The 141,114-nt window shown below is 42.2% G+C and overlaps 4 protein-coding genes across 5 annotated transcripts; 1 reads left to right on the top strand and 3 right to left on the bottom strand.

Annotated features, from left to right (window-relative positions):
* The first annotated feature begins 27,797 nt into the window (after positions 1 to 27,797).
* Positions 27,798 to 35,176, top strand: DYNLT3 (dynein light chain Tctex-type 3). Its single transcript, XM_054165982.1, has 5 exons — positions 27,798 to 27,893; positions 29,161 to 29,202; positions 30,996 to 31,119; positions 31,948 to 32,025; positions 33,039 to 35,176. The coding sequence occupies exons 1-5, from the start codon at positions 27,864 to 27,866 to the stop codon at positions 33,113 to 33,115; spliced, it is 351 nt and encodes a 116-aa protein (XP_054021957.1). The 5' UTR covers positions 27,798 to 27,863; the 3' UTR covers positions 33,116 to 35,176.
* Positions 35,177 to 46,510: 11,334 nt separating this feature from the next.
* LOC104303526 (cytochrome b-245 heavy chain) lies at positions 46,511 to 70,780 on the bottom strand. Of its 2 annotated transcripts, XM_009904160.2 has the most exons (13): positions 70,450 to 70,780; positions 67,670 to 67,765; positions 66,169 to 66,279; positions 62,659 to 62,743; positions 60,415 to 60,560; positions 58,891 to 59,081; positions 55,382 to 55,511; positions 54,512 to 54,604; positions 52,672 to 52,925; positions 52,219 to 52,381; positions 51,279 to 51,425; positions 49,724 to 49,848; positions 46,511 to 49,050 (listed from the first exon to the last, which is right to left on the bottom strand). In XM_009904160.2, exons 1-13 carry the CDS (start codon positions 70,492 to 70,494, stop codon positions 48,924 to 48,926), a joined length of 1,713 nt encoding a protein of 570 aa, XP_009902462.1. In that variant the 5' UTR covers positions 70,495 to 70,780; the 3' UTR covers positions 46,511 to 48,923. The 2 variants fall into 2 exon arrangements, with proteins under 2 accessions (XP_009902462.1, XP_054021759.1); XM_054165784.1 differs by lacking the exon at positions 54,512 to 54,604.
* A 9,747-nt stretch (positions 70,781 to 80,527) lies between these two features.
* Positions 80,528 to 95,893, bottom strand: XK (X-linked Kx blood group antigen, Kell and VPS13A binding protein). Its single transcript, XM_009904424.2, has 3 exons — positions 95,601 to 95,893; positions 87,086 to 87,348; positions 80,528 to 82,080 (listed from the first exon to the last, which is right to left on the bottom strand). Exons 1-3 carry the CDS (start codon positions 95,843 to 95,845, stop codon positions 81,254 to 81,256), a joined length of 1,335 nt encoding a protein of 444 aa, XP_009902726.2. The 5' UTR covers positions 95,846 to 95,893; the 3' UTR covers positions 80,528 to 81,253.
* Positions 95,894 to 103,975: 8,082 nt separating this feature from the next.
* Positions 103,976 to 138,692, bottom strand: LANCL3 (LanC like family member 3). The gene is made up of 5 exons (XM_054165920.1): positions 137,914 to 138,692; positions 109,798 to 109,921; positions 108,515 to 108,712; positions 105,511 to 105,718; positions 103,976 to 104,322 (listed from the first exon to the last, which is right to left on the bottom strand). The coding sequence occupies exons 1-5, from the start codon at positions 138,457 to 138,459 to the stop codon at positions 104,163 to 104,165; spliced, it is 1,236 nt and encodes a 411-aa protein (XP_054021895.1). The 5' UTR covers positions 138,460 to 138,692; the 3' UTR covers positions 103,976 to 104,162.
* Between the last annotated feature and the right edge of the window lie 2,422 nt (positions 138,693 to 141,114).

The raw sequence follows: 141,114 nt of genomic DNA, 5'->3' as shown, positions 1-141,114 counted from the left end.
CATACAAACGAGTAAGTTTCCATGGATGTGAGGGAATTAACCATTTAAATTTGCATCTGGAATGACAATAAAAGAACTCTCCCGGCCACTGTGCCAGACAATTCTCCATGAGAACAAGAAGTCCAGTTTAAACTGCTTTCAAAACAAGAATCCAGCTCCTCTAGTAATATAAACTGATACAGCTTTCTTTAAAGAAAATGAATTATCATTATATTGTTCGGTTTGGTTCAAATACATTCTTAGTTTCCATCCAGGGATTTGCAATAAACCAGAACAAGTCCCTGAGCACAATAAAAGCCTACTTTTCATCTGCTAGTATCACTGGACACCTTTTCAGCCAAGCCCACCAAAAAGCATAACTGATAAAATGACTATTTCTAGAGAATCTCAAGTACCACACAGAATTTCATTACAACACTGCTGTGACCACTACTGCTCAGCTGGTTTTATACATTGTCTCAAGCTGATCTTCTATTTATATGAAGTTTCAAAACACATTTGGAGAAGTCAGCTTCTACAACTGAAGATCATGCTATTGCAATGCAAGAAAACCCACAGGCAGAAAGCCAAAATTATTCTATACTGTGCTGTAACCTCAGACTCCAGCAGGTATTACCTGGAGATGCAGCATTAATAAGTCAGGTGGATAAACAATGTGGGATTCCATAAATAACAAAAAAGTTGCAATGTGTTAATAGTCAGTGCAAAGAATATGGTCATGGTCCCCTAATTTAAGGGTGCAGAAACATTTATGTTATAAAGTAATTGACATTTGGCTAATTCAGAAATGTTTGCTTGAATGCATGAGGTTCAACATGTCACAGTGCAAAGTACTGCATCTGGGTCAGGCCAAACCCAGGCACAAATATAGGCTGGGTGCAGAGTGGCTTGAGAATAGCCCTGAAGAAAGAGACTTGGGTGTATTGATTGATGAGAAGCTCACCATGAGCCAGCAGTGTGCTCATGCAGCCCAAAACACAAATTGCATCCTGGGCTGCATCAAGCAGAGTGAGGCCAGTAGGCCAAGTGATCCTGCCCCTTTACTCTGCTCTGTTGAGCCTCCACCTCGAATACTATGTCCAGTTCTCGCATCCCCGTCATAAGGATGACACAGAGCTGTAAGAGTTAGTCCAGAAGCGTGCCACAAAGAAGATCCAAGGGCTGAAGTACCTCTGCTATGAGCATAGGCTGAAGGAGCTGGGGTTGTTCAGCTTGGAGAAGCCTCTGCAGGAACCTTAGAGCTGCCTACCAATACCTGAAGGAATCCTACAGGAAGGCTGGAGAGGGACTTTTCATAAGGGTGTCTAGTGACAGGACAAGAGGGAATGGTTTTAAGCTGAGAGAAAGTAGGTTTAGACTGGATCTTAGGAAGAAGTTCTTCAGTATGAGGCTGGTGGGTCTCTAGAATAGACTACCCAGGGAGGCTGTGGATATCTCTTCCCTGGGGGTGTTCAAGACCAGGTTGGATAGAGCCTTGAGTAGCCAAGTCAAGTTGAGAGGCACCCCTGCCCATGTTGGGGAGGTTGGAGTAGGTGATCTCTAAAGTTCCTTCCAGCCTAAGCCATTCTATGGTTCTATGAATGCAGACTCTGGCCAACTGAAAAATTCTCTCTATTTTTAGGGAGCCACGCATTCAGCTCATTTTCTCTTTGCACTACCCGTATGCACAAAGAATATCATAACACTGGGAGTACACTTGAATATTAGAGGTATTTTCCACTGTTATTTTAAGATATTCTTTCAAAAGAGCAAGTTTTTTGTCTATGCTATGTAGCTTTTTTAATTAATCACAAGCTGCCTAGGTATACTAGGTCTTCAAAACTAAACACTGAAACCCACTGGGAGGCAAAAAGAAACTCACTCTAAACTACAAAACACAGATGGTTAATTGTCAGTGGCCTCTTGCTTATTCCCTTCTGTCCCTTGAGGCATGATACTGTCTAATCCTTCTGCTGCTAATCTTTTGCCCAAGAACTGCTTTTAGAGTATGTGTGACAGTATGACAGTAAATGGAGACACCTTACAATCTCATAAAAGTGTGCCAGAACTACTTCTCCTCTGGAACCCAAATATAAAACACTTTTATGACCTTTTCACTGCTTTCCTTCCCAAAGGAAAGATCTGCTTACAATACTGAAAGAATGTCTTTCTGTGTATTTTGTCTTTCATGATTTCCAGGTCTTTAAATTTTCCTCCTCAAAACAAAAGAATAAGCTGAAAGGTATGAAAAGGGGCCCTTACATTGACAGCAAGGCTGAAGAACATTTGCAGTAATGAAAGCTTTCAACGTTCTCTCACATAATGTATGCACTAATAACTCTGTGTTCCTGTATGGCTGCCCTCAGACAATGTCTGAAGACACTTGCATAGCTGCCTAACAAAAAAAAACAACATCTGTTTGCAAATCAGCTTGAACGAGTTTCCTTTGTATGTGAATATACACATATTCACTGTCCTTAAACAAAGCTACATCTCTCATATTAAACAGACTATTAAACTCTAATGTAGAACTTCTGGGCGTCTTTTATTGTCTTGGCCCATGTCACACTTGTGCTCTCCTCCCTCTGAAGTCAGTGGCATGATTCACTCACCCAGGGTCATGCAATAGACACCAGCATGTACTCTGTCAACCATCTTCACCCAATGCTAGGAGAGGACAGGAGGGACATAGTGCTCTGAAGCCAGAACTTTTGGTATTAAATGAAATACGCTGTTGCCCAGATTTAAGGTTCTTGCTTTTCTAACATTACTTTTTCAATTAAAAGGAGAAATATCATGCTATTGAAAGAACATTTGTGATATTACCAGGCATTTTAAGGTGACATGCAACAGACACAGCAAGTGTCTGAATTGATGCACAGTATGTTTAAATTTAAGGACATTAATCTACCTGTAGTAACAGCACTGCCTCAGCTGCCTCACCAGAAGTCAACATGTGAACAAGTGTAGATGTTCAACAAATGAAAGCCAAAATCTTCAACCCACTCACAATGGGAGTAGGAGCAAGAATGGGCCAGAAGAAAGACTGCACTTGTTCAGAAAGCAGACTTTCAGCCAGGTCATTTCAGTTAAGCAGTAAAAGGCAAGAATAAAAGAAACCCCATAGTTTCAGGGTTGGTTTGGTTGGTTTTTTAATCCATGAGCAAGTCTGCCAGTCCTGAGTCTGGGAGAGAAGCAGTAATCTTCAGAAGGTGGCAAACTGTTTGGAAAGCCATTCTACATCACTATCTTTAAACCAAAGGTCTTCTTACTCTTAATTGTTAAAGCACCAAATAGGTAGGGTATTTCTAACTATGCCCAAAGATTAACTCTGTTCTGAAGTGTGATGAACTTAAAACCAGTACCTTGCGGCTGGCTTACAAGTTCTACTACTGGATGCTGTGCACCCTTGATTCATGCAGGGAGGTAGATTGTAAATGAGTTTCCTTTCCTCACACAAGAGGGACACTTCTTCTGAAACATGGTTAAAAGTAGAAGCAGGATTTGTCCAGCCCATAGCAGAAGATCAATTAAAACCATACACAATCTCACTGGAAGCTGAAGGATGTGGACAATGAAAACAAGTCCTTAACACATTTCTTTTCCCTTGCTTTCCTCGAGCTTTACTCTGAAAAATGACATTAGAGACACTCATAGCAATCATCAGCACTAAGCTCAGCAAATTGATAAGAAGTCTTTTGCAAGTATCAACAGTACACAACTTTCTTCATGCCTAAAGCTAAATGTTTAGTTGCTTTTACTTCTAAACACAGTCTTTTTGTGTTTGGAAATGCGGTGTGGCAAGTCAATATTAAAACATTTGCACAAAATTAATCAGAAATGAGATCTTCGTTTCAATTTGGGTGTAAGCAATACTACATTCATTATTTAAACATTTCATTGAGAATGTGCACTTTTGAAACTCATATCACACAAATCATTTCCATGACAGAAATGCAATGTCATCAGCAAGGTCATGGTTCAAAGCCAGAAATGTGCTCTTGTGGCCAAGAAGGCGAATGCCATCCTGGGGTATATTAGAAGGGCTGTGGTTAGTAGGTCAAGAGAGGTTCTTCTCCCCCTCTACGCTGCCCTGATGAGGCTGCATCTGGAATATTGTGTCCAGTTCTGGGCCCCTCAGTTCAAGAAGGGCCTCAGGTTGCTACTTGAAAGAGTTGAGCACAGAGCCAGAAAAATTGTTAAGGCAGTGGAACATCTTCCTTACGAGGAGAGACTGAGGGAACTCTTTAGCTTGGAGAAGAGGAGACTAAGGGGTGACCTCATTCATGTTTATAAATACATAAAGGGTGAGTGCCAAGAGGCTGGAGCCAGGCTCGTCTTGGTGATGCCCAATGACAGGACAAGGGGCAATGGGTGGAAGCTGAGGCATAGGAAGTTCCATGGAAATACAAGGAAAAACTTTTTCACTGTGAGGGTGACAGAACACTGGAACAGGCTGCCCAGAGGGGGAGTGAAGTCTCCTTCTCAGAAGATATTCAAAGCCCACCTGGATGCATTCCTGTGTGATCTGGTATAAGTGATCTTCCTCTGGCAGGGGGGTTGGCTGGACTAGATGATATTTTGAGGTCTCTTCCAGCCCCTAACATTCTGTGATTGAGGGCAAACTGCACATTCCTGTCAAATCAATTATACCCTATCATGGATGACACTGTTTAAACAACTCTCTTAAAGAATTCCCTTTAAAAAAAAAAAAATCACAAACCCTGCCTAAAGACAATCAGGAAAGACAGAAAATCCAAGGTGATACTATTTCTAATATGAAATGCTGACAGTCCAAATGCTGGGATAATGTGCACTTAAATTCAGCTAAATTCCAGGTTTTACACATGAAAAGCCAAACCCAGACAAATGTCTACTAATGAAAGGACAGGGTTCACAAATGCACCACCAGCACTATGGCACACAGAATTCCTGTCACCCTAGTCTTTCAGGGCACTCCTTGCTCACCACAGCGTGAGCCAGTTGACACTCTTGTTTGCACAGGTTACTCATACTTCTCCACCTTTCTTTGCTGCCATAACCATTCCACAGCAGAAACAAAATACCTTCTCTCCTACCTAATAAATTATTATTTTCTAGTCCTTAAGTACTGTGTCCAGTTCTGGGCTCCTCGGTTTAAGGAGGACATTGAGACACTTAAATGTGTCCAGAGAAGGGCAATGAGGCTGGGGAGAGGTCTGGAGCACAGCCCTGTGAGGAGAGGCTGAGGGAGCTGGGGTTGCTTAGCCTGGAGAAGAGGAGGCTCAGGGCAGACCTTATTGCTCTCTACAACTACCTGAAAGGAGGTTGTAGCCAGGTGGGGGTTGGTCTCTTCTCCCAGGCAACCAGCAACAGAACAAGAGGACCCAGTCTCAAGCTGTGCCAGGGGAGGTTTAGACTCAAGGTGAGGAGAAAGTTCTTCACAGAAAGAGCAATTGGCCATTGGAATGTGCTGCCCAGGGAGGTGGTGGACACCCCATCCCTGGAGGTGTTCAAACAAGGATTGGATGTGGCACTTGGATCCACAGTTTAGTTGTCAGGAGGTATTAGGTGATAGGTTGGACCTGATGATCTCTGAGGTCTTTTCCAACCTGGCTGATTCTGTAATTAGTAATTTTTCTTCTCCTGACTTGTTCCTATTGTTCTGACAGCAAGAGCTGAAAAACTGGATGTAGTTTAAACCAACAGCTGTAGCTTCATTGGGTTTTTGCCTTTAAAACTTAACATTGGTAATAACAATGGAGAGGGCCTTAATCTAGATACAGATGCCAACAGTTAACGGATATTTTCATGGTTATATCATAGAGCTACGATGATGATTGTGGGATTGGAATGTCTCTCCTATGAAGAAAGACTGAGAGAACTTGGTCTGTTTAGTCTTGAGAGGAAAAGGCAGAGAGGGGATCTTATCAAAGCCTGTAAATATCTAGGGGGTGGGTGTCAAGATGAAGGTGGTGGAGACACTTCTTTATGGTGAGGGTGATGGAGCACTGGAACAGGCTGCCCAGAGAGGTTACATATTCTCCTCCTCTGGAGACTTTCAAAACTCACCTGGATGAGTTCCTGTGCAGCCTGCCCTAAGTGATCCTACTGTGGCTGGGGTGTCAGACTCAATCTCTGGAGGTCCATTCCAAACCTTAACATTTTGTGATTTTAGTCTACCCAAATTATATCAAAGGGATAGAAATATTCCTGGAGAGAAGCATACACTTGTGCTTTAATTCCAGAGCATGACAAAAGTCAAAGAAGTTGTTGTATAGTTTGCAGTTGTGAAACATGCTACAGAAACAACAGGTAGTGTGGAAGGGGCTGTTAGAAAGAGTGCCATTGGCAATGCAATATATCACTGTAGGCAGCTGCATTGCAATTTTTTACTCTTACTCTCCAGTGCAAACCCCAAATACATTTCAAACCTACAGCTTTCAAGAATACTCACTGTGGTAGTTTAAGGCTGGGCTTAGAAAATTTTCCACAGATCTTGAACAGACAGTAGTAGAATGTAAATAAATTACTATTAGATGTGAAAAGGAAAATAACGATAAGGTGTTCTTGATGTGGTTAAGTCCTAACAGCAACTCTTAGCTCTTTCTCTTGTCCCATGTACAGGGGGCAGGAAGGGAGCAGGGAGGGGGAAGCTATTAGTAGCCCCCTGGTTTGTCCAGGGGTAATCTTGTCTTGCTTATAAATTGTAAATACTTGTAAATATTGTCTATTTTGTACATATTCATTGCATTCCATATTTTAGATTGTAGTTATGCTTGTAAATACAGCTTAATTTGCTTTCCAGCTGAGCTGGTCTGGCAATTTTATGTTGGGGGGAATTTTCGACCCACCACACTCACCTTCATTACATTCCAGTCTTCTGGATTACTTCACACAGGACAAAAATTCCCTATCCCCCATCCCAATATAAATTTCATGTTCTCATCTGTCCATGTTAACACACTCCACAGTGCAGTTAGCACTATTGCTGCAGTAATGTTTGCAGTGAATGGACAGTAAGTCCTACACCAGTTCTTTATTTAACTGAGTGTGCGGCTCGCACTTCTTTCAGCCTTCTGAAGTCACACGTGTGTAAGCATCTTCAACATCACTTTTTGCAGAGAGTCACATGCTAAAGACAAATGGGCACAAGTTGCTACTGGAGAGATTTGGACTAGATGCCAGAAAAACGATTAAAAAATCCACCATTCAAACTATTAAACATTAGGATAAACTTCCTAGGGAGGTGGTGGATTTCCCTACATTAGACAGTTTCAAGGCCCAGGGTGCTGGGCATATCATTTAAACTATATTCCTACCCTATGGAAGGTTGAACTAGATGATCCTTGAGGTCCCTACCAATCTGGTATTCAATTCTATGAATCATTAGCCTATTTATTATGTTAAGGAGGTTTAACTTTGCAGGAGCAGGAATTCAGTTCCTGATTTCCTCCATTATTCTCTTCCCTCACCCATCAGGCACTAGGAATTTTGCACAAAGAATCAGAAGAAGGAGTGAGGTTTTAGAAGCAATACTGAGTACATCCCTTCCCAAGTCTGACCTTTTCTACTGTTCTGCAATGCCTCCCGAAGCAAGAAGGCAAGCTCAGGTTCAGTCATTTACAACAGCTAAACAAGCTATCAGCTGTGGTGTGCAGTAACTGCAAATGAAAGATACCAGCTCCAAATGACAAATGGCTTGTTTCAAACAGTGCTTCCTCCCAGAGATTTTTCTAATAGCAGAATCCTTGGAAACAATGTTCCTGTGGTCATGGACAGTTACTTCTGTGGTATTCAGATAACACCCTGCAATTTCTGTACCTTACATACTAAAAATACCCCACATTTCCTCCAAGCACCACTCTCCTGTTTAACCCCTGGAAACACACTGGTCCTGTACACAATTCTTGCTTTGTCCCCATCCTTGTAATGCATTGTGTAAAAACCTTTGAGACATTCATGCAGCAAATACTTTTCCCTCCCACCTGCTACTTCCAGGGGCTCTACTTGTGAGGCTGCACAGGTCAGAGGTATTAGTCTAATGCAAAAGTTACCAGAGTCATGGTGGAGAGACACCAATAAGTTCAGCTGCATTCAGATCACAAGTTACTTCAAGGCATAATGCAATCACCCCTCAAAACACAGTCTTCCTTACCTTTCACCACAGACTTTTCATGTAATTTCCCACAACCAACCAACACCCCCAACCAACCAAAAAAAGGCCACAAGATAGAGAGCAACCGAAAAGAGAACTTCTGTGGCATCGGTGAGGGACACCTCAGAGAATTTATTCAGAGATGAACTGAAGTGAATATGCAAATCAGCTCTCAAAAATAAATAAAATGTTCATTTAAGGGCATTCTGTTAATATTAATTTGTGGGATATAATACAAACCACAATGGACTCTTGTTTCATTTTGGATATTCATTTAAGTTGCTCAGCAATACAAAAAAAAAATACCTAGGGAAAAGTTCCAGTGAAAATAAAAGGGTACAGATTAGAGTAACTGAATTATGAAGACATTTTGGTGCAGGCTGAGCCACAGATTAAAAACAAAAATCAATAGACTCATTCAACTCCCAAGAAATTGATTCTGCTTTGAAATTGTGCCTCAGCAAACAGAAAGCCACACAGAATTAGGCTACTCCATTGTGTCCAAGAGAGGTTAAGATACAAGCTTAAAGAGATTTATTTTTTTTTACAGCAGAGGCAGTCTGTTTGGAACAGAAAGAATGCAGAAGGCTCCCCTGGCATATCTTGCATGTATCTGTCATGTTCATTGGCATACATTGGATGTGCATGTTTACATGGTCCTTCTATATAATAGATGGGGAAAATCTACTCTAGAGAGCCAAAAGGAAATACACACAATACCAGCTTCCTGTGACTACCACAAATATACCTCCTACCTACTATCTAAGGACTCAAACCCACAATATTCTTCAAAGTCTGCTCTTACCTATTCTACTTTCCTAAGTTTTCAGGCTCTGGGAAAAACACATCAACATACTCATCACTGGTATGAAGAAAGTTTAATTACAAAGCAGGGCAAATGTAGGCCAGGCAATAACAATAAAGAACTGGGAAACTAAATGCTCAGTCACAGAGCAATCCTGCACTGCAGCTGTTGCTTTATCAAATGGATTCCCTCCCTCTCCATTCTGCAGGACCAAATGTCTTACTAAGAGGCAACAGTTAATCATCAGATATGAAAATCACCTATCCTGATCAAGAGATTTAGAGGAGATAACATTATGTAATAAGAATATGTTTGGCAGATAGGAAAACAACTAGATGACTGCAACATCACACTGACAATTGTTTAGTAAGATCATCCATACTTACTTACTAAAACACATAGCTACAATCTGAAATGTACATAGACTTTGGTTAAATAAACATTTCTCCATCCCAAAAGAACTTCAGGTTTCAGCTATCCCCAAACCTATAAAAGTCAAAAAATGCTGCTAAGGGTAAATGTAGTGTTGAAGAAATTTTGGAAGTGTTATTGTGTTAAATTACTTCTAATGTTTAAGCACACCAATATTTTCTGGAAACCGTATTCACACCTCCAGCCTTATAAACCACATTCTTCAAACCCTTCGCAGTTCTATGAGCAGCAACTCTCACCTTCTAGAGTTTCATTCTAATAGCTTAGGTGTAAAAGAGAAGTGAAGAGATATCTGGATGTAACTGCATTTGGGGAATAATTTACACTAGAGGTAGACAGAAAAGCACATAGCCAAAGGCTAACCACTGGTATTATAGAGCTCTTTTACCTCAAGAAACTTGGGGAAGCAAGGGGAAGGAAAGAGTATATGGAGCATGTGCTCTGAGATGACACATCTTTCCTGATCATCTGCCTAACAGAGGGAAAAAGGGCTCATCACAATCACCTCCCCCAGCCTTCCCTACATGTAGCATGCAAGATTTCTCCACACTAAGTCCTATTAAAAACAGACCTGCTATTAAAAAGTAAAACAAGGTTTTTTCTTTTCTAAATTCTTAAAGTTTTCTCGTCATTAATGAGTCTGAAAAACTGCACCCCCTGTCTGCTTTCAGAACGTCCAACTTCACATTACTACTACTGGATGCTATTAATCCTTTTCTTACTTAAGAGCCCATTACTCCTCACTTTGTCGTTTCTAGGCAATGATCCAATCACTTCTTCCATTCTTTCAGATCCAGTCACAACAACATGTGTTCTGAAAGGCTGTAAAACGTGGAGCTTTAAAGTGTTTTATGCACTGCACTGGGCTGCACCTTGCACACAAATCTCTCACCTGAAGTGCATAAAGCAAATCACTAGCACCTGCACTCGTTTATGCACTGCAGTGGGCTGTGCACACAAATCTCTCACCTGAAGTGCATAAAGCAAATCACTAGCACCTGCACTCATTTATGCACTGCAGTGGGCTGTGCGCACAAATCTCTCACCTGAAGTGCATAAAGCAAATCACTAGCACCTGCACTCATTTATGCACTGCAGTGGGCTGTGCGCACAAATCTCTCACCTGAAGTGCATAAAGCAAATCACTAGCACCTGCACTCCTCACAATCTCACAGGTGATTTTCCCACCTCCATCTTCTCACATTCACATGAAGGGCTGCTCTCTGGATGATTGCCTAGCAGCCTTCTCAAGGCTTTCCAAAAACACTGACTCTGGGGCACTGAATCTTTTAATACACTATTCCTTGCAGTATGACTGCATGCTGGGTATGCTGAAATGCATGTTGGCTAGCCGCACTCAGTAACTACCAAATAACCTGAACTACTTTATGTAAGTAGCTCTCAGTCTCCTTCATTTACTCCTTTCTTTGTGTAGTCATATAATAAAATGTAAATAAAGCAAGCACACTACCTTTTTCATTGCAAAACCCTGGAAGAAAACTTGACTAGCACACACCGGAGAGCTGATTTTCACTTGAGCGCTACAAAGCCACTCATCTGCTCGGTGACGAAGAGGACAATTAAGGATCCGTTCCTTATCATCCCCTCCACTGAACAATAACTACAAATAGCATCACTGACAGGCAAGATCCATCACCTTCAAATTATCATAGAGGAAAGCATTAAAAAACAAAAACCAGCCAAACGTGCAAGCACCTCCCATCAGATTTTTCAGGCCGGCGGGGTAGGGAGGACGAGTGGGGCTAGCACACATAACCCTGCTCCGGGGTGCCGCAGCTATACAGCCGGACAAGCTCAGAGCGACCTCCCCGGGCGCGGCCCTCGCCCTCCGCCGGGACCGCTCAGTGGGCAATCTCGTCCCCCGCTCCCTCAAGTTCTTCTCAAGGTGGGAGAAATACCCAATACAGTTGCCGTTAAGAAAGAAAGACTTACCAGATACCTCTGCAGGAGAAGAAAAATACACACAGGCAGCAACATCCCCGCCGCCGCCGCCGAAGCAGCTGAGGGCTGCTGATGTCAACTCCGCAGTTCGGTGGAGCTGGGAGGTGATACCCTGCTCCCGCCGCGGCGCGGCTCAGCTGCCGGCTCGGGCACGGAGCGCGCACACCACGCGCGGAAACCTCTGCCCTCTCAGCACAGCCCAGCCAGAGGGCATGGGCAGGCTCGCCCTGCCGCCCACAGGTGCTGTCCTGCGGCAATCAGCCTCGCCCCTTCTCCGCCCTCAGCACCGCTCTCCCCGCAGCCAAGGGCTCCCCCTACGCTCGGGGAGCGCTGGAACTGCCTGGGGTGAAGGGGGTGGTGTTTACCGGCCAGCCCTCCCCGCTGGGAGAGGAGCCGTCCGCACAGTCCCTCTGGATGCCCCCCCCCCGGTACCTCTCGGGCTGCTGCCGGGCAAACCTGGCCGCCGCTCCCCAGCGGCCGCTCGCTTGCCGCCTTGCAGCGCCTCGTGCACCGCCGGCAGCAAGCCGCCGGCTGTGGCGGTCCGGGGCTGCTGTCCCGGCGGAGCGGGGAGCTGGACCGGGTTGGGGGCACTCAGGCAACGGCGCAGGGAGGAATGGGGCAGCCCGCCTGGGGCACCCTCTGCCAGAGCAGGTGTCCCCTCCGACGGGCTGAGGAAGGGTGAGCAACCCGCGGGGAGAGCGCAGCTCCGCTAGATGCAGTGGCTGCCTTCGCGGCACTGTCCGCTCCGCCGTTTCAGACGTGTCTTAGTGGCGTGGAGCTAGCAGCACAGGAGGCGAGTCATTCTCTAAATAGGTTTGGAAGGGGTAAAAGAGGGTATTTGCGATTTTAGAGAATTAGGAGACAGTAGCTGTAGTTGTCTCTGTTCTGTGCCCTGGGTGAGGGAAGCGTCTGAAAGGTAAAACAATCCTTAAATGCAAAATAAAAGGCACTTGTGGCTGTCCTCCCTACAGCATCTTGATTCATTCAGATGAACTGAATGATTCATTCATCCTCATAGACATCCTGAGGCACCTGAAGAGCTCACACAACAGGCATCTGAAAAAGATAAGGAAACCAATTTACCACTTGTGTGTACTTACTAAAGTGAAAATATGGGTTTGGAACTGCAGTAAACAGAGATAGACCACATGAAAATACTGAAGAGCTTTACTTTTTTTCACAGCTGTAACTGACTTTAAAACTGATCGATTTTACAGTTTTAGCATGAAGATTGCCGTTAATGCACATCAGCAATGAAACCTTACTTGTCAAACTCCCAGTGTTGCAGTTTTAAGAAACTACTGTGCTTGATTTATTCCAAATGATGCACACACTGGGAAGTTTATACTGAGGAGGTACAATGTTTTCTTAGTGTGTGAATACAAGGCATTCAAAGGTTAATTTTAGTTTGCTACATGTTATTTTCACATCATTCTTTGATTTGCTCAGGAAAAGCTTCTGAAGGAATCTGCTCTAAATTAAATGACCAGGTACACTGTTTGTCTGTAATTACCAGATAAACACATTGGTCTGTCTCAATGTGAATTGTGATCAATAAAGATACACAGGTGAATATTCTTTCTAATGCATGACTTAAAGTGTTAATACGATAGCCTCAGATTTGTGTGATGTCTTACAGCTTCATCACATAAACTCTTTTGGCTTTGGGAGGTGGGGGTGGAGGGTGACTGGTAAAGAGGGATAATACACATTTAATAGAATCATAGCATGGTTTAGGTTGGAAGGGACCTTAGAGATCATCTACTCCAGCCTCGCCTCCGTGGGCAGGGCTGCTCCTCAACTAGACTCTGCTGCTCAAGGCCTCATGCAGCCTGGCCTTGAATACCTCTAGGGAGGGGACATCTGCAACCACTTTGGGCAACTTATTCCCAAATCTCACATCCCCTGTACTGAAGTTCTTCTACCCAAGTACAAACAGAATTTCTGAGGAACATCACAGACCTTTTGGGTTTCTGATGGAATAGAAAGCAGCCTCTCAGAGACTGCAGACCCCATGTTATTTTGGTAGCACTGCCCTGTATAAATCCTCATTTTTAAAGTGACCTTTGTGATCCACAACCCCTGAACCAAGGCCTTTATAGATCAGGATTGCAGAAATCGATCATCTTTGTTTAGAACAAAGGTGAAGTATTCTTGCTATTATTTCTCTGGTGACGTCAATCTCCATGAGTAACTCTTGCATTGCTGTAACAAATTACCCTACTACAGACCCAGGCTGCATCGTTATTGGGAATGACTTGCAGGACTCATGGCTCTTTTCCAGAGTGCTATGGCAACTCTCTTGTCCTCTGGGACAGTGGTTTTCTTCTCTGGATACGCAACCACTAACTTAATGCAGCAGAAATCAAGGAACTCAGACATTTGTTGATATCCTGGTTCACACTGTCACAACATCTTCCAACATGAAGAACTGGCACACATTACACAGAGTCCAGTTCAATAACATTAACAAACAAAACCCAGTTTGATTTCATTTTGGGTAGGACTGCAAAGTAATCTGCAATATTTTATTTCCCCTCACCTCAATCTAATCTATCAGTAAATACCAGAAACTAAACTGTTGATGCAGTTTGCTAAACTGAACGATTTTGAGTGTGAAATCATGTGACATGAAATAAAAAAGAAAACTTTGTTAACAAATATCCATAGCTGTTGACAGTGAGAGCTGCTGTGGGATATCTACATTTCACTCCCAAATAACACAGGTCCTAAGAGCAGAATTTGAGAACAAAACTTTTTAAGAAATCTTGGTTGAGGAAGCTGGGATATGCAAGTCCTTGTTGCCCAGCTGAGCACTCCCTGGGCTATTTTCTAAAATTATAATGGCAGACCTAATGATGAGAGAGGAAGGTGTCTTGTACTAATTCTTACTGCTCAAGGGTTTGAGCTGTTACTTGGTGGAGGTTTTTATTAAGACCTCAGGGGAGACCTCATTGCTACCTGAAGGGAGGTTGTGGCCAGGTGGGGATCGGTCTGTTCTCCCAGGCAACCAGCAGAAAGAATGAAGGGACACAGTCTCAAGTTGTGCCAGGGGACATTCAGGCTGGATATTAGGAAGAAGTTCTTCAAAGAGAGTGATTTGCCATTGGAATGGGCTGCCCAGGGAGGTGGTGGAGTTGCCATCCCTGGAGATCTTCAAGAAAAGACTGGCTGAGGCACTCAGTGCTATGGTCTAGTTGATTGGATAGGGTTGGGTGATGGGTTGGGTGATAGCTTGGGTTGGGTGATAGGTTGGACTGGATGATCTTGGAGGTCTCTTCCAACCTGGCTGATTCTATGATTCTATAATTAAAAAACAAACAAACAACAACAACAACCAACCAAACAAAAAACCCCAAAGACTTTCATAGACTCATAGAATGGTTTGGGTTGGAAGAGACCTCAAAGATCATCTGGGTCCAACCCCCCTGCCATGTGTAGGAACACCAAGCCAGATTGCTCACGGCCTTATCTAACCCGGCCTTGGACACCTCGAGGGAGGGGGCATCCACAACCATCAGTCAGAAAGTTATGGAAGCTACTTCAGTAGAAGGGTTCTATTTCTGTGTATTATTTTTTTTCAGTGGTTTGAGATTTTGTATGTTTTGCATTTTAAATGAAGAACTTTTTGGTATTTCTGTAAAAAGCCTCTCTGTTGAAATTTTAATATGGTTTGTGGTACTGATGTGCTTCTCTCCACTGCCAGTTAAAAGGGGGGAAAAAGTCAAATTTGTGTTTTGGAAAAAAAGAAAATGCCAGTTTTGATGCAGTCAAAATGACATTTCAAGAAGAAATGCTGCTACAGAAGCAATAGCACCACTATGTTTCTTTAAACCACTCACAAGCTTGTACAGCGTTCCTTCTTGAAATAAGACAGATTTGTTCAATGCCATTGTGCCTGCTGTTTCATTTTTATTAAAACATATCTAATTTCATTTGAGATTCTTTCTTTACAATTCCTGCTTGATGAGAGTGTGACAGATGGGATTTGTTGGAATTTGACATAACCCTGTCAACCATGTTCTTTTCAGCGTGCATCACAGATGCTCATGAGATCAGTGCAACCAAGTAACCATGGGATCCGGACCCACCTGCTTTTCTGAAGGCTTGGATTTTGTGTTTATAACAATGGTACTGGGCTGCAAGTCAGAGGTGGCATGGTTTAGCTGATATCGTGGTGTTAGGTCACAGGCTGGATTTCACAGTATCACCAAGGTTGGAAGAGACCTCAAAGATCGTCAAGTCCAACCTGTCACCACAGACCTAATGACTAAACATGGCACCAAGTATCACGTCCAATCCCCTCTTGAACACTTCCAGGGATGGTGACTCCACCACCTCCCTGGACAGCCCATTCCAATGGCTAACGACTCTCTCAGTGAAGAACTTTCTCCTCACCTCGAAGCGAAACTTCCCCTGGTGCAGCTTGAGACTGTGTTCTCTTGTTCTGGTTGCTTGAGAGAAGAGACCAACTCTCTCCTGGCTACAACCACCCTTCAGGTAGTTGTAGAGAGCAATGAGGTCTCCCCTGAGCCTCCTCTTTTCCAGGCTAAACAATCCCAGCTCCCTCAGCCTCTCCTCACACGGCTTGTGCTCAAGGTCTCTCACCACAGGTCTTTGATGATCTCAGAGGTCTTTTCCAGCCTCAATAGTTCTGTGATTCTGGACTCTTGCCCAGAGCTTACTTGCACCATCATTTTTACATATGAGACATAAAGAGGTTTTCTTATTACAAAGGCAAGAAACTTACCTCTGAGGAAAAAGCAATATTTTTCAAGCTTCATTCCAGTTTTTCACTGTTGTCTTAGCCTTCTCTTCCTCTCCACACTGAACAAGCGTTGTCAAAAGCAAAATGAGGATACAGAAAATGTTACACAATAAGAACGAAGCCTTTTCATGTACGAGAGGGCAACATTTCCAAGAGGCAATTATTTAAGGCTTTTCTTAATGTTAGATACTACATGAACAGGAAAATTATATGTCACAGTCTTAGAAATGAAAAAGGGGGAACCAATGTCATTAGCTGTTCTGAGACAAGGCCATTTCTGTTTCAGCCAGTGAAAAGATTTAGAAAAGCAGGTAATTACAAAAGGCTTTCTAGGGTGATTACAGTGCCTCCTGCTCTTTTTAAAAGAGAAAGTCAAAAGTGGACTTAGATCAAATGCAGCAACACATTTGTAGTTCTCTTTCTCAGACTGTAAACTGAGACATTTATTTTCTTGCTCCTGCTTTTCTTTAGTACATTTAAAAGAAAATTGACATCTCAGTTCTCTGTTAAGTCAATATTTTAATTACTGCCTAGAAGTACAGTCTAAATCTCCCCTGGCACAACTTCAACCCATTTCCTCTCATCCTATCACTAGTTACCTGGGAGAAGAGACCAACCTCAGACTCACTACAGCCTCCTTTTAGGTAGTTGTGGAGAGCAGTAAGATCTCCCTTAGCCTTCTCTTCTCCAGACTAAACAACCCCAGCTCCCTCAGCTGCTCATCACAGGCTATGCCCTCCAAACTCCTCAACAGCTTTGTAGCTCTTCCCTGGACACACTCCAGGACTTCAATGTCTTTCCTATACTGCAGCACCCAGAAATGAACACAGCACTCAATGCCAGCCAGAAAATGAGTCTATAAAACCACGGGGTTCATACACTGGATCAGCATAGTGTATCAAGTATTTAATTCCCAAATTTGTGTTTAATCTACAAAAATACTTCATACTGAGAAAATATATTTGTTAACATCAACCATTTAAAGCAGACTTTATACACCAATGCTTTCCATTCTGGTCAGAAACCAAAAGAACTTTTTAGTTCAAATAAATTGGTTCAACTTGTCCTTGACAAGAAAAAGCACTCAGGAAGACAGGAGCTGTATTCTGCATGTGAAACAGGGTTTGGACAAATAACTCAAGTGGCAAACTTCTATCTTCACAGTGAAAAACACTCCATTTATTATATTAAAAGAATTCTTTGCCCTCTGGAAAACTCAATGGCTTGGCAAGAGTCACTCATCTGTCATTCTTTCATTTGCATTATGTTTTGCTCAAAGCACTTGTTCACAGTTGTAGCCTTATGAAGTAATTTTTGCTAAGAGAAAAGCTGTCAACTTGAATGAAGTGTTTCTTCAACATGGTTTAAGTGACTTATAAACACAGCCCAACTGTGTTAACTTGAAGACTATAAAAAGATAATACTTTCAATAGGCGCTTTCCTTTGCAGACATTCTGTTTTCTCTTTATAGAAAGGATGTTTTGCAAAGCAAGCTCTGCTTCTTAGGGTCTTTAGGGCACAATCATGTAGCTTTGCTGGCTGTTCCTTCCTCAGTACATGAAGACAACTGCTTAGGACCTGTATTCCTGGTTCAGAGAAGCTCTTTAGTCAAAAGGGGAAAAAAAAAATAAGAAAAAGAAAAGTTTCTTTTCATGTATTTCTGTGGTGCATTGGACAGTACTCTGAACAATGTTTTTTATTGTTTCAGTCAGAATGGAGAAAAGGGAAAGTTCAACAAATGTTCATTAAACCAGGATTGTGACAAAGAAGACTCATCAAGATTTCTTGCTGTCTGAGAGTAACTCCTTGTACAGCTATAGACAGAAAATTACTACATAAAAACATTATTTTAAAAAACCCTTTTGATGCCTAGGGAAAATGAGCTCATGTTTGGTTAAAAGTCTATGCCTGTCTAATAGATTGCAACCACTGAAAGATGAAACCCATGATTTGCTACACAGAATCACACAGAAACATTCAGCTTGGAAAAGACCCTCGGGATCACCAAGTCCCAACCAATAACTCTGCTCTACAAGGTTCACACCTAAACCATATCCCCAAGCACCACACATCCAGGGTTGGTGACTCAACCTCCTCCCTGGGCAGCCCATTCCAACGTCAGACCACTCTTTCTGTGAACAAAATTCTTCCTAATGTCCAGTCTAGACCTACCCAGTTGCAGCTTGAGGACATTCCCTTTTGTTCTATCACTAATGTGAGAAGAGACCAGCACCAGCCTCTCCACAACCTCCATTCAGGTAGTTGTAGAGAGAAATGAGGTCTCCCTCAGCCTCCTCTTTTCCAAACTAAACAGCCTCAGCTCCCTCAGTCACTCTTCACAAGATTTATTCTCCAGGCCCTTCACCAGCTTTGTTGCCTTCCTCTGCACTTGCTCCAGTACCTACCCTTTTCTCTATTATTCAATATTGTTCTCTCTTGCTCTGCTGTCTGACCTCTTAAGAGGCAAACCAGTGCAAAAAAAACAAAAACTAGCAGAAAGTTACTCTTTTTTTTTTTGTTACTGATAAGCCGCATCTCCAGGATGAGGAGTCAACTGGAGGACTGGAGCCTGTGCCACGGAAGACAGGGTTTTGCTGCTGAGGAGGAAAATTGAGGGGAAAGGGGCTAGGCTACTTAATATGCTGGCTCTAAGCCTTCACATCATCTCAGCTGTCTCATGGTGTTTGTTTGCTCCACCTTAAAAGTAATGTGAGTCTGTTTCTTTCTTTTTTCCAAACAACAAGGAAGAAAGAAAAAAAGATGTAAGTGCACCCATATAATATTCTTGCCAGTTTGACATTTTACATTAGTTGTATTAAGAACAGTGTCAGGAATACATCCCAACCCTGTAATGGTTATTTTCACCTCAGTAAACCAAATAACAACTTTAAAAATATAAGTGCTCTGCTGATCCTGGTAAAGAACCACATGTTTTATATAGCTTTCATGACACTGAGGCCTTGCATTTAAGAAAAGGATAGCAGTGTGCCTGCTTTAGCAGCCGATACTGCAGCATATCTACATTATAAAAGACTGAGGTTAAGATGGTTTTATGCATACTACATAACAACAAAATTCACAGGCCAGATGTTTATAAATAAAGACTTTTTAAAACAGTTCTTATTTTTAGTTAAAGATTTATACATCACAGAATCACAGAATTACTAAGGCTGGAAAATACCTCTGAGATCATCAAGTCCAGCCTATGACCTGGCACCACAATATCAACTAATCCATGCTACCAAGTGCTACATCTAATCTTTTCTTAAATACCTGCAGTGATGGTGACTCCACCACCCCCCTGGGCAGTCCATCCCAGCACCTAATCAGCCTTTCTGTGAGGAAGTGCTTCCTATTATCCAACCTAAACCTCCCCTGGTGTAGTTTCATTCCATGCCCTCTTGTCCTGTCACTAGTTGCCTGACCCTCACCTGACTACAACTTCCTTTTAGGTAGTTGTAGAGTGATAACGTCCCCTTTAAGCATCCTCTTCTCCAGGCTGAGCAACCCCAGTTCCTTCAGCCTTTTCTCATACAACTTTCCCTCTAGCCCCTTCACTATTCTCGTCTCTCTCCTCTGGACCCACTCTTCAAACATCCATGTTGTAGGAGTTTTTGGACACAAGCTCTCATAATTTATCATCTTACAGCAGCAATATGATCACTGCTTGAACAAGGTTTAGAGCAACACCATATTGTATTCCATGCACTTTAAGACATTATTTAATGTAATTTAACATAAACAAATTAAGATTTAGAAAAATGGGGCCAAGTAGCCTTGGTACACTCTAATGTTCACCCAATAAGGTCAATGAAGGTTATTTCCTTTACCACACATTATCATTTTCAGAAAGCCTGACAAACAAAACAGCTGTCTCAGAGCTGATTCAGATATACAAGACTTCAAAACTTTATTTATTTCTGGCTCTCTCACTGTGAAGGTTACCCAGGTACCTAAGTAAATAAAACAGAAACTGAGAATTTCAGTATAGGGATCACACATTGCTCACGAACCATCTGTGGTGAGTTTTGATTTGTAAGAGGAAGTAATTCAATGAATTTTTGATACATAGATCTGGAACCATTCTACGCTGAATCCAGCCAATTTCTGCTGACAGCTGGTTTGGGGGTCTTCGTTGGTTTCGTTGGTTGGTTGGTTGTTTTTTTGTTTGGGTTTATTTTTTGTTTGTTTTGGGGGCTTGTGGAGTTTGTTTTGTTTGTTGGTTTGATTTGGTTTGGGTTTAAAGTGAATAAAGTAATCCAATTTATTTTATTTAAAGTGTTTATTTCTACATTTTGATCACTAGCAACTCCCAATAAATTGCCTTGCACATTGCTTCTGGAAAAGTAAAGCATATTCTGTAATGCTCGTTTGATCTACTTTGGAAACCAAGTCTTTTCCACTCATCCATACAATTATGCATTGAATTTCTCAATTCAGAGTTGGCCCAAAAGACATTAAGATGGCATAATGCCAGATGTAAAAAGTCAGTAGTGTGTCCTAAATATAGTGTCCCTTGCCTTTAACTGCTTAGATAGGTTCTTACTTCCTTACTTTACTAGAACAAAGGCACCACTTTCAGAATAAGGACAAAAAAAGACATAGGATGGAGACTGCCTGGTCATATAATATGTGCTAGGCCTTTGCTTCATTGTTCTGCTCTTTAGCTGCTCCTGCTGTTCCTGTTTTGTATTTATTAAATCATAAGAAAAATGAATGAAGTGGAACAAATCATAAACAGTACATGCATCTTCCCCCCATGCTCTATGAAAGCTGCTATTCAAAGGCCTTTACTTTCTGCTCTCCTACCTTTTGTATCTCTAATTGCTTCATATTACTTAATAAAACCATGCTGGCAGTTGTTCTGTAACATAGTATACAGCTAGCAGCTTGTAGAAATCTGTGGCTTTCAGGTGGACTGCCATGATCTGTGGGTGGTAGGTGTGTTTAATTGACCCTGGCAGGTTCCTAGACCCACACCCTGATGCTCCATCACTCTCCCTCCTCTCAGCAGGGAGAGAAAGCAATATGGAAAAGCTCCTGGGTCAGGGTAAAGAGAAGGCAATCACTAACCAACAACTGTCACAAGACTCTCTCTTACAGCTGCTGCAGAGTGGTCTGTCACCTCTTCTTAAACAAATTATCACAGGCACATTCAGCTTTGGACAGCTCTGGGTCTCTTTTGGAGCAAGGGGCATGAAGGCAGCTCCTGGTGTCTTCTTGCAGAGGCCACCCATGAGGACTCTCAATCACTGCAAGCACCTTGCCACATAAACCCAGTACAGAAAGTTTTCACCATTATTTGGGACCTCTGTGCCAGCACAGGCAGAAACAAAACAAGAAGTCAGCTGTGTTAAGTTGCAAGTATATTGCTCTCTCCCTAGGTAAGAGTTTTTACTATTTCCTAAAATCATCAAAGATCAAACTGTTCTCAAGGACCTCCTGTTGATTTTATCAACAAGCCTGAAACCCTTTATCTCTTCCTGAGACTAATAGTTATATTTAAAATCTAGAAAGATTGATTAGATGTGTCACAAACTTTTTCAAAGTTTGGTGCCAAGGAGTTGTCACAGGAGAGCTGGTTTTCATATTCCACTCCCCCCCACATTTTTTTCTTCTCAGATTTACTTTGGGAGAAGTTAGAAAGTTTTATGAACACAAAAATACTGTAATCATCTTTCAGGGCAGGTAATACCTTCTGCTAAAGTAGTTCAATAAACAGATGAACTACTGCCATGCATCACTGATTTCTTCAGACCATCTAATCATGCATTTTGTTAGTGCTTCATCCCACATTTGTCAAACAATTTCTCTTCTTTACTGCCAAATAAGCTTGGTGGTAGTAGTTGGCTTCTAGCTCCAGTACAGGTGTGAAGTATTGAACTTTGACATAAAGACAGTAGATATGGACCTGTGCAAGTTGGTTTGATCATGGATTGTTTTGTCCTGTTATGAAAGCAGCTGTCTTCAGTGCACAGGTGTACAATTTCCATAAATTACATTTCATTTTGAGATCTGAGTTTCTGCCAAATCTGTAAAGGATGAAATGTCAGCATTTCCCATGGAATAGAAATTCAAAATGTTGATCAGCTTTTATCCCAAGTGAAACATGTTTGTATAGCTGCCTGGACACAAGCACATGACATGGTTCTGTCTGCTTGATGCTTTCACAGCTTAGGAAGAGAGGCAAGAGCTCTGCTCCACTTCCAGCTCAGTAGTTTCTGTGTTGTGTAGGAATAATGCTTTTCTCTTTCCGTATTACAATGGCTGCAGCATAGAATCATAGAATCATTAAGGTTAGAAAAGACCTCTGAGATCATCAAGTCCAACAGTCAACCCAACACCACTCTGCCCACTAAACCATGTCCTGAAGTGAATGTCTATATGTTTTTTGAACACCTCCAGGGATGGTGACTCCAACTCTTCCCTGGGCAGCCTGTTCTAATGCTTGAACACTCTTTCAGTAAAGATATTTTTCCTAGTACCTAATCTAAGCCTACCCTGGCATGACTTGAGGCCATTTCCTCTTGTATTATCACTGTTTTCTTGGGAGAGGAGATAGACACCCCCCCACCTCACTACAACCTCCTTTCAAATATCTGTAGAGAGCAATGAGGTCTCCCTTCAGCCTCCTCTTCCCCAGATTAAACAACCCCAGTTCCATCAGCCACTTCTTATAAGACTTGTTCTCTAGAGGCTTCATCAGCTTTGTTCTCTGGATGCACTGCAGCAACTTGCTGTCTTGGTGACTTTGTGTAGTGAAGGGCTCAAAAGGGAACACAGTATTTGGAGTGTGGCTTGACTATTTTGTGATAAGCCTTTCTAAAAGACTCAGTCTTAGGGCTGCAAGGGGAGGTGTGACTTTTTCTTGTGCTAGTCTATATTTCATTTTGCCTCTGGGATTCACAGTCCTTTGTCAACCAGCAGAGGCATTTTGAAAATCATGTGCACTGGGCTTCATGTTCCATGTTGTCTGTCAGCTTCTTGTCCCTTCCCCACCATGCTTTTTCTCCTCTTTAGTCTGCCTGTTGCAGACCTACCTTGTCCATACCATCTGCCACACTGAGCAGCCCAAGAGCCCATGTAGCCCACTGCTCCATTCCCTCTGATACTGGGCATGCATATGAGCAAGAATAAAAGCAGCACATGATGATTCTTCCACCAGCATCTGGACACATGTGAGGAATTAAGTCACAAAAATTAAATATCAGGGTTCTAGTGACTTTGTATTCAACAGTTGAAGGTAGATGTGAAGGTTTAAAATGTTTACAACAGTTAAAAGGAAACTGTGAGAGAGGAGGCGTGCTATTTTAGCTGCATTGGTATTCACATTTTTTACTGCCTCTTCTCAAGCAGTGAAGGATCTGCACAGCCTGCACAGACTGACACCTCTCCAGTATGCTTTTTAATCAACAAATTATTTGAGCTGAGCTTTTTATTCTCCATCTTTTTAAGAGCTCCTGCTCTGCATTTGAATGATGAAAGCCTACAGCTCTTTCATATCTATGGTTGTATTTCTGAGCTACCTCTTTCAGCATTTTTCACATTTCCTATTACAATTCACAGAACTAATTATACTGCCAATCTATTTCTATTTTCCAGTTTACAATTCACAGTAGCATAATAAAGAATTAAGCAATGTTATCTGGCAATCCTCCTTGAAAAGAACTGTTCTGGTTCTTTGCTATGATTTAGCATTGCTCTTGTGAAATCAGTAATAGCATTAGTCATTTGCAGGGGAAAAAAACATCCTGATGATTTGGGTACTGAAATCAGATAAAAAGTTATTCTGTTAGGAAAAAAAAGGGAAAATAACCACTCAACAGTTGTGAAAGTTGAATAAATGGAAGCCTAAAACTATCTCAAAAGATTATTTAATATTTCCTCTTTTCTAAAGGCTATATGGATGCCTGGCAGATGTTATCTAATGTGTTATTGATCCAGCAAAGGTGATTCTAAAACAGGTCTGCTTCAGTGCTTTATTACTGTTAGTCTTGGAAATTTTTTTTCCCCTAATATGTAACATAAATCTCCTGGAGTTCAAACTGAAACCATTATTTTATTTGTCCTACCTTTCATCATACTTTATTTTTTTTTCAGTAAATTGCTATACAGTCAGAGACAAGGAAGACTGGACAAGAGATATAAAACAATGCAGTTCCTCCAGAAGTCACATTTTATGAGCTTCCTTTTGGTCTTGCTGCCTTCAAGAAGAATTACTTTTCTGTCTCTTCTGCCATCATCCTGGGGTGAGAGTTATATTTCATGCCCGAACAACATCGAGCACAACAACATCCCTGCCTTCTGTGTCCTTCATGGTATTCTTTGGTGTATTTAGTTATTTATAATATCATATTTGGGTTCCTGTTTATTACAATTCTTTTTCTTTTTTCTTTTTTCTTTTTTCTTTTTTTGGTAGTGCTGCTGCCCAGACAGTGAGTCCCCATTTTGTATTTGTTCACTTGATGTCTTGCTTTTACAGACAGTACTTTATATTCTTGTATGAGATTTCTTCTTGTTGATTTCTGCAACCTGTTCAATACTTTTAGTTTTGATCTTGTCATTCAGTGTGCTTATAACTTCTTTCAACATGCTGTCATTAAAAAGTTTTATAAATAGCATTTTTATTCCATTATTTCAGTTATTGTGACTAATACTCATTAGCTCTTGGGGCAAAACCAACCCATTTTCTTGCATTTATTCCTCCTACTTTAATAATCCTCTATTAGGAATGATTGGTTACTTTTCCCCTAGATTATATTTTCTTATGTGGGAGTGCACAAAAAGATGTCTTTTACTACAAAATTACACACCTACTATTTGTTTCCTCTTCAACCATTAAACCAGCTGCCCAAGAAAAATAAAATCAGATTTTTTTATATGTACTCTTAACAAATTTTGTTGGCTGTTTATGGGTGATGCCAAGTGTTCATTTGTAAACACTTCCTGGATTAATATTATTTTGCCATTTTGTTACTTTTCTTACAGCTCTCTGGATGCTGATCTGAGATTGACATACTCAGAATTTCCACAGAGCTCCTGTTCTCTCCTGTCTGTGAAGGGTAGTGAGGGAGGAAGGGTAGGTAATCTTTTTTCATTATGACCTACACACACACACAGAGCTCATCTATCATTCAGCAACCCTATTTTCTGTGAAATTCACTGGTGTAATTGTTCCTAGAAATTCAGAAATATACCTCTTTGAATATTTCTGAGCAGAACTGAAAAATACTGTAGAAACTACTTTTGTTTGGTAGTATATTGCATCCAAAGATACAGATGTATAGATGGATGACCTCTGGGGAAAACAAACAAACAAACAAAAAACCCCACACCAACAACAAACCACCAACAACAGAAATTTAAAAACGTTCAGGATCCAAGGGTAAGTTATTTTAATGCTTTGTCCTGCAGGATGACAATGCATGTACAGAACATGCTTCCCAGAAGCACAGAATGATAGGGGTTGGAAGGGAATGCTGGAGATCATCTAGTCCAACCTTCCTGCCAGAACAAGTTCACCTACAGCAGGCTGCACCAGGATGGCATCAAGGCAGGCTCTGAATGGCTCCAGAGGGTCCTGAAGGGACAAAAGCCAGAAAAATGCCCTGAACCAGACAATAAAGCAGGAGCCAGCAGATCTGTTTTTTCAGGAGGTTCCCCAGGCTTGTCTGAACATGCCCTGGGGTCCAAGTGGGCCAGCTGTGCATGCCTGCGGTGATTTGGAGAAAACTGATTCTATATGTTAAAGTATCAGGCTTCTGTCTCTTAATTTTTGTTGTCACTGGCCATCATTGTCTCAGAAAATCTATAAATACCAGCCCAAAGAGTGAGTGCCTTGCCTTGCCCAAGATCTGGGGGAAGCCACAAGCCTTAATCCTGCAAGCCCAAGAAGCCAAGCCTTTCTTGTCTTGCAATTTGGAATCTGAGTTGTGCTTCAGTTTACCCAGAAAGACTGCAAGACCCCTCACTGTAAGCGTTGTAAAGCCCAGAAGGAGACAGATTTGTCCAGGAGCAGACAGACATGTCTTGCTGTGCTGAGAGATGAACCCCAGGAGGAGCCGAGAGTCCCTGGGACAGTTGCGTTTTATTGGAAGAAGCAACAAGCACTGCTGCGAAGGTTGCAGCTGAAGAACTTCTCCAAACAGGCAGAGATACAAAGCCAACAAGCCCTGCAAGCCTCGGCACCAACCTCTTTTCTACAAAGCTTTCAGCTACAAAGCCTTCAGAGATAAACCCTGTATGTGCTACCGCAACAAGCTGCAGAAGCCAACAGAACGTGAAACTGTGTTCCTGCAGCTTTTACCTATTTGATGCCACCGTGGCTTTGTTTAAATCCCTGCACGTGCCATATGGTACCATGATCTGTGGATTATAAACCTTGCAACTGAATGTACTGGACTAAAGTGATTTGCAGTGAGTAATCTACGAAACTTTGTCTTTATAAGCATCTAATAAAAGGTCTGTTGCCCTACAGAATTCTAGAGTTTCCCCCGGCCCTTGTGGGCAAAGCTAGCATGTTGCCAATGTTCCTTTTTCTTTACAGTTTAAATTTCTGTTTGTTGTTTCTGTTTTTTTGCCAGTATTATTTAAATGGTTACATGTTCCTGCTTTTCCACAACTGAATATTTCAAATCAGTAAATAGGTTTTATTAATATTTTCCACCTATTACATATTGATAAATCAATTTCAAAACACAGAGAAGGAGAATCTACCACCTCTCTGGGCAACCTGTTTCAGTGCTCCACCACCTTCAATGTAAAGAAGTTCCTCCTCATGATTAAATGGAAGTTTTGTTTCCTCAGCTATTCTATTTTATCCCTAGCTTAGCCTGCAAAAATACTGCTAAGTCACAACACACAAACTATATAGCAAAGGAAGTTTTATTTCATGTGTTTCCCTATGACATTCATCTGTGCTTGCTCATAAAGATCTGCTCTTAAAGAAGTTTAGTTTTCATGCTTAACCTTCTCCTACTATAGCCATTAGCAAGTGTTGAGTATTGAAAGGTAGTGGGAGAGCACAACAGTATTAAAAACCAACCACCATTCAAAATTTTGTTTGGCACTAGATGTCTTATTTTTGTTTCCCAGGCAACTGCAGAGAGAAAAGATCTGAAGCATTTATATATATAATGAATTTAGTCAAATCAAACTAAGGACTGATTCTTTATGAAAAAGTGGAATGAAAAGAACCTGACATTGCAATTTGCAATTACTAAATTCTAACATCATCTTTGTGTCAGATAATTGACACAGACTCATTTGAGGGACAGAGGGGGAAACATCCGAGGGTGTTACCGCTCCTGTGTGTCCTGCAAAGGGCAGATATACAGCAAAAAAGTTACAAATAAGCGCTTCCTCGCTTTCATGAGGCACTGCAAACACCGGAGGTCTCAGCACCAGCCGACCAATGCCGCCGAGAAGCGGCAGCGCTCACTACCGCCGCACCCGCCACGGCGGGAGGCGGAGGGATGTCCCCAGACTCGCTGGCCTGGGTGCCCGGAGGAGGTCACTGCCAGCCCAAATGGGCTTTGACGGCAGGCGGTCAACGCGTTTCCTTTTCGGCTCGGCAAGGCTAGCTCTAGCTACCCACTGACCCCGCGAAAGCCTTGCCCCCGCCACCTCCGCCCCAGAGCGGTCGCCTACCAAGCGCCCCCTCGCTGCCCGCCGGCCGCTGCCGCAGGAGGCTCCACCCGGCCCGGTGAAGGCGGAGCTGCGCAGGACTCGCAGCCGCCACCGCCTCCGCTGCCGGAACAGCCGCCGCCCGCGCCAGGACCATGGACGACTTTCACCCCCACAACGATGAGGTAGGACCCGTCGCTTTCCGATGGGACGGGGGGCTGTGGACTATGCCCGGGCAGGGTACGAGGTCCTCCGCCACCCAGCCCCCGGGCCCTGCGCTGCCTCCACCGCTCCGAAGGAGCCCGGCCGAGAGCCCGGCGCGGGGCTGGCAGCGCTGCCGGGGCCCGTTCCCCGGGCGGGACGGGCAGGTTGAAGGCTGTAGCTGTACAGGTGAGCTATGCGTAGTCATCTTTCGTTCCCTGCCTCTCGAGTGCCCCCGGGGCCGGTGCAGTACCTGGCGGTCTGCCTCGGGGTGGAGTAGGGTGCATTCGGGGGGCTTGGGGCTGCCCTCCGCTTGCCGGGGGCTTCGGTTGTTACCGGCCTGTGGTAGTTCTGAGAGCTAAAAGTTCTTGCGAGGCAAAACGGAAGCGGTGTGCGGGGTGCTGCCGCCCGCTGTGGAGCTGTCAGTCTGCGGCCATCTTTCGTAAATCACCCCTGGAAAAAAATCCAAGAAGCACTGGGCCTGATCTGCGCTAAAGGCTGATCCCTACCAGCCAGAGGTGAAGAGCCTTTCCTTTCCCGTGGGGACTTACTTCGGGTCTTTAGCCACCAGTTTTCATTTAAAAAACAAACAAACAAACAAAACCCCTAGAAACATTATTGTCCATGAGGTTTCTGTCTGTGCCCAAGTGTTTGAAATTGATGGCTGCAAAAAGGCAGATGGCACGGTGGCACATCTCACGTTGACTTTGGAAGCCAAGCTAAATGCTAGTGAGTACGACTGAGCAGATAGTAGGAGGCACTAAAACTTGCAAGCTTTTTCTGCACTCAAGAAGGTTACTTGGGTAAAGTAATGACTGTGGTATCCAGTCTTCTTGATACTAAAGTTCCAAAACCTTGTGTAACGCATGGGTTAGTACGTTTGTGACTTCAGTAAAAACTGGATTGAGACCCAGTGCAAAATATTTGCCATTTAACGTCTTGTCATGGAAAGTATGCCCATGATAAACAGACAGTGGTGGAGTTTAACCTTTAAAGAAAGTGTAAATTGAACCTGTTTTCAAGCTCACTGGGGCCTGAGCTTTTTGGGTACACTCAAATGTGACTAGCAAAGCACTACTAAATAAGGTGTGTATGGTGCTGGGGAAAAAAAAAAGTAAGATTTTAGAATTATACTAACATACTGCATGATGCAGATAACCAGACATGAGGCCTGATCATTGCATGTTCCTTAAAACTGCACAGTTTGTTTACTTTTCTATCAGAAATAGTAATAATTCATTTTTATTACAGATGATCTTCAACGCTGATGAGGCTCACAACATAGTTAAGGAGGTAGGTTTAGCTTGCAGCTGCATTTCAAAGACGTGCTTTACTTTACCTTGCCCTCTAGTGAAGGCAATTATTTTCGTTGACCATCCTATACAAATTCCATCTTATGTAAAAGTGCTATTTATATCAAATAAAGACAGAATTTCATTTGGAGCAGCTTTAAGCTTGATCTAATTGCTGTCTTCAGCTACCTAAAGAGGAGAATGTAGATAAGAGAAAAGAGAGACAGAATTCACTTTACAATGGAAAAAGATGAGGTGCAGGAGTCACAAACTGCAATGGAAATTCACTCGATTCTCCCTCTCCACCAGCTCTATCCAAAGACAGCTTGCAGGAGGAGCTTGTGCACTCTGCATCCATAGGAATTTTTAAAACTGTAGTGGACAAGGCCTTGAGCAACATGATCAAACTTGGAAGTTACCTTGGCTTGAGTAGGAGGTTGTACCACATGAGGTAGTTATCCTAGCAATGCTTTTGAAAAACAGTTTTTATACAAAAAGAACAAACTGGCACCAGCCTAGTGTTCTAAATGAAATACCTAAGAACTAGATGGTGATTAATGAAGAGCCTGTGGCATATAGATGCTGTCAGGTTTTGCAGGGAAATGCCATTTTGAGAAATAAATCCCTGCAGAGGGGCAGGTCCTTTCCCACCTGCACTTTTACAGCTGCCCCGGTACACAACAGCAAGCTAAGCTCTTAAATGTTAGATAAACAACGATTCAACCCTTTATATAATCGTCCCCGCCTTGAAAGGCCAAATACAGCATGACAGTGTCTCCAGACACTGGGAGTAAAGCCAAGTGTTCCGGCCTCTGACTGAAAGCTTAACCAGTGCTGAGGAGCACTGAGTACTTTTTTGCAAGGACCAAAATCCCTGGGGGATCTTCTTGTCCCTCTTCTGCCTTCTCTTCTGTTTTGCAAATCTTTGTTTCCATTGAAGCCTTTATTCAGCTTTGTACATTGCTAAGAACTAATTTGGCTCTGTAAGATCTGGGGTACAAGTCTCTTACACAGCCTATTGGTGGCCAGTGTGTGGGATTCCTCTTACTGAATCAGAGGAGACTGTGGTTTTATTTTGCATGCTGTTTTCAGGCATCTATTTCTTAACAAATTCCTTAAGAAGTACCCATCAGCACATAATTTCTTAGGAGCAGAGAATGCAGTGTAAAAGTTACAGTCATCTTAAGTTTAAGCAAGCATTGACCTGTCTAGCCGTGAGAGAACATGCAGTTTTCAAGCAGTTCAGATACTTTTTCTATTGCAAGATACAGCCCTTGGGTATCTCTCACACTTGTATCTTCCTCATCTTTTGAGCTGGGGTGTGCAGCTCTAACTGAAGAATGTTGCTCTGAAGATTTTGGTGTATTGCTCCCGGGCTCTGAAGTGTTGGCCAGCCCAAGCTGATGTAGTTGATTTGAGTAGTACCATTCCTCTTACAGTAGCTTCTGAAAGCCAAGCTGGAGTAGGCAGTCGGGAGCAGTGGGATGTGCAAGTATCTTCACTGGTAAATAGATTGTTTCACTTGAGACTTAAAGCATATGGCTAAGGTCTTTCCCACAGGAAATGTTCAGCCAGAGCCTCATTTTTTGCCATATAATAATGTGGTAAATATGTACTAAAAATAAGTTTCCAAGAAGGCTCATTTTACTTCCCATTCAGCAACTGATACCTGATGAGCTCAAGTGATTTAACGTAATCCAATTGCCAGATAAAATTCCTCAGATTATGCAAGACGTTTTAAACCCCTACAACTTGAAGTATGTTTATTGCAAGTCTCATTTTCTTTTATTTTAGTGCATAGAAAGTGTTTTAGGCAAGGCAGATTATAATCACAACAAAGTCAACCAGTGGACTGCTGCTATAGTAGAACAGTCGCTGACACATCTGGTAAAGCTTGGGAAAACGTACAAGTACATTGGTAAGTAGAAGCAGTCATATTTTTACCAAATCACAGTCATATTTTTATCAAATCACAGTAACTAAATGTCTGTTAAGGTTCATTTGAATGCAGTGTTGTATTCAGTAGGAAGCTTCACACTGCAAATAAAGCAGAGCAGATACCTGAACCCTTCCATTGTATAGATTTTTAGTAATACTTGTGGGAAAGCCATGGCAGTTTTACCTGGGCTAAGCATGTGGGCAGAACTTATCACAGGAGATGACATGTTATACAGTCTCTTAAGCAAAGTATGTGCATACTTTGGAGAGGAAAGGGAAATAAGTAGAAGTTTTACCCACTTTTCTGGAGTGTTTGCACGCTGTTCTGTTTTGGAAGTCTAGGACTCAGGTTGTCACTGGTTTTATGACCGTTGCAGGTCAGTCTAGAAATGCTGCATGTTACTGGAGTGTGGTTTCAGAAGGCAGTCAATCATTTCTTTTGGGAAACAGCTCCCATCAAGTGCAGCTTCTGCTGTACCTGTGAACACAGCACCTGCAATCCCTTTCTGAGGTGCACATGACACAATCCATGCCTAAGTAGTTTAAAAGATAAGACCCACAATCCTATTAGCAAGCATTTTTGTTAGAGCTGTTGGCTTTATGCAAGTAAAAACAATCATGAAATGAATACCAAGTTCTTGAGGAAAACACTGGGGGTGAGGAGGTTGTCAAAAAAGGTTTTGACCTAGTTGAATGCCACCTGCCAGCCATTTTAAAATGTAATGCAGACTTGAGTTCAGAAGTACTGAATGATTCACCTCTTCTGCTCTGACAATGAATGACTTCATTTTATGACTGTATCTTGCAGTAACCTGTGCAGTGATGCAGAGAAGTGGAGCTGGTCTTCACACAGCAAGCTCATGCTTCTGGGATACCACAACTGATGGTAAGATTCCTCACTCAAAAACTTGTAGTAAAAGAAATGTTCCTGCTCAGCTGCAATAGTTAGGTTGAACATTTTCAAGAGTGACTGCAGAAGTGACTGCAGTACATTCCAGGATTGGATGCTTGTTTACAATCCCAGCAGAAACATTTTGTTAGCAGTCCCTGCCTGTGTTAAAAGTGATTGCTTTGTAAATGATGCAAAGCAGGAGTAGAAATTCCTTAGTTCTGAAGCGAGTCAAAACATTTAATCCTCTTCATTTTAACCATAGATCAGTTGAAAAGTAAAACTTTGCTCGCCACAAACCTAACAGGGCAGTCTTAAACATATCTGTCTGTCTGCTCTGAAGGAACAGTGCTGCTTCAAAGGGGAACAGTTTGAACATCAGTCTGTGTTTTGGTTGCTTAACTGTCAGCCAGACTTCAGATTGCTTTTCCTGCTTCCAAACTAGATCTAAATGCATTTTTTTTTCCCCCAAGGTTAAATTATCTTATGTCTGTCTCAGACTCAGGTCTTTTTAGAAGGGGACACCAAGATTTAACTTTAAAATAGATATGACATTAGAAAGTCAACCAAGGTTAAAAAAAAAAATAGAAGGATCATAAAATGGTGGTAAGTAAGCAAGTGCAGTTTAATCCATGTGTTTTCTTGGCCTGTAAAGCATTGATACAATGAAAGAGGAAAAATTACACTAGAAGGCATTCAGTCCAGTCTTGCTTTCAGATTTCTTGTCTGATTCAATCTTGCCAGTTTCAATATGAGATTTTTTTTGAAGGATTTTTGGAAGTTTCCTGGAAACCATCTTAAGCATACAAAATTCAGGTGGTAAACAGTGTACAAGTTAATGAAAATGTTTTTGAGGAGTGTGGTCTAATTATAGCCAAGATGACATAATAATACTCACCTTAAATCACAGCTGAGTTATTCTTATTAATTTGACGTAATTTTCACTGTGATAAAGTGAATGTAGTAAAGATGCTGGTGTTCTGTTTTCATTTTGTACTCCTCTCCTCCAGGAACCTGCACAGTGAGATGGGAAAACCGAACAATGAACTGCATTGTCAATGTGTTTGCTGTTGCTATTCTCCTGTAGCTTACTGGAAGATAAATATGAGCAACACCGAAGCCTTTAAAAAAATAATCATCCAAACACATGGCTAAATATTTCAAACCATTATTTGTTTTTGTATGAGGAGCATACAGAAGTTATATACAGAGAGCGTACAGTCTAAGTCAGTTCTCATAAATTATCTGAAAGCTAGCAAAAAATTTAATTATATATATATGTATTTATCTAAAGAGAAAGTTTAAGTAATTTAAGCATTCAGAATTATGTTAATGAGAAGATACCACAAAGATCAATACAATTTATATCAAAGATGTATTCAAGAGGAAGGAGACACATTAAATCAAAAGAAAGGGCAAAGGGCAAGCAAGACCTCTCAGGATCGCGGTGCATTTGGGAACAAATCTGAATACAATTCAAAGTGGACATACTTTAAACAATACTGGTGCTTCTTGGTTGATTAAACAAAGCTAACTGTCACTCGGAGTGCTGGTGCTTTTGACATTGCATGGGCATCACGTTTTAGTCAAGCATGAACATTTACAATGATCCAGTTAAGCTTTCCTCTGGAGGCAGAGAATGACTTCCCTGGGACAAAGGTGAAACACACCTAGTTGTAGCAGAATTCTAATTTATCTTCAGAATTAAGAACATAGTTGTCACCCAGGGAAATATGCTGGACATCAAACATTATAAATATGAAAACATTCTGAAGATACTTAAATTTGATTTTGTTCCGTAAGTGTAGAATCTGTGATGAGGACTTTACTAATTTCTCATGCAGCAGCCAAGCACCAACGCTGGGTTTGCATTACTCCCAAGCAGGATCAAAGTGTATGGAGAGAATACACACACATTTCTAGAGGCTCTTGCTAGCTTTGAAAGCATTTGTCTTAAAGCAACATATCTGTTCTTTATAGGAGTGTCTCCTTTGTTCTCTAAGTCTAGAATTGGATTTTAGTCCTATGAAATAACACAGTTCAGGTTTAAGCACTAAGAATTCCCCTCCTGTAAAGATTTACTTAACTTTGCTCATCTTATGAGTCATAACTTGAAATATTCCACGGGGAAGAAAAGCATTTGCACACATGCAAGTATTTGCTGAATTGGGGCCTATGTTTTTGTTGATTAATGCACAAATCCTATGACAGAGATGTATCAATACCAAAAATGCCTAAGTGATGGCTGCCACTAAGTGGCAGCTAAATTAAGTTGTTTTCTCAGATGCTGCTTGAGAATAGATTTTATTTTATTCTTTATTACTGCATATCTTTGGAAGAGACTGGTAACCACCTAACAGCTACTGTTAAGGCTGGTTTTGATTTTAACCAATAAGTCTTAAAAGCACTATTATGCAGTTTTGTTTTGATTTGTTTTGTTTTTCAGATAACTGACTATTGGGACATGTAGCAAGTGTCCTGTACAAAAAAAAACAAGCTAAAAAAACCCGTTGCATTGCTTAAACTGTTGTATACATATAGCTAGTGTCAGACTGCAGAAGGAACATGTGTACATGTATTTCACAATACCATTCAAAATCTCTTGCTTTGCAGACAAATAAAGTTCTGCTTTTTTACCTAAGTGCAAGTAAAATTAATACTGTAATACTGCATTTGCTTGACAGGCAACTGTAGCGTGAAGATGTATATGTTGTACTGACCTTCAAATGTATAATCATTTGTTGTTATTTGGATTAAGACAGCAATTTCTAAACTAGGTGCCAGCATCCAAAAGCTGAGTTGTGGAACTGACAAGAATGCAGTAGTTTCACTGATAACATTGGATTGTGCAAAGTGGAAAAATTAAGTAGGGTAGCAAGTGGGAAAAAGGTTGGTATGATCGATACGGTTTAAGAACTGAGTAAAAATAGCAGTGTCTGTTATCCCTCTTTAATGGGCAGTTGGGTGCCATGGTCAAAAGAAATACTCCAAGTAGCCACTTGTAATCTCCTGTGGTATTTTTACTTTACTTGAAATCAAGGTGCACTGAATAAGACTGTCAGTTTAATGAGGGGTGTTGAAAGTTCTGCTGCTGAAGAAACCCTAGAAAATTTGCCTAATTGTAAGACTGCTTCATTTTACTTTCTACCAAAAAAAAAAAATAATAAAGTTTTGCCTTAGTTGTATTCTTGCCTCTTGTTCTTGATCAATATAAATAGGAACTGAGGAGAATACTCCTTTTGCTCTCCTTCACTTGTATACAACAGTGAGAACTTGGGAAATGTATGGAAGTTGTATGTAGATTTTAGAAACAAGATGTCATCAAATACTAGTTCCCAAACTTGATCTCATGTCTTACACCTCTTGTCTACTCAGACCTCTTCCTCTTATTGCTTGTCTTGCTGATGCAAGTTTTGTCACTTCAGAAATATTAATGCAAAACTCTAGGAATTTTCATTCTGTGTCATATTCTGGTTATTTTAACTTGTTTCCCCAAAAAGTTTGCATTAAGGTATAGCCCACACATTCCTTTATGGGAGGGTATGAATATATGAACATATGAAGCTATCCATTCCTGTATATGATGTCATAACAAAAGACATCTGTTCCTCATATGCAGATTTTGTTAATTTAAACAAACAAGCATGAAAGGCAAAGCAAGGGAGCAGATTCCTTCTTTTCCCTTTCATTACCTGCCAGATGTCTGTTAATAACTTCTTGACTGCCTTCCCATTATCACAGACTCACAGAATGGTAGTGGTTCAAAGGGATCTCTGGGGATCATTTAACCCAACCCCTCCTGCTAAGCAGGTTTCCCTAGAGCTGTTTGCAGAGGAGTGCATCAAGGTGGATTACTCCAGTACAAATGCTGGTATGTTCAATTTAGATTCATGCAATCTGCAGCATTTCAGAGAAGCCACTGAAATCCCAACATGTAGCTATCCTGTTGAGAGCTGGACATGCATGTCAGAGCACTGGCATTTTATTACACCATAAAAGAGAGAACATTAATTATATATGCATTAGTACAATAGCTGCCATACAGAGAAAATAGGAGTTTTCCCTGATAAAGGCAAGCCAGTACTACCTGACTGTTGGGATGGGTCTTGTGGCAGGTTGTTCTGTTCATGTTTAATTTGGACAGGGAATTTTTAGCACAATCACAGTGTGACACAGGCATGGAGCCAGCCTGCACACACAACTCCCCCCACCCAGCATCAGAACATCCTGAGCCAGTAAGTTCTGCCTTTGTGTCTGCAGGCCGTTCTCAGCTCAAAGCTGGCACTGGTTTGTCTCTTGGGGAGTATCTGAGCTCAGATGTGGTACTCTGTAAATGTGGCAATAAACCCAGCTGCAAAGTGGCTGCAAAGCTATAGTCATGCTCATGTTGTCTGGCATGTGAGCTACTCTACTCTTTTGAGTCTATGCCAGGTAAGGGGTCTGTGCAGTGTTTTGTTGGTGGAATGGTTTCTCTCTTCACCCCACACTGGAAGGAAGGCTGCAGCCAAACACCCATCGAGAGGTTTTTCTTTTCCAGTGAGTTTGAATCACTACTAACACATTCCATCAAGCATCTGTTTCAAGACACGGGAAATACACTGTGACAACAGCTTTGTTATGTAAAAGTTTTCTAAAAAGGAACAGAATAGTGCCCAAGTGAGAACCACAAACACCCCTGTAACTCCCATCCTACTGTCTGACCTAAAATGAATTGAAAAGGAGATCAGTTGTGGAAACACACCTCACTGACCATTATGTCAGGCTTAACCCTCTCATGTAAACAAGTTATTGGGGTCTGTGATGGGTGCACTTGACTCCAAAGAAGGTAAAGTGTTGAGCCATGGCTGGGCCAAGAACTCCTCCAGGAAACCCACAAAGGAGTAGTGAACAAACTAAGTTGTGGGTACAGGGAGTCTTGTGCATACTTTCCCCACTGTATGCAGTTTGTCTGTGAGCCAGCCACTTTATTCCATAAATATATAACAGTGTAAGTGAGCTTTCTTGGAGCTCTCTGCTAGGAAGCATGGCTACACAAGCTGCTCCCCAGCAATGAGATCTCTTATCAGTGTCAAATCAGTGCATGATCCAAATTTGAATTCTCCCTGGGCAGCAGCTGGACTGCACACCAAGCATCTCTCCTGTTGAGCAGGGAGGTGTCCAGGCGTTTATAGGTATCAGTTGTTTAGCTTAAATGAGTAGGCTTTATACAGACTGAATCACTTAGAGTTACAATGTTGCATGATTTAGTACACTGTTTGCTTAGCTTTAGTTACTTAACCATGAGTAGCTACATCTGCTGAAGCCTTAGGCCACAAGCTGGACGTTTCCACTAGGATTTACTGAACATGTACCTACTTAATCAAAACAGGGCCTCCAGAACCTGCATAAATCAGAAGATAAGGAGGCCTCAAGGCTACAGCCATAAACAGCAGGTGCAACTAGACAAGATAATGGTCTGGCTGGAGACAGTGAAGGAATTCAACAAAAAGTCAGATGCCAGACAATAATAATTCTTCAGATCCAATGAGGAACAAGAAGACCTCAGACCCAAGCGGGACCAAACTGTTGTATGAGGGTTGAGTGATAGTCTGCAAGGGTGTAATTGTCCAGGGATTTGGTTGTTTGGGTTTTTCCTTCCTTTTCTCCTTCCTTTTGTTGTTTTTTTTTTTGTGGGACCCTTTCTGGAGAGCCCCTGGGCAAGGTGCCCCTGCTGCTGTACCACTCTATTCAAACATTTATTTTATAAAATCTGATGCCTAAGAGTCTGATTTAGGACACCTAGGATTTGAGCTTCAGAGCAAACTACCACAAGATGCCTGGACTGATCAGTTTGAACTTCAGGGTGTACTACCACTGGACACCGGAACAGGAGCTAAGTGAATTGGGAATAACCTCTGAAATGCTAGCTAAATGACAGAAAGGATCAAGTTAACACCTATGATACTTTGACCATGAATACATACAGTCCTTTAGCCCTAAACACATATAATCCCTTAACCACAAACATATATAATTCTTTAGGCATAAATTGTTGACCAAGCCTGGATGTGCTGGAACACATCCAGAGAAGGGCCACAAGGATGATTAGAGGGCTGGATCACCTCTCCCATGGGGATAGACTGAGGGAGTTGGGGCTGTTCAGTCTGGAGAAGAGAAGGCTCAGGGGAGACCTTATTGTGGCCATCCAGTATCTGAACTGGCCTACAAGAAAGCTGGGGAGGGACTTTTTAGGGTGTCAGGTAGTGATAGGACTAGGGGGAATGGAACAAAACTAGAAATGGGTAGATTCAGATTGGAGGTTAGGAAGAAGTTCTTCCCCATGAGGGTGGTGAGACACTGGAACAGGTTGCCCAGGGGCATGGTGGAAGCCTCATTCCTGGAGGTTTTTAAGGCCAGGCTGGATGTGGCTCTGAGCAACCTGATCTAGTGTGAGGGGTCCCTGCCCATGGCAGGGAGGTTGGAACTGGATGATCCTTGAGGTCCCTTCCAACCCTGACAATTCTATGATTCTATGATTCTATGACTAGGAGTGGGTCTAGCCACACCTAGACTGCTCTTTGAGAAGGAACTTAGAAAGCAAGTGGGTCCATTCTGAACCTCATAACCAAGCAGGAGGATCTCCCTTACCTTTTCACACACCTTTGATCTCTGTGGAAATCATTGCAAATTAATTGTAATTCAATTTTCCCTTGTATTTTTCCTGAAGGAATTCATACTTCACAAACTGCTCCACATGAAGAAAACACAAACTTCTCTGAACAGGCAGTTCTGCTGCTGGGAGTAGGCAGGAATACAGCATCCACCTGTCCTGCCTTTCACTTATCTCATCTAGGCCATACAATCTTGGCAAGTTCAGCTTTTGCCCTGGACCTTGGGTGCTTACTCTTCAACTGCCACCCTACACCCATTTCCCAGTTAGAGCAGCTCCATGACAGCAAATACCGAACCGGCTGTGTTAGCGTTTGGGCACACACTGGTTGCTGGCACCTCCGGACTTCAAGGCAGGCACAGCCTCCCCAGACGCTCGTTTTGAGGGTTTTGAAGTCTTTGGGTGCTATGCTCCTGCATGGGAGCCAAGGCGCCGCGGCCCCCTCACGCCTGCGGTCGAGGGCCGAAGCCGGCGGCAGGTGGCGCTGCGGGAAGACGCGGCGGAGGTCCCCGCAGCGGAGGTCCCCGCAGCGGCTCCGGCGAGGGGACGGGGTGGGCTGTCCCTCCGGATCTTGCCGGCCTGCTCGGCCCGGGGAGAGCCTTCCCCGGGCAGCTGCCGTGTGTGAGGCGCTCGTAACGTTCCGGCGGGCAGCAGACACGCAGCCGGGAGCAGGGCCCCCGGCGGCCGGGACGTGCTGTGGCGGGGATTCGGCCTGGCGCAGCCCTGCCCTGCGGTGGCTCAGGCGGGAGCGCGGGCTGCGCCTGGCACCGAGCGGCCGAAGCTCCCCCGGCCGCCCCGTTACGGCTCGGGCGCCGCCAGCGCCAAGGAAGGAGCGCGCGGGCTGGCCGGGCTGGGCTGCGGGTGGGAGAGGGCCGTCAGGCTGCCCCGGCGCCAGCGCTGCCCCGCTCGGCCGCCTTTCACAGCAGTCGGTACAAGCGCCCGGTGCCGCCCTGCCTGCCTGCTCGTGGCCGGGGCAGCTGCTGCCCAGGGGCTGGCGGAGCCCCGGCACAGTGCCGCTCCGGGCGCGGAGGAACGCTGACAAGGCGAGGGGGCGAGGCAGCGGCCAAACACAGCCCCTGGTATGGGAAACGCTAAACTGCAGTCTTAGAAGTAGTCGTGGTCGCACGTAACAGTAACTTTCTTACAAAACAAAACGGAGCAGTTACGGTTCTGCCATTCCTCTTGAAACAAGTTTTCTGTTGAACCGTTGTAGCCTCCGGGAAACATGAGGCTGCAAGCTGTGATTGCTAGACCACAGATACCCCCAGATGCTCTTCTTAGTTCCCTCCAGGGACTTCACGGATTAGGTCCCGGCAGCAGCTGTGAGCTGTGTATGCAACAGTCACTCACCCATCTTCTGACTTTGGTTGTTTTAGTATTAGCTGTTGGGTCTCATCAAAGCAAGCTTTTTGTACACATGCTTAGCTATGTATATGGCACACGTCTAATTTCAGTGTTGCTACTATTAAAGACGCTTTCTCTTGAGAGAGACATGGAACTGCCATTCATGTGTTTTACCACAACTGTACTGATGTCTTTTGATACTGAACAGATGTTGGGGAACTGAAAATAGAACTGGTGGTATATATTGCCAGCCTCATTCATTCACCCACTGGAGCCTAACAAGGGACTGAAGAATCTCATAAAAATTTACATCATGTTTACTCTTCATGCAATCATAGAATCAGGGGTACAGGTTGGAAGAAATCTCTGGAGATCAAGTCCAATGCCCCTACCAAAGCAGGACAACCTAGGGCAGGTCACATACACATCTCTCAAAAGGAGAGTCCACAATGTGTCTGGTTAGCCTGTTCCAGGGCTCCATCACCCTTACAGTAAAGTTTTTCCTCATGTTCAGGTGGAACTTCCTGTGTTCCAGCTCGCATCTGTTGCACTTTGTCCTGCCACAGGGCACTACTGAACAGACTGGCCCCTTCTTTTTGACACCTGCCAGATATTTGTAAACTTTAATAAGATTCCCTCTCAGTCTTCTCCATACTAAACAGCCCCAGGTCTCTCAGCCTTTCATCATAACACATGTTCCAGTCCCTTAATCATCTGTTGAACACTCTGTAGTGTTTCTCTGCCCTCTTGAACACAATACTTCAGATGTGGTCTCACCAGGGCTGAGTAGAAGGGGAGGGGAACCTCCCTTGACCTGTTGGCCACACTTTTCTTAATGCACCCCGGGATACCATTTGCATTCTTGGCCACAAGGGCACATTGCTGTCCCATGGATAATTTGTTGCCTGACAAGACTCCAAGGTCCTCCATGGAGCTGCTTTCCAGCAGCTCAACCCCTAATCTGTACTATCAGTATCTATAAGTCAGATTTGAACTGGAGAAGAGCAAAGAAGACAGGCAGTGTGAAGGGGCAAGGAAAACACCAACAGATGAAACAGAACCTGAAGAAAGAAGACAGAGGAATAGAACTCCAGATTTTATTTTTCTACTTTCCACATGGGTAGATTATTTTGCATATTTCATATGTATATATATTTTATTTTATATATATTATATTAATGAGAGGCAAAATCTAGCTCACGGGACTAACCCTGAAATACAACTGAATTCACAAAACCTGGCCTCTGTCTCTTTTTTCAGCAATCCATTTGTTTCCTCAACTCCTATCTCATTTCTTTAGGAAAACAGATTGAACAAATAAACCTATCTTGGAAACTTAGCTTAAGAATTGCTAAACAGTATCCACTGACATATGTGAGCCTGGTTCTCCTTAACAGTAGTAATAGTGTTGTTATAATGTTATTATTACTGCATCACCTAGAAACACTATTTGTACCAGCGCCTTGCTTTGCTGGATGTTATTCAAAGAAAAGCCCAGCTGCTGTCTGATAACTGGTTTGACTTCAAAGGGAAAACTGCAATGAATGGACACAGGCAGTCCTAGGAACACAAACAATATCAGCCACCCCAAAACACTGCTCCTAGAGTTGTCTTACATGAGGACAGAGATCTTTATATCCGAGGAACATCATGGCTGAGCATGTTGGTGCTGACTGATGTAGAAGGCAGTAACTGAGGGCTAGGGATCTGACTAGCTAGACACTTTAGTCACAGTATTTGAAAGTTGCCCTTTTTATAAAACACTTTTGCAGTTATAGATGGAAGAGAAGAAGGTGGGAGTTACCTTAGTCAGAAATTGATTTGACAGTATTCTTGAGCTGGGTGGAGAAGACAAACAAGGTGAGACGTTCCCTTTGCAGCTTGTGCGGCATTTACAAGCTGCACAAAGGCCGGTCCTGGGCAACATTTCCCGCTGACACTTTCCTTGATGGGAGTAAATACCTACTCAGCATGCAAGGCAGTGGTTTGCTAACTTGCCCCAGGCAGTATTTTCTCTTCTGATATAGCTTCCTTGTGCAGTTACAAAATGCAAAAGCTGTCCCTGTTAGCTGACAATGAAAGCAGCTTTGTCCACTGGTAGGGAGACACAGGAAAGTTCCAGCATCTTGAAACAAATTAAATGGCTGTGAACTTCAGCTAGAGGGAATACCTGTTACTACTAAAGGGGAAGTGGCCATCTTGATGTGATACAGCTTAGTCTTTGCTAATGACTTGAAAGTAACACGAGGATTTTCATAATCTCTTTGGTTTTGGGGCTAGTTTCTGTTGCTTACGTAAGTGTAAATGCAAGTGTAAGTGTGTCTGTTAAATGTTCCTGTTAGTAAATTGCCTGTATCTATCACCTCCTGACTAAGTCTGAGAACTGCAGGTTTCTTTGAAGCATAACAATTGAGGGGACCTGTTTTTTCCACCCAGGCTCAGAAGTCAAGACTCATATGGTGGCTCTCATCATCTCTCTCCCTGATTACTACTGTTTCCTTTCTGCCAGGCTCAAAGACACCTCTCCAAATACTGCTGCAGCAATCTTTTAATACCTGCATCTTTCTAACGTACAGTCAGCCACTCTGCCACCATGGAAGTATTTAGGACATACAAGTTCCCACAGAGAGAGTCAGTGCATAAAAGGCTTCAATAGGAGGAATTTGTCTTCAAGGCTGTCATCAAGGCACAGTGGCAAACACTCTAAATGTACTAATGTATTTGCCCTGTAATGCAATGCTCAGGCCAACACCTGTATGACTACAGTTATCCTGGAGGAGAACTGTTATTCAGAGAGGTCCTTGTGGAAAAGCTGCTGGTATGGCCCAGGCAGTGGTGTGAGGACACATGTCATAAGGACCTGCATCCCCTAAATGATCACTTAATTCATTGTGGTGGCTGTTACAGTGGTACCAGCTGAACATTTGACAGATTAATGCAAATACAGGCTTTGGCATGAATTGAATTACCACAGCAATGACTAACTTGAAGCAGGATTCTCTGGCTTTGTTTGCAACATGGGTTTTGCTGCCTGCCTGTGGTAATTTTAGGCTATGCCTTTAAAATTTTTCACAGATCCTGAGCAGAAAAGTAGTAAAATGTAAATAAATCACTATTGGGTGTAATAGGGAAAACAAAGATAATTTTCTCTCCCATTGGAGAGAAATCTACCCAACTGAGCTGGTCTGGCAAAGTGAATGTTGCGGGGTGGAATATCAATCCACCACACTGCCTCGAAGGATGTGAAATGGTAGGGAAAGGGCTCACTTCCAGCTGCAGGAATAACTGTGGCAAAGGATACAAATTTTACAGGTTTCCTGTAAAGTGAGCGAGAAGCAATCTTGGTTAACTGAGAATCAGTCCTCTGTAAGCAGTGTTTCATTGCAACAGTGTTGCACACTGGTTTTATCATTATTTGTTTTGGCTTGTAACATCAGGTCTTTGCTATTGAGTGCTTCATTTATGCACATGAGATGGACAACAGTGATGGACAATGATCCACATATTTACTTAACCATTTGCAGCTCTGTTACAGTGAGGGAATTCATGAGTTGCTAACAGGTAAGAGGAACTCTAACAATTTTGAAGCAGAAGATACCTGCTGATGGTTTGTTAGGATCTTTTTCTGTGTTCTCAAGAGAATTTGCTCAAGAAAGTGTTTCTTATATTTGGATTGTCAGTCTTTGCTGATTATTTCCTTGCTGCTGTCTGAGCAAGGCTAAGGTCTCAGAGGATATGCATGAATTGGTCACCTGAAAAGAGGCTTGAGCTAGCATTGGTTGTCACAGATGAAAGGGAAGTAAGAGAAAAAGGCAGAAAGAGTGATAAAACCACAGCAGCAGCTGTCTCCATTAGTTTTTCATGGGAACTTACCCAGCCTTGGGTTGTCCTGCAAGAATATTCACTTATGCCCTGGATGCACAGGCTTGCAGGGTAGAAAACTTTAGTCTATAAGGGTGGAGAGTTTGTGGTATGAAACCGGACACTTACTGTGCCAAAATGTCCTGCTATTAATGCTGTTATTGACAACTACATTTTGACCTGTCAACTGCAAGGAGACATGGGCATTTCTACACTCAGGAAAATTCCACCTGAATTTTCTCAGTGCTCACCATCATTCAAAGATGAACCTTTCAGAGCCACTATGTGAACCCAGGACTTTTGCATGGCTTACTCACAGGAGTGCAAAAAGACAACAATAACATAGGAAGCATCTACAATTTACTTCAAAGGCAGCTTGACCAAAGATATCTCTGCAATCCATTTGTCCTGAAGACAGTAAAATTCATGGAGGATGGTATTTGCCTGTTTTCTGATCTTAACCCTGGTTGACCTACAAGTACAAAACAAAGTCAACCAAAGACTTATTTGCAAGGCACTTTGCTTTGTAAATTGTTCCCAGAATTATTAAGCACCAGTTCAAAGAGAGATCTGACTTCCCCTTGGCTGGCCTTTCCCTCCCTCCCTTCCTCTATGGTAAAGTTCAGCAAAGTGGGTAGGTATTTGTGGGGGATTGATTTTGTTTGGCCATTTCCCTCATTTCTGAACAAGGTAAATGAAATGTGGGGTCAAGTGCAGGGGTGTTTTATGGGATGAAAGTACATGATTTGACCCATAAATTCTGAAATTCTAGAACAGAGAAGCTCATAAAATTCCATCATTGTAGAATTTAATATAAAAATTATTCAGCAGGGGGAGAGAATATTACAGGAAGGGACCAAAATAGACTGAGCAATGCAGAGGTGGCTACAGCCCTGTCTGTTTGTGGTGACAGGGGAAGTTGTATCTGAATCATGTTATGTGAGATGTGTGCTGCATTGGTTGGAGCTGGGAGCAAAGCCCTCATGTGTCTCTCTGCACTTGTAGTGGGTGCAAGCATTTCCAAAATGAGCAAAAATAATGTGGGAGTTGGAGACTTTGTGGAAACTTGCATAACTGGGGAGCAGGAAGGAGGGACTTGAGTGAAGGGATGGCAGCAGCGGTTGATAGAAGAGGGTGGACAGAGTGAAATCTGGCTGGGTGGGCAGCAGAGATTCACAACAAGTTAGCCAGGCAGAAGAGTACCAGTGGAAAGGGAAGGAATGAAGTTATCAGAGATGGGGAGGTGAAGAATGGGGATGGAAAGCATTTGTAAGCTTTCAGCAAGTCTCTCAACATTTTCCCACTCTACTGCAATCAATTTTGCTGCTAGTCTGTGCTGGTTTGTGTATGGTGAATGTAAATGAGACCAACTGGTTGCTAAGCTCTGTATGAAATGCAAAAATGAATCTGTGGTTCATGACAAGTAATTACTCTGGCTTCTGTCTGTGGAACTAGCTCTGCTGTACACAGTAGAACATGAAGATCTTGATCCTGTCAATGATTATAACCTTTAGCATCTTAATGTATGCTCCTAATTTCCTTTGAGCATATATATACCTATGTGTTTGAGGTGTCAGGGCTTACATTTGACTATGAATGCTACAAAGAACTCACTGGAAAATAATAAAAAATATAAAACCAGTCAACATTCACCTGCTATGTATACTCCAAAACAGAGTAAGGTCCTAAGAAGTATTGTCATGAGACTCTAACAGGATTTCTTGTTTGTTCAAAAGCACCTTGGGTGTCACAGGCAGCTTTTGGGTTGTTTTTCTGCTTCTAATTTGGTTTAACTCACCATTTGAGGAATGAAAGGCAGAAAGTTCCCCACCCAGCAGAGAAAGTCTTGCACCACTGAAAAGAGGAAGCCCTATTTTGCAACCAGGGTGGTTTCCCCTGGGACATGCATGATGGTGAGTAGCATTTTTATTGTAGGTTAAAGCTTAGGAAATCTTAGATTCCATTTGCCTCTGTGTACACTTTGCAAGTGTGTACCAGGGAAGGAAGGATGACCAGATGAGAGTACATATAGAATCATAGAATCAACAAGGTTGGAAAAGACCTCAAAGATCATCAAGTCCAACGTGTCACCACAGACCTCATGACTAGACCATGGCACCAAGTGCCACATCCAATCCGCTCTTGAACACCTCCAGGGACAGTGACTCCACCACCTCCCTGGGCAGCCTATTCCAATGGCTAACAACTCTTTCAACCTCAAGCTTAAACTTCCCCTGGTGCAGCTTGAGACTGTGTCCTCTCGTTCTGGTGCTGGTTGCCTGGGAGAAGAGACCAAGCCCCTCCTGGCCACAGCCACCCTTCAGGTAGTTGTAGACAGCACTGACTAGCACCCAAGCTAGATTATTTTTTATGTCTGTATTTCAGTGCTACCCATTTTACTCATATATTCCTAGATTTGATAATGCATGACTTGCTATTTTAGCAAGATTTAATATAATAAATGCTTGAAATAATCACAGAATGGCAGGGGTTGGAAGTGACCTCCAGACATCATAGACTGCAACCCCTCTGCCAAAGCAGAATCATCTAGGGCAGGTCACACAGGAATGCATTCAAATGGGTCTTGAAACTCTCCAGAGGAGACTCCACAGCCTCTCTGAGCAGCCTGTTCCAGTGCTGTGTCACCTTTACAGTAAAGAAGTTTTTCCTCATGTTGAGATGGAACTCCCTTGTGTTCCAGTTTCTATCCATTGTCCCTTGTCCTATCACAGGGCACCATTGAAAAGGGACTAGCACCTTCTTCTTCACACACACCCCTCAGATATTTATAGACATTAGTAAGATCCCCTCTTAGCCTTCTCTTTTTTTTTTTTTCCAGGCTAAACAGCCCCAGGTCTCTCAGCCTTTCCTCATAAGACAAATGTTCCAGACCTTTAATCATCCTTGTAGCCCTCCATTGGATTCTCTCTAGTATATCTCTGTTCCTCTTGACCTGGGTAGCCCAGAACTGGACACAACACTCCAGATGTGGTCTCAACAGGGCAGACTAGAGGGGAAGGGGAACCTCCTTTGACTTGCTGGTCACACTCTTCTTAATGTACCCTAGGATACCAGAAAGAAATAGAAAAGTTCTCATCTGCTTATTTTTTTTTAGTATGTTTCAGGAAGACACTGATTTATTAATAAGCACAGAATTCATTTTTCTGAGTCTGAGATGACAATCAGCCTCTGGTACAAGTATGCAAGAGGTTAAGGAGAGTCATTACAATTGAGTAAGGAAAGATCACTGGAATTCTAAGAATAAACATGGCAACATTTAGAAAATAAATGGGTGAATTAAAATATATCACCTCCAAGACTTCACGTGAAGCTGTCATTTCACAAATATGCTGTCTCTGTTAGACCCCTTGCAATTCCTCTTTGCCCACTTGCTAACTGCATAAAAGCCTTCAAAATCCATTAATTAAAAGCAAAGGTAAATATTTCAGTGCTTTCTGCACAGGATGAGAGCTGTATTATATTTCAGTATCAGTATTTTCTGTTCCACAGAAGAAGTTCCTATAATTCTGCTTATGCTCTGTTCTAATTTAATAGGTGTGCTTCAGTCAGAATGATGTAGATTTAAATATGGGGTTTCTCCCTTTTTTTTTTTTTGAGGGAAAGAACTGAAAAATTCTCCACCAGCATTTGCCAGAAGTTGATACTAATAACTTGGAGGCTGTCCTGAAGTAGCGTGGAGTGCCTGGATAACATTTAAAATGCTGTGAAGAGAGAACACATCCTGTCTGGCAAGTGGAGTTTTAAAATATGCTATGTGCAACCAGATGGCTATGCAAGCTTGTCTGAAATTGCCAGATAGCATTTGCTTCTGTAAGAACGTGTCAGCAAGGGTTTGTGCTGTGTAGGAGCTATTACAGGGCTTGGCTGAGGAGTTTAGAAGTCACTAACAGTTTAGTAGACTGAACTGTGTGGGGTTTTCAAGGCTTTTTGCACTTGTTTCCCATTATTGTTTTCTATGCTGCTGGTTTTAATGCTTTTCTTTCCTCTGCTGTTGGTATTAGAAGTTTTGGTTTCCCTCTTTCTTTCTTTTGTTTTTCCCTTCCCTTTTTAAAAACCTATTATCTGTAGTGTACATACTGAGAGAAGTATGTACAGAAGTACTATGTATATATGTAAATAATATATATGTATATATTCACAGAAGCACTGTGCTGTGCATGGGTGTCTTGTTCACAGCAGAAACTTTATTCATAGGTATTCCAGCTACTGCCCACGTGATTATTGCTTTCTCTGTTTCATTATCAAAGAGGAACAGATGAACAATAGGGCCAAAAGCACTGTATGCACTTAAGAATGCTTCAGAAAATTACCAGTATTTAGCAACAAGTTTTATCAGCCTTCAGAATCAGAAATGGCAGTCTTGAAACCAGAAAATCTCTTCTTGTTTGGCTCGCTGCTCTGTGATTTTAAAGATGTGACACTTGAAAGTGTTATAATCAGCCAAGAGATGGCTCACAACCCATGGGACTTGGTTTGACTCTATCCTCATCAGCCCAGGCAGGGGTGGCACTCAGAAATCCAGGTGGTCCATTTCCAGTTCTCTGCTTTCCTGAAGAGGAACAGCTGCCTGTGTTATCTCTTGGACCATTTAGGTTTGTATTTGGAAGCCTGAAAGATGCTGATGTGAAGGAGATTTCCTAATAGCAAGCATTATGCTTTATTCTGTAATAGCATTAAGCCTTATGGGTATGAATTGGCTCCCAAATGCATATGGCTGCCTAGAGCCTTCAGCAGTCATTATGAATAATAGGAGTGGCAGTTAGTTGGGAAGAAATCCCATCACACAAAGAAAACAGAATTTTACCAAACTGACAGCACCAGGAGGGCAGTGCAAACTTTCCCAAGGTAAAACTTGACTCTTTAAATCTAGCACGGTGCCAAAAATAATTCCCAAGAAGCAAAGGGATTTGCATTAGTGTAGCTGAGATTAGAAGCTGGGCTGTCCTCCCCAGACTCCAAATAGAAAAAGGAGATCCAGTCTTTAGACTTTGTATCAAATGGCTTTCACATGCTTTGGGAGTTAGAAATTTTCCTTGTTAAAAATGAAGTGTACTCCTCGTGGGTCAGCTTCTGAGTTGCTGATGCTCTGCTTGTTGAGTGTGTCAGCTAGGCCCTCAGGTCCACAGAGAAAAACACCTATTCTGGAGCTGTTAAGAAAATGAAAATATGGTCAGGAACTAGGTATGGAGCAGCTGGGTGTTTCCTCATGTAAATCACTCTTATGTTCTGTAGGTTCTCCATCACATACAGGAACTGAAGTAGAACTGTATTCTATCCCTTAAAACTTGCAACCCCTCAAAACTTGCAAGGCGTTTACTCCTGCTTCTAAAAGAAATGGTGGGTTAAATCTCAGCTCAGCAGAACCACTGAAGACAGTTTTATTGACCTCAGTGGAATGAAGGAAATAGAGCTTCAAAGAGCTTACAGCATAAATTCTTGAAAGGAACTGTTCCTCTTTTTTTTCTCTCTAATTTTGGATGCTCATCACAAGGTCATCCATATTCATTTTTTGGTTTTTGAGGTAGAAAGTATTTTTGGAGTTATTGAGACATTCCTATCCTTTCTGTTAGTAGTTAGACGCTCCATGAAGTACCCCACCAAAAAGGGATGATTTGTTCTGGGGGTTTGTTTGTTTGTTTTAATTGTAGGTTAAAATGATGTGGTCAAGACCATAGACCACATCCATGCTGAACCAATACCTGGAGATTTTCAGAAAAAAAGAATGTTCCTCCAATTTTAACAGCCACAGGAATAAGACTGTGCTGTTATGGCATTTGCACAGAGGAAGTCCACAGATCCTATCAATTTGTACAGATTTACCCAGGATGCTGTCCTGCGATAGTTTTGAACTCATTTTCCCAGTTAGGTCTTCCATATAAGGTTTTCTGTTTAAGGCCTGTGATCACATCTTTCTCTTCATCGTGATGCACTACAAAGTGAGTGGCCTGTGAGAAACAAAACACCAAGGACGATGTAAAGGCAGAGTTAGATATGGCAGCATTATGTTCTGTTAAAAAAAAAAAGTAAATAATGTTGATGCACACTGAATTATTTCCTGATTGAGATTATGGAATGAATGGTAATTAGAAAGGAAAGCTAACACTGGTGCTGACTGTCAGTGTCTATCCCCTCCTTTTCCCCAGACTGGGTTATCTCAGTAGTTAAAGCTATAAAGCATTTGACACAGCAATTAATTACATTTCATAGACTCATAGAATCATTAAGGCTGGAAAAGACCTTTAAGATCATTGAGTCCAAACATAACCCAACTACCATGACCACTAAACTATATCCTGAAGCACCGCATCTACATGCTTCTGGAACACCTCCAGGGATGACAACTTCACCACCTCCCTGAGCAGCATGTTCCAATGCCTCACCACTCTCTCAGTAAAGAAGTTTTCCTTAATGTCCAATCTAAACCTTCCCTAGCACAACTTAAGCCCATTTCCTTTTGTAATGAACTGCTTTAGTCCAAGAACTGCAAAATAAAGCTGTAAGAATGAACCAAAACTTCCCCTTTAGGTACAGTAATACAAGTCCCTTGACCTTAGTGATGTCCTGACATTTTGAGCTCTGGAAAGTTTGATCCATATGAGTAGGTCTTCTCCACCCTCCCTATGCAACTTTCACACAGTGCAGCTAAGCTAAGTAAAGCCAGGAAGAAAATATGTGGTTAAGGACATAAGTTAAAGCCTTGTGCAATCCTGCAGCACTTGTATATGAGAAAAAGGTTACAGGTAACTTTCTCCTCAAGCAAAACAAAAAAAAGTATGACTTCTCTTCTTCTGTTCCATTTTTTTCCCCACTGCATGCGTGGTAACTTCTTATCTTGCTTCCACCTTCCCTGTCCATCTAGCTGAGCTATAGCACCTTAGGCACATGGTGAAATTTGCAACAGTGAGATATAAGTAAATTAAAACATCACTAAAAGTAGCAGACTGAGCACCTTTCCTGACTCAATCACACATTTTCATGCAGTTCATGGAAGAGCTGCTCCTTTTTATCCTCAGTCACCTATATGCTTGGGACCAGATAGAGAACTTGAGAGTCCTGAAACAAATATGTCTGCCATTGCTTGAACTTGGTATTGCCTGTCTTAAGAGATATTTGCATGGTCAGCTAAGGTTGCTGCTGTGAGGAAAGACTGCTTCACAGAGAGTACAGCCAGAGTAAACCAGAAAGGAAGTCAGAATGCATGTTAGGAGCTGATCCCATGTAGCTTCTCATGGATAACACATGCCTGCATTTAAAACCTCTGAGACCCAGACAGAGGCCCAGGATAAAGACCATTTGAACGTTTCCCAAAGCATAACAGACATGCTGACATCAACCTCATTGCATATGTAAGTGGTGTTTTCCACCCTGTTATTACCTGAGATTCATCCCAGCCTGTAAGGTAGATGTTGTAGCTGAGAAATTCTGCGTTATTCCTCTCCTGCATTTGAGCCTCCAGAGACTGCAAGAGGTCAGCAAACCATTCAAAGGCATGAGTGTCCCTGCAAAGCCAGTAAAAATAAATCTGGAAGAGACAAGAGTGAGCTGTCAGGGGACATAAGCACTTTTAGTTTTCTGGTTGTATGTCTGCTGACAGAATGAGGATTGTGGAGTTCCTGTAGAAAGTGGCCTGACCACTTCAGTATATAGGTAGGCTGGTATTGAAGCTATTCAGGAATTTTGATGCTGTGAGGGTTGCAAAGCAGAATGAGTGAGTACAAGAACAAGGAAACATCTTTCTATTTCTCATCCATCAGCAGGTTACATTATTTAGTTAATGATGTTTCCCCACTTACATCCTTATAAAACCATTTATTAGGATATAAATTAATGGTTTAGACATAGACTTTATCTTCCTGCCTGCTGGCAGGCAAGATAAATTAAAGCAGGTAACAAAACCAGTTCTGTACTCTGAATACCTCCCCACACCTCTGCACAGGGGCTTTCCAGGGGCAGGATGGGGGAGGAGGATGGGAGCAGTACTCTTCCACTGACATAAAGTTGCTCTCTGTGCTTAGGGAAGGAATGCAGTATTTGCATGGGCTGTATTAGTGCTTCTCACGCAGACTGAACAGCATCTCCACTGCAGGTAGAAATCCCTAGGGCCACAGCCAGAATCTGCATGTGTGTTTTTGCTCATAGGTTATTTTCCCTTTCATTCTGTTTTAGGTTTTGACACTCCTGTTTCCCTGCCTGCTAGTCTTGTGAAGTAACTGGACTTGTCTCTTAGGACTCACATATGCCTCTTCTGGGGCCATTTTGCTTTGGGCTGTCAGCCCTTGAATGATTGCATGGGTTCTGGGAAAGAGGACATGTACCTTCTTGAGTTTGAGGTTGGTTGCATCGTGGCAGTATTTGTACCAGACAGACTTGAGTACAGATGCAAAGGGGGTGACCCCTATTCCAGCTCCAACAAGCATAACAGTTTCATATCTGAACACATCCTCACTTGCTGTTCCAAAGGGGCCATCCACAGCTATCCTGGAATTGAAAGTACACTTAATAAATCAATAGAAAATATTTATGAGCACCATTTAAAATAACAATAAAAAGGTAAGATATTTGTCTGCTATAATGAATTTTTGGGATGAATACTAGTCAGCAAAATATGAGGTGGGGTTAATAGGAAGAAACTGTAAAGAGCCATCTAAGGATGATATCTGTGATGGAAATAGTTAAGCATTGTATCATAGGTGCTGCCAAACCAGTAGAGCAAAAAATAAACTGTCATAGGTGTTGGTCATTTTATCATGGAAAATCTTTGTACACACTTGGGCAACTTCCATGCCTCCTGGAATTCTTGCTTATCACATCCACAGGCGTTGAACAAGCCCTCTGTCCAGTCTCCTACAATACGGACATGAATGCTGAAGTAATCCTCTTCTGGAGCAGAGGTTAATGTAAATGGATGCCATTCCAGTTTAGACACTGCTGGGCATTTGACAAAAATATATTGCCCAACTTCCATCTTGAAGCCCTTCTTCATCATCTGGAGCTCAATTGTCTTGAAGGGATGAATGACCACCTAAAGGGGGGCAAAGGAAAACAAAGGGAAAATAACAAGGCTGTCTTCACTGTTCATTGGCTGTGTCTGCATCCTCCATCTTTTACATCATCATCTGCTAGCAGGGCAAGGTGAAGTTCCCAGACAGAACTGTGAGTGAGGAACAGCACCTGACAGATGAAAAACTGGAGATGGTGAATTTTTGGTTGAAGTATTTTTTCACACCATGCTTGCAGCCAGTCCAAAAGGGACAGGTCAGATTGTCTCATCTTGTAACACATCACCAGATCCATGTGTATGCACGCTGTTAATTCCAGAGGCACCTTACACAGTGGTACACACCATGAGGGTGGTGGAACACTGGAACAGGTAGCCCAGGGAGGTGGTTGGGACCCCATCCCTGGAGATATTCAAAGGGAGGCTTGACAGGGCTCTGGGCAACCTGCTCTAGTTGAGGATGTCTCTGCTTACTGCAGAGGGGGTTGGAGTAGGTAAGCTTTGGAGGTCTCTTCCAATCCAAACCTTTCTATGATTCTATGATAGTGTTAATGGATCTGGCTGTATATATAGGGGCAAAACCATAGAGCTGTCACACAGATAGGGAATTGGACACATAGTACCACTGGAAACCAATGTTGTTATGGCTGTGAGAACTGTAATATGGGAATTTGCATTCTGCCTGCCTTTAGCCAAGAATAAATAGAAGCAATCTTTTAGAAACAAGGCTAGTATTGCCATCACTACGAGTTTTTAATCCTAGAGTTAACTGCCAGGGTTATTCTCATTTTTCATAAGAGATTTGCAAGATGGAGAACTAAGGCTCTCTATCTGTTAATGCAGGTATCAATGAGAGTGCTTAAGATTGTGGAAGAAATTATCTGCCGAGATAATTTCAGATGCCATAGACATATGGTGTAGAAATGGCTCAGAGATACTTTGTTAAAACTACCAAAAAGCACCCTAGTATATAGGAGCCTTCCAACATGTCAGCATTGTTCCAGGACATAGTAGAGTCACCTAATGTCATCCCCCAAACCCTGCTATGATTTGAACAGGTCATGTCAACAAGACGCAGCACAGTGCCATGAGAGGAAGTTACACTGGGAAAGGCCAAGGTAGTTTTATTTGTTTGAGCTTAGTGCCATGCTAACTTGACTGTCAGACTTTTAGAACCAGGATTAATATCTCTGCAACATACCATGGGGAATGGAAGCTCAGCATTAGCTTTCCTTGCACAAAACAGGCACCTCCTAACTATCCTTTTTCAGGAGTAATTTGTTCTGCTGAAAAAAAAAGAACTAGTATTTGAGTAGCTCTGAAAACTAAGATTTGCTATCTTAAATTACTCTTAAGGTTGTGGTATTTCTACATTGTTGAATTTTTCACTCAATAGAAAGAAAATTGATTTCTCTTTCCTGTACCTTAGCTAATGTCTTCTTCCTCTCTTTTAGGGGTAGGCTACACTTAGGGGTTAGCATCATGACAGCAGCCAGAAGATTCTTTTCCCTGATGACAATGTCTGTGGTGTAGGAGCTGCTGACTCTGCTGCACCTTTTGGAAAGTTTGGTAATGTTTTGCCTGGTGTTAAGCATAGCATCAAAACATACCTTTGTGATAACAACCTTCTGCTGTGACCTCCACAACCGCACCAACCTCTCACACAGGTACAGAAACATGGGACCTATTACCCACTTCCATGTCTGTAAGCAGAATAAGATAAGAAGTCAAATTATGATGATGGAAACTTAAACTAAATCCAGTCCTGGAAATATTCTAAGCAGAGATGAAATTCAAGTACTCTAGGCTCTTGGAACCTTTAAGAGCTATGACACCTTCAAAACTACTTGTCAGAGAGGGAAATTCTTTCACTGTTGAGAGTTGCAGTAGGCATTTTAGTTGCTACTAGAGTTACAAAATCACTCATGGGAAAATATCTTGCTGTAGGTGTCTAAAAATTAAGGTAACTAAGTGAAATATGGAGTAAAGTTCTGAAAGTATTATTGACTCAGGACCATGTTACTGCAGGAAAAGATGTTGCTTCTGTTAACAGATCAGGCTGAAATGTGAACAACCAATCATCCTGGTTAGTCAATAAAAGCTGAAGTTTCAAGTTGTATTTCCAGAGGCATTAATATTCTGTTAATGATCATTAGTCCATTAATAATGCAAAACCTTTTATAATATGAATTACAGCACTCTCTAGAAATCCCCACAAGCCACAAAATACATTTTGTGTGAACAGTTCTCAGACACAATTTGCTCTTTGTAGTCATTTTACAGAACACTGCAAGTGGGCTGCCTGTCTGTCTGTGCTTATAATCCATTGTGTTGAAATCTCTTGCTTTATTTAAACTGCCACTGAAGAGCACTGTGGGTTACATAGCTGCTTTGCTACATCAAGTGCATGAGTTATGTAACAAAAAGAGTAAACTGTAAACATTTTCAATTGGATTTACACTCAAGGCAACTGTTCTTACCATAGGGGGATTCCCTGAAAACCTGGGGATTGGGCAAGCCCCCTTCTTTCCCCAGTGAGTGAAGTTCTTGTAGCAAATCTCTGGATTATGTTCATCCAGGCTCTCATCTGTCTGCCCCCGTACAATACGTCTGGAAACAAATAAAAACCATCAAGGCAATGAAATGAAAATTAAGGCATCCATCCCTTATTTTTATTCTATTCATCTACTACACTATTTATATGGAGTTCTGGACCTCTGCAATGCTACAGCTTTGTCACAGCTTTACTGCTCCAATCAACTAACAAAATTGCTATTTAAGTGATAAAAATAGGGAGGAAATACTGACTGCAAAATGAGGTAAGGAAATGAGAGGTGTGTTCATTACCATTTGCAGGCTGTGATCAGAATAAGAAAAAATCATTCTCTCCAGAGCTATCTGAAATAATAGAAATAATTTTTTTTCTTCAATAAAAACAAAACCTGGAGTGACCAAGGTAATCAATTTCCTAGTGACCAGCAAAGAAATTCTTTCTGTTGTTTATCTCAGAGATCTGGAGGACTCTTTCCTACTTACATTCTTCCTCTGACCCTTCCTGTCCTTCTAAAGCTGTGGAGTAGCCATTCAGTTGGTTGTGAATGAACACAAATGCTTCTCACCCAAAGCAGCTGTGCCAGCTACACCAGCTTATGTCAGCTGATGATCTGGCCTCTATAATTTCACTTGGTTAAGATTTTCTGTTTGGTTTATTGTTGTTGTTTGTTCTATTTTTGAGAAGCCTGATTGCTCTGGTTTCAGCAGCCTGATTGCTGTATTTCCAGTGGCAGAGCTAGTGCTGAATGACAGTTTTTAAGGGGGAAAATTCTGATCTTCACTATTTCCTGTCCCTCTCTGGAGTTCTGCTAAGCTCAGAGGTACATGAGAATCCCCAAAATGATGTCAATTAGTGGGATGAGGGTTGAAGCAGAGAAATTGACATTAAGATCTGATGACTTTCCCTAGACACAATCCAATTCTGATCAGGCTGTTCAGTTTTATGCCAATATGATTTAGTTGATACTTTCTTCCCATGACTTCTCTTTCTGCTATTCTAGTTCAGTTTCTGTTAACTGGACTGTGTTTCTGATCTTTCAAAAAACCCATGGTATCTAAGTCCTATGTGTGCCAGATATATGAGAGGATTATGAGAAAGCTTGTGCACTGTCTTGAATGTTAAAATATTGCACTGGTCAGAAATATTACTAATGAACCTCTTCCTCATTAAAAGTTTGATAAACATCCTGCCAGACAAATAAAGGGAATGAATGACACTGTCCCAGGAGCATCATGAGTTGCACTGAGTGGGAACATTACCAGTTACAGCTTACTTCCCCACTAGTGACAATGGGTTCAGCTGCCCTCTGGGATGAGTTACGGGAACAGGAGGAACCCATTTCCTGCCACTCCTCACCCCATTGCTTAAGCAAAAGCGGTCCTGAAGGTTTTTGCTTTACCCTATGCTCCCTTCGAGGTTTGACAATCTCAGTATCCTGTATAAAAGAAAGAAAATACTTTCCCTTATTACTCAGTGTAGATGTTCTTCCAGTACTGTAATTAAGCTTTCAGAAGTGTAGGCTTATAATTACTTCTTTTGCTGCTGAAAGTTTAACTTTAGCTTTCAAGGCAAACTAATCTGAATCTCAGCACCCTCTTGTCATGGTTTGACACTGGTGCCTTTAAAAAAAGCCCTAGAATTGGGTCCTCCAAGAGGACCAGAAAGGTCCAGGGATGGACCAAAAAAGTGTAAATTGTTAATTCTATCCCATAATTCTGCTATCTCTTTATAAGCAGGCTGTACAATTTGTTCTTTCTCTGGAAGAGATACTAACGTGCTTCTGCTTGACCTTGGCTGCATTGTTTTGGCTAAGTCTAACGTCCCTCTGCTCCTTTCTCTTTCCCTTTTGTACAGGGGGTAAGGGGGAGGCAAGGAGGGAGAAACTAATAGCTTCCCCTGGTCTTTGACCAGGGGGGTTCCTTGTGCTGTTTATTAATTGTAAATATCTGTAACTATTGCAAATACTGTATATATTTGTACCTATTCATTGCATTCCATTGTAGTTTGTAGTTTTGCTTGTAAATACAGCTTTCATTTGCTTCCACCTGAGCTGGTCTGGCAAATTTAAAGTTGGGGGTGGAAATTTCAACCCACCACAGTGTATGACACAACCTTTGGTCTTCTGATGTAAACTTACATCTGTCCTTCTCTGTAATGTGTCACTTTGAGACTCTCAGATCATACTTGTTCCATAACATCCATCTTTGCACACCTAGGATGCTTTCCTTGAGTGTAACAAGCCTTCCAATTTTTTTTAATGTATTGGTAGTTTTTCTAAACTCAAAATGTCATTATTGCCTTTAAGGCCAAATAAGTGAGGGCACCGAGTTCACAGACAGAAAGCATCCTTTCTTCTATAGATAATAATATTTCTGTGCTTATTTCCTTTCAAAACCAGCTGAACTTCTCTGACAACCATGTTCAACTCCACTGTTGCCCAAATTCTTGTCTTTTCAGTATGGTGCAATAACATGGTGGAAACACACTGAATGTGAAAGTAAGTAACATGAAATATCTGCTCCTCATTGTGCTCTAGAAAGAACAATGCTTGCTTTCTGATACCATTGTGCAGTCACTGCTGGGGCAAGTTTGGATGCTTTGACAGTAATTATACAATATTTGCTGCAGGAAACATGCTGCTGCTTTCCTTCAACAGGTTTTGCACAAACCTTCTTCTGGTTTTGGAAGCTGGAATGAAGAAATATGCTGGTGGAGATTCTCATCTGCCTTCTATTTTTGTTCTTCCTGTTGCAGTCTCATATTTGTCTTTTCTCTGTTACTATTGGACTGAGAGGAAGTGTTTTTGAATAGCCATTTGTGCTAGGCATTTTCAAAGCACACTTTCTAGTGCACCTAGAATTTCTTTCAAAATGGGCAATAAAGCATAATTATGAACAATGAAATGTGGCTTGGATGCTTTAATTGGTTTTTTCCTCTTTACCCAGCACTTCTGTGGTCTTATAAAATGGAACTAAAGTTCATTTTTACTAAAGTTGCCATTTAATCTGTTCTGAAATGCTGCAGATATTGAAGTTCATCCAAGTCTTAAAGACAGATCCATGGCATTATAGTTTTTATTTCCCCAACAAAATTCCAGACTGTATATCGGTCTTATTATCAGAACTGTGTATCAGTTCTTATGCAAATGTGTGTCATGCAATTCTTTTTGTGAGAGAAATACAAATTAACAGTTAGGAACAGGAACCTTATAAAAGCTTGTAAGTAAGAGCTTAAGTATGCCAAAGTCTCATAAATCCTTATGCACATGAATAGGTTGTTACATATATCAGTGAGGGGCTCTTGGCTCTCAGAGCCTCTATTGCCCTATCATCACCATCAAAACACCCTACTGCTTAAAGTCCCTATTATGTGTGTTGAGAGCAATACATTAAGATACAGTAGTTATCATGTATTGTGATAAGTGTGACTACTCACCCAGCACCATGGATGACAAGGCCAATAAAGAAGATGACAAAGAGATGGTGGGTGTACCAAAATACTTCAAAATAGGACCTTCGGATGGTTTTGGTGGATGATGTGATGATTAGGATGAGGGCCAGCGTGATGACAACACCAGTGAGACCAGCCAAGTATGTGAAAGCCACATAGAGGCCTCCCACAGGATTCTGTGAAATAATTGCACACATTGGTCTGAGGAAAGGGTTGTATCAAAGAGGAGCCTCTGTGCCACTTGCCAAATCCTTCACCTTGTTGCAAGTCTTCAAGTCATGCTGTGTGAATCTGTCTGTGAACAATGCCAAACTCCCACTCCAGTTTTGCTACAGTGCAGATTTAGCTTCACTAAAGTATATGGAAGTAGAGAGAAGAGGATTTCCGCTGATTCACACTCTGAACATTTTAACTCTGCCACAGCTCAGCAATTTGAGCATGGGGAAGGTGAAAACATTTGCACAGTCCTTTACTAAAATCTGGAATTCTACATCCAGGGTTAGGGAACAAAATTAAAACTCTCCTTTTCAGTGGCATTGTGCAGCTATGGGTCTTGTAACTCATACACAGACAGGATGCTCAGTGCTTTTGCTTTTTATGCTTTTGGTAATTTTAGTTTTTATAACCAGAGCTTAAGCAGACCAAAACTTTTAGGATGCTTTTAGATCAAAACTTTTGCCTTAATTTCTGTGTGCCTTTCTATGTGCCATGCCTACCCTAGTCAGAAGACTGCTTTACAGGGTATTTGTGTTGACATCATCTTTTAAAACTACTTTGAAATCCTCTGGTGAAAAAAATTATTTAAGTGCTCCTCGAATTATGTATCCAGTTCTGGTGTCCCCAGCATAAGAAGGACACAAAGCTGTTGAAATGAGTCCAGAGAATTGCCATAAAGATGATCCAAGGGCTGGAACACCTTTGCTGTGAGGATAGGCTGAGGGAGCTGAGGTTGTATAGCCTATATAAGAGAAGACACTTGAGGAACCTTAGAGGTGCCTTCCAATACCTGAAGGGATCCTACAGGAAGGCTGGAGAGGGAGTTTGCATAAGGGTGTTTAGCAACAGGACAAGGGGAAACGGTTTTAAGCTGAGGGAGAGTAGGTTTAGACTGGATCTTAGGAAGAAGTTCTTCAGTATGAGGCTGGTGGGACTCTAGAGTAGACTGCCCAGGGAGATTGTGGATGCCGCCTCCCTGCGGGTATTCAAGGCCAGGCTGGAGGGTGGCTTGAGCAGTCAACTCTAGCTGAGAGGCATCCCTGCCCATGGCAGAAAGGTTGGATTAGATGATCTCTAATGTCTCTTCCAACCTAAGCCATTCTGCAGTTCCAATTTTCAAAATTCAGCAACAATATTACTGATAATTACCAAAGAATGAATCACACAAAGTTTTGCTGCAGGAGGGCCCAGACCCAGATTGTGCACAACAGAAACAGGCACTCTGATCAAATAGTTTTGTATGAACATCTAACCAAGTGTAATAAGGACTCTTCACAGCTCAATGTCACTTACCCCAATAGTTTTTCTAAAAAAGTTGACATAGCTCTCATGTGGCTTATCACCAAGGCTAGAGAGTGCAGCTGCCAGAGTGCCTTCCTCTTCAACACGGGCTTGCACGCTCCACTCCACGTTGAATAAATGTGCAATGGTGTGAATGGCTAGGAGTGACAGAAAAGACATAAGCAAGGTTAAGCACAAGATACTCAGAGGGTAATCACTCAGCTGTTTAGGACAACACTTAAAACTTTGTAATCTTTGTCAACAGCACCTTAAAACCTCTGCTACTCTCACCCTCTTCTTTCACAATTTGGGATGACTGATGTGTTTTACTGTTAGAGATTTACCATGGAAGGAAAGAAGTTCCGGTGGTGGAACACTGGAACAGGTTGCCTAGGGAGGTGGTTGAGGCCCCTCCCCTGGAGGTATTCAAGGTGAGGCTCAACGAAGCCCTGGGCAGCCTGATCTAGTTGGGGATGGCCCTGCTGACTGTGGGGATGTCAGACTGGATGACCTTTGGAGGTTCCTTCCAGCCTGGACCATTCTATGATTCTATAAACAAAGGAAGTTTCCATGATGCCTTTGTTCAACCAAGACTTTCAGCAATTGAAGTGGTAGTACCTGAATAGCTGGATAATGAAGAATGGGATGGCTTAAATTATTTGTTAGGAGCATCCAAGATTTCTGTAAAAGAGCCAAATAGCAAATTTGGATCTCTTTGCTATCACATTTGCTGTTGGTGCTTTGTTCTGCTGTACTGCTAATAATCACTAAGAATGTTCTTTGCTGAGCTGGGTGCATCCATAAACCTACTATAGCTAAGGAGTTTCACACTACTTCCACCACACATTATTGTACAATGCTTTTCTAAACATTTCCCCTTTTGCATTACCAGATACTTATTCACCTTCAAAAGAGAGCCTAATGGGTGTAGATCTAACACTCCACAATAATGCAACCTCTGCTGCAGATCTCCTCTCTGGCTTTACATTAACTGCATTGTCCTGCTCCTTTTCTATGAAGTGGTGATGAGATTTCAGCCACAACTCAGAAAGGGAACCTGCTCAGCTCAAGTAATCTACTGATACAAAGGCGGTTCTAGGGTATGTGATTCATAAGGTACTTGCATTGAGATGTGACAAGTTGGACGGGATGGAAAAAAATACAGAGAAAACAATTTACAAAATGAGAGATAAAAGAGGAAAACATTTCCATGGCTTGTCCAGGGTTTTTTATACCTTTTTCTTTCATAATTTCTATTAGTTTCAGACATGACAGCTAAGAAATGTCTAAAGAAGAATTAAAGCCAGGGTATCTGTTTTTCAGGGCATTGCTAAACACCCTTTATTAATCAGTGTCATAACTGTTGCTGACAGTTCATGGGTTGGGATTAGTCTCCCCCCCCACCTTCCTCCACCACATCAGTGGCTGCAGATGATGATGGTTGGACTTACAGAATCATAGAATCACTAAGGTTGGAAGAGACCTCAAAGATCATCAAGTCCAACCTGTCACCACAGACCTCATGACTACTAGACCATGGCACCAAGTGCCATGTCCAATCCCCTCTTGAACACCTCCAGGGATAGTGACTCCACCACCTCCCTGGGCAGCACATTCCAATGGCTAACAACTCTCTCTGTGAAGAACTTTCTCCTCACCTCCAGCCTAAACTTCCCCTGGTGCAGCTTGAGACTGTGTCCTCTTGTTCTGGTGCTGCTTTCCTGGGAGAAGAGACCAATCCCCTCCTGGCTACAGCCTCCTTTCAGGTAGTTGTAGAGAGCAATAAGATCTCCCCTGAGCCTTCTCTTCTCCAGGCTAAACAATCCCAGCTTCCTCAGCCTCTCCTCACAGGGCTTGTTGTCCTTCTCTGGACACATTCAAGAGTCTCAATGTCCTTCTTAAATTGAGGGGCCCAGAACTGGACACAGTACGCAAGGTGTGGCCTAACCAGCGCTGAGTATAGGGGCACAATGACTTCCCTGCTCCTGCTGGCCACACTAGTCTTGATGCAGGTGATATTTGAGGTATTTTCCAACCTTATTGATTCTGTGATTGATTCCTGTGGCATTTGGCCTGCTGGGTGTTGGGTTCACTTTCAAATCCTGTCCTCTCCCATCTGCAGAGCTGTCAGGAATCATGCTCACTCCTTTAAGTTAACGAAATCAGGTCAAACTCCGAAACCTTAAGAAACTGATTCCCACCTTTATTCTATCTAAAATGCAGGAGAAAGCAATAAAGAAACACACAAGTACCAACCAGTATGAAGGGCAATCATCCATGCCACCATTTTGTGAAAGGTGAGGTTCCTGTCCAGCTGTCGTCTGACACGGGTAGAGCAGCACTTTGGGTTTGAAGGAGAAAACAAGTATTTGAAGACTATTTGTGATATCTCTGCATACTTATTTAAATGCAAGGACAAAAACTGAGGCCCTGAGCACAGCTGCTGGTGGTGTTGCTAGTGAAAAATCTAAAAATCATAAAGGTAGATAAAAATACTTTCCCCACACCATACTTCAGAATATGGGAATATGAGAGAATGTTTTAACATGTTTCATTGAAACAGAGTATTTGATAATGAGAAGTAACATAGCATCCAGTATATCTCATCTGTTACATGTTATAAACAGAAGGAGGGATCACAGTCTGCCATGGCAGGGTGACTGCTTTGGTAGAGATTCAAGATGCCACCTAGCATAGGATCCTGGTGTGGTTCACACTGTATAAAAGGATTGTGAAGTTTGAGTATAACTGTCTCAGGGAGCTTCCATCCCAAATGTGCTGGTCATTTATGGTTGGAAATACAAAGTGATTCCTTCCCTAGAATATTGGATGTACTTGCTGGACACTGGTTTACAACTTGTTGCTGGAATTACCCAAAGAGAAACAGAAATTATAAATAAATAAATAAAAACCTGTGGAGTACAAAAATGAAGAAGTTGGTTCTTAAGAGAAACAGGATGATAATTGCATTAAAAATGATGCCAGGTTCCTAACAGCCCCCATCTAAATTTTGCTGTAGTGAATGGAAGGTTTCCTGTAGCTTCAAGTTCCTGTGAAGCTAGCATTTGCTGTCTCCACACAGTAGAAAGCATGATTATCCTGTATTGTATCTTTATATTGTTTTTACTGACTGGCAAAAGGAAGAAAACTCTATGCAAACTGACGCAAATGTTTCCTCAGAGGAACTATGTGTGTGCTTCACACAACAAATTAAGAGAACCCAAAATATTCTCCCAGATGTTTGCAAAACATTAACTTTCTGGATGGTGCAGTAAAGTAAAATATCTCCAAATCTGACAGGGTGGAGCTGATCATCCCAAGCCATCAAGGATGAAACAAAAGAAGGGATGACAAAACACCAGAACAGTTTAATTTCTCATTTGTTCTTTACTTTGTGGAAGTATACCAGCAATGGCCTTACTCTTCCATTTCAGTCCACTTCTAAATATTTTATAAGTATCAATTGTACAGATAAAAAGATGAGCAGGAAACAGTTCTCTCCTTTAGTTATTCTCCAGCTGTGACATTGATTAAAGGGCAAACTCTAATGCTCTGGGGCTATTGCAATGACTTCAGTAAACTGTAACAACAGCCAGGAGAAATTTGGCCTTCTCAGTATCATGTACTTTGAGACATAATTAAAAGACTGTAGAATAAACTGTAGCACAGAGAGGGAGTGCCAGCTCTGCTCGACCACCTTGCACCTTACCTTTCTGCTTAGGAAGCTGAAGGCCAAGCAATGGCAAAATGCTGTACCTGGGTTCCGTAGCAAGGCTCTTTAACAACAGTGATGAATACAGCAAGAAAGGGCATGAAAAGACAACACACTTGTTCTTTCAATTAATAACAAACAACTTTGTAGTGTTTGATTTCTGGGTGGTAGGATGGGAAGGGCAAGACTTTCCAGCACATCCTTACTGAACAGTAGGTTTGAACAATTCTCCTCTCTCTCCAAACCCAATGACATTTCTGTTGGAAAGGCTGCTACCCTTTCAGTCAGTTGTGTGACATTTTAAGATCCTTCTTTTAAGAGATCCTCACAGGTGTTATGTGCAGAGCACAGCTAAACAGAGACCACAACAGAACAAGCACGAGCTGTTGTATCCCTGTGCTAAAGCCACCACAGTCCTGACACTGCCACTGTCACTCTGGCTGTGCATGTTCTGCTTAAGATACCTCCTTCTTGAGGTAATTCCTGCTTTATTGAGAAAAGCAACTGAAGTTAAACAAAATTCATCTGTCTTAAGAGTCCTACTTTATGCCTCTCCCTCACCTCCTTGCTCTTCCAGAGTCCTTCACTTCCTCCAACAACTTTGCACTATCGATTGCAAACTGCAGGCATGCAGCAGAAATGGAGACGTAGCTCTCTGCAGGGTTCTCACTTGCAAACTCAGTGTAGCCTGTGTGAGATTGTATCACAGTGCCCAGTGGCTAGAATGGATTCCTCTGATTCCTTGGAATCAGTTTTAAGCCTTTCAGTACTGTTTCCAGAAGGGTCTCCAGCTCTTTTATTGCTTTGACCTCAGAAGACCTCTGCCCAACCTGCTTTCAGGTCAACTCCTGTGAAATCTATTTCAGACCCCATGAAGACCTTGTATGATCAAGAGTTCATCAATATTTTCCATTTGCATTCATCCAATAGCAGCACTGTTTCTTACTAATTTTATGTTCATTACTGACTTCTGCAACCTGGAGAGTCAGCTCTGAATTTTGGCAGATACTAGTTGACCTTAGGGCAGGGGAAGAGCAACTTTAACCCTAAACTTTTCTTACTATTATTTTTCCTTTTACACACGTTTGGGGTATGGCTCTGCTCTTGTAGCATCCCAGAATCTGAAGGGGTATAGCACAAGACTGAAAGCCTGGTCTGTGCAGTTCCAACTTTGTACTCCTAAGCATTATGCCTTCAAAAGGCCAGGGCACTGACCTTACTCCTAAAGGTAATTTAAAAGTTTAATGTGGCAAACACATCTCATTCGTTCAGTCACACTAATTGTCATCAGGTACAGCCTGGGCTGTCTCTGATCATGTCCTTATTACTTTGTATCTCACTCTTTACACCACGGCACGCAGTCTGTGTTATTTCTGTTGTATCATCCAGAGATCTAGATTTCAAGGTTGTGATACAGCCAGAGCAGTCTCTTCATCTGTCACTTAGAATCAGTTGTCCTTTCCTTAGGAATGGTTCCTCAGTGCTGCATGTAACATTTGCTTTTGGGAGCTAGAAGCAGTCAAAAGGCCTGTGAACTATTTCATCCCGAGATGAAAATGCAGCTCAGACAAGTAGGAATATAATTTATGAACCAGCTGAAAAAAAAAGTCCCATCTCAAAAGTCTTCAGAAGACTACATTTACCTTAAGAACCGAACATGTGAAGACAGAAGACATAGGGCAGGATGTCCAGCTCTAAACGGGTCAACGCCCAGTGCTGTCAACACAGTGAGAAACAAGGCAAACATGGAAGCACCACCTATGGCTGCTGCCAAGTGGAAGAAGGACTTTGCACCCAGGGCAGTATGGTGCCCAGGAGGCAAGGAAAAAGGGAAGACTGGAAGGAGGCTAGTTCAAAGCTAACTTTCAACAGAGCTCTAGACCCATCGGAATATAGATCTCAGTCTTGCCCATACCAAAACTCCAGGCTTATCTACTTCTTAACTAAGGACATCCCCAAAGTATTTCTGGGGAACTTGGATGAAGCTGCTTGGTACATTTGCAAGGCTGCTTAGGCTCCCTTTCATAAATTTTGAAATTCTTTCTTCATCTTACCGCACTTGATCCTCTGAGGAAGGAGAGCAAGTTTCGACATACTGGCAGCAGAATCAGCATGCAATTGAAATTCAGACAAGCTGCAGGGGCCCTTGCCAGAGCCAAAGCACGCTGTAATTGGAGAGATACTGTTATTAAATGCCTTACTTGAGACATTATCCAGGCATATAATTTATTTATATATTATATCACAACTTTTCAGTAGTGTGAGATCTAAAGGTACTTAACAATATTCACATTTCAGAATGATCATGCTCTAGCCAAGTCAGTGACACACATGCAGGCAGAATACATCCCCCCTCAGAGAGACACCAGTAAATAGTATGGTTGTACAAAACACTTGTCATCATATCTGACAATCAATTGCCAAACACAGACACAAGGCTAAGCCATTAGTAGAGTCCCAAGGCTGTAAAGAAAGTCTCATTGCTGTGGTTTCAGTTGGCTGGGAGATTACAGTAGACAGGACAGCTTATGAAGAAAGCATTTTTATGTTCTGTGGTGTCAGTGAAGGAAGTGTAGGGAAATTTGTTCCTTCATCTTTTAGGAATATGCTCCCTTAACATTGCTCTTCACATCTTGAATGATTTCAGGGTTTTGAACAAAGGCTGTTTGAAAGAAGGGAATGATGACCATACTACTCCAAACACAATGAAGGGAAGACAAAAGTAGTATTGATGTTTGCTCTCCTGGCATTGGTTGGGACTCTTTCAGGTTTCAAAACACAGTTACTGACTGTGGGATGTTAGGCTGAGTTCTAGTTATCCAAGCACAGGTCTCCATGACTTCAAAGGCAACTGCACTATGATTGCAAAGGACAGAATTTGATCCATAGATAGGAGGCTGTATGCAAAATGGGATTTCATGGCCTGTTGAATTAAACCACATCTTTTCTATAATTTGAAGCTTAGACTGATTTGTATGTCTGATCAGCCTTTTAAAGTACAAGAACAAATTAATTTTCTCTGTCAATTAGTCATGACCTGTGGTAGCTTCAGAAGCAAGTTTGTAGTAGAACACTTAATGTTGCATTAACCAGTTGGACGATATTGAATAGCCTAGGGTCCAGAATCACTTCACCACTTCACTAAAGTTCACACACTTGATGAGTGTGTGAATGATGATTGTTTTTCAGAGCCATCAGCTTTATAAACTATTCATGCTATGAAAAGCAGTAGCAAGGGAAATGGTTGCACAATAGTTTAATGACAAGGTAGTATTCATCTTTTGCTTAATTAAGCAGCCACAATTCCCACTCACTTTAATTACCAGGAGCATAATAGTTACCTGAAAACACCTTTAGAATAGGATCTCTCTATTTTGCAAGCAGTTTTCTATTCAGAAGCATTAAACATCTGTCAGCATTCAGTTATCTGTTTGGATGTGACTTTTAACTCCTGCATGAACCTGCTGCTCCAGCCACTTTAATGCTCTAGGTTAAAAATTGCTATGTACTCTGTCTATGCCATGATAACCAAGATAATACATGGGTCTTACTTACGCCAAGGAGTACTCTGGTGTAGAAGAATTTTGGTGGGATATCATAGGCAAGGTAGTACCACCAAAAGAGGAAGACATTCAAGCCCAGCCACACAAGCTGAAAAATGGAACAGGAAGCTTGATAGTTTGTTTTTAGAGATCATACATCAAAACTTACATGTGGTTCAGTAACGGCCAACCAGCTCATTGTGCCCTCGCTTTCACAGAGAGGTGTACTGTAGGGTATGAAGGGTTCAGCAGGGGCAACAGAAATTTTTCTGGTGGCAATGGTGTCTGATGTGCACACAGGAGTGCTAATAAACCAAAACATAGCAATGGATACATGAAACTTCTGCACAGCTCAAGGGGTTTGGACATGATTGTACAAGAACCATTGTATTTTGGATGTTTAGCTATGTCTGTGAGGCAAGCTGAATCTCCAAACATCATTAAAGCTTAAAGGCCTCTTACAAATGGCAGTTTCTCAAACATACTAACCTATGTTAGAGGAAGACTTAGGAGCTGTGACAAAGAAGCTTGAAATCCAAATATGGATGGTCTAAATTACACATATAGCCTAAATGAGTAGGAGGTGCTGAAGATTTGAAATCAGCCAGCAGGAAATATTGAGCACAGGGCACTTGGACAGTGCCTAAGCTATCCAAAATTTGGTTTCTTCATAGCTGTACTGTGGTATTGTCTCACAATTGCACACCCTATGATGCAGGTTTCTTTAATGAAAGAGAAGTTATTAGACCTTCTCAGACCTACTTTTCAAAGCCCATCTGACCAAATTGGTCATAGTGAATCTGGGCATCTGCCCTCCTGATGCTGATTGACTGATTTCACATCCTATGGTGAAACCAATCTGTCAGTGAGCCCTCAGTCCAAGCACATTGACTAGGTGGTGTATGAAAACAGAGGAGATAAAGTCTTAGAACTGGGAGAAATACCAATCTCTGTTTATAAGTTAAGGATGCTAGAAACTGTGACATTGCAGTCCTTCACCCTTCCTAACCCATATGTTTTGCTAGTCATTTGGCCCAGCAGACAATTTAAAAAATTTGGGATTAGTTTATGTCTTGAAAACATCTTACCCTTGTGGCATAAATGCAGGGAAATACAGGGATTTCCACCATGCTAAGGCAGTGTATGGGAAATCCCCAAATCCTCATTACAAACTAAGCCCATCTCAAGATTAAATGCTTAGGAGACATATTTGAAGTGAGAGTGTGCCACTCCCATGTACTACAGTAGCCTGACAGCGGGCCCAAAAAACCAAGAGGTTTGCCATAATCTTTGATGGTCACTCACAGTTATTCTTGGTGCTGACCCACAGGGGACACAGACCCTTTGAAAAACACTATGGTGCTCTCTGGCTTCTTGGGTTGAGTGGGAGAGTTAGCAGCCATCCATGCTCTTAGCTAGGGCCAGTGGAGGCAACATAGGCTTGGGTTAAGGCTGCCATGTTTCTGTTTTGTTGAGGTACATCAATAGAAAATTGTGTCTGTCCTGTTTCTTTCAAATGCTGGACAACTCTGTACCTAGGCAACATGCAACAGAGCTGGAGAGCGCAATGCAGAACACTTCAGTAAGGCTTCAAGTGACCTGTCCTTTTAACTGGTTTCTTCAGTGACTTCATTAGTATTTTTCCCTATTAGCTGACCTTGCAATAGCTTTGAGTCTCTAAAAAAAATATTCCTTATTCCTCTTTCAAAATAATTTTTTAGTATTTCAGTTCTGGTGGAAAAGAAAAAGAAGCCAGAATTCACCTCTCTGCAGTTTCAACTTCAAGTCACTGAAGGAAACAGCACACACAGTTACTACTTTTCAAAGCACTGAAGTGCCAGGTTCTGTTCCCACATCTACAGTGCAATACCACATTAATTGTTCAAACCAGCATAAATATTTTTTGCATAACTATTCATACTTCAGTGAACACAAATACATAAGTTCTATGCCCTTTTTTTCCTACCTCTCAATGATTTGCATCTTCTAACCACGCTTGGCAACAGTATCTTAACTGATAGTACACTTTGGTGTTATATATGTATTTGTGTATATATATATATACATATATTTGTATATATGCATATAATTGTACACCTATAGCTCTTGTATCACATTGTGAAATGAAAAAAAAAACCAACAAAAAACCCCACTGAAATATTAACTTCTGTCTTAAGTTTTCTTCCAGGAAGACTGCACTGCTTTACTCTTTAGCACTTTTAAATGTGACTGGGATCTTTGGTACTTTTATATCTTGCTCAGGATTAACTTAATGTACTTTCACAGCCCCTCTGTGCAAGCTGTGTACAAACTCAATGCAAATATTGTCTTAATGAAGGATTCATAAATCTCTGCTCTAAATTCAGGAATCTGACTCTAATACAAATTTCATACCAATCAAGACACTCTGCTTTCGGTTACATCCACTGTTGTTTATGAAAGTGCAAGAAAGGGTAGTTGCTGTAACTGCTTTCTCCGATGAAGCACACACAGTTAAGTGAGATGTAATTGAAGTCACTGCTGCACCCAAAACCCCCAGCTACTTCAATATTTCTAACAAAGCAAATCAAAGTTAACACATGATCACTCCTCAGTTGACAAGGAAGCCTACAGCAAGCGAGATAACAGACAAAGCTCCTTAAAAACATTATTCTCTTGAAGCATTTCACAGCACTTGCTGCCTTAGTTTCAGCACAATCAGATGAATCATTCATTTGCACAGCCACAACTGCTTTATACAGCTTTCTGCAGAACTTTTTACTGGGCACAAATCACAACAAAAATTGTACTTACAACGACGAAGATGGACAGTCCTTCATTCTCCACCCAGTTACCCATGATTGCCTGAGACGAGCGTGCACAATGGCCTGGTTCTTTCTGGGACAGTGTCTGTGTCTTCTCTCATAAGGAAGTGAGAGCAGAAGCTTGCAGCAACCTGTTTCCTTTCTCATTCATTTAGGAAATAAGTTAACCATTGAATCATATCCATAGTTCTGGTTTAGACATCTTTCTATCGTCTTCACATATAACCTTTCACATTTCAAATGCATATAAACTGTTGACATAGAGTATTTTTTTCCCTTGTGATATATAGCTACATAACTGGACAGGTTTCTGCTAAAAAAAAAGCATTGCCACTTTTACACAGCTTTCAATGCTGAAATGTAATAGAGAAATAAGTAAACCATTGAATCATGCCCATAGTTCTGGTTTAGACATGTTTCTATCATCTTCACATACAACTTTTCATAATTCAAATGCATATAAACTGTTGATCCTTGTGATACAGGGAATTAAAAGAAATAATATAACTGGACAGGTGTTCTGCTAATAAAAATATGCACTGCCACTTTTACGTAGCTTTCAATGCTAAAATGTAATAGAGAATGCACAGAAGAATTCTCTTCTCCAGTTTCTTTCTTTTTTATCACCCCAGGTCTGAGTCACTATTCCTGCTGATCCTCTCTCATAAATAATCACTAGAACTCTTTATCTTACAGTAATTCAATGTCCACAGAAGCTTCCAACAGTAATCTAGCACTCCTCTTGTCTGGTACATGTAAGCCTTGCTACTTTCTCTCTGTTTGGGCCAAAACTGAGAACATGTCTCACTAGATAGACTATTTTTCATACTTTGCACTCTCACAGAGTCCCCAGCCACATAAGAAAAAATAAATAAATAAAGCAATAATTTTGCTTTTGTGATTAGAGAGAAAGATGCAGAAAATTGCCCAAATTAGTGAACCGCTAACAAAGGCAAGAGCTGGAGGGGTGAGATGAAACCTATGTGACTCACATCCACCAGAAAAGTGACACAGTTTACCTTAATCTGGACTCATTTAGAAACTTGCTTTCTTAGGGCCTGATTCTGGGCAGTGATGAGACATTTGGTCACAATGTAAATGGGGAAAATGCCTATGTGCTGGTTAGCAGATCTCTTCCTACCTCTACTTCCAAACATACTACTGCCCTCACTAAATTTCTCCTGGAATATGGCCTCCATAAGGTCACATAATTACAAAAAAAACCCCACCACCTCATATATTTCTATGGGAACACATAGACAAACACAGCTATCTGAATGACATAGATGACTTCTGCATTATTATTCCTTCTAGTGATCTAAAGCTGTAAGGGCTGAAACATAGCCCAGGGATGAACAGCAGTCCCTCACCTCTTCACATAAGCAGTTTTTCAATCATCTTACTTCACAGAAGCCTCCAAAGCTTCAGTAACTGAAAACCTAAATGAAGACTTCAAAACTTTCTTAAATGGAGTTTGCAGCAACTTCATTTGACAGGCTCTGTGATAGGCCAGGCTGTCATCTGCTATCAGTCACACTGATCACCATCCCAAATGAATGTCAGCAGAGGGCCTCATCCCCTTAGCCTTTGGGAGGTAAACAGTCGTTAGGGAAGAGAAGGAGGGCAGTGAAAACTAGCCCATTCTCCCTGCCCAGAAATGTAAGTGCTCTCACAGCCTTTTTCTTCCCCTTAATTCAGGTTTCCTACAGCTTCTCTGGGGTGATCAAGTGCTGGCATTCAGCATACTCTGAGCTTTGGCAGCCCTGCCTTGCTTGGAAGCTCCTCAGGCACCAGAGCCAGGGAAAAATAGATTTACTGGTTCAGGAAGTTTCTGGCAGGCCACAAATGCAGAAGGGGCTGATCTTAGATCAGTCAGGGCAGTCACAAAGTCTGATGTCCTCTTAACAGCCTGAATATAGGCCATGAAACAGTTATGTCAGCTGTTTCCAATCTAGCGGTTATCAAATGCACGTAGCTGATCTCAATGCCTGAACTCAAAAGGGAGGCTAGAGGTGATGGACTCTTCAGAGCTACCTGCTGTCTGTAAGTTTTTCCATTCATTTCAAAAGTGATGAGACAGCACACAGCAAACTTTAACTGGTTGCTGCAAGTGACAGGTGTGGGTAGAACTGGTACCAAAACCAGCCACGTGTCACCCTTGATTTAATTCTGGTACTTGCACCTTCAGAATTAGTGAAACATCTTTACTATAACATTACAAAGACTTGCATGGTCTGTACTTTGATCTACTTTGAAAAATGCATCCTGTGCAAGAAAAGGCAAAATTGGCAGCTGTGTATTAACTACATGGGAGTGTGTAAAACTGGAGTGTGCCAAAAAATGAAACACTAGCCCATTCTGCTTCTAAAATTTCTTTCAAGCTAGATGATTAGGAACAATAATTTTCATCCTTCTTTGCACTGAAAAGTTCAGTGAACAGTGATCCTTTTGCAGCACGACAGTTTTGCAATAGTATTTAGGTCTCAGGGTTCTTTATTTCCTTACAGTAACTTTACTCACTTGCTTAATTAATTTAGCTCCTCCCCTGCTCTGCACGACAGTGGTCTGTGTATTCCTGCACAAATTTAATTACAGTTACAATCACAGAATTGTTTTGGTTAGAAGAGACCTTTCAGATCATCTAATCCAAGTTAACCTAGCACTACCAGGTCACCACTAAACCGTGTCTCTCAGCACCACATCTGTATCTCTTTTAAATACTTCCAGGGATGGTGACTCCACCATTTCCCTGGGAGTTGCAACAGGCCTAAGTGTTTAATGCCTGCCTCCTAAAAGGGACAATGTGACATTCTGCAAGTATAAACCCCAAAGACAGAGTGATATGAAGAATACAGTGAAGGCGACCCAGCTCCTAAATTGCTGAAGATGTTGCTGAGTTGAAGCTGTTGAGCTCCTTCACATGTAGCAGGAGAAAAGCCTTTCCCCTCTCTCTCTTCTTTTTTTTTTTGACTGAATTGTTTATTTTGAATGCTGTGCAATCCTTGTTACCAATCCTCCCTTGATTCTACACCAAAGAGGCAGAAGCAGACAAGAGACTTGTCAAGCTGTCTTTCCTGAAGGGACTGCTTTCATACACAGCCTGAAGCTGTCTCTGTATGTAGCTGCCTTCACTCAACAGAATGACATAGTCTGAAACTTCTGCTGTTCCTGTTTTGTTTACAGAAGATTCCACGTTAAGACATGGGCAGAAAAATTGAGAGATGTAAGCAAGGAAGAAAGTAGCAGTGAGATTCCAGGATTGACTGGCAGATTCTTCTAGGTCTTTGTTTTACACTATAACAGTGTAGTTCCCTGCTCCAGTACTTCCTCACACTGCCTTTTGCAATGATCATGGGAAACCCACGTGCTGTGTTCAAACACTTTATGTATGATCCAGTTGCCACATCAATCCTGGCTTGAAGTCAAACAGCACCATTACAAACCAGGCCAGAATGGTTGTGCACCGCTGTGTTATTGGAAGGAAGAGCCACCACCAGTGGCATACCCCAAGCACAGATAGAAATTTTATTTCATTAAGCTGGCAGTAGTTTCCAGGGAGAGCTGGAGTAACATTAGGATAGCATAAGATCCCATCCAAAATATCCTGCCTTATTTGTGGGACTGAGGGAGAGGGAGCCTAGATTGCTGCCTTTTGGCACGGTACCAGGCTCTATGATCCACTAGTCTGGCTTAGGGACTAGAACACACTGACCATTTATCTGTTTCTCCCTGTGTAGCTGGAGTTCTCTTCCCAGGACTTCAGACCCACTATCTTTTCACAGGCTTGTGGCAGCCTGGGCTGACACTTCTCTGCCTGGAGTGAGTGACTTCACCAGAAGCTGCTGACCAGCAGTTTTCCACTCAGGAAAACATCTCAAAAGATGTAAGAGGGAGGGCAATTTTCTCCTACGCTCTTACTGTGCATCACCTAGAATACTGTCAACCCAACAAACAGAAATTCTGGCAGATGAGCTGCAGCTCAAAGGATGCTGCTGGTTCACCAGATGCTGACTGCTTGGGCAGGTGGCAAGGTGGCTCAGCAATGCCATCCACTGGGCAGCATCGACAGGCTCAGGCTCAGCACTCTGAGCTGAGACCCCAGCACTGCTCATGGGGTACAGCTCAGCTGGAGGAGACGAAAGAGACATGCCCATTCTATACCAGACCTTCCCACCATATGGACCTTCCCCCCATGTCCCCTTTTCTGTTGCATCCCTGTTCAAATACCGCTTTCCTACTGTTCCATCTCTCTTCTAGTGCAGTGCTATCAAATTCAATTTGCAGCTCGCAATCAGAGTCTGGAAAGGACCTCCAGAGATCCATTATCTCAGCTCAGTGATTCCAAGTAGGATCCACTAAAGCTGTATTACTCCTGACAGACATTTGCATCACCATTTTCACAATGAGAGGTGCCTCACAGCCTGCTAGACTTGTGCTTCAGTAAGTAGCTCATGACCAAGAGAGGGCTGTGAAAAGAGTTAATTTAAAAACACATGAGAGGACACATCTGCTCAGAGGGTGTTAGTGGTTCAGGCCAGGCACTGGGGAGTCAATTTGTCTTACGAGGAACAGTTGAGGGAGCTGGGATTGTTTAGCCTGGAGAAGGCTTAGGGGAGATGTTATTGCTCTCTACAACTATCTGAAAGGAGGTTGTAGTGAGGTGGATGCTACTCAGCTCTTACAGAATCACAGAATTTCTCCAGTTGGAAATGTCTCTTGTCTCAACTAAGTATCACTAGGGCAAGAAAAAATGGGCATTGTGTCAGGGGAGGTTTAGATTGGATACCAGGAAAATTTTCTTTACTGAAAAAGTGGTCAGGTATTGAAACAAGCTGCCCCGGGAAGTGATGGTCACCATCCCTGGAGGTGTTCAAAAAACATGTAGATGTGGCACTTTGGGACATGGTTTAGTTGGCAGTTGGACTTGATGATCTTATAGTTATTTCCCAACCTTAATGATTCCATGATCTCTGTGGGTCTGCATATACTCTTTGCAGCAGTCCCTGGACTGGTTGTGACAGTGAATCTCTTGTGTATTTGTATGGGGAGAGACCTCATCAATCTGCTCCTCAAGGCATCCTGGTGGAGCACGCAGGGTGGTGGGCAGTAGTAAGCAATGAGGCAGCTTTTCCCTTAGATATCTGTCGGGGCACATTGTCATTCATTAGGCTACATGCAGGACTTCTAAAGACACCAGGAAATCTCTGAAATTGTTCTAACAGACCTGTAAAAGCTAAGGAAGAAAACAAACCCATTGTCCCTAAATGTTAACATTTTGTGTTAAATATTAATTCACCATTCAGGAAACAGCCCTTTCATGGGGAAATATTTCAGGTGATAACAAATCAGAAACAAGAGTGAAAGTCACTGGTGTGAAACTTGGGTAAAATACCAGCAGCCTCAGTTCAGTGGCTGCCATGGCCTACAGGCTCCAGGCAGCAGCTATCTTTTTTTAAGAATGCCACTTCCTCACTCTTGCCCTCAGGCTTCCACTCACATGTCCCACTGCTGACCTTTGCAGCTATATGCTCCATGAGAAATCTGAAAATCTAACAGACTTGACTCATCACAGCCTTCTGCTGTTAAAGACAGACAAGCTAGGATTTCACTATTGCTCCCCATCTATCACCTGTCTCTCATCTTTGATTTAGAAAAAACAGGTTTTGAAAATGAGTGTCTCTTTACTGCATTTACACAGTGGCTAGAGTTAGATCCAGGACTTGACTGTCAGCATGTTCTAATATTGTATTGCTTGGGAGTATGCGCACACACCCAAAAGCCATCACCTCACAGAAGGACCTCTGACCCCAGGTCTAAGCTAAATCTGCAGCATGCTTTATCTGTTGGCTTGCTGGGTTTCCCAGTGTCTGAGTCACAGCACTGGAAGAAATGGCTTCAATGTAACTACACAGCCATTGATGCATTCTGTGGAAGCTGCTGTTCTGCAAACGAGCTGCTGGTACATGCACAGAGTGCACGAATCTCTAGCCAGGGAGTCAGATGCTGTGAAGAACAAAACAACACTCCTAAGGAAAACACCCTGCAGAAGCCAGCTCTCCCAACATGCTGGCATCTTTTATAGGGGAATTCTTTTTAGCTTATATACAGGGCTGGATTCTATTGGTTAGATGAGTTAGTGTGAAAGATAAGAAAGGGTATTTAAACAGCTACTTCGAGCAATAGAGGAAGATCGAGGGGTTTAGGGATTCTGTTAGGGACTTCTGTTAGCTACTTTTTCTGTTAAGGTCTTCTGGGACTTCTGTTAAGCACACTCTGAAATTCTGTAATGCTGGGGATTCTGCAACACTGCAATAAAGACTTCTGAGATTCTCTACTGTCTGCATTTCTGGAATTCTGTTGTGGAGCAATAATGGGGTTTGTGCCTTATCATTAGTCATGCAATTGGCACCCCAGTACTGGGAGTTACTACAGTATTCCAGTATCCCACTTAATGCACAGGAAGAGCTATCCAGGGTGAACACCCTATCACAGTATCACAGTATCACCAAGGTTGGAAGAGACCTCAAAGATCACCGAGTCCAACCTGTCACCACAGACCTCATGACTAGACCATGGCACCAAGTGCCACGTCCAGTCCCCTCTTGAACACCTCCAGGGACAGTGACTCCAACACCTCCCTGGGCAGCACATTCCAATGATGAACGACTCTCTCAGTGAAGAACTTTCTCCTCACCTTGAGCCTAAACTTCCCCTAGTGTCTACACCCTAACTACACAGGTCTGTGTTACTTTATATTGCTGCAGCTTGTCTTATAAAATGTAAAGGAGTGTAGGTTTTTGCTGATTTTTTTTCTCTCTCACACTCAGTATGAGGGTGACAAGGTGACCCAGTTCAGTTAGCAGACACCTGGCAGATGCAACTGCTAGCTCAGTCCTGTTTTTACTGAAGACTTCTAGTTTTCATTACTATCAATACAGGGAAAAATAAGAAATGTCAGAGACATCCATCCATTTCTTTGGAAAACTTAACAAAGATACAAATGACACACTGCCTAAACTTTGAACAGGGATGACTTTCTTCCAGGCTTTATTACTATTGGATTAATAGCAACTGAAGCCTGTTTACAGCATTTCATACACACATATCTACTTCCCTTCTGAAAAACACTTTTAGCCCTTCCAGAGAAACTGTTAAAAATGAAATTAAAATGAATAAAAGAAAACCTGTGTATCAGACCTTGCATACATGTCAATAATCCTATCTGAGCAATCCGTTACACCACTCCGGCCTGCTTTTAACCCATTTTAGCCCTATACCCTTCCACTGAACACATACGCCTCCAGTATTCGTAGAGGAGAGTAAAGCCACAGTAAACCTGCAGCATACACCTACATCTTTTGCAGTTAATACTATCCTCTCAGTGCAGCCACTGGGTGTACTGGTAACAACACTGTCTAGACTGTCATTATCCTGAGAAAAACTGCCTCTCCTAGCATTATAGCTGTGGCTGTTTAGATTTCCAGGGCAAAACCCCAATGCAACAGAAAGTAGGTTACCCCTTCTTCCCCCTCCTACTCTCCCCCCACCTAGGGAAAAGGTAGGCAGGGGAAGTAAAAGGGTGAACAAAAACTTGAAAAGAAACTAGAAATTAAGAAAGTAATTTTTACAAAAAACTAAAAGGTGTTTAGGGAAGAGGAAGATACAGAGGTATTAGGGAAAGGGATATATAGATAGAGGTATATACAGAACCAAGATGGATGGCAATGGATTCCCTGGGATGCAGGCCCGACCTGAGGTAGCAGATCCAAACACATGGCAGGGAGGCCTGACCACATGGTCAGCAACTATCAGAAGCAGCTACCAGGCAGGGAAAGGAAGGCAAGAGAGAGCGAGCCAGGCCAGAAATTGCTCCCCCTTATATGGAGGGTAGGCAGAAATGGGAAGGGATAAACATGATCCAGAGACCCCTCCCCTGGGAGGTCAGGTTTCATGCCCACCTTAGGGTCCACCCAAAGTCTGCCCAGGGGGTCAAGTTTCCATCCATCCATCCCCCAAAGGTCTTAAACCACAACAATAGCTTAAACCACAACTTTGAAGAAAGAAAAGAAGAAGGAAAAAAAGCAAAAAAAAAAGCAGCTTGTCCTTTATAACACTGGTCTTCACAGAGTATCTTTGTCTCTATGACTCTTCTCCTTGCTTCTTTCTACCACCAACAGCAGCACAGCTAGATGAAAAACCCAAAACATAGAGCATCCATACCGTTAAGTAATCTGTATGCCATGCTGTGGTGACATGAGTCACTGCAAAGCCAATAGCCTTCATGTGGAGGGAGGGAGTGTTTAAACTCTATTTGGTTAGTTTGCACACCTAAGGCAAAATCATATGACAGTAATACATAAATATTTAGTTTTGTTTTCTTGAAGTATGCATGCACTTTAGATTGGTATAAAAATAGGAAGTAATACGTCACTCTCTAAAAATATGCACATCTAGTAGTCTTCATCATTGGTATGTGAAGTTAAATGGTACTCACTATGTATACATACTAGACTCTTGGCTGTATAACTCTCCCAGTGCTGACTTCACTACAGCACAAACATTTCACTGGCTCAGGTTTGTGAAGCTTCTGCTGTTCCCAAATGGCAAAATCAAAACTGCACCATCATTTACAGCATCCAAAGTCTGCTTTAAATATGAAGTATGTCTGCATATGAGGCCACTTTTCTTTTTCCAAAGACCAACATTTCTGATCTAGGTTTGCCTGTAAATAAGCAACAACCATAATTCCCTGATTATTGGTAAGTAACCAACTATATCGAAGTCAGATACTATGTTTTAGTTAGGAACACCTGAAAATTTGGCTTTGCGTGCTTAGCTCTGCAGGTTTGGAAGCAAGGACTACATTCTCACTTGCTCCTTTACCTCACTACTGAAAAAAAAAATCTTAAATACTCTTCTACATCTAGAAAAGTACAGAGAGATACTATACTGTACTTCTATATACAAAAGTACAAAGAAATACTGTAGTGTCTATAAGGAGTCACTTCACTATCCTGTGCTCCTCAGGGAGAGAAACTGAGGTGTTTGGGGTCTTTCTCAGGTATGTGAGGTACATTCCCATGTGAAACTCAAGCCAAAAATTCCCATTACCACACACCAACAATTTAATGAGCTCCACATATACACACCACACACAAACATGTATTAAGCAAAATAGAAAACAATAATTCCATTATAAAACTGACGTATGAAAACATTAACTTACAGTTCAATAAATAAATAAACCCAGCTTAGCAGCATTGCACATGACACATTTTGCTATAAATTACTTCAGACCTGAACTTGAGACACTTCTAATACAATGATGCTGATGTCATCCCTACTGAAGAACTTCATATCCTCCACAATGACAGGATGGAGGCTAAGCTTAGGACACTAGTAGGTATTTTGGGTCACAAATTGCTTGCTAGCAGTCATAATGTGTAATATTCTAAAGGAGTCAACATACTAACCAAAGAAAGTGCAAAAGCTTTCATTTAAGTTTTGCAAATACAGGTGGTTTTGTGTATTTCCACTAAATTCTTGGGTGTTCATCTTTTAAAGCTTTCTCAGCAACTGAGAAAATATAGAAACACTCATTTGTGTTGATATAGTGCATAGAAGAAAGAGTAAACCACTTCCATTTCCTCTTCCTGTGATACTTCTGAGGTAAAGAAGTCAGAGGGTTTTGAACTACTTTATAAAACTAACCACAGCACATCACAGCCTCCATAAGGACTCAAGTGTCTTCTATCCCTACACAAGTCACTGAGTTGCCTGAGTGGTGTGGTTATCAACTCCCTGACAACTAGGCTGTAGTGTTCATTTCTCCAGTCATCTAAAAGAGAGACAGATAGTCAAAACTAATTGTCAAGGCTTCTGGTTAACACTGACTGAGTAATAGGCCTCCAGAGAACGACTGCTATTGCATGCCTTAGAGGACATTTAAAGACTGGTTGAATTGCTCCCTGGAGATATCCTCTGGAAAGCACCTATGTGACTAGCTCACACTATCTGCCCAAGTTCTAGATATTTAAAGTACATAAAGTGAACACCATCCTAACACCACAAATTATCAGATAAATGATCATGTCAGAAAAATGAGCTATGCCAGAACATCACAATTCATGTGTTGAATTTAATTCCCTTACTAACAAGCAGCAAATATGGAGGGTAAAACAGTGCAAAGCCAATAACCAACCAACCTCTCTGTCTTCAGTAACAGTCACAGTTCAGTATTAATAGTGGCTAATTGGCTGTTTCTTGGCAACCTAGAGTACAGTGCATTGTAGAAGTCCAATTCTTATACCACAGAGAGAAGTATTATTTCATTACACTGATTAGAGTGGGAAAAAAAAAGTCTGCAGTTTGATCAGAGCAGACCAGAGCAACAGTCTATACTAGTGAAGTTCTGTGGTCTGTTTCCATGCTAAGGGTGGCATGCCATTATGACATCCTATCTGAAACAAAATGCATTTCCTTCCATGCTCAGATTTCCTGAGTAAGATGAGCATCAGGCTAGTTTTTGAAAGATGATTTCAAAACAAGCACAGGATAATAAACTCCGAAACAGAAGTCTACAAAAAATGACCGCTCTCCTTACACAAACACACACAGAGATAGGCATACTCTTACACTAAGTTTTCCACAAAGGTATGCTTGTCAGTTGTCATGCAGTGCTACACCTGCAAGAAGGAAAAAAACCCATCCATAAGACACAACATCCAAGATACACAACGTTTCCAGCAGGTGATCTGCCACCTTCCAAAGGCACCTACTCGCCTCCAGTTGTACTAGGCATTGGAAGAAACACTCTGATGAGGATTCCCCTTTTGAGAATCTATTGTCTTGCTACTGCCCCAGGCTTCATCAGTATGTTCAGGAGATTTCACCTCTGCCTTGTCCATCAGTATGGTGGATTTGGGAGGCTTGCAAACAAAGCAGAGAAATTTGAAACACGACAGCAAACCTTCAGATATGCTGGATGAGAAAAGCTTTTTGCACGGATGGCAGAACTGGTAGAACACCAACATGAAGAGGATAGCCATGCAGTAGCTTATCAGGAGCTGCAAGACTAACAAGGGGGCGCAGACATACAAGTAGATATCGGTTTTATAGATGTACCACATCAGCAGGAGGAAGGCGTTCTCGATGAACCGCAGCATGTAATACACAGTCAGGCGGTACCAGTTTTGGGATTTGTTAATTAAGTCAGGATCATTGAGCTTCACCTGCACTGCAGACCAGCAGAACATGTTAATGCCAGCATACAGGAAGGTGAGAAGGCACAAGACGATGGTAGTGCCAACCCTGCTCAATGCCTTCTCTATGTTCTCCGGAAATGGAGACTTGCTTTGCCAGAAGAGAATCCATGGGTAGAAGAAAAATCCAAAGAAATTCACTAGGACAACAGGGAGAATCCAGATTTGGAGTACAGAACTGAAAAGGACCAGCACTGTAACCCGTGTAGCAATCTCAAAGCTTCGCCACATGAATATGCAGAGGTAGGCAACCGGTTTCACGCTGACATCATAATCATCATATTTAATCTTAATAGCCAGGATGTTGCAGCGTAAGGCACCATATACAATTGACAGGAGAGAAAGGACCATAAAAATACCTACAAAGAGAAGAGACAAATCAGGACCTTCAGCTTAGCAGTAGTTAAAGACATTGCATCGGTGTAGTGCAGATGTAGCTGTCTTCAAAAGACTCCCAGGGATCCCCAGCAGGCTATAATGCCAAAAAAGTGCCACTCTTTGTATATTTCTGGGTTCTCACTCTAAACCTATCTCTTATTTTGGTCTGTATTTGTAACTTTTCCAAGTAGCTAAAAAGGCATTTAACAGTCACAAGTGTTTGTCCCTCCTCCCCTTGCCAAGGGCTGTTTGTACAATCACTGTCCTTGGTAATTATACAGCTCTCTCATAGGATATCCAAGTTGCTCCCAAACTCTCACAGTACTCCACAACACAGGGGTGCTACTTCCCCTCTGCACAGATGAAAAAAAGCAAAAGAGAAGCTGAAATTCTGGAGTAACTTGGGCAAGCAGATAACTCAGTGCTTGTGAAAGTCTATGCCAAAGCAAATTGTCTAAGCTCTCAGTAAAGTTCTGGGATGAATCCCAAAATTGAAAGCCAGAGCAATTTAAACCCAGAACCATCTGCACTTCCTCTGCCTGTGTAGACAGAGATTTGTTTACTTGTGTTTTCCTGTGTATCTGCATTCTTTGTACATCTATCTGTATCAAACATTTAAATATAAGACTCTTTTCAAAGATGTCTTTAAAGTCAGATCAACTTTCAGCATCTCTCATCTACCCAGAATCGCTCATGTAAAAGTTTTATGGCTTTTCAATTCTGCAGAAAGCAAAGGCAAAAGCCAGGTGTTACCTGGCTTTCCCTCAAGATGGAGTCACCATCTCTGGGGGTGTTCAAATGGTGTGGGGACCTGACACTTAGGGACATGGTTTAGTGTTGACTGTTCAGTACCGGGTCAAAGGCTGGAACGGATGATCTTTAAGGTCTTTTTCAACCAGATACAATCTGTGATTCTGTGATCTCCAGGGGTTTAACTTATTTCTAGGTGTGAGGAGATAGGTGGAGATTCAAAATGTTCCTGGGTCTGTTTGGGTTTAGTCTCTGATGGGTCTGGAGCCTGGATAAGCTAGCAGCTGAAGCTGTGTTCTTACTCCATCTACTTGCGACCCACTGCAACTACATCATTAGCCTGGAACACGGTCATCCTTAGGGTAAAACCAATCCCAAGGTTTTAACCTACAGCCCATGGGTCCTGGAGACCCTCAGGCTGTTTTCATGGGATTCTAAAAGAACTCAGAGGAAGAGCAGCCTGGACAGGGCCTGAACACTTCCATCTAGAGGTATGGCTACTTGGAGATGATTCAGAACGATGCAAGGAGACTGAAAGGCCTATACCATTCAATTTGTTATGCATAGAGTGTTTTAGATCTCCTCCTTAGGCTGCATTGCCTCAAACCTTTGAAAGAGGCATTTCTTCACTGATAGAAACCAGATGAGGCTAATTCTGGTTTACTACAGTAGTCAAGTCCTCCTCTCCCAAAAGCTTAGTACTGCCACCAAACCTTCAGTTCAAATATCACTTTTGAGTCTGAGAGAAAAAAGGTTTAAAGCAGTCATGAAGGGAAATGTGGACAGGTGACATTGTTGCTTTTACTCATCCTGAGCAGATAAAGAAATTAAAATGTAAAGGGCAAAGTATGTTCCCATGGAACAGTCCCAACTTCCCTAACAGTCCCTATAAAGGCAGTATTTCTCTTCTTCCCACTCGCAGAAGGCTGTACTTTTCTTACAAATCAGGGGTGCACACTCACAGAGTCATTGAGTGAGGCACTGATTGTTGGTTTTTACTACATCTTCAGTCTTTTCAAGACCTGGTCTTCTCCCCTATAAAGAGAGACTGAGAACCCTGGGGCTGTTTAGTCTTGAGAAGACTGAGAGGGGATCTGATCAATGTGTATAAATATCTGAGGGGTGGGTGTCAAGTGGAGGGGGGCAAGCTGTTTTCGGTGGTGCACAATCATAAGACAAGGAACAACAGGTTCAAGCTTGAACATAGAAGGTTTCACCTGAACATGAGGAGAAACTTCTATACAGTGAGGGTGACAGAGCCCTGGAACAGGCTGCCTGGAGACTTTCAAAACCTGCCTGGATGCATTCCTGTGAAGATGATCAGTGGTGATCCTGCTTCTGAGAGGGGGGTTGGACTCGATGATCTCTGGAGGTCCTTTGCAATCTCTAACATTCTGTGATATTACTGAAATCTTACATTCATTTGAAGAATGGTAAGTTATCTATTACATATATTACAGCTTTCTGAACTGATAATCAGAACTCTTGAAAAATAAAGGCAGTTGGTTTTGTCACTTAGGGCAAGATACTTAGCTACAAGGTTTTGTGCCTTAAGATACAATTTTGACACTTAGTTGTATTGAACTAATAATACCCAAAGGATGTTGTTAAGGCTCAAAGTATCTTATCCAAACAATGAGAAAAGTATTCTGCGGTCAGAACTTAACGACTTGAGGAGAAGCAACTGTAGCAGTATCTCATGGTGTCTACTGAGATCCAGTCATGAACATTAGAAAGGTGACACTGTGAATATTAGTAAGTTGACAAAAAAAATCATAAACCCCAAACTTGTCACTGCTATACATTTTTATTGTAGAAGTACCTTTTTCAGCAGAATAGTTTTATTGTTGAATGGTAGGAAATCTGCCTTTTGAGATTATTTGACCCCAGCAAGCAACACTCAAAAAAGATGTACTGTAGAAGTACAAAACCTTTCATCTTACAAAAAGGTCACTCTTAAGAGAAGCAGATCTTCCACATTCAATACTGCACCCTGAGAAATGGCCCTTTTTCAAGGGCCACACAACCCCCACCTCCATGCAGCTGTCTTTTTTTTTTCAAATTAATTAATGCTAACTTCAGTCTTTTTAGGGCCTCTGCACTTTTCACTTCTCCAGGTAGTACTACCAAAGTGAAGGAGATCCTGATATATGGCCTACAGTGTATTAAGTGGACCTGAGCTTGATGTCAGCTACCTCTTTGAAGCAAGGTTATAGCTGGCTTTGAGGTAATGCATAACACTAACAGACACTGAAGTATTTACTACAGGGTGAAGCCCAGATGTGCAGGAGAGGTCTTGGCTTTTGCTCAGGAAGTGGCAATTACATACAGTAACAGCTTTTGCTCTGGAAGTGGCATTTCATACAGTAACAAGTTAGGAATTTCTTCACAGTTAGGCTGTAACCAAAGAAAGAGCTGAGTGTCTAGAACTAGGATTGGCATTACGCTATTACACATGGGTTTCCAATGCTTCATTTCATGCAAGAACATTCTATACATTGCATGCTAAACAGTCACCAAACCTTTATGTCTTTCATCACTAACCCTAGAGGCTTTGTCCTGATTTTACAACTCTCTATTACTCTCTCTACAACCTTTGAATTTTGGAGAATGCCAGACACTGGCATTAATCTGCTTTAATATCCTTATGTGCTGACTCACCCTTTGGTATATGAAATTTTTCCATTCTCTGAGTTGAGGGGAGAACCCAGACATTATTATAAAAGCTTCTCAAAAAACCCTTAGTTCCTTACCTTGGTACACTGCCAACCAAAGTACCCAAACCGAAGAAAGCTATGAGATTTGTAATGTGTCACCCTAGCCTCAGCCTCCCTAGCTGTGAAGCTGATGAAGACCCCTGGCCTCTCTGGGCCTCAGAGATAATAAGAGCTATTTTGTATTTCAACAGACACACACCTCTAAGTTTACACAGGTGCCAGAGTCCTTTCTTACACCAAAAGGTTGTTTGTCCTACTGGCAGGTGAAATAAACTCTTCATTTAGTAGCCAGACAGCAAATCAAGGGGTTTGTTTGGGGATTTTTTTTGTTGATTGTTTGTTTGTTTTTTTAAAGGAGCACATCATGTAACAAGATGCAGAGTCCCACAGTAACAGAGATGTGGTGCATCAGTTCTTCCTAAAAGTTAAACAGCTTGGGTCCAGAGGTAAGATGGCCAAATTTGCTTACTAGCTTATTGAGTCCTGCCTTCTAGTTCCAGATTCATAGCCTGGTAGATATCCTCAGTCCATATTCAGATCTGCACTGCTGAAAGTACACCTTCCTTTATGCAGCATGGCAAAGCATGCTCTGCTCTAGACCCCAAGGAATTTTCCTGAAAGTTTGTTCAAAATCCAAAACAGAACAGAGGTAATTTCCGCCCCGACAGCTTACTCTCTCCAGCTGCCTCCCACTCATGCCAAAATGGCCACTTTATCAGATTAATGTTTTTATAGCAACCCAAGTATGCCTCAGGAAGTGTCACAGACTGAACCATGATGACATAAACTTGAGAGCAATATCACCATCATAAGTTGTCAGGGAGATTAAATCTATTGCAACACAGAACCATAAAATCATAGAATTGTCAGGGTTGGAAGGGACCTCAAGGATCATCTAGTTCCAACCCCCCTGCCATGGGCAGGGACACCTCACACTAGAGCAGGTTGCTCAGAGCCACATCCAGCCTGGCCTTAAAAACCTCCAGGGATGAGGCTTCTACCACCTCCCTGGGCAACCTGTTCCAGTGTCTCACCACCCACATGGGGAAGAACTTCCTAACGTTTCATCTGAATCTACCCACTTCTAGTTTTGCTCCATTCCCCCTAGTCCTATCACTTTCTAATATTCTAAAAAGTCCCTCCCCAGCTTTCTTGTAGGCCCCCTTAAGTTACTGCAAGGCCACAAGAAGGTCTCAGAGCCTTCTCCGCTCCAGACTGAACAGTCCCAACTCTCTCAGTCTGCCTCCCCAGGAGAGGAGCTCCAACCCTCTGATCATCCTTGTGGCCCTTCTCTGGACACATTCCAGCATATCCATATCTTTTTTGTAGTAAGGGGCTCCAGAACTGGATGCAGAACTCCAGGTAGGGTCTCACCAGAGTGGAGTAGAGGGGAAGAATCATCTCCCTCAACCTGCTGGCTACATGTTCAGTTCTTGTCCAGGGCAGCTACACCTGACTGCTGACCTTTCTCCTCTCCCTCCCACCAAAATATGGAGGTGATACTAACAGCTGTACCTACTTCTGGCAGCCGTGATCTCCTGCTGCAGGACACAGATGTAGAGCTGGAGCGTGAGCTGGGGCGCTGAGCCGAGGAACGCCTGAATCACAGACGCCCTGCTGAACGCAGACCTGTGCGTGCACAGCTTGCCTTCGGCCTGGCCCACTTCTTTCTCAATTTCTTCTGAGTATCCATCCTTGGGCATCTGCCTCTTCTTTGTAATGCTGACATAGGGTTCCTCAACTCTGCCAGCGTGGAAGTAAATGTAAAAGACTTCCACACACCTACAAGCAAATCAGTAAATTGAGTAACAGGAAAATATATTAAAAGAAAGACAAAGGTCTTAGCACTCCTTGGTATTTTAAGTCATCATATACTAAGCCACTTACACACAGGGCAGTCTGCATTTTCTCCTGCTAGCAAATTTGGAATATGGCAGATTTCACTCTTTAAAACATGAACTATACAGGACTAGACAGCTAGACTCTGGCAGTGCCCTTTGGGCTGCTTGTAGTATTTGAACATGGGAGGATGTTTGGTTGTTTCCTATAAGCTGTCCTTGCCCTTTGCTGTCCTATTAAAGTCCTTAAACTACTCATCCACTACAGTGTTCATACACTTCTAGCCCAGGACTCAAGTTGGAGGTGTTTCTTTAGATTCTCATGCATTTCTCTTCTTGTTATCCACACAACTGTGACATACTAATGGGAAATGGCAATAAAACCACTTTTGCCTTAAATGAAACATCTCAAGACATGAGAGAGAAGCTCAGGAATAGGAGTGGGTGCACACACCTCATGACCAGATGGACTCTAACCCTGGCTTTACCAAGCAAAGGTCCAAAACACAAGTAAAAAGCCATAGCAGCAGTAATGAAAACAAGGAATCTGCCTCACAAGGTGAGGCAGAAAGAAGAGTAAAGAAAAACACCATTTCTGTCACATTGTGAAGGGGCCTAAAAATAAAGGATATGCTGTGGAGGAGCCATGCACAGCAAGACCACAAGGGCTAAAAACAAAACCTGCAAAAACCCAAACCCAGTGCAGACACAACCTGTTTTCTCTTTTATGCCTAACAGTAGTATAAGCTTCAGGAAGAAAAACAATTGTAGTGTGAGCAGAACAGGTGAGGGCTGGTTTCCAGCCCAGAGTGAGGCTTTGGGAGGAGAAACCCCCACTGCAAAGGCAACCCATGGCACCAGCTCTGATCACTTCTCTCAGTGTCTGAGACACATGGCATCTTCTTTCACAGGCATCACCCTGTGATGAGGACTGAGCTGTTGTCTTTCCTTCCATAGTGCCTGCCAGGGTTCATCTCCTCCACCTGGTATCCTGGTAGGTAATACTTGCTGGAACGCAGCATCTCCAGGTCTCCGACAGGTCAGATTTGGCCAATGAGTTTTTGTAATGTAATAAATAAGGTTTATCTTCTGTTTAAAATATCTCATGATACAAAGCATGAAGCTGTGCTTGCTTGAGACTTTGAACTCCTGTTTCCTACCCAGTTTGAGTTTTTTTTCACCAATTGCCAAGTCAGAGTCTATCACAGCCTTTTAGTGAAAAGCTAAAAGACCAAACTGTAAAGCAACACTGATAAAAATTCAGATAGAAGCACACTGATTTTTGTTTTAATTAGTTTTGTTTTATTTTCTCCCCTAACTGGACCATGAGCAAGTTTCACCTACTCTAGATGGAGAGCAGTTTAAGGATCCTGTACTACTATCCTTAAATCACTAGGCTCCAGGTATGCTACTATTACCACTAAGCTATTCATAGTGCCTGGTGTGCTGGATGCTTCATTCACAGTGGTGACTTTCTATTTTCCTCTTGTTCATCTTCTCAGTCCCTGCCAGTCACATTCCATGTGAATGAATCCACACAGCCAAATATAAAGTGTGAAAAGTTAATAAACTACAACAGCTTATGAAGCCAACAGAGGCTCTGAAACCAATAAATTGATTTTAAGCCAAAAGGAAGATCCCAGGACAGTTTTGTCTTGCTTAGTATTCACAGCCATCCATTCATCCTGAGCTGAGAGCAAGGCTGAAGCTATTACAGAAAATGAGATCTCATCATCAGCCTCCAAACTCTTGCTGTGTGTGATTACAAAAATATACAGTCTAGGGACCCATCTAACAAATATGCAGCAATCCCATAAAAGAGATGGGAAGATTCATAAGACTACTGAGGAGAGCAAATATGGTAATCAACAAAATGTCGTGTTTGGAGCAAGCATTTGATTTGTATTTATTAGCTAGGTATGATTTAGCAGTATATTGTTTGTGATGGGAAGTAATTTCCATATAGAAAAGCAAACATAATGTGAAATGGTCTCATGAGTAAACCTTAGAGACAAAGGGGATTTTTACCTGTACAAGAGAGTACTAAAAATTGTGTGTACAAGCATTCAGATTACATTATTAATGATGTCTATCTTCTCCCAAGCCCTGCCTGCCCATCCCATGCAAGAGTGTCTATGGAGGCCATCCATGCCTTCACAAATAGCTTCAGACTCTGCATGTTGCCACTGCTCAAGCAACTTCTTCAGACAGCAGCAGTCTGGCAGTTGATACACTAGAAAGAAAGAGTACCAATCTAAATGTAATCGATCTTAAGAGGGGCATAGGCACTTGAAGAACCATCCATGTGAGAAGGGTTCAGGACAGTGATGAAGAATCAATTCAGATCACGTACCTGTGCCAGGCTATAACTTTGCCAGCGAAGTGCATTATGAAGGGTTGGGCATCCTGTCTTTAAATGATCTGGCTTGTTCTTTTTTAGCAGGAAACACAACTAAAAGACAATGATAGAAGGTGATTGCTTCAAGCATCCAGAGTTACAAACCCTGCTACAGAACTGGAAATTCCCCAGCAGCCCTAGGTGCTCACTGCTCTGCTCTGGAGGAACAGAATGGGAGATTCCCAACTTTGCACAAGCCCTCTTCTGCAAAGCAGTGATGTCAGGGCCTTTTCAAGAGATCCTCACATGGCATCAACAGAAGACATGCAGCTGGCTAGTTTCTCTGCATGTGAAGCAATAAGAGTTGCAGCACGGGCTCTGAAGGAACTAAAGTTACTCTGAAGAAAAGGAATGTCAGATCTACTGTCTACAGTGAAAGTTCAAAGGTAAGGTTCTGCTTCCTCCCCTGCTGACAAATCCTGGCACAGAGAAGAGCTATCTATGCTTTTTCAAGGATCCTGATGGTGTCTACAAAGAATGATTCAGAAGCAAGCAATGATCCAGTAGGAGGAATAATTCTATCCTTATGTGCCTGCAGAGAGTAAGGACCTCATCCCCTCTTTTAATCACGGATGTGTGGGATTTAAATACCGGCAAAATAACAGTGGTGTGAAGAGGAAGAAAGCAATGGAAACAGGCAGCTTTGCACAGCCAACCAACGTTTCAAGAGCTATCCACACATGCTCACGGCAAATGCCAAAGCAGATTTCTCTAATGACTCATTTTTCAGTAATTCCTTTCCTTTAGAGAAGTGTGCAAAAGTCCTGCAGACTTACTTACCTGTGCCATACAAAGATTTGTTCCTCACTTGTTGTTCTACCTTCCATCTGCACTGACTTTTCTGCTCATCACATCTCCATCACCTAAAACACTGGCTCAAGAATAAAGAAAGAAAAAAAAAGGGGGGGGGGGGGGGGGGGGGGGGGGGGAAGAAGGGAAAAAAAAGAAGGAAAAAAGAAAAGCCTGAAGAGGGTCTAGGCATAGTCTTTGCATCTGGGATGGAAATCCCAGAGGGAGATGCATCAAGAGCTGTAAAGTCTAGAGCTAGCAGAATCTCCTACGGTAAGGTCTGCTAATGGAAGTCCTACAAGAAAGACAGAGTTTTATAGCTGTGCTACTCTGAGCTACAAAGCAAGTCACTAGGTAAGAGAGACTACCCATGAGAGACAGTGCTTCTGCATGTGAATGAAGCATTATCTGCACTGTTATAGCTTATTAGATTTAAAAGCACAGAATGAGATGACCAAAATATTAATGACTCTATTAACTTCAGCCTATGGGTGTTTTGTTTGGGGTTTGGTTTGGTTTTGTTGTTTGGGTTTTGGTGTGGTTTGTTGTTGTTGTTTTTGTTGTTAGGGGTTTTTTTAACTTCCTGTAGTCAAAGAGTCTAATTTTGGCTGTGACAGCAGCTCCTTTGGCAGTTTGATGAAAACTTCCTACTACATCTGCTTTGCTGTTGTACTACATAGTTCATAGACAAATGTAATTGTTTCTCCTTATGCCTTGAGAAACAAAGCCTGACCCCATTAAAAAAACCAAAAAGTCTATTGTTTATATCCTTGTCCCACTAAAATCTGAGGAAAACAGTCATTAGTGCTTTATACAGAGGCCTGTTATATTGGCTTTCAATTTTTCCCAAGGAGAAGTTCATCACCCTGCAGACAGAGCCATCTCTTCATCCCATGTTCTGTGTAAAGCAGAATGTCTAGGCCCACATTCAGCTAACAGCACTCGGGATGGTAGTCACAAAGACTTAGCTTTGCTCTTCATGAAGCTGGTATCTGAAGAAAGCACTGCCAAGTTCATGACAGCCCCTTCTGGATATGCAATCTCACTATTGTCTTCAGAGAGTAAGGAACCATCAAACCCAGCTCACAGAATCACTCAGGTTGGAAGAGACCCCTGGGATCCTCAAGTCCAACCATTAACCCTACTCTACAAAGTTCACCCCTAAACCATAATTTCAAATACAACATCTAACCGACCTTTAAACACATCTGGAATTGGTGACTCAACCAACTCCCCGGGCAGCCTATACCAGTGTCTGACCATTCTTTCTGTGAAGAAAAAACAAAACCAAAAGACTTCCTCATGTCCAGTCTACATGTATGTAAACATAAGGTACAATGCCACCACCACCCTCAGCTCATGACTGTAAGCCCTGCCTCTTCAAGTCAGCTTGCTGGAAACCCACACTCCTCACTTCAGCTCCTGACTTATTCATTGCTTGCAGAATAGCAGAGGGCAAGCAAGTTAACAGGAGTCTCTCTGGCACCCTTTATTAAGAGCTGTTTGCACTTTGAACAAATTCCTCAGTGCAGAGTGCCACACCGCAAAAATACATCCAGTTATTATTTAGTGGGATTGTAGCAGCACCTAAAACCTCAAGACAATGTCCATGTCTCAAGTGCTGTCCAAAGGAACAGGGAACAAAGAGACAGTCTTGCCTCAGAAGCAGTCAATAATTAGCCAAAAAGCTCATCATAGCCTTGTCTAATGAAAATAAAAATGTAGTGAACCTCTCATTGACATTAGTTATCATCTCAAGTCAATTTGGTTTTTTGTGTAATAAATTAATTTCCATGGCAAAATAATTTCTTTAAAAAAAAAAAGAGAGAGATAAAATATCCAAATACATTTTCTAAGCATCCAGACAAACTGGTGTACTCACAAGGCAAGGTGATGACCTGAAATGCTGCAGGAATACACCTCAGTGCCCAGAAACCTGCAGTCACTTTGTTCAGCCACCTCTCTGCATAATCTCTGGCATGACTAAACCCTGGGGATGAGAGCCAGGCCACTAAGGCAGGCAGGAATTTTACTCTACAAATTGCTCTTCATTTACACTCTTTGGGAGTGGGAGAATTAATTTTAAAAGGGTGCATTAACAGTGCTCTCCCAATGCAGCAGAAGTCCTCTTCTGGCAGTGGGATGATGCCTAATTTTAGTGATTCCAGTGGCAGCAGCAGGACAGCAAGTGCCTCCCGAACAGGTGGAGAGTGGGTGTTTGGAGAAGGTGGTGGTATGCAAGAAGGTTTTATAAGAGAATGTAGGTTTTTTCCCCTCTGTCACACAGAAGATCTAAAATAGGATGATCATTTGGCTTGCAAAGCTCAATACCCTTCTTCCGTGCCAAGATATTTCCATACCATTTCCCAACATTTAAACTTAGCATTTTAAGGGGGAAAAAAATGTCCAGCTTTAAAGATGATGAAGAAAACCCACAGAGCATACATGGACTGTCTGTAACGCAGTGCACTGATATTTGAGTAGCTGAATTTGAACAGAGAAATACTAACCACATCACAAACACAACTGAGATGATTAAAAAGTGTTCTCTGTCTTCAAGCCAGTGAAGCAGGCTGCCCTCTCCTGAAACACATCCACTCAGTCTAAAGGCTCTAACATTTCTCTCTGATGCTGCCAACAGACAGAGTCTGGGGCAGTTCTACTGTCTATGTGTTTTATTTGACCTAATTTGACCCAGTTTGACCAGCTCTCTCTAAAAAGCCCTGTCCTGTGCCAGTGAGGTGTAAGAGAGCTTGAACACATGGGATGGAGTGAGGCTTCACACCAGGGAAGCCGATGACTAACAGTAGCATGACTCTCTGATGCAAAGGAGCCGAGTTTTGTCTAAAAGGATGAGACCAAATGACTCTAGGGACAATGGTCCTTTTCAGCTTACAATGGCTAAAGCCACAAAATGACAGTGAAGTGATGATACAGCCAAAAAATATTTTGACTCCTAGCTCTCACTTCACACCTGTGTGTATTCCAATCAACACAGGATAGAAAGCCTCCTGTGCGAAGTAGGGAAGGGCAAACTATTTCATGGGCTGAAAACACTTCAGTTTCTACAGTGCAAATCCACCTCTGACAGGAAGCAATTGGTTTTCTCTTCTGAAAGATGCAACAATGTTTAATGGCAGTGGGTAGGAAGGCAAGGAAGAGAAAAAGACCTTTAACATCCATCTCAGATCAATTACTTCACCTTCCAACACTTCTGTACTGTATCCTACAGACACATTTCCTTGAATCTCAAGAGACATTATTTTCTATGAAACTTTCACAGGACAACAGGATGTTAAGGGTTGGAAGGGACCTCAGGAGATCAAGTCCAACCCCACCTTTCTCTCTTTAATTTGTGGAGTCCTTCAAGCCTTTTGCAATAAACAAGTTTTTCACGTGGCATGAACATATTACCCTCTTTTTAATTAGTGATTACAGTTCTCTGTATCCTGGGTCTAGAGAGAAGTTAATATGCATGGCTTCATACTGCCTAAATGATGCCATGGGGACTGTGGCACCCACACTGCAGCATGATGGAGAGGAGTGGGCTTCTGTATGCCCACTAGTCTTACATCAGTAACTGTAGCTGGAAGTCTGCCAACACAGCAGAAAGTGTGTTCTGCACAAGATGAGCCTTGTGATGTAAACAGATAAACTAAATGTTGAGAAGAAAGTGAAATCATGCCTGGTGGTTACGGTCAAAGCAGACGTCTGTTTCTTCCAGATAACTGGAAAGAAAAATCCTCTAATTTGTTGTTGCTTATGTTCTTTGTTTGCTTCTTCCCATCTTGCAGCTTGACATGACATTCTTCCCTTGTCTGACATGAAGAAATTGATTTGGAATGACAGAAGTGACAAACATAATTTTTCTTTGGATAGTTGCATTCTCTTTGGTTTTACTCCTTATTCTGCAAAGAATGTGGAAGTGTTTTCATCTTCCCTTTTCGAAAGTCAGAGCTCTTCAAGAACTTAAAACTGTTAAGCCATAGCTTCAATCTCTTTAAATTACTGTCCTGGTTTGTAAACAAGTATTAACAAAACAAAACAGAAGGCCCAGTCGTAGTTACAGACGAATTCAATGTTTTCTAAGCATAAGATGTTTTGTAACATCCGAACGGTTCATCCTTACTAGTGTGAATACATCTTCCATTTCCAAACTGTCCAGGAATTTCAAAAGGCTGAGGGTACTTCTTCATAGCCTCTACTATAAAAACCCTTTTTGAAGAAAACATTTTAATATAATTTTAAAACGAAAGCTCCCAGCAAACATTTTGTTGTGAGGCTGCACCACTTCTGTAACTTTTCACGTCTCTTTTTCCTAAGGGTATTTTGAGGCAGAAGTTGAACTGAAATGGAACAATCTCCCAAGCAATTCGGGACACAAAGGTCACTCCCGGCAAGAAGAGACAAACTAAACCATTACTAGTATTTCCAAGATGCAGAGATCGGATGGATAGTATTATTGCATTGAAGTAGCAGCTGAGTGAGGCTTCCTTTCTCTTTTGGAAGTAACCTCAGAGTGAAGTGATACACGTAAACCAGCAACGATCAGACATAACCATTTGCAATAGACAGAAAATGAGCGCAGGCAATACCTCCAGGAGGGAGTGAGCTCTGCTTGGCTGCCCGCGGGAGCACAGCCTGCCCGCCGGAGCACAGCCTGCCCGCCACCTGCCTCTCAGGAGGTGCTCAACCCATTTTCTCCAACGCCAAGTGCCCGCTGAAGGTCAGAGAGCACCACGCCCCTCACTGTGCTCCTGCCTAAGGGCATTTACCCAGGAAATTATTCCTCCTGCAGCTTCAGAAATAAAACTAGCAAGGACTCGATGGTGGCTAACCCCGGTGCCGAGCAGCGGCGGCTGCCACCCGGGAGCGGTCGCGCCCGCACGGCACAAAGGCCGGGGCGCTCCAGGTGCCCCTTGATGACCCCGCGGCCGCCCCCCGAGCTCACCCCACGCCGTGCTCGCTGAGGAGGGCAGGGGTGGTGGAGCGGGGCGGGACTCACCGACCTGACGAGGGGCCCCAGCTGCAGGAGGTGCAGCAGCAGCACCAGCGGGCGGTCACGGCTGACGTCGCGATGGATGAAGACCAAGCTGAGCTGCACCAGCGCGCAGGGCAGGAGGGCGAAGAGCAGCGTCAGCCACTGCCACATGCGGTCCCCCGCAGCGTGGTACGCCCCGCTCAGGCACAACGCGGCCACCGTCTCGGCCACGAAGAGGACGAGAGAGACAAGGACGGAACCCGGGAATTTCATCTCCACCTGTCCCGCACCGCCACCCGCGGGGCGCGTTTTCACCGCGCCGCAGCCGCCCCACACCCGCCGCGCCTCAGCCCGGCCCGCCCAACAGCCGCTGAGGCGCGCTGAACACCGGCGCCCGCTAGGGGGAGCCGCCGGCACAACCATCGCGCTCGCTGCTCCCGCCCGCCGCCGCCTTCGCCCGTGAGCGGCCCAGCGAGGGCGCCCAGGGGTCGGCGGAGCACCGCCAGCCGCGGCCCCGCTGCGAGTGTTGCGGCTTGATGCCGGCCGCAGCGAGAGCGGGGCGTCCCTGGAAGAACACCACCGGAGCCGTCCCCCTCACGGCGCCTCTTTTGGCCATGAGATACGAACTGAGCCTGAAGAGGGGGGAATTTTCGGTGGAAAGGTGGAAACTGTTCTTAAGCGGGAGCTCGGCAGGACTGGAGAAACATCCTGAAAGGAGGTGGCAAGGGCAACGTCAAGCACCTGAAAGAAAATAACCCTATGCAGCAATGAGGACTGAGGGACAGCTCATAAACGAAAAAACACCAAACCACCTAACAACCCATCAAACCAAAAACACCCCCCCCTCCCCCCCCCCCCCCCCAAAACCACCAAATAAATGCAGAAAGGGAGCAGAATCCTGGTAAATCTCCCCTGGTGCACTTAGTTCCATGACCTCCCCACCAATGAGCCTGCTAGCAGAGGTGCCCTTTCACCACTTTGTCATGTGGATCTTACCCTTGCTTGTCATGGCTGTTCCTTCAGACGTTCCCAGGATGACAAAACCCAAAGCTCTGCTGACACCAGCTGTTGTGCAGTAGCATTTGCCTATTGTCCTTGGGCAAAGCTTTCCCTTTCGCCTACAAGAGCAAGAAGACCACCCCATGCCTATCTCCTTTGCCACCAGAGCTCTAGAATCATTCTGGATACATGTAAGGTGACCATGGCAGTATCACTAACACCCATGTGGACAAGCAGCAAAAGGTTGCATGAGGGCAGCACAAGGCTTTGCAGTCTTTCCACATCTTTAACCTGAGTAACTGGCAAGACACAAAGATCGTAAGGTGCCAGGTCAGATTGGCAAATAATGTCTGTATCCTGCACCAGAACGGTCTCAAATCACCACCACTTCTCTCTTCCTCACGGTGCAGACACTTGGTTCATGGTCCTCTGATGCCTGAGCTCGTGTGTCTTGTTTCAGCTTGCCTGCTCCCAAGAATTGCAGATGTGCATGTGGAGCTTAGCTACAAATCAGAGACCTACTAGGACCTCGATGGGAAGGCAGGATACAGAGCTGAGGTGTTATTAGCCTGTTAATGATAACACAGGCTACTCCTGCATGTCTGCAAGTATTCTTTAATGCAACTTAGGTTATCACCAGATTTATTTAAACAGTGCCAATAACATTTTCTGGGACCATACTTGAACTGCTGCACTGGCAAACATGAAGTCCTACTTGCTCACCATCTAGGCTCAGTTCAGGATGGCAACCTGGTTATGGATGGGCCCAGGTGAATTTAATACTCTTATGTACCCTTCACTGGGAATGGAGGGTCTTTCTAGAAAGAGGACAGAGACTTAAACAGGCTGAAGATAAACACCTAAGTGGGAAACTTCAATCTACAGGCCAAAAGCAACCTGTCTTCTCTCAGGGGAAACTACCATGAAGTAGTTTTACCGACGTGCTATGTGCAGCCTGGAAGTTTTATCTAATTCTAAAATGAGTGATTTTTACCTTTGATAACATGGTACCATGGAAAACTTTTTAGAGCCCTACCTAAGTCATGACTGTTCCCGAAGGAGAAGTTGCCAGCACTGTGAAAGACAAACACACATAAGCAAGCCAATGCAAAATCACATTGTTCAAGGTTGGGCTTTTATTTAAGGCAAAATATAATCACAGCTTTAATATTCATGATATGGATATACACAGTTTGCTCTGCCACTATGAAGCTTAATATTATCACTGCTTTTAAAAGGCTATAAAATCTAGTGTCTATTATAATCTGCCATACAAAACTAATACAATAAACACATTCTGAAAGATCACAGTGTTTAAAACATTAGAGGAGCAGGAGTCCTGCTTTGAAACAATAAGGTGCATTTCTAAAGAATCAAATCAATCTTGATTCTAAGGGCCTGTACCATCTTATGGCTGTGAATAGCTATTACACTGAGAAAACAATGTAGGGTGCAGCACATACTCAAATAAATGCCCTACTTCAGAATATATTGAATAATCAAGTGTCACCAACACAAACTAGACATGATACAATGCCATTTAAGTTCCCTATACTTTTTACTGGTAGTGGGATTCGTGTATATTGCAGACATATTGAGGGAAAACGAATCTAAAACTGCTATCAAATAGAGCGCTGCATATGCAAACACCTGTGCTTTCCTCTTGCTATTACACACAAGCCTTACTACTGACTTGTATGTAAAGATAAGATTGTAGATTGGGCTCTGGAATGATGCAGTTTTGCCCCTGTTTCACATGCAAGGAAGGACCTAACCTTGCATGCTTGAAATCAAGTGGAGATTCACCACTGACATCAGCAGGTGGCAAATCAGGTCCTTAAAATGAGTGCAGGAGGCCAATCAGTGACATTATTAGAGGAAATCTTTCATCTCTCATGTAATGAAGACAGAAGCAGAGTTCAATTTTTGGTCAGACAGCCTTTCTCTTCCATATGAAGTAGAACTGAATTTTTAAAATGAGATTGGTTTTCTATTCACTATGGGATATAACTGACTTCAGGACTTCTACATAAAATTTTCTGGGGAGTATTCATGTACAGTCATGCAGTGATGCTGCTGAATATCACTGCATTATACAGCATCTTTTATCCAAATATTATTATACCACTAGGCAAAACGAGTTCTTAATTAATTTCCTGCCACTATAGTTGGTATTGCTGTACTTGACCTAAATGCCTCCACCTTCTCCTTGAGTCATGCAGTGAACAAAGTCAAGGGACTCCCTTGTAAGTACTAAAAATAAATATAGCCATATATGTTTTCAGGGAGATTGACTTTTTCCAGAGCATGATGTAAAATGTTAAATACACAGAGTACGAGACCAACAGTGGCATCAGTGACAGTAACAAATCAGTCAGGTTTAATAATTCAAAGGCAGGTGAAAAAGTTGGTGCACGTTGGCTTTTTGGATCTGTTGTTTCTTTTTTTTAACTGCCTAAGCATAGATAGTGTACATCACTTCTATTCCATTAAATGATAGGGGTAGGCAGTAGGTTCATCTACAGGCAACTCCTTCACTGGCTGACTTTTTTCAGTGTATGATGACATTGCTGTAATGGCAATGAAGTGATGTTCAAGGCAGCTAAAACCTGTACAATGCACCTCTACCTCTATCTGTGCAAAGAAGCAGACTGCACTGGTCTCCTGGAAAATGTTTATTCACATCTCTAAATTGCTGTATTGTTCTGTGGGCCCTGAGCAACTGTGGCTTATGGCTTTGAAGTATACTGTTCCCTCAGTAATGTGAATTTTGGTCACTTTCTTATTTCTTTTCAATTTAGCTTTTTGCTGCTTACTACCTAGTCCAGGACATACTTATATAAACTGAAATGTCTTGTCAGAGCAATCCAGACTGTTCTGGTAGCCAGTAATTGCTTATCAATGTCATTCTTCAAAGGAAGATAACTCTTTAAAACCTACAGGGCAGTTCTTATTCCTGATCTACTAATCTTCCTACAGATTAGAATATGCACTCATGCCTGTGAATATTCAAAGTATGTAGGAGAAGATGATAACTGCACCTGAGATTTACTTGGCAGACCTCAGAGATACACTCTATCCATGGATCTTACAGGTCCAAGTAATGAAGGTATATTCTCAGAACACATGCATATGCTAAAATAGGTCATTTTTTGCATAAAACACATAGCATTTTGGCAGATGCTATAAAATAATATGCAGAGAACAATACAAGTCCGAAAGTTTCATTGCCATTTGCACATACTGCACCTGAATACATCAGATACATAAATTTTGTTGGTTTTTTTTTTTTTTCCCACAGTGTTTGAGAAACTATAGTCAGTATTCTTAGCATATTCTCTACATGCCTATATAATTGCTACTAGAAATCAAAGTGGCATTAGTTAATTTCAGGGAACAGTAAACAGGGTGACTCTTTTGTTTGCGTTCACTTGTGCATATTTCCCAGAACTAAATTATTTAAATGGGTATTTTGGGGTGTTTAGCCATTTTACTTTGTTTTGATTGTCTTAGTAGAACTGAGATACTAGAGAAGTGAACAAGCTCCCTAGAAAGTCTGTTGTATTTAATGATGTAAACCACCAGTGACAGATGTATAATGATTTTTCCTTAGCGGGTGGGAAATGGCAGAGCCCATTAGAAGCAGTCACCTGGGAGTGTAAAATAGTGTAATGCAAATAAATGGAACACACCTCTTAAGCAAAAGTAATCGATCTTATTTTCAAGAACAAAAGACCTGGGCTGCTGCTTCAGTCTTCTGAAGTTATTCCTAAGCTGGGAAAGTCAGGGAAACTAAAGAAAACAACAATGCAGACAAAGCAGATATTGAAAACAGGGGCACAAAACAATTACGTTATCATGCTGAGAAGTTGTGAGTAACAGAAAAAAAAATAAAGACACATTTCTTAGAACTTCACTGCTGAAACTTATTGCATCTGGCTCTATAAATCCTGAGATCACTAAATCTGGACATTACAGATCTAGTTTTCCCCCAAATTATTCCATGACAATGATCTATACATGCCCTACCGAACAGTCATGAATAGTGGCTCCTTAAACTGATTTGTAATCTACAGGTTTACTCACAAACAGCACCACACAAACACAGCTACATCACGAATAAGCACCAATACTCACACAATGCATCTTCTTTTCTTCAACAGCATAATCAGAAATACTAGTATATCACTTCAATTCCTATTGCCTACATTTTAGAAACTAAACACACTCAAGAAACTAATGTGCAAACATGACATAGTAACTCGTGTTTTACACTTTGAGAGAGGCTTCTCAAGTTTCTGGTCACAGTCTTTTGTCACAGCACCATGGCAGAATCTGCTGAGGAATACTTTTTTTTTTTTTTCCCAGTCTGTTAGGGCCTGATTTGGGATCAGGAGGAGACAGCACCCTGCTGACAATGTCTAGTGAAGGTTGCATGATTGATTTTGTCAAAGCAGTAAGAAGGGAACACAAAGAACCTTATTTCTTATTACTCAAAAAAGTGCTGATGGCTCTGCTCAGGTTGCTTTCCTGTCAATGTCTTAAAAGCCACAAATAAAGGTTGCAACAATATGTAGGTAACAGCATATACAGGGGGAAAAAATAAATAACAAAACCAACAAAAAACCCCACCAGACAGAGAATTAAGAGGAAAAAGATGACAAAACCCCTGTTTATTTAATGACTGACATTTTCAGAAGAGCCCTGGAGTGTATTTATACTGTGTTCAGAAGCTATGACTACAGCATATTTAGCAGCTACCTTTACCCAGCTAGGCAAGGTAAGAAAATCCACAAAGTCTTAAGAATGAGCTCAAACTGCCATGTCTGATGAAACAGATGAATAATTATGTTCCAAGATTTTACAAGATGCATGTTAATATGTTAATACTCTCAGGTGAAGTTTTAAATCATATATATGCTACAATATTAGCATTCATGACTTGGTCAGGATCTAAGTTACTGTACTGATTTATTGTGCTCTACATTTATTTGAGGCTTTGGCAAAGATTTTCTTCTTCAAGCATCTTCTGAGAAGTATCTAATTGGAAACAATTAAATGTCATAGCCCACTGATAATTAAAAAGCAGGCACTAGGGACAAAATCAAAAGAGGATGGTTATTATTCTGATATGTGTAAATTCCGTTAAGGCTTCAATTTGGAGTTGTTTAGGGGTTTTGAGGATGTAGTTAGAACACAGCGATTTTGTTTTATGTTTGCATCTCTACATAAAAAGACTTGGAAATAAATGTAAGATTACAACAGCTTGAGTCTGGATTATGGCAGAATCTATTTGTCTGGCTTACAGTAAAACAAAATACAGGTACACTAGCTATCTAAATGCTATGGCACAACTGTTGTAACTTACATCTTTGAGCTGAGTGACATTACCCTACAGCAAAAACTGAGACTGAAAAGCTGTTGACCACGGGAAAAAAATGGACAGGACAAGTTTTACCTTCCTTAAGTGTTCAGAAAGGTTCCAGTTATGAAATGTATGAGCCACCTGCACTACAGGAAGCAGCTAGATGAAAGTCCTAGTGGACTTCAAATCTTCAGCACTGACAACTGACTTAGCTCCGATCTAGCAGGAGCACTTCAGCATGGCCAGGCAGAGCACATGCACATCTCCACTGACATTTTGATGAAGTTTCACAGGTACTCCTCCCTATGAAATACAGCCTCCAATGTGTACACATCTCACTGCTCAGAGTAACAAAGTGACATCAATGTATTTCTTAGAAGAACTTTTATCCCACAATTCATAATAAATACATAACAACTGTAAATTGAATTTTAACATTTCCATTCACTAATGAATTCCTAGATTCTTAACAAACTGATACAGAACTGCATTGCTTTATCCACCAATGAAATGTGGTTACTTCTATGATTAAGTAATTAATTAGAGCTGCACAGTGCAAGACAAAATAGCAGAAATCCTAATCTGCAGCTCATAATAATGCAAGCCATGTCATTAAAATAACAGTGATATGAGTAGGAATGGGATTAGTATATTAAAATGCAGAAGGATTGCAAGACCTGGCTTCAACTTACAGCCTGATCAAGGCCCACTAAAATTAAATGGGATTTTAATGCATTAGGCATTAAAAATAAAGAAATTGTAATCTCCTTCAGCTGAGAATACAGAAAGAGAGACTGCATTGTTTGGCAGTGCATGTAGGTCAGGTTTTTTCCCCCTAACTTCAATTTTTGATATAAAGGTCTTCCCAATCTGTCTTTAAAGATAATTGTATTACATTATTCCCATACAAATAAAAATAAATAGTAAATACATTTTAAATACAGATATTGATTTTATACTTGTTTTGGTACAAATCTACATCAGCATTTTCTTCAGCTTTCAAGTACCATGTTGAATATGTAATATATATAAACCAGCATATAATGGCAACCTTAAGTGCTAGTGCAACTAGTGTTGAGCAACCCATTTGTTTCTATAGCTACAAATCATCAGGGCATATATATTATTCTGTTAACTTGGAAAAGAAGCAATTTGGAGGTTTGTTATCAGCTTTTTCTTAAGGTTTGCATTCAGTTTACAGTGTTTTGCAGTCAACAGTTCATCAAGGAAAACAGATTTTCCACTCCCTGAAATACACATGTTATTGTTCAGAAATGCTGCTCTAAGTAATTAAGCTTTAAAGGAAGCTTTTGTATTACTGAACAATACTTATCTACTAATGTTGTACTGTGAAGAAAGCATCTGCCAACTGTATCTTTGCTGTAGAACTTTTCAATCCAAGACTTCTCTATGGCTCCACTCATCTTCCCTGTGACAGGGAAAGTATTGACAAGAAGTGATATGGTTACAGTAAATCTGTAAGGAGGCCAGCTCCTCACCACAGACTGAGCTCTGAAAGGAAGGGTCAAATTCAGTCCTCATCTACATATATGAAACCCCACTAGCTGAAATGAACCTGTCAAACTGCTGGCTCAATATATAACTATCTACATTATATGCATATGAAGATGAAAGAGCTCCAAGAAACTGGCACTTCTAACACTTTACTAGAACTAGTAGATGTGGTTTAGGTTTAAAAATCCCAGATTGTGCCTTCATGCAGTGTAGTGACATGTCTAGGACAGCCTCCCCAATAAGAGCATTGCTGCATGAAGACTTGCTTTCACAGGTGTCTTTTTAAAACCTACTGGATACATCACTGTTTCTTCTTTGCATGTCCCAATAATTCTAGCTTTTGCTTTTTTTCTTCTTTTTTTTTCTTTTCTCCTGTGTAACCACCAAATGAAAAGGTTTGATAATGCCCCTTTATCTGTCACTTGAATAATTAGGGTTTGCTTATTACAGCCAAATATTTTGCCCGTCGGATTCAAGTATTCCCCCCACCCCGCCCTTTTCTTTTCTTTTCATTTACCCTTTTTTTTTGACCACACACTTCCCTCCCAAAGCCCTAATGTATTTTCTTTTTCACCTGACTCCCAGCTATGTTAAGGCTAGCGTTAGTGGTACCACTGGCTTGTTTTGTAAATAGCCTCTCTTGACAAATAAGTAAAACCACAGTTCCCTCTCCCACCGCCACTAAGATGTGGCCCTGCAGAATGTTACTCTCTAGACGAAGACACTGAAGAGAGGAAACTCAGCTTGATTGGGTTGCAGCAAGTCAGCCAGGAAACACACAGTTCCTGAGAAGCCTTCATACAGACTATATACACTTTCTAATGCCCGGGAGCCAGCTTTAAATTCTTCTGTAAATAAGAACTCTGCAAACCTAAGAAACAGGAAAGGAAAAAAGTCTGTTATTATTGGGTGTCTCTGTACATCTGCTTGCTGTTTGAAAGCACCACTTTAGTAACATTCAATGATTAAAAAAAGTAGAATGATCATTATTTAACCTTACGTGGAAATTTTACACTCCCCGATAGCCACAATAAATTGAGGTCCAGAAAAAGAAAAGCAGAACCTTTGCAGACTTCATGTGTGCTATGCTTCTTTGAGAGCTATGAACCCTTTTTTCTGATTTCTATGAGACATTTTATTAAACAAATACTTTCGAATAACTTTTATCTTGGTTGTTATTTCCACAGGATGCATGCAATGTTTTGCTTCAATGCAAAGAATTCTGTCATGCTGAAATAACTAAACAAAACTTCTCAGTTCAAAGCAAATGGTTGAAAATAAGTTGCCCTAATTACCTCCTCATTATTCCATGCTGTAAGGAAAACAGTAAAAAACATTGACTATTAGCTTTTCAAACATGCATAGGAAATTAAGGAAATAAAATTAAAGATAATTGCAGGACTGTGACAGAATTTCCAGTGGGATATACTTTGCATCGGGACAAAATGGAATCAGCCTCACTGGCTAAGCTGAATAGAACAGTAGCACAGTGGCTAAAGAGGGTAATGGTAAATTTAAAAACCCCAGTAAAGTAAGAGCAAATCAGATCCCATACTTATTTTCCATGTTTAGTAACAAGGGGTAGTGTTAAATGCCCTGAACATCAGAATAAATCAATATAATGAACAGCACCACATTTATCTCTGCTCCTGGACTCGGGTATACAACTTGGCTGTTCTAACCTCACGTCGAGATCTGCATGCATACTGTTCCTCCACACAGGTGTGTTGGGCAGGGAGGGAGGCATGCTGGAAGAACCCACTGCTTCTCATGGAATCACAGAATGCCAGGTTGGAAGGGACCCCAGGGATCATCTGGTCCAGTATTTCTGGGTAACAGTATAGTTTAAATGAGATGGGCCCAGCAGGCAGCCTGGCACAGGCAGCCTAGAAGCAGGGCTGCAGGGCTCCTGCCCCACAATTCAAGAGCTAGAATTGTACCCGAAGTTTAACCACTTAGGATGCATCCATAGGTGGTGACTACAGATTCTGAGGAGCTTTGCAAATGTTCCTGAGACTTTCCAGTTTTACCCTGAACCCAGAAAAGCAGGAATGCTAACCTCTGTGCCCTGTATATGTATTTTGAGTTTCCAGTGAGCCTATACAGCAGCAGGAACACATAAGCACTACCAGCCACGCCATGGCAGATTCCAGGTCCCTTCTTCAGCAGGCCTTTCTGCCAAGTTAGCTCTCCACAGCGGATACAAGTGTCCAGATATTGAGGCTTCTTGGAAACCAGGTAGGCTTTGGCAAACAGATAGGCAATGCCTAGGAAAACAACAAGCAAAATTGTCTGTTGGAAGAAGTAGGCCAAAGGTTTCATAGAACACCTAGGAAAATTAAAATTAATATGTGAAAACCCTGCAGTCTCATACTCTGTATGTCAACACTGCATACATATATACACACATATATGATACATACAGAGGAGACAGTATCTGGAATATGCTAAAAAGAACACGCTAAGATGCACTTCTCCACTCTCCGTGGCAATACCACTTCCAATCTTTTCACTGTATGGCTGAATTCCAGGGTTCAGGCTAACATTCCCAGTCTCTTACCAACTTAAAACAGAAGTCACATTTTCTTCGCCTTTTAAACAGTCAACTCTTAGCACTGTCTTCTATTGGTTTTGAATCCCCATTCACCTCACCTAGCTACACTGACCAGAACAGAAGGATGTGCAAGATAACTTGTTACATTAGCAGCAGATACATTTTTTTACTGAATGAGAAAAAGAAATTGCCTTTTCTTTTTTTTCCCTTGTCACTGAGGTCCATACTGTTTTATTGTGATTTTAAACAGTGGTGCATAATAACTTCTGTTAAAAAAAAACCCAACAAAATAAAACAAAACTATTTGGCTAATTTTTAGAGGAAAGTCAAATAAATTAATCATAATCTTCAACAGCACACTGCACAGCTCAGTTCATGGAAACCTTAAAAGACTGCCTGTGACACCTAACCAAACTGAGTGCCTAAGGACATGTTTACTTGTGGCCTGAATATAATATACACTGAAGTATGTGGGCCCATGACAACCTCCTGAGGTTCAACAAGACCAAACACAAGGTCCTGCATCTGGGTCAGGGCAATCCCAAGGACCAGTATAGACTGGGCAATAACTGGCTTGAAAGCAGCCCTGAAGAAAAGGACTTGGGAGTGCTGGTGGATGAGAAGCTCAACATGAGCCAGCAGTGTGCACTTGCAACCCTGACAGCCAATCCCATCCTGGGCTGCATCAAGAGAAGCATAGCCAGCAGGTCCAGGGAGGTGATTCTCCCCCTCTACTCCACTCTGGTGAGACCCCACCTGGAGTACTGTGTCCAGTTCTGGAGCCCCTATTACAGGAAGGATCTGGACATACCAGAACACGTCCAGAGAAGGCCCACGAGGATGATCAGAGGCCTGGAGCTCCTCTCCTATGAGGACAGACTGAGAGAGTTGGGGCTATTCAGTCTGGAGAAGAGAAGGCTCTGAGGAGACCTTATTGTAGCCTTCCAGTATCTGAAGGGGGCTACAAGAAAGCTGGGGAGGGACTTTTTAGGGCATCAGGTAATGATAGGACTAGGGGGAATGGAACAAAACTAGAAATGGGTAGATTCAGATTGGATGTTAGGAAGAAGTTTTTCACCACACGGTTTGGTGAGACACTGGAACAGGTTGCCCAGGGAGGTGGGTAGAAGCCCCTTCTCTGGAGGTTTTTAAGGCCAGGCTGGATGTGGCTCTGAGCAACCTGCTCTAGTATGAAGTGTCTCTGGCCATGGCAGGGGGATTGGAACTAGATGATCCTTGAGATCCCTTCCAACCCTAACAATTCTCTGATTCTAAAAGTGTCGTTGTAAACTACATGTGCATTATTAACCAAGAATAGTGATGGAATATGGGATTTTCTGGGGAAGAACGATAGGAATTAATGAATTTACATCTCTCTAAAGTAACATCTTTATGCCCTTTGCTGTTCTGGCACTTTGTTTCACTGCATGTGTCTCCACTAACTGTTAAACCAGACAAAGAGGACACCTTCCTTGCAGGTCTCATCACTAGGCCAGTCATGCCACAGAAGTAATTTTTCCCTCTTAAAAATAGAAAAGGTTGGAATACAAAAGATGTTTTCACTTCAATTACAAAAGCTGTTTTTACTTCGCTTCATTAGAGTGCAAGAGCAAGAAGCTTGTTCCTTAATCATTCCAACAAAAAGATAAGTAGAAAGCACATTTAAGGGGTGTTAATTATAATATACTCTTTGTGATTTCAATAGAACACCTTTAAAAGCAAGGCATCGATGCTCACAGACATATTTTAATAAAAGGAAGCTTTTCTGTAACCTTCTAGGTTCACCATACCAAGCCAATGTGACTAGTTAAACATTAAATTCTGCCTGGGGGTCAAAAAAACCAATTTCAGTATGCAGCATTACTTGTCAAAATTGCTAAGGTATAGATAAATTCTGAACTGACAGACATCAGCCCTACCTCATGAGCCCAGACTAAGGGCTGATTCTCTTTCTCTCTGAAAAGCCATTTTATGTCTGACTTTCAGAAAAAAATGCCTCTTAGCAGTACACACTCTCCTTCACATGAAAATGTTTTGGTCAAATGTATGCATTATCCATATAATAAGGGCAGCTAAACTTTGATTCTGATAGGTGGGGGAAGCTATTCTGAAGGCTTTCCCAAAACTTACAGATGTGTCCGCCTCAATCTTCCTTCACATACTGTTTCTCTGTCCAGCATATGCTGTTTTTTGACTCAGTTGTACAATTCTTTGAGGTCTTGTCATGAAAGGTGGCAAGAGTGGAAAACATAGTTCAAGATGACCAGAATTTTTTCAGCTGTGATCACTTGTGCTTGTAAGGTAGAAAATAAGCCTATCCTTCCAGCTTCTTCAGCACTAAATAGAACTCTCATAACTGGAAGAATAAACCTAAATAGTTTGCCTGCCTCTCACAAAATGTCAAAATTGTTCAAATTTAACCTGAGATTATCTTCTACATAGAATCCCCTAACAATGCAAAGCAATAGGATCAGTACCTGGCCCTTTGTAGCATCAATGGAAAACAAACCTGGAGCTCCATGACACCAGTGTACAAGCTCATTCTCCCGTTCAATAGTCTCTCCCAGCTCAGGAGGCCAGTTGCTGTTCTGTTCTTGGTCCATAAGAAAATCAACACTCTGCCACACAAGCTCCTGATCTGCTGGCTGCAGGTACTCATAGTAAGAAAGCAGCATCTGAAGGATTGATGAAAGCCCATGTGCTGCACCTGAAAACAACAGCAACAGTCAAAAGAAGAGGGTGGATTTAGAACCAATCACCATCATGCTGCAACTTTCTCTTTGGGCTTATCTCCTTGTCAAGTCCACGGCTCTATAATCTTCTTTATGTATGTTACAATAGTGCTTGCAATAAAGTTTTTTAGGTGCATGACATTATGATTTGTTATTACTTCTGTCTTTACCAGCTCCACAAGCTAAGCAAAAATGCGTATGAATTTTGCCTGTTCTCACTCCGATGTGACTGAAACTCAGTGTGTTAAGTTACACTGAACCTAAACTGAACACTGTTTCAAGAGGTTACTCTTCTCGATAAACTACTGAATCTGGACCATTATTCTGAAGTCTTTGTTGAACTCAACTTGAAACTGGAGCATAAATGATACTCCCAGTGTCAGTCAGCTAAAACCTGCAGCTCAGTGCAAGAATCGTTTGTAGCTGCAGGGTCTGTGAAGAAGCAGCACCACTCAGTGACTTCTCCCTCTACTCCCCTGCCAGGGACCTCTTAACATCTGAAAATCAATGTCACGTTTTCTGCAGTGTGATACTGTGCCTTGGGGACTTCTCTAAGGATCTGCTCAATGACTTCACTTCAGATGGGCTCCATGATGGTTAGAAGATCATGATGGCTAAAAGCTGCCCACATGCCTGAGCTGCACTGCTGCAGTCAAAAACATTTTGCAAGCCCCTGCGTGGCAATGGAAACTTATAAATATCCTCTCTTGGGACAGTTCTGTCTGGTAAATTTCTCCACACAGGCATGCACACCACACCTCCTGCTGCCTCCATCTTGCAAGGGCAGATCTACCAGGGCAGATGGGAGAAGAGGGAATGAAGCTGCTGCCTGCTGCTCTCCTGGCGTAGCACAGGCACCTCTTGCATTGCACCAGCACTAGGCAGCATCAGTCCTCCCCTCAGTCCCACTTAGCATTTTTAGGAGGCTGGATAACCTCCTACGCTGTAGGGTTTATATAGTTTATTGCTGGTGGCCCTTTTTTAAAATACTTTTAAGTGTCTACTGACTCAGCATCTACACACAGCATCACTCTCAAAGTAGTTGGCATGTTTTACTCACCAAGATACTCTGTTCCATAGTAAGAATACATGAGTGGGATTGGTTTCCTCTTCTTCACTGCATACTGCTTTCCTGATTCTAGTATGGCCAGGCAAATCGATTTTATTTGTGCTGGGGTCAGCACCTAGAAGTATCAAAAGAAACATCAAGTCTATGATCATAATTTCTAGACATTTTCCAAGACTTTGGTTTTCTGCTCGTATATACTAGAAAGTAAGGCCTTTAATCTTATGAGCATGCCATAAGGTACATCATTATTAACAGTAGCTTACATAAACCAGTAAATTTAAGCAACATTTCTCCAAAACAGTTTCATCCCATCTCAGCAAAGTGAATGTCAAATCTTCAGATGCACAGAAGAGGTGAAGAGACACACTAAGAGCTCCTGCCCTTCCTTCCCAAAGATGCACCAGCCTGATGGATGCCAACAAAAAACACCTGGCAAGGTGCAGAACAACAGCCTCCAGACTGGAGGAAGAGACACCAGGAGAGGACACAGGAAAACAGACCTACAGAAGCAGCATATTGGGACATACTGAGCTAAACAGACTTTTCTCAGTCAACAGAAGAGGAAGGAAGAAGATACTAAATGTTATTGAAGAACCCACTTATGTAGGTTCAGAGCCATCTTAGTAAAAGAATCAGACCCTCTTGCTTCAAGAAAATACTAAGAAAAATGCAGTGCAAGACAGATTTCTATGAAGAGGGTCTGGATGTGTTTAAGGGACTTTATAATCACAAACAGGTCAACAGTGCTCTGAGAAATGACTAATGCCTTACTCTTAGTAGTGCAAAAAGTAATATTGACAAATACACTTCACCATAACTTTTCCCCAGTTAGTGACCTAAAGCATTCAGTGAGGAATTGATTTTTACAGGTTTTAACTACAGCTCTAATTATATGCAATTCACTGCAATTGTCTGCAATGTCCTCTGTCAGCCACACCTGTACATTATTGACCAATACCTAGGTCATTTAAATAATGTAGTGGAAGTAGTGTTCTGGCTTCAAGGGAAAGCCTGTATGGCAGCTGTACAATACAAAACTATACAAAAATATGTTTCAACTTATGAGAAGGGAGAAAGGGGAAAAAAAAGTGACAAAAATGAAGCAGGAAAAAAGGCTGGAGAAATACCCTTGACAAGATAAGCAGTAATCCTAGAACTAAGTGGAATATCAAGCTCATGTCTTTAAAATGTTCCTGAGCACGTTTGGTTTTGCTGTACTTTCTCTTATCGTAGGATTTGCACTTCTTCAGGTTTAAAAAATACAGTTAGCATTAAGTATGGAAGCAACATCAGTTATAAACTGTATCCTCTCATCTGGCATGTAAAGTATGCCTTGAATAATTAATGTCACTTAGAATGTAACTGAAAACTAATAGCTGAAAAATTGTTTTTCATCTTACCTTGCTCCCTGCTAACAAGGCATTTTACGACAGCTACTCCAAATGACTACGGTATTTGCACAAGCTGGAGAATGACCTACTTCTGATCTTGATCAGTGCTTTTTAATGTTACTGCAGTAGAAGTAAATTAGCCATTAACATCTGGAGACTTTGCTCATTTCCAGTCATTTTTAAATGAATTGATTTAGCTTCACTGAGTTTAAAGAAACAGTTTAAACCCTAAGTAAACGAGGAGATCAGAGACATGGCGAGACAGAGAGTGTTCTCTCCACAGCTCTCATTTTACTCTCTTGCACTTTGGGGCCTGGTCCTCCAAACTGTACATTTTGTAAAATCACAGAATCACAGAAAGATTCAGGTTGGGAAAGACCAAGTCCAGCCAATAACCCTACTCTGCAAGGTTCACCCCTAAACCATAGCCCCAAGTACCACATCCAAATGACCAGCTGAGTAAGGTAACCCTCTTAAAAACTGAATGGGAAGGATAAGATTCCCTAGTTGTAATTCTGGAAGGCAAAGGCACACTGATAAGAAAAATCACAATCATTTTCCAGATGTAATGGTTCCTTTCCTTAATAAATCAACTGTCTCTCAATACCAACCACATTTTGCTATGCTTGTTTTCATGTCTGGTGCATTTAATTTTTAAATGGAATTAAGAACAGTTTTTTAATGCTGATTGTGTATTTTACATGGATTTAAACTAGCCCCCAAATCCAGCCTTGCACAATGCTGCATAAAGAAGTGTCAGCTATCAAGAAATGCATTGTTCACCGTTTTTTAATATAAAGTAAGGGTGAAGTCAAATACTTAAGCACTAAGATTACTTAATTGTATAGCACAGCATAGCCTTTTGGCTGGCATAATGAAATATGCTAACAAATATCACCTTTTTCAGAATGCAAAAAAAAAAAGAGCTCACATGCAAAGCCAGATTTGCATTAATTTAAGATGCAATTATTTGCAGTTATTTAAAATTGTGATTAGAATGGCTAATAGAAATCACTCTGTCCTGACCCACTTCCAAATGGAACAGAAATGAAAATAATCTGTATGTTTTGGAAACAGCTTTCTCTCTGGTCACTCAGCCTGATCTGGACACTTAAGGCAGGTAGGAGAAAGAAAATTCTTTTGCTGACTCCAAATATCTCTTACCAAGTGCCTCAGTTGTGGCCATTGTAGGGCTGCTGCCTCTTTTCCAAAACACTTATATATGAGGGATTTGTATTTGATCCTTCTTGGAGGAAATGGTTGGCTGGAACACAATTGCATCCTAGGCTGCATCAAAAGAAGCACTGCCAGCAGCTTGAGAGAGGCGTTCCTGCCACTTTGCTCTGGTGAGACCTCACCTGGAGTACTGCATCTAGCTCTGGAGCCCTCAACACGTGAAGGACATGGTCCTGATGGAGAGAGTCCAGAGGAGGGCCATGAAAATGGGCAGGGGGTTGGAGCACCTCTGCTATGAGGACAGGCTGAGGGAGCTGGAGTTGTTCAGCCTGGAGAAGAGAAGACTCTCTGGAGACCTAGTAGCAGCCTTCCAGTACCTGAAGGGGACCTACAAGAAGTCTGAAGAGGGACTCTACAAATGTCTGTAGTGACAGGAGGAGGTGCAATGGTTTTAAATTAGAGAAGAGTAGAATTAGAGTGAATGTTAGGAACAAGTTCTTTGCCATGAGGGTGGTGGAACACTGGAACAGGTTTCCCAGGGAGGTAGTTGAGGCCCCATCCCTGGAGATATTCAAGGTCAAGCTTGACAAGGCTCTGAGCAACCTGATCTAGTGGAAGATGTCACTGCTTATTTTGGGGGGGGTTGGATTAGATGACCTTTGGAAGTCTTTTCCAACCAAAACCATTCTATGATACTATGATTAGTGGCCTTCCAAAGGTTGAATGATGAGAGATCACATTTAAGATCTCCAGCAGCTTGCTGAACTTCATTTCAACTAAACCTGTGTAAAGCCCTCAGATTTCTCTCACCTTCACCTGTGTTCAGTCTCTGTAGTCCCCCTCATAATAACTTTAATAAAACATCTAAAATCTTAGGACCAAAATAACCATCACAGACTACATTAATCATAATCACAGATGGTGTAGTGTGGTTCTACAAAGATCGTTTTCATTTCACTGTAGTTGCAATGCCTCCTTGCCCCTGGGAATGACTGAAGCAACAGGTTTAATTAGTGATGGCAAAGAAATAGACTGATCATCCCAAAGGCTTTGGAAGAATAAATTGCATATTGATATCACGTCCTCTGGTCAAAGCTGTCTGATGCTTTGATGGAGAATGAAGCAAATACGAGAATATGCTGCCCAGAAAAAATATAAATCATGTCTGAGTCAGCCACATTTTTTGAGAAACTTCTTGAATGTCATTTAGCATAAGCTGGATAAAAATAAGCAGGTAAAAATATTATTTATCATGTCAGTACTTAGTCAAAATACTACTGACACAAGAAGATATATTGCTGGTGTTTTAATATTTTAGCTATCTCCTTTTATATTTTTAAAGACACCACAACCTACCCTGTCACATTAGAAATGTTCATTTTAGCCTCCTCACTAGACCCAAGTTTGGAACAGATGCATTCCACAGTCCCCCTGCAATTTCCTGATCAATTGGTTGGTGGAGTTCTTTATTTTATGTTATAAATAATTGTTCAGTGATGCTGTATGCTGTTAAACAATTGTTCCGCTCATACTGGTGACAGCTGCATTCCCATATACCTTTTAATTTAAGAACAGCATCTATAATACTTAGTTTTTGCACTGCTGCCTGTGCCCTGGAGCTGTACTTATGCTGAGGGGGGGGGGGGAAAACCCAGAAAACAACAAAAACAAACCAATAACCCCCACCAAATAGCCACTGCAATTGCTTCTAAAACTATCTTTGTTTTTCTCTTGTGCTACTGCAGGCAGTATACCTTCTGCCATTAAGGCACTCCAAAATGTGTGAATTATTTAAGGCAGGTACTTATTCAGTAAATCCCTAGTAGAAGTCAGGAAGGAAGTGCTCTGTCTACAGCAATCACAGAACACTGTCTTTTTATTGTTGCTGTTAGCAATCTTTCTCAACCTGAGATCCTTTAGTTGGAAGTAAATAATTCCACAACTCCTTTTAATCTGCTAAATGGTATTTAGTAGGATATTGGCTATTTAGTATATTGGCTATGGCTATGACATGTGTTTCAAAAATTGCAGGCAGAATTCTTGACCTTGAGGATTAGGCAGAAAGAAGCAGGACTAGTTCTCCTTTGCTTCTGATTAAAATAACATTTTCAGCACATCATTCAAACCTCTGAATGCTTGCTGTGAGTCCCTTGGCTCATGAGTTGCCTTCTGAAAACCAGTGCTGCATAAAACTGCATAATGTATTGAGTAGGTTTGAGAACTGTAGGCTTTTAATTATTTTTTTTAAAATCTGTATTTGTTTTCTTAGAGCTCTTTCCTGTTTGCAAGTAACAGAAGGCATTACTGAATGCCAAGTATTATCTTTTTAAACATGCATCAGTACTTTTAGGAGGTAACAGTTACACATACTATGGGAAAAGCCTTGCAAACAAATTTAGCACACATCTAATACATCAAATCCCTCTCTGCCACACTTCTAAAAAGCCATATACATGGATTTGATCACATACTTTTTCTGATGCTGTAGAGTGTCAAATATGAGCTGAAAAAAATGGGTCAGTCTACAAGTAACCCAAGAGAAGCTTTGCCATTAGTGTCCTACGCTGAAAGTCCAGCAGAGGGAGCTTGTGAATTAGTTAATAATACTCAAAAATGCTGTTAAAACAGATGTCCTGAACAGCAGGACAGCTGACTCAATCAGAAAGATGTTGGAGTCAATTTGGTAATTTAATGATAACTTACTGCACTATGTGATGTTTAAGTTCATTCCTTAAGTGTGATCTTTTTCTACTAAAGACAAGGGCTAGAGTTGTTCAGAGATCTTTCCATGCTATGTCATGGCCAGTATTTTCTTCTCTCAGATGATGCTAACACCTGGAGACACAAAAAGCATAGAAGGTAGAAAAACAGAGAGGTCTGCCTCCTGCTATCACAGAATTGCAGAGGTTGAAAGGGACCTCTGGAGACCACCTAGTCCAATGCCTCTTCTAACACAGTATGCCTTGAACAAGTTGCACAGGAATGAGTCCAGGTGGGTTTTGAAAGAGCCTAGTGTTATTCACCTTTAATATACTTCTCCTGCAGCTGAGAAAGCCAGCTCCATGTGAACAGCTGTCTGCTTTCCTTACAAGCAGTAAGTGCATCCTTCTTTAATAAATAAGTAAGTAAATTAAAATATCCTGAAACTTGGTTTAAGGCATCAGATTAGTTCCTGAAGTATTATTGATACCATTGCCATTGCAGGATGTTTCATGATGTAACAGCACTGTAAATAGAACACTCTAGACAGCATACTTTCCCAGATTTCTCTTTCTAACCAACCACACGACAGTGTGTGGAGATTCAGCACAACTACGAGTATGATTGTGTCAGTTCACTGGAAAATGGTATTTGACTGTAATCTTGAGTAAACCAGACTTCCCTATGTATCCCACTGGTATTGCTTGTTTTTAACATGTAAATTTGGAGGGGGCTGAGGCTTGCTCTTTGCCTTAGAGTGTAAACAGCAATGTAAGTCCTATCTTGTTTCCATGTGTTGCTAATCATGGGTCCACTCAGAAACTCAAGGCACTTATTCCTGATGAAACAGACGACTGGTAAAGATGACAACTTTTGCTATTACTAACAGAGTACAGCATTTCCACAGGTCTCACTTTCTATGACTGTGTGGCACTAAGCCCATCAAGTTCTCCTCTTAAATCCGTCCTTCAGAAGGGGAAAATTTCAGACATGGCTAAAAACTAAGTATTGCAGAAAAGGATGGAGCACAACTGTTACTGTAGCTAGGAGGCTGGCTGCTACACAGCTGGTCAAGTGCAGTGAGCCCGTCTATTCCTTGTGTCTCAGATGCTGGACAGTTTCAAGGCAAACCCAGCAATCAGCCTTTCTTCAAACTCCCCCTATCCTGGGTCAATGAAGAGAGAAGGAAAACATGAAATTCTCTGGTTACACTCCGTTCCTCTTCCCTATCTATTTTCCCATCCACCAGGTTAATGACAAGCCCCCAAGATCTCTCATGCAGCTGCATCAGTCTGGCTGGATACAGCTATGTAGTTCTAATGTAGTGGATGTTCTGGGTCTTAGGAAAGAAACAGGAAGTTCTTGTCACTCTCTTTACTTGAATGACGTTTTTACTTAAAGTCTCTTTACTTGAATAAAGTCAGAAAGCACAGCCCCCCATTCTCTCCTGCTGGAGAACTGAGGCAGGAAAATGACAAGGAACAAGGAGGAGGCTCGAGGGAGACCTTATTGCCATCTACAGCTACCTGAAGGGTGGTTGTAGACAGGCTGGGGTTGGTCTCTTCTCTCAAGCAACCAGTGAAAGAACAAGAGGACACAGTCTCAAGCTGCACCAGGGGAGGTTTAGGCTGGATGTTAGGAAGGAATTCTTCCCAGAAAGAGTGATTGGCCATTGGAATTGGCTGCCCAGGGAGGTGGTGGAGTCGCCATCACTGGAGGTGTTTCTTTTAAAAAAGAGGCTGGATGAGGCACTTAGTGCCATGGTTTAGTTGATTAGATGGTGTTGGGTGATAGGTTGGACTTGGTATCTCAAAGGTCTTTTCCAACCTGGTTAATTCTGTATTCTATCCTGTACATCTAAGAGCAAAGCAGTTCAAATAACCAACATGACTGAAGAGGTACCAGTCTGTCTCTTGAAAGCTTAGATGCCATGTTCAGCTGCACATGGCTAGTTCACAGGAAAGTCAGCAGGGAATTGCTCATGAGGACAAGCCCAATTACAGAAGAATGGAGGTCTCCTGGGATGCACTCCTGTGTTACAGCTTTCAAAGGCTATCTGTCTGCACCCCAGTGCATGCTCTCTTCTGCCTGGGAGAGGGTAAGAGTTAACACAGAGAGCTAAGCTTCCATCACTGGAGATTTTTTTCTACATTACAGAATTCTGCCCCAACTTTTTCCAACAAACAAGCAACAATCTTCTTTTTTCCTTCTTCTTCTTCTTCTTTATTATTTGTTATTCACCCACCTGAAAGTGCACAGCTGAACCACTCTGGGGGCACAGCCCCTGGGAACTGGTGAAAAGGGATGTATCAGTGATCATCTTTCACAATCCAAATCCCTGTTCGGAGCTTGTATGGGTCAATCACTCCTCCACCAGACATCAGAGCAGTTTATGACAACTGCAAATGAATCAGAGATTAATGCTGCACCAGTACTGCTTCCTTTCCATTTATGCTCCCCAAACAGCTAGAAGGAAGATTTGCCATGTAGACTTTTCTTCACTGGGAAATCCTCTGACTGTTTATCTCAGACAAAAAATACCAAATCCTGTTGGTTTATGCCAAAACAGCAGCATGGAGCTGCCATTTCCTGATGAGAGATCTATCCTTCTTCACTCTAGATGTGTGTTCCTGACAATTCTGCATTATGATGATAATCTTCCAAGCTGGGCATCTGGTATCCTTGTTTCATTAACAGCCAGCCCAGTGTGTTGTAGTTGTGCTGCCCCAGGATCCCAGTCCTTTTTTTCACATTACTAAGCAAGGAACATCTGCTCTGCCAGTGTACTTTGGATTACCTTACTTAATCTTGAGAGTGGGACACCTGGTTCATCAATAGTGAATCCATGCCCTCACCTCTCAGGCAGACATTTCTTATGGTAATAAAGCTGACCCAGTGGTTGAACTGGTCGATGCATGCAAAAGCATACCAGGTACTATCCATTCTTCCAGGGAAACAGGTTTCATGCTAATACCATTGCACAAGACAAAACCTTTGTAACATTGAAGAGAAAGACTCCCCAAACATTGCAGTAACCTTGACAGTGCCTTTAGTCCAAACTCTGGGATCTACTGGGGCTTTAGGCAGACAGCTCCTTGGAAAGATGAATTTATCAGTGTACACAACTGCAGGTAAACATGACATGGCAGAACTTGATGTTGAGTCAGTTAGTAAAGGCTAGTATTTTTCACAGGGAAGCTGACCTAAGCTTAAAGTTCTACAAATTAACAGAGCAACTGTACCCAGAAGCTGAAGTAAGTTGATAAGACATATTTCAAGATCTATTGAAGGTCTCCAGAAGGAAGTGGACGTAATGCAATGTGTTTGTATATGTGGATGTAATGTAATGTATACAGAGAAGTATCAATGTGTGAAGAGAGATGTTCATGGTAGAGTCTCTTAAGATTATGAATTGTACTGCTGCCAAGTTCATGAAGACATAATTTTGAAGTTGCCACTAAATACAGAAGTGGTATCAGGCACTGGAAAGTTGCAAAGGGTAAGAGGAAATGAGGACATCTCTGGTTCATATCAAAATTGCAAGCTCAGAGAAAATTTGTCTAAGTTCTCCATGGGAAACTGAGTTACTTCAGCCTGATGTCTGGCTAAGAAAGACAAAGGCAGAATATCACTGTGTATTACATCATACACCTGCCTTGATAAAAGCTTACTGCTCTTCTAGTAGAGACTATGTGCTCAATGGCTGGATAGCTCTCATATTTCTTGTCTGGCATAGGAAGGTCTAGCTAGGTTCTACATTAGAGGACACAGTCTCAGGCTGCGCCAGGGGAGGTTTAGGCTGGATGTTAGGAAGAAGCTTTACACAGAGAGAGTGATTGCCCATTGGAATGGGCTGCCCAGGGAGGTGGTGGAGTCACCATCATTGAAGGTGTTCAGGAGGAGACTTGATGGGGTGCTTGGTGCCATGGGTTAGTTGTTTAGGTGGTGTTGGATTGGTTGATGGGTTGGACGCGATGATCTTGAAGGTCTCTTCCAACCTGGTGTATTCTATGTATTCTAAAAGGTGCCAGGAAACAGAGACAAGTTGGCATAACTGGTCCTGGGATTGAGGGAAGGGATAAAGTGAGAGGGAGATAGAGATAGAAGACTGACAGAGCTCCTGGGCCCATAGGCTATGCTAAGTAGCTCTGTCTGAAGTCAGGTACTGGTCTGGAGAAAACAGCCAGCAGTTTGTATTACAGCATTTGGATGATTACATGTGCTTCTACTGCAGCCTTCACTGAGACATCTCTCTGATCACATTACTGCACAGAACCTATATGGTTGCACACCCTTTTATCTATTTCCAGCTTATTTAAAGTATCATTTTCATGCTGCAATTGTATAGGTGACATTAAAGTTTCGTTTGATTCAACAACAGTCATTATGCCATTGATGTGAGATCACCCAAAAAAGACAAAACTAAAAGCTTACACTGAAAGCAACTATGCAATACAATAAATAACAGGTGTAGGATGGGTACAGAGAAAGATTGATTGCTAGTTCCTTGACAGTATCTCTAAGGATGTTCATAGTTCAATTAATCTTAAGTAATGCCATCATCTTAATCATTCAGAGTGATGGAAAAGAGATATTTCAGTCTCATGCACTATTTGTTTTTTGCAATTTTCCAAAGTAATTTCACCTACTAGATCATTCATACTGCTAATATCAAAGTCCTCATTGACCCAAATAAGTCTTCACTTGGGTGGTGTCACTCCTGGCAAGTATTATGTAAAAAATATTGAAGATTTACCAATTGGTGTAATTTGTCTAATGTAGATATAAAACCAGAGAAATAGAGTCCTTACATGAGCCTTAGTAGCCAGGTCAATAAACTATACAGTTTCTATGACATGTAGTTATTCTTGTAAATGCTTATTATTCCATGTCTTGTCAGTAATCCCATGAGGGCTTTCTTATAGTCTGTTGAGACCAATAATAATTTTGTCTGAGGTGGCCTTTAAAGATTGAGACTACAAGAGCATGGCAGACTGAAATGCTGACCTTGCTTGTGGATGCTGAGTTGAGAAACATAACAGACACAGCTGAGCAAACACCTAAGTCTTCAAGGATTAATCCTGCTCTCCTTTTCATTTTGGAGGGAAGAGAGTAGGAGATGCAGTCTCATTCATTGCTCTGCACCACTGTGGAGTGCATGGCTTACACTCAAAAATATTTGGGCTTCTTCATCACCTTTTCACAGTTGTGTACACTACTGAGCAAAGCTGCACTTATAAGCTTTGTAGTTCTCCCTGGAAGTCCTGGATGAGTTTTACTTCATGTCAACAGATATTCTCGAGAAGACTGCTTCCTGAGAGGAGCTGGGCAATACACTGTCTTCCATCTCTAAATGCTTTTCAAAGCTGTTATGCTAGGTTATGGTTCATGGATGCAGCACTAATTACAGAACACGTCCAGACTACATTGTTTTCTACGGGGAAATTTCTTCTGCCAGGACTACAACTGCTCAGGTATTATAATGTATGCAATTCCACACTTACTTATGGAATGCATTGTTGAGTGTTATCATTTATTTGCTCCTCCTAGGTTTGGCTTCCTCAGTGTTTTGTTTAGCACTGTTCATATGGCTGCAACTCACACAATATACCAAATACATTGGAAACAGAGGAAGACAGAGACTTCATTCTACACATTACTAAGCAGCCTTCACAGGTCACAGGATGTTAGGGCTTGGAAGGGACCTCCAAATATCATCAAGTCCAACCCCCCTGCCAAAGCAGGACCATAGAAGCTAGTGCAGGTCACACAGGAACACATCCAGACAGGTCTTGATAGTCTTCAGAGAAGGAGACTCCACAACCTCTCTGGGCAGCCTGTTTCAGCACTCTGTAACCCTTACAGTGAATAAGTTCTTCATCATGTTGAGGTGGAACTTCCTGTGCTGTAGTTTACATCCATCGCTCCTTGTCCTATCACAGGACACAAGTGAGAAGAGGCTGTCCCTTCCTTCTTGACACCCAGTCCTCAGATATTCATATACATTAGATCCCCTCCCAGTTTCCTCCAAACTAAAAAACCCCAGGGCTCTTAGCCTTTCCTCATAAGGCAAGTGCTCTAGTCCCTTAATCATCTTTGTAGCCCCCCCATTGGACTCTCTCAAGTAGATCCCTGTCCCTCTTGAACTGCGGAGCCCAGAACTGGATGGAGGTGAGGCCTCACTAGGGCAGAGTAGAGGGGAAGGAGAACCTCCCTTGATCTGCTGGACACACTCCTCTTAATGCACCCCAGGATCCCATTGGCCCTCTTGGCCACAAGGGCACATTACTAACCCATGGATAACTTGTCCACCAACATATTAGAGACACTGAGCTCCTCATCTTTCATCATTACCATCCACATGCAGCAATTCCCAATCTACCTCTGATGCTTGTATCATGAGTCCTCTCTCTATACAAGTGAACATAGTCCATTCACAGGCTTAGCAAACTAAATAAGACATCAGCTATGCCTCCTCAAAGCCTCATGACAGAAGTGTCAGAACAAAAAAACCCAATGAAGAAGGAGAGTATCTGAGAGGAGAGGCTCAAGGACAGCATCCAATTCATACTCCTTTACCCAAACCCCAAATATTTTGCTCCCAACTCAGAACCAGTACTGAATGTCAAGAATTCTGCTACAGAAAGTAGCATTTGGAAAACTAGCCACAAAAAGCTTTATAGCTTGTCACTTGTGCTAAACTTGCACAGGTGAATTACAGAAGCACAGAAAAGCAAAAAATAATTTTCTTCATCTATTTCAAACTAAGGTTCAAGAAAGAGAACATGGCTGCTGCCAGTGTTAGAGTCTTCCCACTAAAACGTTAGGTCAAGAGTGAATAGGTCAAGAGGCAATGGTTTCAAATGAGAGAAGAGTAGATTTAGGTTGGATGTTACAAACAAGTTCTCTACCATGGGGGTAGTGAAACACTGGAACAGGTTGCCCAGCCACGTAATTGAGGCCACATCCTTGGAGATACTCAAGGTCAGGCTTGACCAGGCCCTGTGCAACCTGATCTAGTGGAGGATGTGCCTGCTCACTTCAGTGGGGTTGGGCTAGATGATCCTCGGAGGTCTCTTCCAACCCAAACCATTCCATGATTATCCTAAGAAATGAACCTGAGAAGATCCTAACATTTATTTTCTGGACAGGAGTTATTTAAATGGAATAAAGAGCACAAAAAGTTATTTTATCTTGTAGGGGGAAAAAAAAAGAAAAGCAGTATGCTTAAAGACAAAATATCTCTCTGCTGACCTAAGACTCAAGTAAGCTAAGGAATTTATGTCTGATGAGTTCACTTGCACTGTGGATTTTGTAACTGAACTATTTAACTGAATTATTCTTTTGAAGAATATTTTTGGATGAACTGCCAAGAAGTGCCTCACCACTCCGACTAAATTAAATTACAATTCTTCAGACCTGTGTTGTTTAAATATTTTATCACCTTTCAACTCATCAAATATTACAATGTAAGAACTTTCATTCCTGACAGATGTTGCAAAGCCAAGTCATGCAGTCAACTCCTAGAACTCAGCCTATGATATCTCAAAGGAAGGTTAACTCTTGTGTTTCTGAGCATAAAGCCAGTCCTTAGAAATGAAGGTTAGGGATGTTACAGTCAACACATTTCATAATTATCTTCCACAGACATTCATGCAGCTACTCTGAATCATCCAGTACTGGTACAAGATATTAAACCAGATGGAGCATTGGAAACAAATCCTGAAGAATTAAATTTTGTTTGTACACAACCGTGCTCCTCACTGCAAGCAAGAGGAAACATTCAACTGTTTGGGCAACTGCCACGCTGTGCTGTATGTAACACAGTTTGGAAATGGTTACTCAAAGCTTTTCGTCAGTCAGTGTCTCTCTGCTGGGCAGGAAGAGTTCCTTTCCACATTTACACTCACAGTGACAAAGAAACAGAGTGACTTCAGAGAATGGAGTTTGGGGCACTTTTCTCCAGGTCCTACTCTGAAGAACATTTGAGTAGTTTTTATAAGTAATTTCAATCAGAGCTGCAATAATGGAGACTTGCTCTAGCCATCATTACACTTGTCTTAGAGGCACCAGCTTAAATCATTGCACTGTGTCAGAAAAAGAAGGGATATGAATTTGAATTACCAGGTTAGTGATGAAATCTGAAAGCTATTGCATATAAAAAAAAAGAGAGATTATGACCCTCACTTGGACTGTTATTTGTTCAGAGCCAAATTTCATGAAAAACCTGTAAGGGTGACAAGAGATCAACACATTCTGTCCTTGGTAGTGGGAAAAGAAGTGATGCTTAGTTCACTTTACTCTGCAGCAGCCCAGACCCTGTCTGGGGCTCTGTGAGAAGCACAAATGGCTGCAACAGGGAGAGGAAATAGGTGGGATGTGCTCCCTAGCTGCAGCTTTACAACCTCCTTTGGCGGAAGGAGAGATATGAGTTAGAGCAGGTTAGATGGAGTGCAAACTGCTATTGCTGTAGGAAAGCAACTGGAAGGAGCTGTATAAACACCATGCATATATATAAATCTGTACCAGAACTCCACAGATGATGAGCAGTGGAGCTGCTGCCATATGAATTCTGACACGGCTTATGTGCCCCACAACACAGCACTGCCAGGATCTGCATGCCTATCAAAAGATGCCTGGAAGACTTCAAGGGCATAAACTGGCTGGCTTGAACATTTAGGCATGTCTAACCTTAGTCACCAGCAGGGTAAAGTTTTGACTGCAAGACTTTCGGGTCTTGTAAAGTGTGTTTTAGGCAGTGGAAAGGCCAAAAGAATCATAGAGAGCAAATCCACAATATCTCTGCTGGGTGGAACAGCTGTGTGGGCAGGCCAAGCTTTCACTGAGCCATGTTGTGTTAACCTCTGTCAGAACTGGCTATGTCTTTTCATTCATATTAGCTGTTCATTCCCATGCAGAAAAAAAAGCAGTGAAACCTAGCACCAATTTACATTAAAGTAAGCAGAGAGCTCTTATGTGCTACCACATTCCACCCAGATGGACAAGGAGTGGTGCAGCACGTGTGCAGTCAATATGCTAACACGTGAACTGAGCACATGCAGAACTCAGGCTCTGTCATGTTCAGCTTACTTGAATCGCAGTTTCTTCCTAGCACAAAGGATAAGAATTGTAGATAATTTTCCCCAGATACAAGTCCTTGTATTGCTAAAAATAAACCTTGGTTTAGCTTTTTTTTTTTTAATCTCTCTTCATTTTATTTTTTTTCATACTTTCTTCCTGCCTGTGTATGTTATTTGGCACTTGTCTCCATTTAAAAGCCAAAGCAATTCTTAGCCAACGGGCTGCCTCTTCTAGATAATTAATGAAGATAATAAATAAGGCTGGTTCCTACATCAGTCCTTTATTAGGAGTCACAATTAGCTTTGCTTGTGGTCCTCCAGCCAATTCCAAATCCACAATGTCCCCATGCAAGGCAGCATGAATGAAGTTTTCAAGGATGATTATCTCTGACACAGCATCAAAAGCCCTATTCAAATGTAAACAGGGTATTGGCTAACATGCTTTCACCAGCCACTAATTTTATAATTCTGTTATTTACAACAAGTGATCTTGTTTGTCTCTCAAGACTTCTTTATTCTCCTAAGTCACGCTGCTCCATATGCACAGCTCCATTACGCAGGTATTTATGAGGCATGTGACATTTAGAAGTCTAAATATTTGCTGCGGAGGAACAATGTGGCTACCTGCAAAATTAGTTAAATGAGGTAAATCACACCACAGCGTCATTCACAGGCTAGCAGAAGGATGAATTAGTCACTTTAAAGCAGCATCAGGACTGCTTTCAAGCAAAGGTAATTCTAGAGAACTCTACGGTGGCACCGCGCCACTTTTACTTTGCATGATGATTTGCAATTTGTGCCATGCCAATAAGCTACTGAATAGAAATATCAACTTGAGCTACATGAGGAATGCTGACAACATAATGCAGGAAAACCAGATGAAGGTGATTGAGTCCTCTGAGTCATCTGAATTTTACCCAGCTCTTAGAATGTGGTAGCAGTCTGATGTAGTAAAAATCCAGATGATCTCTATGTGGGTCCCAGATCCTCCTATGCACATTGACAAAGACAGCTCTGAAGAGAAAGTAACAAAAGAGCTTCCAGTGACATACAGCGCCATTAGCACTGCCTGGAAATATGCCCACAACTACAAATACAATTCATGTCATACTTCAGATACAGACAGTCACTTAAAATTCAATACTGCCACATTTCAAGGGCAGAGTCAGAGCTGTGGGATTAATCTGAGCAATTGTGGGATACTGTGCTTTTTAAAATGCAGCTTACTTGCAAAGTGACAGGATCACCATCCATACTTAAAAGAATATTGCCATTTGGTAGTGTAATAAAATTAAGGAAGTGTTACCAATCTTCCCTTTGTGCTAAATGTTCTCTGCTGTGACTGTGTATAAACTAAGCATGTTTGGGAAAATGAGACTGCTGTGCGAGAGGGTGCAGTTCAGATTACTCTGGAAGAGTTCAAACCTCACACAGGAAGGAGGAAGAGGAGGAAAAGCCATGGGACAAAACACCATCAGTAAACAAATATTCATTGCACTTAGCCATTACTTTGCATTTAAAGATCTCAAAATGCTGTATAATTAACTGATAGGAATTACTATCACCTCATGATACAGCTTACACTGTGTTGTCCCTGCCCCAGGAGCACTCAATGCCATGCCTCTCTTCTGCTGAATTTGTTACTTTACATGGCCATTCTTTACAGCCCTACAGAAGGCTATGTGCAAAGTCAGACAGAAGGGCCCAGCCAACTATTTCTGGATGTATGAATGACAAGACGTGTTTTCCAAGTTGAAAGTCTAACTACATACATATAAAATTCTTTGCCAGGTGCCTTTCCCACTTATTCTCTGTGCTTAATATTCTGATGCCCTTGGAATAAGGTAGCTTCACAGAAGCACACAGAAGTCCTCTGATGTCTACCTTGAAAAATTTGAAAAATATCCCATAAAAAATCCCAACCCAAAACAAACAAAAACCAAGTAAACAAAAACCCCAACCAAGCAAAACCCAACCAACCAAGCAAAAACCAAGCAACCGAAAAAACAACAACCAAGCAAACGCGCACACACACAAACAAGTAACAAAGAAGCTCTTTCACAGTCCCTGTGCTTGAAGGACATCCTGGCTATCTGCAGACACCAAGAAGAACATTTTACCACCCCTGGCTTGTAACTTGGCTTTCAGAAAATAGTTTCACCTTCTTCCCCTGGTGCATCCTTGGCTCCTCACATACAATGTGTGACAGAGAGTCCCTCTCTGGGTCCACTGGCACACAGCAATCTGAGATTATTGATTATTATAGGTGCTTAGGAAATAATTTTCCCATAGCTCAGGGGTGCAGGTACTTTTAGGATATTTCTTGTCCTCCTTTAACTGTGGGGCATGAGCCACCTCTTAATGATTGTCCAGACATTTTAACTAACAGATGTCCAGTGCTGCAGGGCTGCAAGGCACTGAGAAACCCTTGGGCTGCAGCATGCTCTAACACTGCTTTGGTTTTGTTAAAAAATCTTTACACTAAAGCTCTTCAGACCCTGAACAAGAGCCAGGAACAATTTTGTCAACCTTAATGCTTAGCTGCTGGGTGAAGACCTTGCTGCTCCTCAACACAGCAAAGATAGACGAGGAGGGATGCAACCTGTGCTTAAGGCTCTGTGGAAGAGCATGGCACTGAATGGCTCTTTTCAACCTTTCCAAAAGTTCAGGCTATTCCCTGCTTGCAGCTGTAGGGGAAAATACTGCAATCCTTTGCCCCTCCAAGGTACTGGAGGAAGGCAGAGGAAGTGGAATACTATTGTAGGCCTGCTTTGGGGGAAAGAGGCAAACAGAGCAGGCTTGACTGCAATTTATGGGAGCCACATTTAATTCTTCTGGCCCTACACAGGTGCTTTATGTATATTATTAACTCAGGAATTGTTCAGCATAGGGAAGACTCAGGGGAGGTTTTATCAATGCCTACAAACATACGATGTGAGACAGCAGAGAAGATGGAGCCAGGCTTTTATCAGCAGTGCTCAGTTACAGAAAATTCTACTTAAATAGAAAAAGAAACCCTTTTTTACTGTGAGGGTGGCCAAACAGGAATAGGTTGTACAGGGAGGTCATAGATAGATATTCAAAAGCTAGTGGGTACAGCCTGCCCTTGTGGACCCTGCTCTGAGCAGTGGGCTGGACCAAAAGATCATCAGAGATGTCTTCCACCTTTGGCTGTGCTTTGATTCTAAGGCTGAGCCAAATCCCAATGTAAGTGACTATGTTGACAGATGCTATGGATTTTACTCCTCTAGAGATCTTGAGATTCAACTCTTGGTTTTGACTTGGCTTACCTGTGTTTTCAAAAATGTACTTGATGATATTTTTTTTAACAAAATAAGCTAGCAGTCCCAGAGAATCACACAATGGTAGGGGTTGAAATGGACCTCTGGATATCATCTAGTCCAACCTCCCTGATAAAGCACATTCACCCTAGAGCAGGTCCCACAGTGCTTAGAGAACAAAATCAAAGCAGGACAAATGCATTCACAGTAGAACTCTGTTGGCATTTTGTCTTCTGGATATGTAGAAGTTAGGTAAACATTATTCGCAGGTATTTCTGATGGCATAACAAAAAATGTGTATGTACAAAACCAGCAGCCTGACAGAAGAAAGCTCATAATTGATTCATCTCAACAAGACCAAGAACAAACAGATCAATATTTATTTAAAGAGCCTAAAGAAGTTTGTTTTGCTGTTCTGCTCTGAAGAATTTTCCCTAACATCTTATTTGACCAACTTACATCTGATCAGATTTAAACAGTTACATGCAGGATGCATATCTTGGGGTCCACTGCTATTATAACTGTAAATCTGTGTAATTAATCACTGGCTTAGCCTTAGAAAACCAAATCAATTAATTATTATTAGCTATTTCACAGATGGCTAGCAGAAATACCTAGAGATCAGGAGGCAGCTTTACAAAGAGATAAAGAACCTTAGTGTGAATGCCATGCTCGTAGTCCTATGAACATCTATGGCAAGGGTTCCAATCCCTGCCTGTACTAACACTTCACTGCTTTTGTTAGGACAGTTCTGGTAAACCAAGACCCAACATTTGGTGATTCTGGACGAAGCTTTAAGAAACTTCTCTAAAAGGACAGATTTAACACTGACTCATGCTGCTGGCGAATCAAAGAATATATGAAGTGGCCCTTACTAAAGATGACACATCTACAGAGTCAACACCAAGCTTTATCTTTACATTAGCAACAAAAGTAAATCACAAGAACAGACTGAATTTAATCTCCAGATACTTCTTCAGACTTCACTTATTCCTTGATTTCCAATGGAGACAGAATAACTTAAAAAGATCCCCTCAAATACATTGTTCCAACTATACCTCCACAAAGGAACTCACCACTTCACAGATGTCCCCTCAATATACAATGGCACATCTGGTATTGCAACATAGAACATGTTCCTGGTTTTATTCACAGAACAAAGTAAATGAGATTCTCCAGTTGACATTAATGAAGCAAAGCTCCTTCAGTTGAAGGTTTTCATTTTGTGTATCACAGCACAGCCTCTGCAGTTCAACGATTCCCTGTCTTTACATGACCCCTACCTATTTCACTTGTTCAGAGGCTTTTCCTAATGAATGTAGCAGCAGCCCATTAAAAGACTGCTGGATAATAGCAGGTCATGAGCTGGATATGAGTCAGTGTCACACTGGTGTGAGATGCGAACACCTTACTGAGCTGTATAAATAGAAACAAGACCTGGAAGAAACACAAAAGTTATCTCTCTGCTCAATTAGAAAGGCCTGTGCCAGAACCATGTGTCCAACTTCTGGCACTCTTCAGGAAAGGCTAGAAAGAGTCTGTTGGAGTGCCTAGGGAATGACTACAGGTGGAGAAAATATGACAGAGATGGGAAGATGGGAAGGGTTAGGATTGTTTGTTTAGAGAAGGAAATAAATCACCGCAGTCTTGAAATATATGTAGAGATTCTGAAAAGAGGAATAGAATTTCTCATTCTTTCTCAATGGACAGGACAAGGAGTATCAGACTTAAATTACAGCATGATTCAGATTAGTCATTAGGCTAGACATTCTAATGGAAGTGTCTCAGACAGACAAGGCAAACACCAGATCCTTCATCGTTGGGGAATATGAAAAGCATGTTAAAGAGGCTGCCAGGGATGAGACAGACACAGGTACACCTGCCTGGGGGGTAGATGGCTGCCTAAATTACCTCTCAAGGTCCCAGCCAGTTCTTTGATTCTGTCAGGGATATCATTTGGTTGTCAGGACTGAGCACACAAACTGCAGAGCACTGCCAATATGGAATATACAATAACCACAACTTTCCAATTCTGCACTGACCCACCAGTGGAGAGCTGCTTTGTCCCGTGCTGCTTCTAGTCCCAGGCCCTCACACTTTTGAGGGCAGCTTCCATTTCCTTGACACTGAAATCTCAATCTGATCAGTACATCCCAACATTTACAAACCTGAATCATGTTAACATTGTAGCACTGAGGGAATAGAATTAATCTTTGGAAGAAAAAGATTAGCCACACAAAATAATTAAATGCCTTGGACAGCTATAAGGTGTCTTTATCTGCCACATTTTCCCCCAGGTCATTCAGCACTATCTGACATTGTTCCATCTCACTCATGATCCACTGTTCTTCAACAAGAGATATACTAAGCTATTAAAATGAGACATTCAGGAATGCTGAAAAAATAGATTTGTGGTGCTGCTTTCAGACATCAAAATATACCAAGCTGACAAACACCAAATGACTCAGCAACACCTGGGACTGCTATTAAGATACTCCTTGATTATACTTTTATATTAAAATGAAATAGCAATTTCAATTATTTTGCCTTGCTACTCTTAGAAAAAATTAATCACTTCTCTAACCATCACTTGAAAATAATCCTACAACATAGATAAGAAATAATTGTTTTTGACAGTGTGTTTTCATTGAGCTCTGTTGTAATGGAATGGACAGAAGGTTACACAACATCACTCAGTGCTTAATCTCATGCCTGTCAATGGTCAAAGAGCTGCCTGACAGACATAAAGAAGCATTTTGACAGACTGTCTTATCAAAAATGGTGACCTGATTGCATATATTGAATTCTGATTTATTTTTTAAGTGGGTGGAATAGAGAAGCTGGATGAGAAACAGAAGCTCCATTTATAGCAAATGCCTTACGCCACGCTATGACAGTGGCAGCAAGAGAGCAGGACTACGAGACTTACCCATTTTAATTGCCTCCCTGGTCCTCTCTACAGAGTTTGTCCACTGCTTGGAGGTGAGGCTGAAGATAGCGGTTTACTGGCTGAGTAAACTGCTCTGCAGCCTTTATACAGCCTGTCAGTAGGCTGGTAGGTTGCTTTTAAGACTGCCCAGCTGAATTAACAGAAGAAGCAGGATCTATTGATTTAACAGAGGAGAGAGGAAAGAAGACCGTGGTTTCTGTATTGGGGCCCTGATAGCTGTGGTGCATAGCTGTGCTACGATTTATGTACAAGTCCAATGTGTTAACAATGTGCATTAAATGACAACAAAGAATCTTAAGACTCAGTTTTATCCCCTCATTTCAGTGCTGTAAGGTGCTGAGGATGTTATGCTTTCATTAGTAATTGTTGTTAGCCTCGTGCTCTTTTCTTCCTCTCAGGAGCAGGTCAGTCTTTCACATTTCTGGCTTTTTAGCTTGGTGTCAAAGTAAGGCTTACTAACAGCATTACCATTTAGGTTCCATACCAATTTAGAGTATTACATAGGCGTAACAGGAAAATGTTGGTGCTGGAAGAAGTCCGGCAATGTTCATGGAAAGGTCCCTGTTTTCTTCCAGGCATCAAGTTGTTATCTCAGTTATTCCTTAGAGAAAGAAAATACGGAATGTAAGACAGAATGTTGTGCTCTGAATGTGTAAGCATTGAATGTCAGCTATTTTTGTAAGTGTATGAGCCTATGCAAAGAGAATACAGTGACAGAAGACTGCCAAAACCCAAGCAGACAGAAATAGTCATTTTCCTCAGCAAAATGTAGTTTACTCCCCTGCCTGCACCAAAACACATTTCACCTTGTCTCTTCTCCTCTGTTGAACTTTTATCTTCTTCTAAATTGAGTATATCAGCCATCAAATCAACATCAGTTTGCCAGAGAACATCATGTTAGTTTTAAATCTCTCCTGCTTCAAAGTCTACATTACTTCTTGCCTTTTCCCCTTCATCTTTGATTTCTGCCACCCCCCTGCAGCTTCCATTTTTATATTTTTGCCAGTAACTTGTTCTTTTCCTTTTTCATCATGTTTTTATTGGCTTTTCCTTTCTCCTCCCTGCTCAGCCTCTGTCAAGCATCATTTTTCCCCAAGTCTGCCTATTTCTCTGCCTTCACATAATCCACCATATATGCATGTTCTACCCATGCACTCTTTCTTTCTGCTATGTCATGCGGTGTGAACTGTGAGTTAGTGGAGTTAACTGTGCCTCTTTGCCCTTTGTGAGAACCATGTCAAAAAACTCACTATTAATTAGTCTTTACCATGAAGGAAAAAATAAATGTCAAGTATAGCTACCTGAGAAACACGGGTTCATAGTAAAGTTCTTTGACATATATATAACATATAAAAATCTGAACACCTAAGACAACACATTTAAGAAACTTCTTCTGCTGTGCCACTACACTGACCACAGGTAAGGCGCAAGTTCTTCTAGGAACAAGTTCTTTACCATGAGGGTGGTGGAACAGTTGAACAGGTGGCTCAGGGAGGTGGTTGAGGCCCCAGCTCTGGACATATTCAAGGTGTAGCTTGATAGGGTTCTGGGCAACCTGATCTAGCTGAGGGTGTCCCTGCTTACTGCAGACAGGATTGAACTAGATGATCTTTGGAGGTCCCTTCCAACCCAGACCATTCTGCAATTCTATAATGCTGTGAAGAACAGCACCTTTCTGCTGGAGACCTCCCCTGCTTCCCTGCCTCAAACGCTGACAGCTCCGGATGCTTCCAGAGATTCAGTCACCAGACACACCACAGAGGCCCAAAGAACTGTTCAGCACCTTTTCCACAAAATGCCCTTGTTCTCAATCCTACCTTTTATTCGGCACTTCTCATTTTCAAGCCAGAGGCAGCAAGCTCTGCTCTGCAGAGGACAAAGACAGGGAATTCAACACCTCCGCTTCTAGCGGGCTAAGAAGCAGTACTGACAAGCTCTAAAGAACAAACTGAAAGTTCCCTATGGTGAAAATAAGGAAGATGACTGAACTGACGAGGCTTAAGAGTTAACTTCTGGGCTGTGAGATTGAAAGGCGTTAGAAGAAGGACGGGAAAAGAGAGATCTGTTTTGGATAAAAGAGATGCCTCTGGATGATCTCTGAGGTCTTCTCCAACCCGGTTGATTCTGCGATTCTGTGAAATGCATTTCTTTTTATCTGTGTAAAAAACTGCTATTATAACATCAGTATTACTGCTTGGGGTGCTTTTTCAGCTAAAAGATGATGCTGCATAGCCAAACATTTTTCCAACAGCACAAAGCAGTACAGAGATATGACACTGCTTTTGTACAGAACTATCTTTTCAGAAGATGACGGCAGATTAATACCACTCTGCAGCTATAAGCAGCTGAAATCTGTACTGCTGCAACAGAATACATAATGTATGTAGCTAAACATGTCAATCAAACCTCCAGTCCTGGCAGAATCCACACCAAAACGTCTGTACTACAGTGCTTTTTTTATTGGCTGTTAAATGATACACTTGAAATTCGGCATTGTCCACCCCAAATTTTCTGCTTTAACTCCACAAATGGATATTCAGTGTCCACTGCTGTGCTGAACTGAATGCAGGTGACCGCTATCAAGATGTCCTTATCTCTGAACTTCAAGGCTGTTTAAAATAAAAATTGTGCTGTCCTGCTGGAAGCAGAGAAATTCTAGAATGTTGACCCAAACTATTTCAGAATAGTTTCTTTAAAAATCTAGATGCAAATAATTCCAGCTGCTCTACTGTTTACTTCAGAAAACTTCTATTCTCAACTCCCCAGTTAAATTCATCAATTTCAGGACATTAATGAGAAATCTAGCCATCTGCATGTGGTTTGGGAAACCATGGCTAGAAAAAGGTACATTTAAAAGAGGCAGGCTAGGATCAAAAAGCTTTTTATCTTTACAGTTTTCTCATTTTAATCCTCTGTGGCAAAAAAAAATTACATCCTGGCTGTGTAGTGGCCTGTGTAAAATGAAATAATGAAATTAGTACAGCTCCAGCTAGCACCACAATTATTTGACATTTTAAACACCACAATGTTTCAGATAAACTTGCCAATTCTTCCCCAGAGAGAAAGGATTTTTAACAGGCACAGAGAAGGGATGAAATCTAACCTCAAAGGACAACCCTTCCCTTTCAGGAGGAGATGAGATAAAAAACCCAACATGGGGACTTTGTGCAACAGCACTTGGAAATGCATGTCTTCTGTGGGTATTCTGCAAATCTCCCTTTCTAAGATCAGTCTATCGAGTGTCTTTCCTAAACATTATGTTCAGCGGTAATACATTTACATTCCACTTAAAAAAGCCAAGAAAGAGTATATTCTAGGCAGAATTCAGGAAGCACCTTCCTTTCACACTTTCTGAATTTTTTTCTACAAGACTGGAAAAAAAAGGCAGAATGAAGTAACCCACTACTCTTTAAATATTAGCTGGAGGGAAGACTAATGAACAAGTAATATCATCTAGAGCTGAAGAGCTGAAAGAAAGTAATTTTCAAGCATTTATACCTTCTCACCCAGAATATTAGGAGACACAATAGCCAGACCTGTCAGGTCCCATCACTCTGTTCCACTGCCTTTTAAAGCCAGTCCTGCCACATGCTCCCCTTGCTGTGGCACCCAGATCCCAGACATGGCACAGCAGTGCTATTTCTGTTTTCCATGTACTGGGTGAAGTTGGTAACTCCATTTGCCGTCTTTTGTATTTCAAGAGAAAGAGGCTCTGCTAGAAACACCACTGCCCTTTCTGGGCACCCCGTAACAGAACTGCATCAGAATTCTGCCATCCCAGTAATGGGAGAACAACCTTGGAAATACACAGCAAATCATGCAAGGTCTCTGCAGGCTCTCAAGACTTAGTCCAGGGGCTCAGCCCCCAAAGGAACTGGCTTGGCTGTTTGGCAGGCATAGTGTGCCGGTTCAGTTTGTCACCACTGCAACTGCAGGCAAGGGTCTCTTACGGCGTCACAAATGTCCTTCAAAATTACAGTCTCTAATAAAACCACAGCATTACACCGTCATGTAAAACACTGCCCAGCTTCCTACATGGTACACTGCTACCTGTCACTCTTTTTTCTGCTTGCAACCCAGACCTAGTGGCAGTCAAGTCCATTGGTTCATTCAGTTCTTAAAGAAAACCTGAGCTGTGCTAAGAGGTGTTAACATCTTAGCAGATGGTGATGCAAGGAGCCACTTGAACTTCGGTACCTTTTCCTCTGCCATCTGACAGTTACATTGCCAGAAGGAAGTGCAACTACTGAGACACACCATGCTCCATCAACCACGAAATGGGACAGAAACATCTCTGAGAAAAAAAATGAAGAAAGGGTAAAATACCATCTGAACAGGGGGATAGGGACCACCATTTTAATGGTGTCTTCCTGTTGTTTTCATAAGCAAATTGAGACTGAGACAAGAGAATTAAAAGCAGGACTGACAGATTTCCCCAAGAACACATAATGAATGAACACTGTAAGAAAAAGAGGCACCCAAAGACAGAACAGAAAAAAATTTCCTCTGAACACCGGAAACACAGCAGTTAGGGACAGCTGAAGTACACGCACCTGATTTATATGTACCTTACACAAATGACACATTGTTTCTGCCAAAACAATATTTTATCCATCTCTGCCTGGGAAGCAGCGACTGCAATGTAATGTAAATTAAAGAAAGGATGAAAAGAAACATTTTTCCTAATGCATAGTGCATCATGAAAGTCAGATCCCGTTAAGCTCTGACTGTTGAAGTAATCCTTATTCATGCAAAAACTCTCAATTAATTCATCAGGGAAAAATGCTGCATTAGTCTAAAAACTCTGACAACCAGCTGAATGCAAATTCCTTCTTCATATGAGGTCAATGTTATTCAACAGACTGGATCCTTCAGTACAGTCCATTAACTTTCTGAGGAACATGTGAAGCTTTGAAACACTGAGACTCTTTAGCAAGAAACTGAAGCACCAGGGCACAGGAACTGAGCTAATTTGGTGTTTACTGAAATAAAGCAGTCTCCTTCCTTCCCTTCCTGGAAAACATGAAAACCAAACCCAAAATACAAATCTTAAAATTTGCTCAAAACCCCCTTTCTTCCAAGGATAAGCAATTTCTTGTATGTAGGTCACCATTCGACTTCTTCAGAGGGAAAACTAACTATACAGGCAGCAGCAGCAGCTGTATTTCAATGTAAAGAATGGATTTTACTTTGTGATGGAAATGTTTGCACAGCATCCTCAAAAAAAAGGCATGTGGGAAACAAGAAAACATGCTGCAGTGAGTCATGTGAGACTGTGCACAATCAAATTACAGGAGGTAGCATTTTCCAGCAGTTCAAATCACAAGACATTGCTTCTATTCTGGGATGTACCTGGCTTACCGTTTGACCTTGGGTGAAAAATGACATGCACTCTCTCTGGGCAACCCTTTCTTCATCTGTATAAAGATGCAGGGTCTGGTCTGGCAATGTACTAATTGAAACAATTACATATTAGGATGGGTACATTTATTAAAGGACTGCAATTTTGCACAGACTAAAAATCGTTATAATTTTCCTCCTTAAGGAGCAAAATATTCTACACAGAAGTTTTCACTTTTGTTAAAATTCAAGTTGGGTTTATTAACACTTACCAGTTTAGATTACTCTGGTTTATTTCTTGCATGATACATTTAAAATTACAATATGGTGACCAAAAAATACTATTGTGGAAGGATGGCAGCTTACTGACTAAAACATCAGCAAGGGGGCACACAACATGTTTTATTGGCAAAATAAACCCCTCTATGATTGCACTTAACCCTCTTGCTAAATGGATTCCACAATAAGTTGCATATCTGTGCCCATTTTCAGGGATGTTTAACTCTTTACACCTGCGTAAAGCACAGTATTTCAACAAACAGGCAGAGAGGAGAGCATTTCCCTTCTTCACACTGCCTGTCAGAGGTGATTGCACCTACTCCCAACTGTTCAGCAATTCCCCTCAATGTCATAAGACAAATGAATTAAATTAAGCATTAGAATACAGGGTGACACCACATTCAGCTGGTATGTCATGATACCATCATAAGCACTGCCATGGGTTCATGACACACTCCCTCAATGCAAATTAAACTAAAACTGAAGGTTTGTTTCTCACAGGAATAAATCACTTTTTTCTGTGAGGAATTCCCCTCAGTCTGGCACTGCTGGACATTGCATGTATGATTGTGATGCGTCTACAAAACTTTTCTCTGATAGAAAACGCTGTCAGAAAGAAAAGTTTGGTGACATTATGGTTACAAATAACATAACCATTCTTATGGTTATGATTGTTAGACAATCCTGTACAAAGAAACAGCATGTATGGTATGCGTCTTTAAATACTTAGTGCTGTTAAGAATTTTTGTTAAAAGAGATCAAAACATTTAACTAAGTTAATATGCTTCTTGCCTTCTCTGGTTACCCTGGAGTATCCCAAGTCCTCCATTAAATGAACTTCCTTGGACTCTGACTGCAGTGACTGGTATCAAATGGGGCAGAGCCACTTGTTTTTACATTATTTATTTACTTGTAATAGTTCCTTCCTCTCCCAGGAGAAAAGCAAGCCAGAAGCATATGAACTTGCAAATCAGTGATTAAGAGCAGAAACACAGATTGGACCTGACAAGACGACAGGAACAAAAATCTAACAAATGCCTGCTCAGATACTGCATTGACCGCTCAGTTACAAACACCACAGCAAACAGAATCAGTTGCGTTAATTATTATGCAGTGGTCAGTGGAAGAAGCTCTGAATTATCAGCACTGACAATGACAATATCCTAGGGTAAAGTCCCGCTACTGAAACCAACACCGCACTGCATAGTAATCACATCTCACACTTAGAGAAAAATCAGTTCTCATTCATGAAAAGCGCCAAAACACATGGCCACATTTCAAAGAGACTGCCAGCTTCTGTATGCTGAGGTTAGTTAAGATCAAGTGCTTATTAAAATATGGTTCCTTGCTTGCAAATTACAGCACAGCACCACTTGCTACTGTAAGGTTCCTTACTCCGCATCACCCAATACTATACCCTTTTTTATCCACTTCATTTTACGAAAATATTCTTGAAAAGTCTTAGGTGGCTCTAGAAATAATAATTCACCACCTGGCAACCAACAGCTGATGCTCTCGGCGGGCCCGCGGACCGACCTGCAGCGAGATGCTGCCCTCTCTCCGGGGCCCTGCCCTTGGTTCGGGGCCGCACCCCGCACGCTCTGTGCCCTCCGCTCCCTCTTGCAAAAGACAGATCTTTAACTTTGAGGAAGGCGCGCTGCGGACAGTTACTCGACAAAGACTTCCCCCACCCCCGGCTTCTTTCTTAAGTTTGCCCCAAAACTGCAAGCTGGAAAAGGCGATTCTCCCGCTTCTTCCTTTTCTTTTAGGGTGACAGCCGCGGCACCGGTGCATCCCCACCTATCGCGGCCCAGCCCGATGGGCGCTGCCGCCAGCTCCCAAGGGTCCCGTCGACAGCCCCGACAGCGTCGTCGGTCTCCCCAGAGGTGACCCGCCGCCCCTGCCCTTACCTCCATGCCTAGCCGCTGCTTCAGCACCAGGGCGGCGCACAGGTATCCGGCACGGCCGACGAAGAGCTCGTCGGAGCCGCACTCGAGGAAGGAGAGCGGGGCGCAGACCTCGCTCAGCTCTCGGAACTTGTCCAGCGGCCGGGCGAAGTCGGGCAGCCCTAGGGCGCGGTAGACCAGTGCCGCCACCGCGTACACCCCGGCGCCGCCCAGCAAAAAGGCGGCGCGGGTGTCGGCGTCGGCCTCGCCGTTGCCCTCCTGGTAAAGCAGGCAGGCGTCCACGACGCGGCGGGCCGCCCGCAGGTAGGCCTCCCGCGACGGCGCGAAGAGCGGGCACTGCGCGACGTGGTAGAGCATGTAGGCCACGCCGGCCACGCCGCCGTATAGCCCGCCCTGGCAGCCGCGGGGGCCGCCCAGGGGCGGCAGCTCCCGCAGGATGCGCTCGATGGTGGCCGTCACCAACGGCACCGCCGCCTCCCTGTCCGGCGCCGCCGCCGGGCTGCCCGGGTAGTCATCGAAGCGGTTGGCGAAGCAGCGCTGGCTCTCCATGCCCCCGCCGGCGCGGCGCTCTGCGCAGCGGGGAGCGGCGGGAGGGAGCGAGCGGGGAGCTGCCGGGGGAGGGGGCGGGGGAGCGGGGAGGAGGGAGCGCGGCGGAGGCGGGAGGGAGCCGGGGAGGCGGGAAAGGGGCGCCCCCACGGTCCGCTGTCGGGGAGGGTGCGCGGCCGTGCCCGAGAAGGGTGGTGGGCGAGGCGTCCGCTGTCCAACGGGCGGCTGCGGAGGGGAGGGCGAGATCAGCCCTCAGTGTTGGGGCTGGGTCTGCACACGGTAAGCCGCAGCTTCCCCGACCCCGGGACAGAGCGGCCGCCGCTGTCCCTCCTCAGCGTCCCTCGGCGAGGACCCGCCGCGCCACCTGCGCTCAAGGAGCGCTTCCCAAGCAGCCGCCGAACTGTCGAAGAGGTGGATGTGACTGACCCGGATTTCCAGGGAGCGGGGCCGAGCCATGGCGGGGGGCTGGCCTGGTTCTGGTGTCCAGCTCGTCCTGCTTGGGTTCTTCCCGCACGGAGGTCCTGCCGTGCCTTTGCTCGACCCGTATGCAGATCACCGAGAGGGGTTTTAAGGTCCTTCTCCGCCCCATTGTTGCCGGAAGATTTGGCTGAGGGATGAGTGCCGGGCCTACAGGAGAGATCATGAGGTGGCAGGGGTGGTGAGAGCACTCCTGAGTTATTCCTGGCAGTGGAACAGCTCCTCAGGGGCTTCTGCAACCAAAGATGAAGGATGTAGCTAAACCCAAACAAGGACAGCCCAGGGGCGATTTACGTGGAAAGCTAAGCAAGTGCCCAGCAGACCAGCAATGGCACAAGGCCATCTTTGGCCCCTTTCCTAAATGTGTAAGCCGAGAAGAACTTAGGAGGAACAGAAAATTCAGACCACTGAATAGATTCCTAGTTTTAAAAAAAAAGAAAAAAAGAAGAAAAAAAAGAAAATCTTGAAGCCACTCTAATGTAAGCAAAACTTAGAATCCAAGCACAACTATTACCTGGTACAAATGCATAGTTGTCATATTTTCCTGTGATGCTGTGAACATGAGCAGCATAAGTCAATTTATACCATCAAAAATCCATGACTTACGGTCACCTGGTAGTCTCTGGTACTGTCTTTGGAGATGAAACCTCCATAATCAAGGGCCTCCCCAAAAGAAGTTGGAAGTAGCAGCTTGCTGGAGCCAGCAGCTGGGACAGCAGTAGCAACAGCCAAAGCGCTATTCTTTGGACCTTTCTAGAGTTGTGGATGGTTTCTGTTTGCTTTGCGTAGGCTATTTCAGCCCTCTTCCTACCACCCCCTCAAAGTACCTTAACTGTGTTGCTCCTGACTTGCACTTTCACACCTACTTTTAATTTCAACTCACCTGTCCTTTTTCTTCCCTTTTATTCTGGGTTTATGATCAGCTGAGAGACATTCGCTTCCAGACTGATTTTCATTTCTACTCTTTCCTTCAGTGCATTTTTGCCATGTTTAGGTACATTCCAGATACCATCCCCTAGTCTGTGTTTGTACAGTGTTCCTTAAAGCCACATTTTCTGGTCGATTCACCACAGTGTACCATATATGGTTTCTACCACAAAAATCTTGGTGATCTAAAGCACTGAAAATGTGAAAATGGCCTACCAATGGATAAGACATCTCATTGGTATATTATTTTCTGTCATAAATGGTCTTCTCTGGGCCCATTGATAGAGCACAGACTGTAGTGAAGTGTTTTCCAACATGATTTGTGTTGGTTGTAGAGAAGTGTTCAAATTTGAGAGTTTTAGTTTTGATACCATTCTGCATTTTGGGGGTGCTTGCTTCGTCTTTTCAATCCTTTTATCAAATTAAAAGGGTCGATGTTCTCTTGCAGTTCTCTGGGGTGGGAGGTGTCTGGGACATGGTACTGCTGTTGATCTAAAGGAATCCTTGCACTGTAGTCAATTGTCTCCCTGCATTCAAAGTAACTGAACAAATAACCTTGGCACAGGCACCTTGTTTTGAGAACCTGGATCTCTGCCAGTTTCAGCATCAAAGGGTTAAAGGAAAATACAGACTAAGAAAAGCAGTTGAGCTAGAAACACTTTTCTGCATGAGGGTCAAGTAAGAGTGCAATTATTTTTCAAAAGGAGTCAGTAATGACATGCTAAAAAGGAACAAATTCCATGCTCTGGAGCATCTTTGGGCAAAGTAAAGAGTGCTTAGCCACTGCAGGGTTAGCAGATACCATATAGCAATCAAGCAAGAAATGAGGGTGACTATTTCTGCTGTACTCCTTTTATATTATAGGAGTATTAAACCACCAAAGCCAAACGGAGAGCTACATTAAAATGACACCTACACTTCTTATAGCTGTAAAAAATTTCAAGTCTTAAACTGCTCATGTTTTTATGTATAGAAGTATCATGCTTTTAGACAGGATATATTCTATATCTTTTTCTCTCAAACAGGCACAGATGGAGTCCTGATAAAAATGCAAGAGAAATGGGTGGTTATCAGATGTAGATCATGTGTCTCTCATAGAATCATAGAATTGTTAGGTTTGCCCTCCTCTTCGGTTGAAGAGTAAACACGGTCCTGAAATGTACAGCTTCAGCTTGAGAAAAATGTTAATTCCCCCCTCTTGCCCCTCTGCACTGCTGCAGCCCCCTGGTTTGTGCTCCCTGGGTGTGCTGTGCC

The sequence above is a fragment of the Dryobates pubescens genome, chromosome 12, assembly GCF_014839835.1.
Source record: "Dryobates pubescens isolate bDryPub1 chromosome 12, bDryPub1.pri, whole genome shotgun sequence".
Taxonomy (NCBI): Eukaryota; Metazoa; Chordata; class Aves; order Piciformes; family Picidae; genus Dryobates; species Dryobates pubescens.
This window is presented reverse-complemented; position numbering and strand designations above follow the sequence as displayed.

Coding starts and splice junctions, on each gene's coding strand:
- XK (XM_009904424.2), bottom strand. CDS start 95,845: ATGAAATTCCCGGGTTCCGTCCTTGTCTCTCTCGTCCTCTTCGTGGCC. Junction 87,349..95,600: donor CAGCTGGGGCCCCTCGTCAG/GTCGGTGAGTCC, acceptor ATTTGCTTGTAG/GTGTGTGGAAGTCTTTTACA. Junction 82,081..87,085: donor GGAGATCACGGCTGCCAGAA/GTAGGTACAGCT, acceptor TTCTCTTTGTAG/GTATTTTTATGGTCCTTTCT.
- DYNLT3 (XM_054165982.1), top strand. CDS start 27,864: ATGGACGACTTTCACCCCCACAACGATGAG. Junction 27,894..29,160: donor TTCACCCCCACAACGATGAG/GTAGGACCCGTC, acceptor TTTTTATTACAG/ATGATCTTCAACGCTGATGA. Junction 31,120..31,947: donor GAAAACGTACAAGTACATTG/GTAAGTAGAAGC, acceptor TGTATCTTGCAG/TAACCTGTGCAGTGATGCAG.
- LANCL3 (XM_054165920.1), bottom strand. CDS start 138,459: ATGGAGAGCCAGCGCTGCTTCGCCAACCGCTTCGATGACTACCCGGGC. Junction 108,713..109,797: donor CTATGGAACAGAGTATCTTG/GTGAGTAAAACA, acceptor TGTTGTTTTCAG/GTGCAGCACATGGGCTTTCA. Junction 104,323..105,510: donor TACATATACAGGGCACAGAG/GTTAGCATTCCT, acceptor CCTGTTTCTTAG/GTTTGCAGAGTTCTTATTTA.
- LOC104303526 (XM_009904160.2), bottom strand. CDS start 70,494: ATGGGTAACTGGGTGGAGAATGAAGGACTGTCCATCTTCGTCGTT. Junction 59,082..60,414: donor TTTTTAGAAAAACTATTGGG/GTAAGTGACATT, acceptor ATTATTTCACAG/AATCCTGTGGGAGGCCTCTA. Junction 49,051..49,723: donor ATCGCAGGACAGCATCCTGG/GTAAATCTGTAC, acceptor TTTTCTTAACAG/CTCCAGAATAGGTGTTTTTC.